At 36.9% G+C, this 144,179-nt stretch overlaps 1 protein-coding gene, 1 long non-coding RNA gene and 1 other non-coding gene across 3 annotated transcripts; 1 reads left to right on the top strand and 2 right to left on the bottom strand.

The window, feature by feature from the left end:
- Positions 1 to 10,582: 10,582 nt before the first annotated feature.
- On the top strand, positions 10,583 to 10,689 carry LOC129633487 (U6 spliceosomal RNA). The gene has a single exon (XR_008705071.1). It is a non-coding gene; the product is annotated as a U6 spliceosomal RNA (small nuclear RNA).
- Positions 10,690 to 46,118: 35,429 nt separating this feature from the next.
- FGF10 (fibroblast growth factor 10) lies at positions 46,119 to 141,803 on the bottom strand. Its single transcript, XM_055554900.1, has 3 exons — positions 140,711 to 141,803; positions 53,572 to 53,675; positions 46,119 to 49,000 (listed from the first exon to the last, which is right to left on the bottom strand). The coding sequence occupies exons 1-3, from the start codon at positions 141,054 to 141,056 to the stop codon at positions 48,803 to 48,805; spliced, it is 648 nt and encodes a 215-aa protein (XP_055410875.1). The 5' UTR covers positions 141,057 to 141,803; the 3' UTR covers positions 46,119 to 48,802.
- LOC129633116 (uncharacterized) lies at positions 118,802 to 124,790 on the bottom strand. Its single transcript, XR_008704896.1, has 3 exons — positions 124,621 to 124,790; positions 119,736 to 119,829; positions 118,802 to 118,875 (listed from the first exon to the last, which is right to left on the bottom strand). It is a non-coding gene; the product is annotated as an uncharacterized LOC129633116 (long non-coding RNA).
- Positions 141,804 to 144,179: the final 2,376 nt, after the last annotated feature.

Here is a 144,179-nt window from a genome sequence, read left to right as displayed (position 1 = left end):
AGCGGCCTACTGTCCATAGGATCACAAAGAGTTGGACTCGATGCTTCTTGTGGGCCAAACTGTACCCCAGCTCCTTCCGTACCTGCCAGACTCTTCCTACACCCTAACCTTTTCCTAAACATGCCCTCAACACATCCCTGAAAGATGTCCTTCTAGATTAGGCTGAACACTCCTTAAATACAAACCTGAGTTTATCTCTAACTCCATCCTCACTTTTGACTCTCTAGCCAGCTATGACCCCAAGACTCTCTTCTGCCTCTGCACTGCTTGCTGTCTGTGTGTAAATAAGAGTATCTCTCCTCATGTACTTGATATTCTGCAGTGTGTTTCTCATAGCTGCTGTGCTGTATGTAAATTTTAATACTCTTTTTGCCTCTTCTCTTATACTTCTGATTTTTTTTTGTATTTTCCTCAGCTGAAGTTTTATAGTATTTCATTGTTCATGTAACTTCAGCTTATCCATGCTGCTGTTTCTCCTCACTTTCAACTCATTCCCTTCAAGTTTTTTCATTATACTGGACTAAGTTACCATCTTTTGCTCTTAGATTTACTGTGTTTCCCTTTGGCTTGATATCTATCTCTAGTGGTAGTGTTAGTCACTCGCTCGAGTCTGACTCTTTGCAACCCCACAGGCTGTAGCCTGCCAGGGTCCTCTGTCCATGGAATTGTCCAGGCAAGAATACTGGAGTGGGTTGCCATTCCCTTCTCCAGAGGATCCTCCCAACCCAGGGATTGAACCTAGGTCTCCTGTATTGCAGGCATATTCTTTACCATCTGAGCTACAGGGAAATCCTATCTATCTCCAATTTAAGGCTATATGCTTTCTGACGTTTGGATAATAAAGCACTTGACCTCACGAATCATGATTCTTACTCTCATTTCTTGGATGGTGAGAAGTGGTTGTTGTTTAATTCCAACAAGGGACATTGTCACTCTGGCAGTGAGTGTTCTTCAATGTAACCAGAAAGTCTATCCTGAGAAAATAAAACCAATCCAAGTTCCATGATATTTCCTTTGAATATTTCTTGTCAAAAAAGAAGTAGGATCAATGAGTCATTTATCTAACAGGATACTGAGAAACTACAAAAATGCTTTTTGTTTATACCTCCTTATGGTCTCTATTACATGGAGAGTACACATATGGCATTTGTTGCAGAGGTTTCATTTATATACTTACAAATTCAGATTATGGTTTACAAATCTTAATGTTAGTTGTACAGCCACAGGCTGTACCAGTGTCAGCTTACGATTCAAATGGTAACAACTTACTGTTTCTTACTGATAGTAAGTAACAACTTATTATCATTTGAATTTAATTTGTGTTTGCAAAATGTTCTGAGGTCTCTCTGATACATGCTATTTTGTATCTTCTTAGTGTTTAGAGGGAGTTTAGGGGAATTAGGAAATCTAAACAGAAATTATGATGTTCCAATTATTGAAAGTTTTAAGATAAATGAAATTAAGATAAATAAATAAAAGGCAGGTATATGTTCTAGAATTCTACATGGTTTGGTCACTTGCATTTGGGCTTTATTTAAAGAATGAGTAGTTTCATGTATATTCCCAGAAATATTTAAATACTAAAAATGTGCCAGCTTGTCATGCTATGCAATTCTTACCATTTATGAGAACACTGCAGCCCATCTTTTGTGTATAGGGATTCTTTCTTGCAGTGGTGGCCCACTCCAGTGTTCTTGACTGGAGCATCCAGGGATGGAGAAGCCTGGTAGGCTGCCGTCTATGGGGTCAGACACGAGCCATCTATGGGGTTGGACATGACTGAGGAGACTTAGCAGCAGCAGCAGCAGCAGCAGCATTCTTTCTTACACTGTGTTTTCATTCTTTGCTGGACTAGATTGTTGTAGCTCATCTCAATAATCTTTGTCTCCTGTATTTACACTCTAGTATAGTCCGCTCTCATGTTAAATAGAGATTATTTGTGTAAACTCTAGAATATTGTGGGAATGTTGGAATATAGCTGCTGAAGTTAGGTGATAAAAGACAGGGCTTCCTTTTGCTTTCTTATATGACTTGCTTTGGAGAAAGTCAGCTGCCATGTCATAAGTCCTATGGAAAAACCCTTGTGCCAAAAACTGGAGGCTTCCTGCCAAGAATCAGTGAGAGACTGAGGCCTCTTGCCAGTAAGCATAAGACTGAGCCATGTTGGAAGCTGATCCTTCAGTCCCAGGTGAGTGTTCAGGTGACCATGGTCCTGGCTGACTTATTAAACTGCAAATTCACAAGAGAACCTGAGCCAAAACCACTCAGTGAAGCCACCTTAATTTCTAACCCACAGAAAGTATAAGAAAATAAATGTCTGTTATTTTAAGTGGCCTAATGGTGACTGCAGCCATGAAATTAAAAGACGCTTGCTCCTTGGAAGAAAAGCTATGAACAACCTAGACAGCATATTAAAAAGCAGAGACATTACCTTGCCAACAAAGGTCTGCCTAGTCAATGCCATGATTTTTCCAGTAGTCATATATGGATGTGAGCGTTGGACTATTAAGAAAGCTGAGTGCCAAAGAGTTGATGCTTTTGAACTGTGGTGTTGGAGAAGACTCTTGAGAGTTCCTTGGACTGCAAGGAGATCAAACCAGTCAATCCTAAAGGAGATCAGTCCTGAATATTCATTGAAAGGACTGATGCTGAAGCAGAAACTCTAATACTTTGGTCACCTGATGTGAAGAACTGACTCATTGGAAAAGACTCTGATGCTGGGAAAGATTGAAGGTGAGAAGAGAAGGGGACGACAGAGGATGAGATGGTTGGTTGGCATCACTGATGGACATAAGTTTGAGTAAGCTCCGGGAGTTGGTGATAGACAGGGAAGCCTGGCGTGCTGCAGTCCCTGGGGTTGCAAAGAGTCAGACTTGTCTGAGCGACTGAACTGAATTGAACTGAACTTTAAAGTAATTTGGTAGATTATATTAATAATATATGACTAATGTGTGAATGCTCTGTCATCAATGGAAAGATCACTGATTTGAATATTAAACAAATATAATGCCCAAATCAACTATGCTAAATACATTAGGATTGCTCATGTCTAGCTTATTTATATTTTTATGCATCTCAAACAAATTTTCCATCATTTTATTTTTGAAGATAATGTAAGTTAAAAATAGAGTGACAATATTACAACATTGAATAGAGAATTTAAATCATAAATACAGAGATTTATTTGAAGACTTTAAGTAACAATAGAAGTAGTAATTCTATCTCTAAACTATTAGAAATTAATAATCTGTTTGGATTGGAAATTTTTGAGATATATATAAAGAAACTAGAGTAACATAATTAAATGCCACTTGCCAATATTTTCCAGTTCTGTGTAAAGTTAACTGAACATATAAAACATATTTTCTCCTGCTGCTGACTTTTTATTGTCCTGAGTCTGTAGTAAATGTAAGTCTGCTATGCTTAAGGGTATAATTTTGTGCAGGAAACCACAATAAGTTCTGGGAATAATTGCCACAAAGACTAAGATTAAAAGATAAAGTTAGCAAAAATCTTTTGACATTTCTACCAAAGTCTATTCTCTAGAAGAAAAATCCTTGTTATTTTTTAAGTGATGAGGTCAATATTAGAGGAAATGCTATAGATTTCATTTTGTTGTGTTGTCAAGCAAACATCTATAGATAGAAAAAGTTTAGAGTATTAAATCTTTTTCTGCTAAACTATTTAATTTTAAAGTGAAGTAGCCATATCTATGAGAGAAAACATTTAAACATTTTAGTTTTCTTAAGTTTTAAATAAGTCTACATGTCCACCAGACCTCCTATAAAATCAATCTCCCTTAATAACCTCATTTCATTCTTCATGATGACATTATGGGAAGTAACAAAAATTTGGATCAAATGGTTTGTTGTTATTATGTTATTATGGAAAGACTGATAGTTCTTTGGGATGCCACATAGTGGTTATAAGAGCAACCTTGGGATGGTTTTCATGATCCTAGATCTCTCTATATTGAGGCCTATGGGGGCCAAGAGATGGCATATAAAGTCCAAGAGTTCCTGTATCCTTTTGGATTTTTTTATTTTGAAGTGCTGAAGTTGATGTGAGGATTTTTGTAATGTACCTGTAAAGGGCATGCGGTCATCATTTTTAACTCAACTGTGCTGGATATATTTGAAGAATTATGCCATGATTTCTCTTCCATCTGCATCTTTAGTCCAGTGTTACCCCCTCGGTCAAAGGTTAGAAAGCTGAAAAAGTACTTTTCCCACACCTCTGTGCAGAACTTGCACCTCTCATCCTACAAACCCTGTCCTGGGACAGTTCACAAAAACACCAGTGTCAGTTTTATGTGGAGGCCTTACTAGAGAGACCCCAAGGAAGCAAGTCCCACAGACAAGCTTCTGTGGCTAGTTCCTTATAAGAAAACCGATCCCGAATATGGCAAACCATGTCAATGTGAGAGAAATAAGAGTGCAGAGAATCTGACTTCACAATAAAAACAAGGCATCATTCTTTCCCCCTAAGTGTTTATTGGTCATATTACAGAAGTGCAGCACGCCACATGCAGAGAAGACATTTTAAGACTTATTTTAAGGAGACGTTTCAACTCCTTGAGCTAATACAGACATTAATGGTAAATAAGAATAAAGACTAATAAGGCAATTTTTTGGGGGTTTACTTTTCCAGAGGAGCCCTCAGCTTTTACTGTGAAATTATTACTAGATAGATATTATGCTGTTCACATGCGAAGTCAATGAGAAAGTGCCAGATCATTGGGAGGTTTTGATCTCTGTGGTTTTTATTCTAATTTATGAATTTGTAGCTTTTGGAATACGACTGAAATTAAATGATGTCTTGATCAACATCTTGAAAACTCACTTTTGTTTTTCTGAATTTGTACATAAAAATGCTAATTTTGAATAGGATAACAGCAAACAATAACTTCAGCTGGTTGAAATTCAAAGCTCTGTTTTCCACAGACACATAAAATTAGCTGAGAGTAGCCAACATTCTGGCCTGTACTGCAGTCTGGGTGTGTTCTGTCGGCTTCTGTTACTACATCCCGTCTGCAAACCAGGTGCACAAAACATCACAAAGAAGTCTGGTTGCTGGTAATTAATGGAGTTATTTGGTGAATGAAAGTCAAAGCAGTAGCAGTATATTTTGCTAGAGAGTGTTAGAAAAGTTTTCCTGAGCTAGCAGAATGATGGCAAACGGCAGCTTCTAATCTCAGTGAACTAGGATATTCTGACACTCATTAAAATTCAATGTTTAATCATGAACTCTTGCTTAAAGAAGAGAGGAGGGAAAAAAAATTTTTTTATGGAGTGGATAAAATGTTCCCTATAAAGCAAATAAGGCAAAGCTACTCATTGTGATGAACTGTGAAAAAAATGGCTCACTAAATATTGTACTGTGCTTAAGGGCTAAATTTAAGGCTATTTCACATTTCCCCTCTCAAAAATGTGTCCTCTGGATCAGCTTAACTCACTTTTCTATATGGGTACAGTCATGACTTGCAAGATGTTTAATGATGGAAATGTGACTGTTTACTCAGAAAAAATGGAAAGAAGTATTGAGAGTCATAGATTATAGATAGTCTTATGGTTTATGATGAGTAATCATGAATATATTATTTTTCTTTCATAAAATGGGAAAAGTGCTATAAATTAATGAGAATTTTGGAGGATTTATAGACCATGTATTTATATAGTTTTTCTATGCCTTTTAATGTGAAGAGTTGACTCACTGGAAAAGACTCTGATGCTGGGAGGGATTGAGGGCAGGAGGAGGAGGGGACGACAGAGGATGAGATGGCTAGATGGCATCACTGACTCGATGGACGTGAGTCTCAGTGAACTCCGGGAGTTGGTGATGGACAGGGAGGCCTAGCGTGCTGCGATTCATGGGGTCGCAAAGAGTCGGACAGGACTGAGCTACTGAACTGAACTGAACTGATGCCTTTTAAAATAATGAATGTCAAAGAAAATTGAGGGATAATAATTCTATTAATTAAAGAAAGTTATCCTATGTATTAGTCGCTCAGTCATGTTCGACTCTTTGTGACCCCATGGACTATAGCACCCCAGGCTCCTCTGTCTGTGGAATTCCCCAGGCAAGAATACTGTGGGTTGCCATTGCCTTCTCCTATGTGCATCCAAATTACTGAATAGGAAATAAAAGCCAAAGCAAAATAATAAGAACATTGTCTTCTTTATTAGAAAACTCTAATTCTTTTCTATGTGTTATAGCTGTTTGGAGAAGAATCATTTAATAAATAAGTGCCAGTCAGGAACTACTAGGTCTTCAACACTGAACCAAACTAAGCTACTATGCTTTGTAACAGAATCATCTGGGCAGTTTGTAAATGCAGATGGTTCTAAGTCACCATAATCTTTTTGCTAATTCAGTTTGATGTTCATTGTTCTCAGGGAGTTATTCTAGAGAAGACACTCAAGTCTTTCTGCAGAGGTGAAAGAAAGTACTATAATATATAGTGTAGGAGACTGGGTATTTGTACAAAAAACAAAAACAAGTAATTGGAAATAACTAAGTTATCCTCTAACTATGCATGTTATCTTTTATATTTTTTGCATTGGAGCAGTAAATAGTTAATTAAAATTCAGTCAGTCAGTAAGAAGTGATATATCACTTGCCTAGACAGTGATATTTAGTCTTTTCTTGGTGGCAGGCCCCTTTTGAATCTGATGGTTATTTTAAACTTGTGCAAAAATAACATATTTTAACTTACTGTATAATTAAATAAGAAAGAATCAAGCTATGTATCTTCAAATCATAACACATATAATCAGAATAGTAGAAAAACCTACTAATATATATGTCTTCTTAGAGAAAGTGGAGGAATAGTTCTTTGGTTTCACTGATGGATGATAACTGAAGCCAAAAATATGGATGAAATCATCCATGGGAAGTATATAAAACACAAAAAGGAACTGAACAAAAGGAATAATGAAATATACAAACAATTAGGAGATAGTGGAGGAATAGGAGCCCATGAAGGCAAATAAGAAGCAATAGACAAGAGGAATGAGAAATGCCAAGAGAGTATTTTGACAGCAATGGAAGGATATATTGTCAAGGACAGACTGAACAATAAGTATTGTCGGGAGCAGGTAAGACAAAGGAGGCAACCCTATATTTTAAAAGGAACAGAAGTAAAGTCCACAGGACTTGAGGTAATGCATCTATGAGAATAGAGCTTGATGTTTTCTTATACGGATTTAGAAGTTCTCTTGGATAGTAACAGAGCTCAGTATAGAAGAGATGACTGATCCAGAAGCTCTTTATCCCACAGGAATGAGGTTCTGTATGGTATAGATTGGTTCTGATATGCAGGTTCAAGACTAGGTGTGCCACAACCATGGTCTCAGATTTAAGAATGCTCATTATTTAAAATGTCTACTAAAAGAATGTGCTATGTAAAGTTTGTCATAAAGAAAATTATTAATATTTAGAATCATGTTGTAAGTTATCAGGTGATCTTGAGTAACAACATAATTTAGAAATATTTCAAGGTCTAAAAATCTAAGTAAGTGGCTGTTAATACTGGCTGCATATTACAATAACTTGGGGGCAGTAAAAAACAATTCCGGGCAACAACCTAGTCCAGTTGAATTTTTAAAACCCTTTAAAACTTTAAGCCTTGACATGTAAAACATCTTGGAAGTCATAGTTCCTGACCTTACAACAAGAAGAAATCTGGACAGGCTAAAAATCAATGATTTTGCTGAACCTATTAGAAGGCTGAATAATTCCAGCTGAGTTATTTCAAATCTTCAAAGATGATGCTGTTAAAGTGCTGAACTCAATATGCCTACAAACTTGGAAAACTCAGCAGTGACTGGGACTGGAATGGTCAGTTTTCATTCTAATCTCAAAGAAGGTCAATGTCAAAGAACATTCAAACTACTGCACAATTGCACTAATTTCACATATTAGCAAAGTAATGCTCAAAATTTCCAAGTCAGGGTTCAACAGTATATGAACTGAGAACTTTCAGGTATTCAAACTGGATTTAGAAAAAGCAGAGGAACCAGAGATCAAATTGCCAACATCCATTGGATCATCAAAAAAGCAAGAGAATTCCAGAAAAACATCTGCTTCATTGACTACACTAAAAAGCCTTTGACTGTGTGGATCACAGCAGACTGTGGAAAATTCTTCAAGATATGGGAATATCAGCCCACCTTACCTGCCTCCTGAGAAATCTGTATGCAGGTTAAGAAGCAACAGTTAGAACCAGACATGGAACAAGGACTGGTTCCAAATTGAAAAAGGAATACGTCAAGGCTGTATATTGTCACTCTGCTTATTTAACTTATATGCAGAGGACATCATGTGAAATGCCAGGCTGGATGAGGCATAAGCTGGAATCAAGACTGCCAGGAGAAATATCAATAACCTCAGATATGCAGATGACACCACTCTTATGACAGAAAGTGAAGAACTAAAGAGCCTCTTGATGAAAGTGAAAGAGGAGAGTTAAAAAGCTGGCTTACAGCTCAACATTCAAAAAATGAAGATCATGGCCTCTGGTCCCATCACTTCATAGCAAATAGATGGGGAAACAATGGAAACAGTGAGACACTTTAATATTTTGGGCTCCAAAATCACAGAGGATGGTGACTGCAGCCACAAAATTAAAAGATGCTTGGTTCTTGGAAGAAAAGCTATGACAAACTTAGCAGAGACATTAAAAAGCAGAGACATTACTTTGCCAACAAAGGTCCATCTAGTCAAAGCTATGGTTTTTTCTAGTAGACATGTATGAATGTGAGAGTTGGACTATAATGAAAGCTGAGCATCAAAGAACTGATGCCTTTGAACTGTGGTGTTGGAGAAGACTCTTGAGAGTCCCTTGGACTGCAAGGAGATCAGACCAGTCAACCCTAAAGGAAATCAATCCTGAATATTGATTGGATGGACTGATACTGAAGCTGAAGCTCCAATACTTTGGCCACCTGATGTGAAGAACTGACCATTTGAAAAGACCCTAATGCTGGGAAAAATTGAAGCCAGGATAAGAAGGGGATGACAGAGGATGAGATCGTTGGATGAGATCACTGACTCAAAGGATATGAGTTTGAGCAAGCTTTAGGAGATGGTGAAGGACAGGGAAACCTGGCGTGCTGTAGTCTATGGGATCACAAAGTGTCAGACACAGCTGAGCAACTGAACAACAATTAGAAGAATGGAGTTACAGGGAAATTCACTTTCCCTGTATCTGGGGAGAGAAATGGATCCAGAGATTTACAGTCAAACAGAATAACCCAAAAAATATACATGTAGGTGTATGCTATTCAAAATGCAAAAACCCAGAAGCAAAGAGAACATCCTGAGAGATGTCAGAAGTAATAAACCACCTTAAATATAGAGAAGCAGGATAAAAATTATAGAAGACCTCTTATCACAAGCCGTGCAAGCAAGAAGAAAGTGGGATAAATATTTAAAATGTTAAAAAACTCATCAACCTAGAATTATACAATCAGTAAAATTATCCTTCAGCCATGAAGGAAACATGAAAGCCCTTTCAGTGTCTCAAATTCACAGCCAAGTTTGAGAGGAATTGATTTAGGTAAATTTGTTTAGATGGCAAGAATATATGTAAGTATTCTTATAAAATATTTTAGTAAAAAATGTTTAACTTAAATTTGTCCGTAGGTTCCCTCTACTACTGGCCTTGTGAACTGAGTTTTTTTCCATTCCCCTCCCTTTTAGGAGCAACCTACCTAGCAGAAAGAGAGAGAAAGAGGAAGTAGAAAACCAGGCTGATCAAGACTGAAAGAATTTCTCTTTATTTTTTTTACTTTCTCTCACATTTCCTCCCTTCGTTTCTTTTTCCTTTTCTTCCTTCCTTCCTTTCTTAGAAACTAGCATGAAAGTAGTAGCTGTATATAAGGAATGCTTATGGGCAGAAAAAGGCGTTTCTAAATCAGTGTCGCTTAAAGTACTTTAAGTCTCCTACATGCAAACTTTCAAGTTGCAAACTTTCAAAGATGCAAATGTTCATTCACAAATCCAATCAAGTAAGTTAGTTCTATTTGAGGAGTCACTGTTAACTTTTGAGGCACGGGACCTGAACGTAGAATGGTACACAAAGATTGTAGCAGCCGTTTGGAATGCAATTCAGTGGTACCACGTTATTTATGATGAGAAAAAACGATACCCAGTGATACCCAGGCATCACTGGACTGTCTTTTCAAGGTTAGACAGAAGCGAATCCAGCAGGGAACCAGAATCTCTGCCATTAAGATCAGGCATGAGTGAAACTGCAGCTTGCCCCACATCTCATATTGTGTAGTATCCTTCAGCTCCACCATCTCCCACTGCCTCTCTCTACTCCAGTCAGTAACTCCTCCTGCCAGTTCACTTAATGCCAGCCCTTATATGCCAGCTTTATGCAGTACTGTACTACTGTACTTTTCAAGATAATATACTGTAAGATTAAAAATGTTTTCTTTATTCTTTATTTTTCATGTATTTGTGAATAGTACTGTAAACCTCTTACAGTAAAGTACTATATAGCTGATTATATTTGTTGGGTACCTAGGCTAACTTTTCTGGACTTACAAATGCACACTCAGAATGGAACTCATTTGTGCTCACTTTGGCAGCACAAGTAATAAAATTGGAATGATGTAGAAAAGATTAGCATGGCCCTTATACAAGGATGACATGCAAATTTATGAAGCACTCTATATTTTTAAAAAGTTTTACACAGCAAAAAAACTATAAACAATGTGAAAAGACAATCCTCAGAATGGGAGAAAATAATAGCAAATGAAACAACTGACGAAGGATTAATCTCCAAAATATACAAGCAGCTGAATACCAGAAAAATAAACAACCCAATCAAAAAGTGGGCAGAAGATCTAAACAGACATTTCTCCAAAGAAGATATACAGATGGCTAATAAACACATGAAAAACGCTCATCATCGGTCATTATTACATAAATGCAAATTAAAACTACAATGAGGTATCACCTCACACCAGTCAGTATGGCCATCATCAAAAAATCTACAAACAAATATTGGAGAGGGTGTGGAGAAAAAGGGACCCTCTTGCACTCTTGGTGGGAATGTAAGTTGATACAGCCACTATGGAAGACAGTATGGAGATTCCTTAAAAAAATGTGAATAAAACTACTACATGATGGAAACCATAATTGAAAAAGACACATATACCCGAGTTTGCATTGCAGCACTATTTACAATAGTGAGGACATAGAAGTAATGTAGACATCCATTGCCAGATGAATGGATAAAAAAGTTGAGGTACCTATATACAATGGAGTATTATTCAGCTATAAAAAGAAATGTATTTGAGTCAGGTCTAAGGAATAGATGAACCTAGCGCCTATTACACAGAGTGAAGTAAGTCAGAAAGAGAAAAACAAATATTGTATACTAATGCATATATATGGAATCTAGAAAGATGGTACTGATGAACCTAATTGCAGGGCAACAAAGGAGATTCAGACATAAAGAAGAGACTTGTAGACACAGAGGGGGAAGGAGAGGGTGGAATGAATTGAGAAAATAGCATTGAAGCATATGCTTTACCATATGTAAAATAGACAGCCAGTGGGAATTTGCTGTATGATGCAGGGAGCTCAAACTCAGTGCCCTGTGACAACCTAGAGAGGTGGAATGTGGTGGGAGGTGGGAGGGAGGTTTAAAACAGATGGACCATATGCATACCTATGATTGATTCATGTTGATGTATGGCAGAAACCAACACAATATTGTAAACTAATTATCCTCTAATTAAGAATAAATAAATTTCAAAAAATGGAACTCATTCATATTTAGAGCACTTACTGTATATCCACTTAATGGTATTCAAATAATTTTAGACATAAGTTGAGGTGTTGTTGTTATTTAGTTACTAAGTCATGTCTGGCTCTTCTGCAACCCCTTGGACTGTAGTCTGCCAGGCTCCTCTGTCCATGGGATTTCCCAGGCAAGAATACTGGAGTGGGTTGCTATTTTCCTCTCCAGGAGATCTTCCTGACCCAGGGATTGAATGTGTATTTCCTGTTTGGCAGGCAGATTCTTTACCACTGAGCCACCCAGGAAGCCCATTAAATTGAGTTACCTTTTACTTATTGCTCTGTGTTCTATCTCTGTTTTAACACTGGACCAGCAGGTTATGGCTCAATAATCTTTTAGTCAAGATATATCCCACAGTAATTCTCACAAGATTTTCTCCTAGTTTGTTGAAACCATCACATGCTTATTAAGATTGCTATAATTATACACTTGATATGGATGAACATTTTGAGTGTAGATTGTGATAGGTTCAGGGATGTCTCTACTTGTTTTTACGAGGACATGGCAAAAACATTTCTTGGAAGTAGCTGCTTCACATAACTTAATATATCATTTGCACCATGTTTATTGCCATAATTGTTTGACCACAGGAATGTCAACAGATTACTCAAAATGTTTCTAGAAAAATCAGACAGTTTTGAAAAAATTATTTATCTCACAAGATGGATTATACTATCATTTTATCTTTATCCAGTTGTACAAATTTATCAGAAAGCTAAAAATATGCCTTGAACTTCAAAGGACCAAAAAATAGACAAATTTCAGCAACTAGTCAAGCACAGTTTCTTTTTCTCTTTTATTCTTTATGATTTAACTTTTTTTCCAGTGGATAGCTTGTAGGATTATGGAATACACTGGGCTTGTTTACCTTCAGAGATTTAAACTTACATGATGTTCTATTTGCTTCTCTTTTTGTGGGAGGGATTGGAGAAACAAAAAGACTGAGCTCCTTCCTGGTGATAAAGCTTTCTGTTTGTCTTTTTCTTTATCTTAACCATAGAAAACAGAAGCCCTAACCAAGATACCAAGCTAGAGCAGGCTGAAGAACTGGATCTCTTAGCAGGAGTGGTGCAGTGCTAGAATGTCATATTGTCGTCATTGAGCCTTAATCCAGATGGAACTTTTTTCCTCATCACTCAGTATTATCTCAGTACATGATTTATTGAGATAAATTAAGTTGGAGGAATCTGGGAAGTCTGGCCGTATGCTCACTCCCTCTGCATATGTGTGTGATTAGTTGCGCAGATGGGTCTGACTCTGCAACCCTTTTGGACTGTAGCCCACCAGGCTCTTCTGTCCATGGGATTTTTCAGGAAAGAATACTGGAGCGGTTGATATTTTCTTTGCCAGGGGATCTTCCTGACTCAGAGATTGAACCTATATCTCCTGTGTCTCCTGCAGGTGGGTCTTTACCCGTTGAGCCATCTAGGATTAAACCATGTATTGAGAGAACAACTAAATCTTCTAAAGTGCATAGGCACCCATACACTCATAATCTTATTTAATCTTTAAAAACTGTTAAATTATATAATTAATACAAACTGAAGCGACTTAGCAGCAGCAGCAGCAAAGAATATATGTGTGAAATAGATGAATTACATAGCTTAATAATAAAGTGCTCAAGTATGAAATCAGAGTCAATGAAGGCTTGTGTATTCTCCTATCACAAAATCTTGCTCCTCCTACAATCACTATCCTGAATATTATCATTACCTTGCCACTAAAAATAGTTTTTCTACTATGTATGAGCTTTATAAAAGCTTTATAAAAGCTCATACACTTGAACTTTATAAAAAACAATGCAATTATAATTAATATTGTTTCTCTGGAGATTCTTGTATATATTTTCTGGAATATATATACAAATATATGCATTCTGGTACTTAGGTGCAAACATTTTTTTCTAGGAGATCACTGTTATGAGACTCAAAAGTTCCACTTTAGAAGGTAATACCTATTAGTTTTCAAAAATGTCATAACAGTTTGCTTTCCCATAGGTAATATACATGAGTTCCCATTGATACATCCTCATTACACTCTAATACTTAATAATATTTGACTTCTTAAGTTTGGCCAATTTAGTGGATATAAAAAGATGTCTCATTGTAGTCTTATTTTAAATGTATGTGATTATTACTGAGGATGTGTACTTTCTTTTTTAATACGTATTTATATTCACTATTGTGGGGAATGTCTTATTTTTGATGATTTTTTATTGGCCATTTATAGTCTTTTGTATATTATGACTATACTATTTCTTTGTTAGTTTTATGCTGCAAGTAACTTGTCTCAATTTTACTCAGTATTTTTTTATTGTATTTCTTTTGATTAACAGAAATTATTAATCTTAGTGCGATCTTATTAATCAACCAACTTTCTTTGTTAGAATTTTTTCCCTTGTATCTAATTTAATAAATATTTTCCTACATCAAGGTCATGGGTATTCTACTATGAAAGTGAAGGGAAAGCCACTCAGTCAAGTCCGACTCCTTGCGGCCCTATGGACTACACAGTTTATGGAATTCTCCAGGCCAGAATACTGGAGTGGGTAACCTTTCCCTTTTCCAGGAGATCTTCCCAACCCAAAGATCGAACCCAGGTCTCCTGCATTGCAGGGGGATTCTTTACCAGCTGAGGCACAAAGGAAGCCCATTCTACTATGGTTTCTTTAAATTTTAAAGTTCCTTTCACATTAGTCTTTAACCCATTAGAAATTAACTTTTATAAAGAGCACAAAGTAAGAATTAAAGTTTGCTTTCTCATATTTTCTCATCTTCAGTGGTCCTAGTTATTAAGTTTTAAGGTCTCAACCTTTTCTCGTGGAGTTATAATCCACTTCTGTCATTTGTCTCATATTTTCATATCCTTATATCTAGGTGTCTGTTTCTATCCTCTCAATTTATTTATGCTAGTCATTTTGTTTATTTTATGCCAATAGCACTCTGATTTAATTATATACAGTTTTGAAATAAACATTGATATTTCAAATACTATATTCTTATTCTTCTTTAGCAATACTTTGATTAGTTTTTGTTCACGTAAACTTTGAATCAGCTTGTCAAATTACTTGTAAAATCCTATTACAAAACAGACAAATCCAAAAGTCAATTTAAGAAGTAAAATCTTTAAGTCATTGAGAATTCTTATCCAAAAAAAAAAAAATGGTTGTCACAGCATTTCTGATCCAAAATATTTGTACTGTTGCTTTACATGAAATTGTTGACTTTAAATTGTGTTTAGTGGAGTGGAATTGATTCAGATATTAAAAGCCTATACTAAAAATTCAAGAAAGAAATAATGTCAATTTTACACAAACTCTTCTAGAACACAGAAGAGGTGTGAGAGCACTTCTTGATTCATCTTATGAAGTCAGAATTACTTTTTGAACAAAACAAAGGCATTACAAGGAAAGAAAACTGTAGACTGGTATTTCTCATGAATATAGATGCAAAAATCCTCCACAATGTTTCAAATTAAATTCAATAACTTAAAAATATTACAACACCAAAACTGAGTGGGATTTATTCTGGGAATGCAAGGCTGGTTCAACATTCAAAATCAATGTTATCAATAAATACATCAGCAAACTAAAGAAGAAAATCCATATGATTGCATTTATACAGAAAAAGTATTTTACAAAAGTCAACATCTGTTTGTGTTGAAACTCTTAATAAACTGGGAATAATTTATTGTTTTAAACCCAATAGAGAAAGAATCAACCCAGAAAATATGGCTAGCATAATACTTAATTGTGAAAGACCAAATTAATCCCAAGATTGGGAAACAAGAAAGTATGCTTACTCTCACCATAACTCGTATTTAACATCATATTGGAGGTCCTAATTAGTGCAACAAGGCAAATAAAGCAGAAAGGAAATAAAAAATAATTACCATACAAAATGGAGAGAAAGGAATAGAGCAGTTAGCTATTCACAGATGACATTATTGTCTTTGAAGAAGCTACAAAGAATGAACAGAATGTTGTTAGAATTAAAATGTGAATTTAGCAAGGCATCAGATACAAAGTCAAAAATCAATTGTACCGATACATACTAATAATGAACAATTTGAAATTGAACTGAAAACTTATTTTTCTTTGTAAACGATATTATTAAGAAATTTGATTGGAATTTGTTGTGAATTTTCATAGACGCCCCCCAAGAAAATCACTTATTTATCGAGCATGTTTCAATATACTCTTAGTCCTATTTCAAATCTCTGATGATACAGTGGCAACTCAACAATTGAGTAACACAGATTGACAAGAACTATTATTTTCAACAATAGATCAGAAACTACTCTGGTTGAATTCAAATAAATTGTGGATAGAAAAAGTTTGTGGCCTGTGTTATGGCATCTCAGCACCCCCAAAGCATATGCTTAATAAGTTATGAGGAAGGGACAGAAAACGGAATGTTTCCTGAATAGGACTGTTGATGGTGACGGTTGAAGAGACCTTTATATCTCTTGGAACCCAACATGCCACTATGCATTTCATTAAAATGGTCTGTCTTTCTGATTTGCTTATAGGGTGAACCTATTATGCAAGGAAAACATAGATATGATCTGGATATGGTTCAGTTTTTGTTTACTTTTAACTTAACTGTTAAATTTTCTTCAAATCACTGACTTGAAACAAGGTGAGTTCCTGTCTCCATAATATAGATTTTTCAGTCTGTGTTTTGCAAGGTGCATCATACAATATGGCATTCTCATGCTGTCACCTGCTAAGCTGGTGTTTCTCTTAAGTTACATTGTTGACACATGTACCATTAAATGTGTTTCCACTAGTCATAGGAGGGACTGAAATTTTCTTCTTGGCCACAGGTCTTCAAGGCCCTCAACAGAGGAAATAATTATTTTCAGGCCACCACAGTGACCTAAATAAAAAACATCTGGTACTTCTACATCCACTATTAAAACAGAGAGGTAACAACAGTAAGACCTACCTATTTGCTGATTAAATAGTTATTTTCAAATGCCATTACATATTCTATATTGATATGGTTGTGATTTTTCTTAAATATTTCCCTATATACATTTTTTCATTTGTTCATTCATTCTTCAAATATGTGAGTACTGAATCAAGATACAGAAATAATTGTGTAGAAAGTACTGTAAAGCAAAACAAAATTGTATGGAATTATTTATAAGAACTAGCCAATCCAGAGGCAATGAGGTCTTCAAACCCAGAAACAATGAAAACTCAGATTAGTTCTTTATAGCTATAAGCAAGGTTACCTTTCCCTTCTGTTGTCTATCTGGGAGAGAATCTATATAAAAGGCTTTTGTCACATAGTCTAAAACCATAACTATTCCAAGATTTTGAATTGGCTAACTTTACTCCCCAGTTCTTTGTTTCAAAGAATAAAAAATTAAATATATAAACCGCTTAAAATACAAAATTTTGCCGTAAAGGTAAAAGAATATGTAGCCCCCTGCTGCTCTGTCAAAATAACCTAAAAATGTATTTGAGCTGGTAGAAAGTGACCTTGAAGGTTTGTATCAGATTATTACTTATCCGCTGGAGTGGTAGCATCAGCTCAGAAACAGAAAGAAAGGATTCAGAAAGTAAAGTTTAAGAACTTTATGTCAGCAATAGTTTGTATTCATGTCCTTGAATTCTGTTTACCCAAAGGAAAACAAGGTCAAAAAGCCCAGCAAGTTTTTGTGGGCAGCTTTTATAGTTCAAAGCGTTTATTTGCTTTGGTGGCTAACTCTTTGTGAGCAAATTCTCATGTTTTTCTAGCCACAGTAGCCACTCCATTGTTTGGAGAAGTATACTTTCTGTATTGTAATATTAATAACTAAAAGTAAATTGTTACCACAAACATGGAAAGGAGAAGATGAAAAAAGTTTCATGATCCTTTTATATGAATGATGCCATTGGAAAAAGGATTTTATAAAATCAGAGGCAAGACTTAGTGCACATAAATGGCATCTATTAGTTTTTACAAGGTTGTTTTGAACTCACACTTTAAGTTTGGAGGTCTTGTTAGAGGAGTGCATTATTAACAAGCTACAATCTGGTTCTTTTGATTCAGATAAAAATCAATAAAAATATATGTAAATTCTAACAGAATTTTACTGTTTAAGTATTTGAACCATCTTAGCAGATATGAAGGAAAAAGACATCACTTTGACATTATTTCTTCAGACTAAGGGCTCTTATGTGGCCTAATGGATGTATTTAAATTTCCAGAAATCTTGTAATGGCTAAGGGAACATATTCTTATTGTTAATTTTAGCTTCAATGAAACAGAATTTGAATCAGCTTAAGTTGTGCCTTAGATCTCCTGTAAAACAATGATTCTTAATTCCTCAAAACACAAAATATGAGGTTAATTATATCAAATTATAACATTTCATTAACCATGAAGCTTCCTGGTTAATGATAAAGAACCCACCTGCCAGTGCAGGAGACATAAAGAGCCGTGTGTTCAGTCCCTGAGTAGGGAAGATTCCCTGAAGGAGGAAATGGCAACCCACTCCAGTATTCTTGCCTGGAGAATCCCATGGACAAAGGAGCCTGGCAGACTACAGTCCATAGCATCTCAAAGATTTGGACACAACTGAAGTGACTTAGCACTCACACATACATTGATCATGAGAAGAAATTTTAGTAAGTTAAGAACATCAAAGAATATCTAAGCTCAGGTAGTTCTTTTACATTATGCCAGAGGATATGCCAGGAGATAAGAGGAGGAAGGACAGCAAAGAGACTGATGGAAGAGGCAGTACAATATGGGGTAATCAGCATGATGGTATTTGGGTTCCATAATTATATGCTGTAGTGTTGGATTGGCCAAAAAGTTGGTTCGAGTTTCTCCATAGTATCTTATGGAAAATTCTAATGAATGTTTTGACAAACCCAACATAAGTGTTGACCATGAAGTATGGGTCCCAGGAATACCAGTTCTTGCTTTGGGAATATATTCTGCCTCTGTAAATACAAAATTGTGTACAGCAAGACCATGAAGGGAAATGACTCAACCATATTCATTGGAAGGACTGATGCTGAAGCTGAAACTCCAATATTTTGGCCACCTGATATGAAGAACCGACTCATTGGAAAAGATCCTGATGCTGGGAAAGATTGAAGGCATGAGGAGAAGGGGACAACAGAGAATGAGATGATTGGATGGCATCACCGATGCGATGGACATGAGTTTGAGTAAGGCCCCAGGAGTTGGCTATGGACAGGGAGACCTGGTGTGTTACAGTCCATGGGGTCATGAAGTATCGGACATGACTGAGCAACTGAACTGAACTGAACTGAAGAATCAAAGATGTGCTTAACTGCTTGGATCCTTGCTCCAAAAAAACCTTTGTAAGCACTGTATGTCAAACTGACTTTCCTTCTTTGCCATGCTGCCATATTAGTAAACAAGGTCACCACCAGTGACTCTCCAGAATGCAGATTTTGCTTCCATTATGTACCAGGCAGTCCTAGCCCCCAGGCAGAGAGATGAATAAAACAGCTAAGGTCCCTGTTGCCATGTCACTTACATTTCAATTGGGGTCCTAACATCAGGTGGAGACCTGATTCACCTTTTGTTCTCTGTTTGACTTGTGTAAATCTTGTCTCCATTCTTTCTCTTCCCAACAAGACTAACAGTTCCATGAAAATAGAAAATTGTCATATACTTCTTCCATAACATTAACACGTGCTAGGAACATGACTTGTTGACTGAACAACAGGAACACGTGTAAAAGCAGAAGAAAAGCTAGTAGTTGGGTGAAACAGTCTGTTTTAAATTCACTGTTCTCTGTCCCATCACTCTTGTGTCACCTGCATAGATCAAATGCAAGAAATAGAAATGAGTTATTTAGGCGTATTCTTAAACAGGGATGGTTGGAGAAATTCTTAAGAGAGAAATCATTAAAAATCAGACAAAATTACTTAGTGCCAAGTACACAGTAGGTGTTCAATTGATACTTCTACCAAAATAATGGGTTGTCTTAATTATTGGTGGACTGTACTGTATTCACCTCATATCACAATGTGATAGAAGTTACAAGAAAAATGGTATTTTTGAGTTCTAACTAGTGAATGAATTGATCCAGTGAAATTCCAAGATCTAAAGCGGTCCTAACTATTCTACAAGCTATTGAGATACAGCTAAACTCAAATTATGATGGAATGACTCATGGTCTAGAGATTTTTAATTTTATAGGCTACTCATTTATGGTAAAAATGTTATACAATGTGAAAACAAAACCAAAAATGCAAAATTATTTGATAATCACCAAAGTTACTTGGTAATTTTAAATTCTAAAATTCATAAGATTCCTAACAGACTTAAAACACAGAAGCAAGGAGTTCCCTGGTTGTCCAGTGGTTAGGACTCCATGGTTCCACTGCAAGGGGCACAGGTTCTATCCCTGGTGGGGGCACTAAGGTCCCACATGCCATTGTGGCTATAAATAAGTAAATAATGTTCAATTTGAGGGATGATTTGGGAGAATGGCATTGAAACATGTATAATATCATATAAGAAATGAATTGCCAGTCCAGGTTCGATGCAGGATACAGGATGCTTGGGGCTGGTGCACTGGGATGACCCAGAGGGATGGTACGGGAAGGAAGGTGGGAGGGGGGTTTGGGATGGGGAACATGGGTACACCCGTGGTGGATTCATGTTGATGTATGGCAAAACCAATACAATATTGTAAAATAATTAGTCTCCAATTAAAATAAATAAATTTATATTAAAAAAATAAGTAATCTTAGAATCATAAAAAAAAGAAAAAAAAAAAAAACAGAAGTGTAATGTAATCTTAAAAATCCAAGAAATATTTAAGAGTACTTATATTACTTCAGTGGAAATTACAACACCACCATAGATTAGGTTTTGCTCAGCCAATAAGATTTGCTTCCTTGTGGTTTATGTGTGTTTGTGTTTAAATTGCTATAATTCACACAGACAAAGGAATAGCAAATGAAATCATGAAACACTTTCTATAATAATATGTAAAAGTACAAAAGATATTATTACTTCTTTAATATATATGCTCATATCATCAACTATGAAAGAAAATCAATAACTAATTCCATATCTAGTTTTAACTGGTAATGCTCAATAATTTGGGTTGAAATACAAAATATCAAAATTTTGAAAAAATGACTTCTCTTATAGGATGCTAGAAACAGACTAAAAAGACTGCTTTACTAAATTAAACATAAGACAGATATCAGATGGGTTAGTATTTTGAAAAGAGGTTATGAGGATGGTCAATTTGAAGAAACACATCAGCACCTCACATTAATTACTCAGGGCAAGAGAGAGCTATAGATTTTTTTATTTTGTTTCCTTTCATTGCCCCTTTAATCATGGGATAATACACTGTTTTCAAAATAAATTATTCACCATGGAAGAAACTCTAGAGGTTGAAGCTGAACATTGGAATTCCTGGAACAAAATTGAAACTCTAGTTTTGACTCCTTGTATAAAAGACTAGCATCTGTGAAGGCAACCAAAATAATTACTTTAAGTTACAGGAAATGTCATCTACAAGGGTAGACAGGAGATGAAGTACTAAGAGGTTTCCCAGCTCTTCTTATGGTTTAGGGGAAATTTTGAATTTGAGGAGTAGGAGAATTGAGGTGAAACATATTTCCGCTTCCAGTGTACGGAAATGATCCTTCATGTCGAGAAAAATGTGTAGAGGATGAAATTGAAATGATGTATACAAATAACACTTTCAAATTGCATATTTTTAAAATTAAATTATATTAATGCAGGTGTATAATAATGCCTCACACTATTTTAAAGGGGAAGCAAGTGAAAACCAAAACAAATGGTAAGCTTTAAGAAGCACTCTTACACTCTGGCTTATGGAAGGGAATGGCTCACCAAATAAATTGCCTTGACTTAATAAGGGCAGCTTTATTTGTATGTAAGAAATGATGTGATTATACCTGAAAAATATTTAAATTGGTGGCAGCATTTCTACTGACTCAATTATTTCTTTTCCCCTAGGAATTACTATTTATTTTCACTACTTTCATTGAAGTGGTGAGTTAAACACATTTCCTTCTTTATTTAAATCATGTATATTAAATATAATAAAAAATACGAGTGGGATTTATTCATATAGTGAATATATAATATCTATTGGCTTCTTGGAATTTGTGGATCTTAAAACATCTGAAGATTATCTTCAAAATGTAAACTCAAAATATCAGCTTTCTACACAATTTTTATGTAATCAAACAATAGTGAGGAAAGGTAATATACTATAATATGATTACATGAAAAAGGGAAGGAAGACGTGATTGCAAGGATCTACCACAGGATTTAATGTAAATATTTTAAAAATAATTTTTTAGTATGTAGAGTTTAAATGGACCCAGAACATGAAAAATGGGTTGCGGTGGAGGAATTGATAATAGAAAGTACTGCATATTTGAATATTCATAGCTCCTTCAGATTGTTGTTCAGTCACTCAGATGTATCCAGCTGTTTGCCACTCCACGGACTGCAGGATGCCAGGCTTCCCTGTCCTTCACCATCTCCCAGAGTTTGCTCAAACTCATATCCATTGAGTCGGTGATGCCATCGAATCATCTCATCCTCTGCCATCCTCTTCTCCTCCTGCCTTTAATCTTTCCCAGCACCAGGGTCTTCTCCAATGAGTTAACTATTCATTGGAATAGTTAAGGCATTTGAGCTTCAGCATCAGTCCTTCCAGTGAATATTCAGGACTGATTTCCTTTAGGATTGACTGGGTTGATTTCCTTGCAGTCCAAGGGACTCTCAAAAGTCTTCTCCAACACCACAGTTTGAAAGCATCAGTTCTTTGGTGCTCAGCCTTCTTTATGTTCCAACTCTCACATTAATACATGATGACTGGAAAAACTATAGCTTTGACTAGATGGACGTTTGTCGGCCAAGTAACGTCTCTGGTTTTAATGTGCTGTCTAGGTTTGTCATTGGTTTTTTCTTCCAATTAAAAGAGCGAGTGTCTTTTAATTTCATAGCTGCAGTTACTGTCCACACTGATTTTGGAGGCCAAGAAAATAAAATCTATCACTATTTCCATTGTTTCCCCATCTATTTGCCATGAAGTGATGTAATAAGACATCATGATTTTAGTTTTTTGGATGTTGAGTTTTAAGCCAGCTTTTTCACTCTTTCACCTCCATCAAGAGGATCTTTAGTTCCTCTTCGCTTTCTGCCATTAAGTGAGTTGCTCAGTCGTGTCCGACTCTTTGAGACCCCATGGATGGTAGCCTACCAGGCTCTTGCATCCATGGGATTTTCCAGGCAAGAGTACTGGAGTGGGTTGCTCTTTCCTTCTCCATGGGATCTTCCCAACCCAGGGATCAAACCCCGGTCTCCCACATTGCAGGCAGACACTTTACCATCTGAGCCACCAGGGAAGCCCTTCTGCCATCAGGGTAGTGTCATTTGCATATCTGAGATTATTGACATTTCTCCCAGCAATCTTGGCTCCAGCTTGTGCTTCATCCAGCCTGACATTTCACATGATGTACTCTGTGTATAAGTTAAGTAAGCAGGGTGACGATATACAGCCTTGACATACTCTTTTCCCAATTTTGAACCTGGTGTAACAGGCAAGTTTGGCCTGCTTCATTTTGTACTCCAAGGGGCACCTTCAGAAACCTGAATAAGTTCATTATGGCTAGGACCTACGTTTTATTTAACAGGATATTAAGGATGATTCCATGTGGATAAAGAGCAGAATATTATGACTGATTTATATTATGATTTATAAATATTTGTGTGATTACAAACTACAAATTTCTTAAATAACAATTAATAAATTAATCTTAAATTGCTTATCAAAGTTTAAGAAGTTTAAGGGTAAGCTCATGTTACCTGGGCATTTTTCTAGTTAGAAACAAATATTTTTATAGATCCAGTATAAATGATAAGGAAAACTGAAATTAAATAAGAAACATATTCTACTTTGTTTCTACTGAATCATTTATTAATACAACCTTAAAAGAGTCATAGCAACATTTTCCAAATAACATTAGTTTGGCTTTCAAAATTCTTGGTTCCCTAAGAATTTTTTTTTTAAGAATCTATTTTTCCCTAAGAAAAATAGATTTTGCTGTAACACTATTAACTGTTTGATAGAATTCACATAATGCTGTTTGACTCTTCATTTATTCACTAGCTTAAGAAATAGTTGTTGAGGACAGACCTTATGTCAAGAATGACCTATATACATAGGAAGTGCTGATCTATATTAATAATTGTGGAAATAATTTAATAAATAATTTTCCATGATTATTAATGGTAGCAATGAGTTACCAAGACACAGATGGGTTGTTAAAGATATTTTTTTAACGTTCTACAAATACGAAGTGTTGGTGAGGGTATGTTGTGATGAGAACACTATGGAAATGTAATTATTACCATAGTGTGAAAACCAATTAAGTAGCAAATGTTCATTTCCCAGCAATTCTGCTCCTAGGTGTGTGTATACTAGAAGATACGTTTACAGGAGCCAAAGACCGAAATAAGTAAACTAATAAAACCAAGTCCTTTACTACTAGAATAAATAAATAAATAGTGATATCTTCATAAAGCTATACAACAATGGATATGCATTAATTGTGGCCAATTTATCAACATGGATGAATCTCAAACTGAAATTTGGGGGAAAAAGTAAAAAAATATATACAATTTGGTTCCTTTTATAGATCAAAAGTAAGCTTAACTACACAATAAGTTGCTTGGAGATACATTTATATGTGGTGAAACTATTGGGAAAAATGGGGCCCTGATTATCCCAACATTCCTTTCTCTTAGTTTTTTTCTCTTCCTTCCTTTGGTGGTACTGTTATTCTTTTTGCGTTTCCTCTTTCTTTTCCTCTAATAATAGCCTGTTCAAATCTTACTTGTTTTTAATATCCTTTCACCATATTCCAGAATCTATCCAGACTTTTCTATAATAAGTCTTTATACAATTATTTATCACATTATACCTTTTGCAAGATTATCTTGTTGCCTATGGTTTATTTATTTTTATTGCTACTGCCTCAAAGACAGAGATCATAAGGCCTTAATTTTGATTGCCTCAGAGCCTTTAGCAAAGGATAGAGAATATATACAAATGCTGATACATTTTTATTGAAGTATATTTTGACTGAAAGTCACATATAAAATTATAAAACCCTTAAAGAAAGTCTCATAATGAAATTACAAGTGGGAAGAATTCTTTGCTGTGTGTCTTCAAAATTTAAAATATAAAGAGAATTATGTCAGAGGTAGAGGTAAAGTTATGAAAGTTAACATAGTGAAGATGGAATTAAGAAAAAGCATTCAGTGTGTGTCTATGCATGTGGGCATGACTTGTGAGAACTAAGTACAGAAATTTGACATTTGTTATCTTTATTCTGAAATATTTATAAAAATCATCTAAAACCATGTATCCATCTTAGAGTTAAATTAAAACTAGATAATATAACATGTAATTCTACTTAATTGGCCACTTGTAAATTCTACAAAATGCTAATATTTTAAAAGCAAATACATTTTCAAGGTTTCACTGTCTGTCTTCTTTCTCTGAGGGCACCTCCCCTTGTAAATGCTCATGACCAGTGGACAAAAGGCACTGGGGAAGGTTGACAGGGTCTGTTAGATATTAGGAAAGCTTAGTTTCTGTTTTACTTTTTCATTTAAAAGATATACCACACAGATAATTTTGTGGCTTGTATGCCCACTTTTGAGAGCCTTTGAATTAATCTAGTGATTGTCATTGGAGGATGGGGAGAGGAGGAATTACCCAAGAAAAATGTTCACAGTTGACAAGCACACACCCCACCACTACCTTTGGTGAGAATTGTGATAGTAGATTGTAATGGTCTTTTACTCATATACAGAGAAAAAGAAAGCTCCATAAACGTAAAGACAATTATCTATCTAGAACTGAAGATTATAAAATACAATAATTCCCCAAAAGAATATACTTTTTCTGTATTCCTTCAATTCCATTTCTTCTTCTCTCACTTATTAAATTATAGACTTTTGAAAAAATCTTGCAAAATTATATGAAGTCTATAATTCCAATACATAAGAAGAAATATCCATGAAAAGACTTGGGAAAAATAATATCAAAAAATGAAAGTGCTATGTCATAGAATTATGGATTTTGTCTATTATGAACTTTTCATTATAACTGTAAAGCCAGGCTGCCAACATCTGATCCCTTCCATTAATTAATTTCTCAGAGCCTCTGTTTAATTCTCTCTAAAACAAATGAGTTGAACTAGTTGATGTTTAAGGTATTCAAGTGTTAACATTACAGTAAGTTGTATGTGTCTGAAAAATTTAGGGGCCCAATTTTTCATTTGAAACAAACACTGGTCAAAAAAAACACACAAAACTTGTAGGTGTTCTCAGAATTCTTTCGATTTTGTATTTATTGAGCTAGGAGTTTGCATGTATTATTTCCAATCTTTATAACAATATTCAAGAACAGAATTACAACCCCTCTTTTATTATAAGTTAATTGATATTCAGTTCAGTTCAGTTCAATCACTCAGTCATGTCCAACTCTCTGTGACCCCAAGGACTGCAGGACACCAGGCTTCCCTGTCCATCACCAACTGCTGGAGCTTACTTAAACTCACGTCCATTGAGTCGATGATGCCATACAACCAACTCATCCTCTGTCGTCTCCTTCTCTTCACACCCTCAATCTTTCCCAGCATCAGGTCTTTTCAAATGAGTCAGTTCTTCACATTACGTGGCCAAAGTATTAGAGTTTCAGCTTCAGCATCAGTCCTTCCAATGAATATTCAGGACTGATTTCCTTTAGGATGGACTGGTTGCATTTCCTTGCTGTCCACGGGACTTTCAAGAGTCTTCTCCAACACCACAGTTCAAAAGCATCAATTCTTCGGTGCTCAGTTTTCTTTATAGTCAAAACCTCACATCTATACATGAAAAACCGTATCTTGGACTAGATCGACCTTTGTTGGCAAAGTAATGTCTCTGCTTTTCAATATGCTGTCTAGGTTGGTCATAGCTTTTCTTCCAAGGAGCAAGCATCTTTTAATTTCATGGCTGCAGTCACCATCTACAGTGATTTTGGAGGCCCCCCCCCACAAAGAAGTCTGTCACTGTTTCCATTGTTTCCCAATCTATTTGCCATGAAGTGATGAGACCAGATGCCATATCTTAATTTTCTGAATGTTGAGCTTCAAGCCAAATTTTCACTCTCCTCTTTCACTTTCATCAAGAGGTTCTTTAGTTCTTCTTCGCTTTCTGTCATAAAGGTGGTGTCATCTACATATCTGAGGTTATTGACATTTCTCCCAGCAATCTTGATTCCAGCTTGTGCTTCATCCAGCCCAGCGTTTCTCATGATGTACTCTGCATATAAGTTAAATAAGCAGGGTGACAATATGCAGTCTTGAAGTACTCCTTTCCCAATTTGGAACCAGTTTGTTGTTTCATGTCCGGCTCTCAATGTTGCTTCTTGACCTGCATACAGATTTCTCAGGAGGCAGGTAAAGTGATCTGGTATTCCCATCACTTGAAGAATTTTCCACAATTTTTTATGATCCATACAGTCAAAGGCTTTGGCATAGTCAGTAAAGCAGAAGTAGATGTTTTTCATCTTGATATTGAATTCAGCTAATAAATGACTGAGCAGGGATTTGACTATAGGTATGGCAGACTCTAATCTTTATATTCTCTCTACTACTTTGAGATTGTTGAGGCTAGTTCTTTAATTATGTGTATGTGGTCAGTTGTGTCTGACTCTTTGCAACTGCATGGATTATAGCTTACCAGGCTCCTCTATCCATGGAAGTTCCCAGGAATACTGGAGTGGATCGCCAGTATTCCAAGGGATCTTCCCAATCCATGGATTAAATCTGAGTCTCATGCATCTCCTGCATTGGTAAGTGGGTTCTTTACCATTGCACCACCTGAAAAGTGCTTTAACAGGACTGTAAAATAGATAATGAAAAACTGTATTCTACTTTATTTTGGATGTGTGTATTGTTGGGGGGGGGATAATGAGAAGATACAAAAAATGGTAATGATTTTCATCACTATGCAGTATATAATTATATTACTGAAAGGAATGAAAGATAGTTCTTTCTCAAACGTGGCTACTAAGTTTGGTTTTAGGCTGACCTGCATAACAAGTAACATGAAAAATATTTCCTACAGGTGTTTTTATTTTCCTGTATCTTTGTAAACTATTGTATATGTGTGTATACTCTCATATGTACTTATTTTTGAATCTGTAATTCTACATAGGTGGCAACAAATCTGTTGCATATTTCATGCTCAATTAAAAAGAAATCTTACATGATTTCCATGTATTATGGAAAGATAGGCATCTGTCCCCTATTTAATTATGTCCATCCTGATTATGTTAAATGTGTTCTGGCCCCTGTTAAGAAAATCTTCTAAATATACATGAAGAAAAACTTTGTTAAAAATGAATTCTCAGCAAGAAACAGAAGGGACTTAAACAAAGGAATTCTAAGGAAAGCTTAACAGAGAAATACCTCAAATCTGAATTCTTAGATGAATAAAATAATAACCCTTCCCCTTCACCTCTCATGACTAATCCATACCAAAATGCAAATGTAACTTGAAACCAATTGTTTTGGAGGCTTCAGAAGTTTTGGTTAATTTTTCCTTCCTGTTACTTTTCACTTTGCAACACCTTTTGGCTTCTGGAATCTGACTGGAGCTAGGAGGGGAAATGCCAAAATTCTATGGGGAAGGCTTGTTCTTGGGGTAATTTAGACCTGACTTGAGGAAGTCAACTTTTGTTATAAACTCTATGTTAAAAAAAACTCTGAAATTTCCCAGGGATTGAAAAAATGCAGAAATTGCAGATAATAAAACAAAATTTCGGTAATAATGCAAAAGTAGGAAATTGTCAGAAGCTCCATGAGGGTGAAGGGTGCCGTTTAAGCTTTAGATCTCAAAGCTTGGGTTCTCTGCTTTCTTTACCATTAATTCTGCTGTTGTTTTCAAACTTTTCCTCTGAATTTCCCCAACTTGTATACCTGTGGCGGATTCATTTTGATATTTGGCAAATCTAATACAGTTATGTAAGTTTAAAAATAAAATAAAATTAAAAAAAAAAATACAAAGCAGTAAGATCTCTTCATGCTCAATCATTAAGGATATACAAGAATTTTAAGGGTGTACAAATACTTTTTTAATTCCATCAGCAAATATTTGCTTGCCATCTACATGCCAGGAGCTAGTCTAAGTTCTGGGTATATAATAGTGAAAAAAAGAAAAGAATCTATGTTCATGTACTTTAATTCCAGTGGAGATCAAAGAACTAAATATATGACATGTTAGATTGTATTGAGTGCCATGTAGAAAAATAAATCCACATACAGAAATATTTTATACAGAGTGGTTAAGATAGACCTTTTTGAAAAGTGACCTTTAAGCAGAAACTTGATGGATATAAGTGAGTGAGCCACACATATACCCTAGGGGAAGCTTCCCACAACATAGGATCAGAAAGTCCAAAATTCCACCTTGCTAATGGGTTTAATTCAAAACCCAAAATTCAAAAACTCAAAATTCTCCAAGCCAGGCTTCAGCAATACGTGAACCGTGAACTTCCAGATGTTCAAGCTGATTTTAGGAAAGGCAGAGGAACCAGAGATCAAATTGCCAATATCTGCTGGATCATGGAAAAAGCAAGAGAGTTCCAGAAAAACATCTATTTCTGCTTTATTGACCATGCCAAAGCCTTTGACTGTGTGGATCACAATCAACTGTGGAAAATTCGGAAAGAGATGGAAATACCAGAGCACTTGACCTGCCTCTTGAGAAATTTGTATGCAGGTCAGGAAGCAACAGTTAGAACTGGACATGGAACAACAGACTGGTTCCAGAAGGAAAAGGAGTACGTCAAGGCTGTATATTGTCACCCTGCTTATTTAACTTCTATGCAGAGTACGTCATGAGAAACGCTGGGCTGGAAGAAGCACAAGCTGGAATCAAGATTGCCGGGAGAAATATCAATAACCTCAGATATGCAGATGACACCACCCTTATGGCAGAAAGTGAAGAGGAACTAAAGAGCCTCTTGATGAAAGTGAAAGAGGAGAGTGAAAAAATTGGCTTAAAGCTCAACACTCAGAAAACGAAGACCATGGCATCCGGTCCCATCACTTCATGGGAAATAGATGGGGAAACAGTGGAAACAGTGTCAGACTTTATTTTTCTGGGCTCCAAAATCACTGCAGATGGTGATTGCAGCCATGAAATTAAAAGATGCTTACTCCTTGGAAGCAAAGTTATGACCAACCTAGATAGCATATTAAATAGCAGAGATATTACTTTGCCAACAAAGGTCTGTCTAGTCAAGGCTATAGTTTTTCCAGTGGTCATGTATGGATGTGAGAGTTGGACTGTGAAGAAAGCCAAGCATGGAAAAATTGATGCTTTTGAACTGTGGTGTTGGAGAAGACTCTTGAGAGTCCCTTGGACTGCAAGGAGATCCAACCAGTCCATCCTAATGGAGATCAGTACTGGGTGTTCTTTGGAAGGACTGATTCTGAGGTTGAAACGCCAATACTTTGGCCATGTAATGCGAAGAACTGACTCATTTGAAAAGACCCTGATGCTGGGAGGGATTGAGGGCAGGAGGAGTAGGGGATGACAGAGGATGAGATGGCTGGCTGGCATCACCAACTCAAAGGACATGAGTTTGGGTGAACTGCAGGAGTTGGTGATGGACATGGAGGCCTGGCGTGCTGCATTTCATGGGGTTCAAAGAGTCGGACACGACTGAGTGACTGAATTGAACTGAATAGGTTTAAGAAGCTTTGAGAACTATGTGCTGGGTAGGAGTCAGCATAAAGCAGAGAGATAAAAGACATGATCAGGGTATAAGCAAGAAAAAGATACTCAATTTTGAGTCTAGAGTACATATATATACAGGAAAGTAGTAACCAGCACATTCACTGAAATTTTGGGTATTCTACTGTGATTTAGGAGCACAGTTGAAAGGGATCTGCTACTTGAGTTTAGAACTTCAGTCTTCTCTTCATCAAATTTTTCAGGACAATTGGCAGGAATGTAGTTTAAAAAGAAGGAATGGAAACACACAGAAAGATGTAGACAACTTGTTTAAACAAGAGGAGAAGACAATTGGAAAAATTAATTCCACCTTAATTAAGCTATGAATTTTGAACAGTTCAATCAAAATTCCAAAATGATGCTTCTAATTCCTCTTCTCTTTCTCTTTCCTTCCCTAACATCCCCTTCCTCTTTACCTCTCCTCACTTTCCATTTCCTGCCCTTCCAAAAGGTACATGTTGTATGATTTCATTATACAGCATCCTTGAAATGACAGAATTATAGAAAAGGAAAGGATGTAGATGAGAAAAAGTGAGTGTGGTTCTAAAAGGGCAAGAGGAGGGATGCATGTGGCAATGAGATGTTCTCTCATAGTGACTCTTAATTCCAGTATCATAGTTGTTATATTTTGTACTACAGTTTTGCAAGACACCCCATTCAGGAAAATTCAGTAAAGGGATACAGGTTATGTCTGTATTATGTTTTCTACAACATCCAAGTGAATCTACATGTATCTGAAAATAAAGTTTAAAAATTTAAAATAATGAGCATTATGATGCTAGGGTGTTTGTTATGACCAGTGCATTTTCTTGGCAAAACTCTATTAGTCTTTGCCCTGCTTCATTCCGTATTCCAAGGCCAAATTTGCCTGTTACCTCAGGTGTTTCTTGACTTCCTACTTTTGCATTCCAGTCCCCTATAATGAAAAGGACATCTTTTTTGGGTGTTAGTTCTAGAAGGTCTTGTAGATCTTCATAGAACTGTTCAACTCCAGCTTCTTTAGCATTGCTGGTTGGGGCATAGACTTGGATTACTTTGATATTGAATGGTTTGCCTTGGAAACAAACAGAGATCATTCTGTCGTTTTTGAGATTGCATCCAAACACTGCATTTTGGACTCTTTTGTTGACCATGATGGCTACTCCATTTCTTCTGAGGGATTCCTGCCTGCAGTAGTAGATATAATGGTCATCTGAGTTAAATTCATCCATTCCAGTCCATTTTAGCTCGCTGATTCCTAGAATGTCGACATTCACTCTTGCCATCTCTTGTTTGACCACTTCCAATTTGCCTTGATTCATGGACCTGACATTCCAGGTTCCTATGCAATATTGCTCTTTATAGTGTTGGACCTTGCTTCTATCACCAGTCACAACCACAGCTGGGTATTGTTTTTGCTTTGGCTCCATCTCTTCATTCTTTCTGGAGTTATTTCTCCACTGATCTCCAGTAGCATATTGGGCACCTACTGACCTGGGGAGTTCCTCTTTCAGTATCCTATCATTTTGCCTTTTCATACTGTTCATGGGGTTCTCAAGGCAAGAATACTGAAGTGGTTTGCCATTCCCTTCTCCAGTGGACCACATTCTGTCAGATCTCGGAAAAGGTCAGTTTTCATTCCAATCCCAAAGAAAGGCAATGCCAAAGAATGCTCAAACTACTGCACAATTGCGCTCATCTCACACGCTAGTAAAGTAATGCTCAAAATTCTCCAAGCCAGGCTTCAGCAATATGTGAACCGTGAACTTCCTGATGCTCAAGCTGGTTTTAGAAAAGGCAGAGGAACCAGAGATCAAATTGCCAACATCCATTGGATCATGGAAAAAGCAAGAGAGTTCTAGAGAAGCATCTATTTCTGCGTTATTGACTATGCCAAAGCCTTTGACTGTGTGGATCACAACAAACTGTGGAAAATTCTTCAAGAGATGGGAATACAAGACCACCTGATCTGCCTCTTGAGAAATTTGTATGCGGGTCAGGAAGCAACAGTTAGAATGGACATGGAAAAACAGACTGGTTCCAAATAGGAAAAGGAGTATGTCAAGGCTGTATATTGTCACCCTGCTTATTTAACTTATATGCAGACTACATCATGAGAAACGCTGGGCTGGAAGAAGCACAAGCTGGAATCAAGATTGTCGAGAGAAATATCAATAACCTCAGATATGCAGATGACACCACCCTTATGGCAGAAAGTGAAGAGGAACTAAAAAGCCTCTTGATGAAAGTGAAAATAGAGAGCGAAAAAGTTGGCTTAAAGCTCAACATTCAGAAAATGAAGATCATGGCATCCGGTCCCATCACTTCATGGGAAATAGATGGGGAAACAGTGGAAACAGTGGCAGACTTTATTTTTCTGGGCTCCAAAATCACTGCAGATGGTGAATGCAGCCATGAAATTAAAAGATGCTTACTCTTTGGAAGCAAAGTTATGACCAACCTAGATAGTATATTGAAAAGCAGAGACATTACTTTGCCAACAAAGGTCTGTCTAGTCAAGGCTATGGTTTTTCCTGTGGTCATGTATGGATGTGAGAGTTGGACTGTGAAGAAGGCTGAGCACCGAAGAAATGATGCTTTTGAACTGTGGTGTTGGAGAAGACTCTTGAGAGTCCCTTGGACTGCAAGGAGATCCAACCAGTCCATTCTAAAGGAGATCAGCCCTGGGATTTCTTTGGAAGGAATGATGCTAAAGCTGAAACTCCAGTGCTTTGGCCACCTCATGCGAAGAGTTGACTCATTGGAAAAGACCCTGATGCTGGGAGGGATTGGGGGCAGGAGGAGAAGGGGATGACAGAGGATGAGGTGGCTGGATGGCATCATTAACTCGATGGACGTGAGTCTGAGTGAACTCCGGGAGTTTGTGATGGACAGGGAGGCCTGGCGTGCTGCGATTCATGGGGTCGCGAAGAGTCGGACGCGACTGAGCGACTGAACTGATCTGATCTGATGATGCTAGGGAACAACTGACACTCTTCCTCTAGCGTCTTTCTGTTAAGCCTGTCCTGACACCAAATATTCTATGGCATGTTTATTCCTAGATGCAATAAAGCAATATTATCCATGATTTAAATTCACTGGTACTCTCCTAGGTAAGCAAGTTGCGATGTACCTATTTGAGAGTAGAAAAAATATCCAGGAGAACCAAAATAGTTTTTAGAGGAACAAGATAATCTGAAAATTTATGTAGAATAGAAAAGGGATGGAATGGGGAGGGAGGAGGGAGGAGGGTTCAGGATGGGGAACACATGTATACCTGTGGCGGATTCATTTTGATATTTGGCAAATCTAATACAGTTATGTAAAGTTTAAAAATAAAATAAAATTAAAAAAACAAAACAAAACAAAACAAAAAAAACAAAACAAAAAAAAAATAATTAATATGAATCTTCACAAAGTATTCAAAAATAGGTGAGGCGAAAACTCTTCCAAACTTACTTTATGAGGCCAGCTTTTCCTAATACCAAAGCCAGACAAGAGCTCCACAAGAAAATTACAGACCAATATCCCTGATCAAGATAGATGAAAAAATCCTCAATAAAATATTATCAAACCTAATTCAAGAACACATAAAAAGGACCATATATCATAATCAAATGGGACTTATTTTAGGGATGCAAGCATGTTTCAATATCTGTGACTCAATCAATGTGATAAACTACATTAATAAAGTGAAGATTAAAATAAAAAAAAAAAAAAAAAAAAAAAAAAAGAAAAGGGCCACAAGGTACCTTGAAACATTTTTGATGAAGAAGAAGTTAAACTGATCTGTTTCCCAAGTCAGTCTGCCAAGAGACCAGAAGCAAATGAGATTTTCCATTACACCCACTCTTCTCTAACACCTTGTGTTATCAGAATTTCTAGTTTTTCCTAATTTGATGGGTGTGAGGAGGTCTCTTTTTGTTTTATTTTCTTAGAAAATCTTAGGAGTTTTTGATATATTCTGCATACTAAACCTCTCAATACTATGTGCTGCACACGTTTCTCCATCTGGAAAGTTGAGATTATGTGAAATAGTTTCTATGCTACACGTTTTACCTTGCTTAAAATTTTGTTAAAACTTGCCTGAAACTATCGGGCCTTCTAAACTTTTATCATTACAATTGTGCTGCAGTTGTAGGAATAAACAAAAGTTTTAACAGAAGAAGGTAGTAAAAAAAAAATAGACACACACATATTTAAATTTTATTTATGATTAAAATGAGGGTATGTCCCAGTTTGCCTGGGACTATTCCTGAGACTTATGCCTATGGCATAATTGTTAGTAATATTCTCTTCAATTTCAAACACTTTTTGGTATAAAAAGTCACCCTATGTAAGTAAGATAGGTGGACCTAGAAGTAAACAGAGATATCATTGGCTATCCATATTAAAAAGAATAAAATTTTATCCATATTTGACACTAGAAATACATTCCATATGAACTGAAAATCTAAATATGAAAGAAATCGTCACAATTATTAGAAATAATTATGAGAAAAGCTTCACAGTATTGAGGGGGATGAATTTTTTAAAATGACATGAAACCACAAACCACATTAAAATTTAAAAAAATTTCTTTTGAAGAAACTTTAGAGAGCAACTTGACAATGTGCGTAGAAGTTCAGAGATGCTCAAACCCACCTCCAGATACACAATGAAGAGATCTTTGGACCTTGTGCTCTACGGGACATGTATGGCAACAGTTTGAGGATGGATAAATATGTTGTGGTATTTTCATAAAATGGAATGCCATATAGCAAATAAAACAAATATACCAAATAAAACTTTGCACAAAATTGTATAGGAGGGGGATATTTGCCTTTTGAAATTGACTTGGTCACTTGTTTCTGTTAATACATCTGCATCCCAAGGCTGCTGAATACAAATGCACATCTCATCAAACATTATTTTTGTGAAAGTGAGAAAAAAGGGGCGTTGTATACTTTTATATTTTAAGATCTATTAGCAAACTCAGAATTAAGAAAAAAACTCTGTCTATAGCATGTAGTATTTTAGCCACCCAAGGATATCTTAGATAAAACAAACAGTGAGGTCTTCAAAAAATTCAACGGCACATATTAGAACTTAAAACATTGCCAAAATTGTTAGCTTATTCTATGTTGAACTCATTAAGCAGTATAAAAATATAGTAGTTCATAAAGTATTTTAGAGGCTCCATAAAAGAAACATTGCACATATAAGGTGAGTTAAATATATACTAAGTTTTCTCGGATCAAACTGTGAGTTGTACCATGTGACTACATCTAAGACTCGTTTTAATCTAAGTTTATTTTTACATCAAAAGGCTTTGTAATCCCTATGTCTATTTCTGGCTTTTGCTTATTGAAATATTTCCTCTAATCCATTAAATGAATAAATCCATTAAACTAATATTTACCCTTGGTCTCATGGAGGGTTGTGTATTTCCAGTGGGCTTGAGGAGTCTTTCGATTTTTCATCTTTGGTTTCACTACTGGCCGCTGTAACTTTACCTCAGTGTTAAAACTGCCTAAAGGAATTTCAGTCCTGAAGCAAATCATTTGCTTCCTGAAATTGGCAATTTAAATTTGAGGAACCAATCCAAGGACTAAAATTCAAGGATCTGGGTCAGTATCTAAGGTGAAGGGGAGTGGTGGTCTTGTTCTTTGTCAGTTCTCATTTCGCTTCTTCATCTCTGAGCAGAATATCTGTGTCATGTGGCCCCTTATTCCTCCTTTGACCTCTTTTCCTGCCCCACAGATGGTCGAGTGGTAGAGTTAATGTGAGGGCCTTGGGGCAGGAATGATGGTGATGAGGTTTTTAGTAGAATAAATAAGGACCTATTTCACTCAATTCTCATTGAAATACTTCATATTTCAATGAGAATTGGATTATATTGCTGATACTATGAATGGTTCTTTTTGAGACCAATTTGAATAATTTCTTTAAACATGTCTTCCATAGCAATAACCATGCTTTGCATGTTCTGTATTTCTTCAGAGGCATGCAGGGTGTGCTCATCAGAATATAAATATAAACTGACAAATACCAACATTCTAAATAACAGCGTGGAGTGCCCTTTGACTTGTGAGAAGCGCTGTACCTCATTTCTTTGACTAGCTTTTGCTGTGTGGTAATTGTTACGGAAACATCTGGTTACTGTCACATATTTTAGCATCCGATCTCATTGCATGACATTTTGTTCTGTGACATTTAGTTCCCACTTGGGACTTGGAACTGGAAACCTAAAATTAAGTTTCATTTCCAACATAATAATAGGGAATTGTCCTGGGTAATGATGTTGGAGGTTACCAGTAATGGAATTTCAACATAGCACATTGGAAAAAATAATAGTAAATTGTTATCAGTGATTTTCTTTACAAAGATACAAATACTTACACAGGTTTCAGAAACTGTTTGGAGGGGCTGCTCTGAAAATTTTCTTAGTCCTGAGGCTATAATCCTTGGCTTTTTGAACTCAAAGTAAATAGAAATGAACTCTCTTATGGTGAGGTTCATATACCTACATATCTCTCATTTACCCTTTATATGGACTTTTTTTTTTTCTTGTAAGGAAACATTTAGAAATATTCTTTTTGAAGTGTTTGAGTATATTTTTCTAAGCTTTAGGTTTTCCACAACAGAATTGTGTCTATCATCCTTTCTTTCTACTGGTTCTTTCATAAAATAAAAAGACTTTAGACAAATTCCCATTTTGCCTCTTCTCAATTTTGGCAATTAGCTTAGTGCCCATGTGCCTCTAGTTCATATCCTGGGCTTGATGAGAAACCCATTCTTATGTTTCTATGATGTTGACTCAAGCTGGTCCTAAACATTGCTGCTTTCCTCCTCAATTTGATCCTTGTAAGTGTTGTGCGTCCTTCACTACTGGACTTACTAAACTCACATGTTATTTAAGTTAAACTGATGCAACCATACTTCAGAAGAAGGGGTAGCTGGTTTGTTGATAGTTTGTCAAATAGTCTACACCTTGAAAACAAACAAAATGCGCTGTCAAATATTTTAGATCTAGTTGCAGAGAAAATAGACTATGTAATGGAGATTTGCATGTAGGGAATTCATTGGGGAGTGTTCATTGGCCATCTTTGAGAGGTGAAAGAAGCAGGGTTAGCCAGAGGGAAAAAAAGTTGATCTGAGATGAAGTCGTTTCAGTTGATGACCTCACTGAATTATTCCAAACTGAGCAAGAGGACAAGATTTTTATACTTGCATTGAGTGGTCATTGAATGTGGCTGCCACAGTGGGGGCATGCAATTTGCTTTCAGCAGCCGGGGAATGAGTGCCTAGGTATTGAGAAAGGGATCATGGCAATGCACCACTCATTCACTATGCAGGATTCTAAAAGCTGAATTGTCTTGGAAACAAAGATGATAGGCATATTTTCCCTCATTTCCCAATTATTTACAAAAGTGTTAAGAATTTATCAGGAGATAATGACTACACAGTGCAGAATATGTATGATATTCTTATGTGTGTGTGTGTGTGTGTGTGTGTGTGTATGCATGCCCCATTCCCTACACATTTAAGAGCTGTCACTTTCACTTTCTATGAAAATGAGGCTTTGATGGGGGGGAAAGCTGAAATATTGCTAAGCTATTGCTTTTGCCACCTGATGTGAAGAGCCGACTCATTGGAAAAGACCCTGATGCTGGGAAAGATTGAAGGCAGGAGGAGAAGGGGACAACAGAGGGTGAGATGGTTGGATGGCATCACCGACTCAATGGACATGAGTTTGAGCAAGTTCTGGGAGATAGTGAAGGACAGGGAAGCCTGGCATGCTGCAGTCCATGGAGTCGCAAAGAGTCATACACAAACTAAACAACAACATTGCTATACTAAGACATATATAACTTTTCTAGACACTTATGCTCACAGTGCGTATCCTTACTTCCAAATGAATATTTTAATACATCAGTTCCTCTTGATTCTTAAACCAAACTTCCCACAGACAGTGTCATCTCCAAAACCAAAGTAAGACAGCTATGTCCATGCTTAAGTTATCTTGGCCTCCTTTGTTCTGATTCCTCAGATAGCCCATCTTTCCAGAGGAGAAAATTGTAGTTTAAAACCAAAGTACCTCCTCATGAGCTTGCTGAGGGCCTAGTAATCCACAGTGCTGAGAGAAGCATGATTTTGGTATACATTGATGGTCTAGTCAGAAAATGGTTTTCTTGGAAGAAAAAAATAATACTCAAACCGAGCCTGAAGTCCATGTAGTGAAGTAATCTCTTGAGTAAACATAGAGATTTTGAAGGTGACACAGACATTATTTAACACACAAGGAAATTTTTTACAAATGTTCACAATTGACCAACAAGGGGGCAGAAAATCAACATATACCCAGTACTTATGACTTGCCAGTCATTATACAAAACAATTAACTAATATAGTAGCATTCAATTCTTACTACTGTCCCAAGTGTATGAATAATTACCCACATTTTTTGTTCATTCATTTTTATCTTAAATGAGGTAAATTTTGTGCGTTTACATTGCTAGAAAGTGGCAGAGCCAGGATTAAAAAATGATCTCTTTGATTCAAAAGTACATGCTGCTGCTGCTGCTGCAGCTAAGTCACTTCAGTCGTGTCCAACTCTATGTGACCCCATAGACGGCAGCCCACCAGGCTCCCCCGTCCCTGGGATTCTCCAGGCAAGAACACTGGAGTGGGGTGCCATTGCCTTCTCCTAAAGTACATGCTATTTCTCCCCAAAAAGTATCTATGAAGAGAGATGTGTCATTTAAAATAAAACAGCTTAGAATTTCATTTCTGAAAATAATTGAAAAATAATATTGGGCTGTAAATGGTGTGGTTCTGATCTTAATTTTTTTTTTAAATTTTGGTAACATGCCAATGTAATAGAGGGAAGCCCTGGAGTAGGAAATGGCAACCCACTACAGTATCTTTCCTAGAGAATCCCCATGGTCAGAGGAGCCTGGTGGGCTTCGGGCCATGGCGTTGCAGGGTCAGACACGACTGAAGTGACTGAGCACAACAGAGGGAAGAGTAATTTTGGAATCAGGAGATCTGCATTCATTGCCTGGCAGTAAGCTCTGGGAAAGAAAATTAACTTCGACTTTATCACTTATAAAATTAGGATGTAAAAGTAGTATGTAAATGTAGAATTTAAACTAAGTTACTACAGTCAATCCCTTCACAAAGCTTGAGCAAATCAGAACTATGATGTGTCCCAGAACCCATTTGTGATGTTTTGAATGTTAAGTACTTCTGTGGTTACATGAATCATTGGGTTAGCACTGGGTTATCCCAGAGTGATTTTATCTCTGTAGCAGATGTCTATTTTGTTGAAGGCTGTTAGCTCCTTGCTAATTTATTTACTAGTTGTACAAAAGAAGACGGAAGTTCAGATGGTAAAGAAAGCAGGATAAAATACTGAGCTCTGTAGAAATCCTGGATATTATTGGCTTCACTGGTAAGAGAGCAGAGAAGAGAGGATAAACAAATGCAAGAAGGGCTGGCAAATGTGACTGTAGTTACAAAACATCCTTGTGTTTTGGTGCACAACACAAGTAGTCCATTGTTTTATACGTCATTGGTTCTAGAGATGGATTTACTAAAATTGTTGGAAATGGGACCCTTTATACCCATCAATCTTGTAGCTGCATACAAGTAGGATGACAAGAACAAATTCAGTCATGGATTTGGATTCAAAAGTTGATTCTGCAGTTCTACTGGGAAGATTAAGATTTAAAAATGGAAGCTAAGAGTATAAATTAGTATGCATCTATGTAACAACCTCTGGTGTAAACTGCTAGGATAGAACGAAGCACAAGGTCACTTGGATCAAAAATGCCCTGGAAGGAGGTAGGATCTGGATAACAGAACAGCTGATTTCTAAGGTGAAGAATATCATTAATATTAATATAGTCTCCTAATGTTCTACTCTGAAGTGAGCAATATTCCTTTATAAATATAAATTTTGATATATTAGCCAATTCCATTATTTAATAGTCATATCTCCTTTATAGTTTAATTCCAATTTTTTGGAAATAAATATAATTATGTAGTTGTTAACTCATAAAATGTGTTATAAATTATCAGGAATTAATGGAGGCTAGAATAAATAGGTTTATATTTGTATGTACTAGGTTTTTATTGTCCCTTTAGTTATAAGGTGTCGAGATTTAAATAATAAGAACTCTTGGTAGAATATCTATTCATCATTATAGTTTTGGCCTACATCAAACTCATCTAAATTGCATATTGAGACTTAAATCAGATATAGTTACTTGATTTCTGTCATATTTGGGGTCATTGAGCAAATGATAAAATACATTTTTGGAGAAAAATGTGACATGATTCTGGGGCTATTACAAAAATCTATGGGTTAAGTAAAGATTTAAGTAAAGAAAAACTGTATGTTGGATTTTGCGGTGATATGACTTAGGAGTTTGTTGTGATTGTGTGATGAGGTTAGAGTCAAACAATTCTGTTGTATTGTTATGATTCCCACATGTGCCTGAGCACCTCCTAAACTTGAGTTCTATGGGTCTTAAGTTCAGACTGTATTAGTTTCCTCTGGCTACCATAACAAAGTACCACCGTCTTGGTGTATTAAACAACAGAAATTAATTGTCTCACTGTGCTGAAGACTGCTGCTGCGGCTAAGTCGCTTCAGTCCTGTCCGACTCTGTGCGACCCCAGAGACGGCAGCCCACCAGGCTCCTCGGTCCCTGGGATTCTCCAGGCAAGAACACTGGAGTGGGTTGCCATTTCCTTCTCCAAGGCGTGAAAGTGAAAAGTGAAAGTGAAGTCGCTCAGTCGTGTCCGACCCTCAGCGACCCCATGGACTGCAGCCTTCCAGGCTCCTCCGTCCATGGGATTTTCCAGGCAAGAGTACTGGAGTGGGGTGCCACTGCCTTCTCCAAAACTGAAGACTAGAAATCTGAAATCAGGTACTGGCAGAGTTGATTCCTTCGGAGGACCATGAGAGAGAATAGCTTCTATGACCTCTTGGCAAAAATTGGTGTTTCTTGACTTGTAAACTCGTCACCCCAGTCTCTGCCTCCATGTTCATGTTGTGTTCTCCCTATGTGTGTGTCTGTGTTCAAGTTTCCTGTTTTTATTAGGATATCAGTCATATTGGGTAGGTGTCCACCCTAGTCTAGTTTGACTTCATCTCAACTAATCATATCTGCAAGGACTCAACTTCCTAATAAAGCCACATTCTAAGATACAGGGACTTCAACCCTTCCTAGGGCCTGTGTTTAAATTTTAATTTTTTTCCCAGTGGTAGGAATGAACAACTCAGATTTCTCAGAACTATTAATTTTTCACTAGGGAATATTTATAAGCATGGAAGAAATGTAACTTAAAAAACATAAAGGAATATAACAATAATTTCAGGTACTCAATATTAATTGCCTCCAATAATCTCTACTAATTTTACTGTGGAGTCTATACTCATTTGATACAGATGAAGTAGATATTAGTTTAAAGTCCATACTTTGTGAGTCATAAACTGCTGCAGTTGAAATGTTGTGATCTGAGTGTTTTTTTAGGAGATCCTGGAGGCTGGAATGTAGAACTTTCCTAGGGTAGGATGAGGAGGAAGGATGGCAGATACTGACTTTAAAATACTAGTATTAAAAAAAAATACTTAATTTAATTTGTTTTCTTTAAGAGGGTAAGCTTGCATTGTAAAATACATTTTATTTCAAATTTTCAATTTATCAGAAAAGCAAGTAAGATGTTTGCATATTTATTTGCTATACCATTTGTCAGTGTTTCTCTTTCATTATTCCCAGTTGGAAATCTCCCAAATAAATATCATTGTCTAACATATTTATTTATCATGTCTTTGAAAAAAAAAAGTAGTTGAAAAGTCTAGTGTTTAGGAGAAGGAAATGGCAACCCACTCTAGTACTCTTGCCTGGAAAATCCCATGGAGGGAGAAGCCTGGTAGGCTACAGTCCATGGGGTCGCAAAGAGTCGGACATGACTGAGTGACTCCACTTTCACTTAAAGGTAATTTTTACTGCTTTTGTCCTTTACTTTTTAAATTTAAATTTAAAAATAAAGATACTTGACTAAAAAAAAAAGTCTGCTGTTTAAATACCAGATGTTAAAATATTTATGATGTTGAGTTGATAAGTGACCCCTCACCTAAATGCCTCCTGTAGCCATAAAAAAGTCTTTTTTGATTTATAATATCTCATGAAATATTGATTTTAATTTTCTGCTCCTTGAAAGACCTCTCCATGAATATTTTCATTGTCAGCATCTTAAATTGATCCAGAAATGATAATGAAATAATTTCAAAAATTATTAAGATTATCTATGCATTTAAGATGTGTACAAGGTAATTAAAACTAAACTTTAGGAAGGTTAAGACCCTACTGTAGTTGGTTATTCTACAACTAGCTTCACTGCCTAAGTTGTACAAAAGCATATGTTCAATTTACAGTTGTAATGAGGACCATGGGATGTTTTGATTCTTCATTTGCTGTTCTCCTCTCTAGAGGATGCAGTTGCCTATATTAAAAAATGAACACAGGATCTTTTGTGGAGGATAATAAAAATGTGTGAGATAATACAGGCCACATACATAGACGGTTGGTATAAGGCTTTTCTCTTTGTGTATGGAATTGTTGCTCTTATCATAGAACAGCCACTATCATGGAACAGCCACATGGAAATATTCAGTATTAGTCACTTAGGAATGAGACCAGCTCCTCTGATCTCATTAGTTTGATCATGATTATTCCATTTTAACGTGGTGTTTGTAAAGGTGTTTTCAGGAGATTGTGCACTTGCAAGTGCATTTTGTGTTTTATTATTTTCTAATCAGCAACAGAAAAGAGAAATTCATGTTATAAACTTTCTTTTCTCTTATATTTAATACACATAAAGCCTAATGAGAGATATAGAGCAGGTTTTTACTTTTGTCCTTTTCTATTTTACAATTTTTGAAAATTGAATGACATTTGAGTTTCAGATTTTCCTCTTCACATTGATATATTTGAAAATACTAGTACATACTCTTGGGATAAATGTAAAGAAATGTTTATAATGTCATGCTATTGTAATATAGACTGATACTTAGTAGTGCCAACTTGCGAAAGTGAAAGAGGAGAGTGAAAAAGTTGGCTTAAAGCTCAACACTCAGAAAAGGAAGATCATGGCACCTGGTCCCATCACTTCCTGGGAAATAGATGGGGAAACAGTGGAAACAGTGTCAGACTTTATTTTTCTGGGCTCCAAAATCACTGCAGATGGTGACTGCAGCCATGAAATTAAAAGACGCTTACTCCTTGGAAGAAAAGTTATGACCAACCTAGATAGCATATTCAAAAGCAGAGACATTACTTTGCCAACAAAGGTCCATCTAGTCAAGGCTATCATTTTTCCAGTGGTCCTGTATGGATGTGAGAGTTGGACTGTGAAGAAAGCTGAGTGCCAAAGAATGGATGGTTTTGAACTGTGGTGTTGGAGAAGACTCTTGAGAGTCCCTTGGACTGCAAGGAGATATAACCAGTCCATTCTAAAGGAGATCAGCCCTGGGTGTCCTTTGGAAGGAATGATGCTAACACTGAAACTCCAGTACTTTGGCCACCTCATGCGAAGAGTTGACTCATTGGAAAAGACTCTGATGCTGGGAGGGATTGGGGGCAGGAGGAGAAGGGGATGACAGAGGGATGAGATGGCTGGATGGCATCACTGACTTGATGGACGTGAGTCTGAGTGAACCTCAGGAGATGGTGATGGACAGGGAGGCCTGGCGTGCTGCGATTCATGAGGTCGCAAAGAGTCGGACACGACTGAGCGACTGAACTGAACTGAAACTTGTGTTCTTCTCAATGACCAGTTGCAGAATTATGGTGAGCATGCCTATATTCAGGACCCTATTCTTGGCTTTGATACAAAAACAAACAAACAAACTAAAGAATGCTATTTCTCCCTTTATAAAAATGCGTTTAAAAATCTTGAGATCTCTCTGATTTGAAGGAAAGGATGAAGCCTAGTTAGCATTAGCAAATATGCAAGATTAAGTCAGTAGCCTCATTTAGATAGATGTAGCTAAGAATTGTTTTTGATTTTGTACGTGCCCAGCACCACCCTTTTTTGGTACACCGTTTTTCACCAGTTCCAGTAGTGTGGGCTGCCAAAATCCACACCATGGAACTCTGGGACACGTGACTAAAGCTTGACCAATCACAGTGCCCATATGCCTTGTCCTACTTGCTCTAAAGGTTAGTACCTCACCCAAACTTGGCATACCTTGGATGCTTCCATTTTGGAATCTTGAGAAAAAGAGATTTGAGATTTGGGGCCTTTACAATTAGAAAGAAATAAAATGGAGACAGGCAGTAGTCAAGCAAATAAAGCCAATCAGAGGTAAGAGGAAATGAGTGCCTTGGAGGGAGAGGACTTTAGTTGCTTCATCTCTCAGTTCTGGTGGAACAAAATTGCCCTTTTGTTTCCAGTATCTTTTCAAAATATCCTCTTTCCCCCTTAAATCTTCAAGTTAAAAAGAGTCTTGTCTAGTGAAACTGACAAGAATCCTTAACAGGATACTTGTTCTCATGTCAATGTGTTACTACTTCTAATACTCTAGGTATCTCCTTAAATATTTCATGACTTCTACAAGTAACTTTTTTTAAACAAAGCTTAGATAAGCTAAAATCTTCGCTGATAAGGCAAAGGCAATTTCAATTTTTGCTAAATGATCATAAAACCTGAATAAAGAAACATCCAAATTATAAACTGTGTATATTAGTGATGATATATTTAAATGGTGTCCATAACCTTGCTTGGAGCTTCCCTGGTGGCTCAGTGGTAAAGAATCTGCGAGCAATGTGGGAGATCAGGGTTCCATTCCTGGATAAGAAGGATATTCTGAAAAAGGGAATGGCAATCCACTCCACTTGCCTGGAGAATTCCATGGACAGAGGAGCCTGGTGAGCTACAGTCCATGGAGTCACAAAAAGTCAGACACAACTGAGAGACTAACACGCGCGTGCGTGCGCACACACACACAACCTTGCTTGGATCCTGGCCCCAACTTGCAATATTATGTATTTTTCTCTCTACTTTTCAAATCAAACTCATTGGCTTACTCCATCCCCTTGAAATCAGATTTTGCAGGCTCCTGGCTTTCCTCCAAAAGTCTTTCATTGTTTCACAAGCCATCCTTGTTTTCAATTCATCCTTCTTTATCCACTGTGTAAACTAGGTGGACCTGAATACTTAGAAAAAATCAAAAAGCATTTGGTTGTTATTAGAGTAAGGATAGCTGACTCACACATGTAAAGCATTAAAGAAACCTTACAAATGTTTAAGTGACTTTTTTTTCTGTTGTTGTTTGGGGCTGTGGGGCATTTAACCACATCCTGCCAAGCACACAACACTTGAGCGTCTCTCTTAATTACCAGGTATAGTCTTAGGCTAATAAAACAAACAAGGACAATATTTTTATTTTCTTTACCCAGTATTTTTATTGATTTATTTAAATGTAACATACTATACACTGTTCAGCCTTTTGGGAGGTAGGAGGAGGGAGGGAATCTATATCTTTATGAGGAGTCTCCTTGAAATCAACATTCAGATGGATACACATTTGTGGCTGATGCACCTTGACATTGTAGCCAGGGCTCACACTTCCTACAGAGGCAGAGCTACCAAAATCATGATTAAAAAAAAAAAAAAAAAAAACATTCAGGACTGGAGCCGCTTTTCCTTCAGTAGCACAATCCAGCTGCAAGGGGGGACCATATTTCTACCTCAATATCAAGCAAAGATGCCATTTTAAATGCAGGAGAATCTAATTACTCTTTACCAAACTGTTTCTATCTTTTTTTCTGTCCATGTGTTTATTCTGGGGGTGAGACAGGAGAGAGGTAAAGGAGATGTTTTCTATTTTTGGCTTCTGCAAGCTTTGATACATTTTGCTAGAAGCTGTTTTAGTGTTTTGAGTACTAGGATGATGACTGTTTACACATAGTCTCTTGGTAATCTAAATGGTTATGTGAAATACGAATCCAGTTTGTGCCCTATTTGCTGTTACCATGGTCATCTAATACTATATTTGTCTCACCAAACATTTAATTTTGGTTGCGGGTGGTCCATGTTCATGTGTCAGGTGCAATTATTATTTTAAAATAAAACAACAAAGATAATCTAGTTCTCATAGGAATGCATTACAGTATAGCTTTCAGACTCAGTTACCAATTAAATTTTAACATACAGATTCCAACCACAAAATTAAACATTTTTAGAATCCCATTTGTCAAAAAGCAAGTTGGAAGCCAAGTACCATAAAATGCAAGTTTATCATAAGCCAAAACATTCTGCCTCAAATGCATTTCCTTTGAAATCCCAACTTTTTTAAGGAATGAGAAAAATATGATCTTTAATGGAATTACTTTATGGGAAAGTTTCTTAATAAAGCTAATTTTTCAATAACGGATTAACTGGAAGTGCTGGTTAAGCATTGACACAATTGAGTTATTAGAGAAGATGATAAAACACCAGACTTTCTAGAGCTTAAACTTTAGTAAAAAGACACATTTAGTAAGTCTTTCCTTTGTACCAAAATACTGTGTCAAATAATAAAAATAAACAGACCTTTTCAAAACAAGAAATATTAAGATAAAACTGCAGTATCAGTATAATCTTATAGTTATCACTTAAAGTATTTAGAACAAATAGTATTTGTCTACACTTTTAAAAATCACTACAGACACTGCAAATAAGGTTTAAGTATTTATTTAGTGGAATACAATGTGATGATGACTGGTATGCTTTTCTGTACTGTTTTCTATACCTGCTCTAACAAAATGAATTTCAATAAGGTTACATTATGGAACCTTCCAAAGCTCTTAAAATTTACAGAAAATAAGTTTTATTTGGTTTTGCAAAGACTAGATGATACCATTTGAACAAATTTCAGCATATAGTTACACATATACCAGGATATATTTGCTCAGTTTAAGCCCCTGTGGGGGAGGGGGGTTGCACTTCATACCAAATTCCTTGACAGTTCCTGTGGGGAGATACACTATGTGAGACTTGTAAAGTGTTCTTATATAGGCAGACAGCCTCTTCATCATTTACCACTGTGACATGTGGCAAAAAATCATTAGTAAATAATGAGCCTATGCTACTAAAATGTATTTGACAAATAATTTTCTTTCTTTTACTGTACTTTTGGAGGCCCACTGATTGATTAAAAGAGAAGAATTTGGTTTTTGGGTCTATTGCTTAGGAAAGGAAGCCTTAGGAGTGATGTATGTTTGTAAATGATGGCAGATATCTCTCACTCAGGCTATGTCGTAGTATTGTCATGTTTATTGTTGATGGTTCTTATGGCAGAAGTGCAGATGAAGTCAACAGACAGCACGTGGGGCACTCACACTCTTTCCCCAATTTTATCTCCTATTCTTGAAGTGTTTGCCAAGTTTTAAAACACTTTGTCATGAATATGCATGTGGTGTGCTAAAGAAAAAGAAAAGGTAAAACAGAGAGCAGCTGCTGAGGATACTCTTTAAAATCCCAAAAGATATTTAACATCCTATTAAATAAATAACTTAGAAGGAAATAGAAAAGGATGAAGGCAGAATGCACAAGCATACCATTACTATTTGTTTGGTTAGAACAGTTTTACACTACCATGTTTATATTTTTTAATCCTATCCGATTCTTCCATGACGTCACGCGCAAAGCTCCTTTGGTTGTGCATATGATATGACCCAAGTGCTTTCCAGTAAATGCTTGCATGTCTTACTGCTCATTGAATCATTAGGCTTGAATGAGCAATGAATGTCTTTGATATGAGTTCGTATTCCATAAATAACTTTCCCGAAGATCATTCAACAGATTGTTCCTTGTCCTTTAAGTTCTATCTCAGAGGATAAAAACAAAAACATAAACAAAAACTTGACCCCAAAACTCAGCCACAATATTGTTCACTTGGGAATAAATTCCATCCATTTGATCTGCTTATATTGTGATCACAAGGCAGGACACAGAACTAAGAGAACATCATATGTCAGTAGAGAGTACAAAAACCTTCAAAGGCTTCCTTTCTTTCAAGCAAGCAGACATTTGCAATGTGTCTTTGCCTTGTGACTGTCTTCACAAAGAATACCAAGTATGCCTCATAAAGAGCCTTTGGTTATACTGCATCTGCAAACATGGCCTTCTATGAGTGTACCACCATCGGAAGAAAATGAGCTGAGGTGTTTTTCCTTCGTGTTTTCTGTCCTCTTCTAGGAGCTCCTTTTCCATTCAATGCCACATACATCTGCCTCCCATTGTGCTGCCAGTTAAAAGATGCATAGGTATTGTATCCGTTTTCCTCTATCCTCTCCTTCAGCTTACAGTCATTATTAAATTCCTTCTGCAAGGGAAGAAGAAAATCTTTTATTCCTGTGGTGATGACACTTGGTTCCATTTTACACAAACCATCCAGAGAACTCCACTTCCTGGGTTTTATTTGCTTTTGTCATCTGGACATAAGTTGTGTGCTTATACAAATCATCAACAACAGAAGAGTAAACCAAAAGGACAAAACATTCTACATTAGAAGGCACACGATTTGCTTTCATCGATCATCATAACCACATTTGGGGCCCTTTTAAGGAGCTGATGTGCTCTGAGTATGACATGTTCAAGTGCCTAGAATGATTACTAAGAAACAAGCATTCTAGTAACAATGTTTATGATGAATGAATAATAAAGAATGTTATTATCGTCCTTTTTTTTTCAGAGTAATAATTGAGGTTCCATGGGAAAAACAGAATTAGAGGGAAAAGGTGGGCTTATCAAGTTTGCAAATTTTATTTACCTATAAATCCACAATAAATATACATATATTGTTAAGAAAGCAGATCTTAAAACCATAATAGCTCTAGATAAACAAGAGACCCTGGGAGTGAGGGATATCCTTCTCTTTTCCAAATACCAGATTTCTCAATTTTGTAAATTATTGATAATTTTCCATAACTTAGAATTTTGACCAATTTTACTCTGAGGTTTAGGAATAGTTGAACAGTAGGACATGAGACAACCTTGCTTTGTGAATTCCTGTGTCAGAGAAACTACAAATCTGGTGACTAGCACAGCTTACATAGTATAAATCTGAAGACTTGAACCCTGAGAAATTCCACTTTATAGCCATAGTCCTTTGGCTTCATTTCAAATGGCAAAGTTTTTTTAAGGGGATCTTTTGTGACAAAGATTGATATCTCAGTCATTTTAGAAATCTGGATTGTAGAAATCCAGATTTTCTCTCAGGAGGGAATAGCAAAAAGGAGATACCTTACTAATTTCCAAACTCTGACTTCAGAAATATTCCTTTTCCTTTATACCCAAACTAAAGCAGTTAAAAAGGAACTGGGGCTTTTTTCCTTCTGGATCTATCTTCTCTATGAAAACCAAGGGCATCTATATCTATATATATATGGAGACTATAGGCATCTTTCAGTTGAAACCTCTACTGTGCAGTTCAGTATTTCTCACTTCAGGACTTTTGGAAATTTTGACTATGTGCATATTTAAATAATTCAAGTTTTCTGCAGAGTAGATCCTAATTTTGAACATTATCAGAACCATAATGAGCAGGTATAGTTTAATGTTATCAGTTTAAGCTTTGTTTTCTGGAATCTATCCTCTATGCTTCTCCTCTATAAAGAATATTTAAATGTAATGTTCAAGTGATGACTTATTTGGCTGAAAGTAGGAAGAAAAGGTAAATTATTAAAGGTAATGATTTTAACATAGCAAAAATTTATGCATTAGAGATGATCTGAATTCTTAATTTATTTTTTCTCTTAATTCATCCTAGTCTGTCTGAAACTATATGCATTTAAAAGCAAAGAGGATTTTTTTACATGAGCAATTGTATTTTTTCAATAAAGAAGGTATAGTTTAGAGACTATGGAAGAATTTATATTTGAAATGGAGCTATATATAAAAAAGTATGAATGGATGCTAAATTTATTTTTCCTTAAAATTAATTTATTGATAAATGTTTCTGAAAGTGAATTACACTTGTATCAGACTCCTTATCTCTGGTGTTTAGATTATTGAATAGTTAGACTATTGGTCAAATTTTTCTATCAGAATCTCTGGAGGAGACCTAGGAATCTATAGTTGTTTACAGCATTTAGGTGAATAATAAATATTAAAGGTTTTAAAAAAATCTAGGCTAGAGCAAGGTCTCAAAAGTAGAGTTTTGATAGTTTAAAAAAGATTTTTAGATTTTCTCAGGATTACCTGGGAAATTTCTTCAGTTTTTAAACCATGCCCTATAAGCACTTATTCTATATAGTTCAGTTTTATAAACTATCAGTATTTACTTAAGTCCATTAGTCAGGAGAAAACTCGATATACAATATAATACAATTGACACATTGATCAGAAGGCAAATAATGAAAATATAAGGGAGATATATGTTTCCCAAAAGGGAGTCAGGGACAATATTTAAGAGAATAGAATTTATAGAGTTGGTTTAATCAATCACTTTGGGCTTTTACCTAATTGCTATTTTCAAGAAGGCTATGGAATCAGTGGAAATTATCTGGAAAAAATATAGAGGGATTACAAGAGTTGTTACCTGATGAAAAGTGAAAATGAAAGTTAGTTGCTCAGTCATGTCTGACTCTTTGCAACCTTAGGGACTGTCGCCTGCCAGGCTCTTCTGTCCATACAGAATTATATAGAACGTGTACTCATGAATAATTCTGGTAGCTCCTAGTCCTATTCTGCCCTGAATAAGATATTGAATATTAGTAGATTTTTAATTTAGTTTTGAACAAGCCATACTTTTTTTACTCTTCCTGGTGGTAATGCAAAATAGAAAAAACAGCACACAATGGTTAGAGAAAGAGCTCATTTCTGAGACAGGCTAGAAGTGGAGTGTGTTAGCTGTGATGAGTTGAACTACTTGGAGAGGTAGTTAGGCTTATGCATTGTACTATCTGTTTATTGTATGGTTCCAAGTGCTAAAGAAATCATGTGGGACAAGGCAAACCTTGTCCTCTCAAATTTCACAATCTACTCTGAGAAGACAGTCAACAACAAGCACATTATTGAGAGAAATATCTGATAACTGCCATTGGAGATCATTAAAATGGTATGATGTGATAGAAAGCAACTGGGCATCTATGTTAGAAATAGAGAATGAAACAAGTCACAGGCCTTAGAGCTCAAGAAGAGGCATAGACTCAGAGCATAAGCTGTGGTGGAACAGAAGAAAAAGTGGGGGAATGGAAGGAAAAGTATTAAATATTTTCATGACATGTGAGAGTTTCCATTTTTCCTTGATGTCACTTTTTAAAAGTATGCTGCTGCTAAGTCGCTTCAGTCGTGTCCGACTCTGTGCGACCCCATAGATGGCAGCCCACCAGGCTCCCCCGTCCCTGGGATTCTCCAGGCAAGAACACTGGAGTGGGTTGCCATTTCCTTCTCCAATGCATGAAAGTGAAAAGTGAAAGGGAAGTCGCTCAGTTGTGTCCGACTCTTAGCGACCCCATGGACTGCAGCCTATCAGGCTCCTCCGTCCATGGGATTTTCCAGGCAAGAGTACTGGAGTGGGGTGCCATTGCCTTCTCCGTTTAAAAGTATACTTTATCAATTAAAAATCATTTCAACCTTTTATTGCAATTAAAAATTTTACATGTCTCTCGCAATCTAAATTTTTATTAGCTTTTACTTTAAAGCATTGGTTTTGACTGTGTATTAGTATGTCTTCAAAGAATATATACCTGGACCTCTTGCTCAGTAATTCTGATATAGTAGATTAAGGAGGGAAGGGACCTCTGCATGTTTATTGAAAAGAAAAACAAGAATATCTCCAAAGTGGTTATGCTATGAACCCCCAAATGGAGCCTTATGGACTTAAGCCTTATAGCCTTAAGATTAATGGACTAAATGGTCCATTAGTCTTCTAGGTTCAGTAGTAGAAGCTACATACAATGGAAAAAATTAACTAAAATTTTTCTGACCCATTCACCCAAAAAGCGTTTAATCAAAGAAATTGACCCAAAGTATGCCTGATTCTCCAATTATAAATGGGTTTTACAGGAATGAAATACAAAGCTATTGTATATCCAGATCAATGACAGGACCAATTTCCAATGATTCTCAAATTGGGGGTACCAATTGGTAAAACATGGAAACTCGTTAGAAATGCAAAGTCTTACAGACTTAACTGAATCAGAAAATCTGGGAAAGTGTTTTAACAAATCCACCAGGTGATTCTGACACTCAAGTTTGAGAGCTGCTGGCCCTAGGCAGGCACTGCAGTCATCCTTATACTAACCAACAAAATAAGTTTATTTACACATTTTAAAGTGATATTCCCTGATACTTGCTATGGACCACAGAGGGTGTATGTACCCAAAGCACTGCCTGGGTAATAGCTCCATCAGTGAATTAATAATTATTGTTCAGATAAATAAAATTCTGAAGTTGATTAACAGCACAGAAAATTATGAATTTCTTGATGTATCTCTCCATTTCAGATTTTAACAGAATACAAAACACTTATGCCCCTATATTGTCTCTTGCTATAATACACAAACATACATAGCATGTGGTTTTCTGCTCAATCCAAGATCTTTATTTTCAATGATTCTTCAAGTTGTCTGCAGCAACCACGGCAATTTGGCCAAATGCTTCCGTGAGAGTCTGACTGGTTAGCTCAGAACATTAAGAATATTAGCATTCAAAACTTTGACTGATATGAGTGCCAGCCTGTGTGGTAGGCTAATGAGTGAACCACAGAGGAGATTATAGAGTTGGAAGAGCTGCCTTGCCAGCCCTTGAAACTCTTGGTGACCAGCCCTTTGTGGTTCTATTTACTAGCAACAGAATGATAACAAAGCTATTTAATGTCTGGGGAAACATTGCAAAACTATGGTAATAATTTACTGAACTGGATTTTTCAATTAAAAGCAGAATACTTACCGAGCCATAGAGTTTCCCCTTCTTGTTCATGGCTAAATAATAGTTGCTGTTAATGGCTTTCACAGCAACAACTCCGATTTCCACTGAAGTTATCTCCAGGATACCTAAAACATACAATTTAAAAAGGCTGAACTTAAAGAGTCACATATACTTAATTGAAAGAAATAAAGGTCAGAAGAAGCTATTGTTCATTTTTAATGGTTCCAAAATCAAAAAGATGGGGGTGGGGTAGGGTGGGAAACACACCTTTTTCACTATGCCTAAAAACACAGTCACTATATGAGGAAAAAAATAGTCTTTAAATGAATTCCCCTGCATTTTACTCGGAGCATAGAGGGGAAAATATTGTTTTAATTAAAATACTTCCTTTGCTAACTCTGCATTTTCAACCCTATAAATATTGAAACAACTCTACTCATCTTAGCCTAGATTTTACAAAAAAATTATCAGAGCACACATCTGTACTATGGTATTAAACTAAATCTATAGCATATGTCAATAATATGTCAGATTTACTTCAATCTGTAAAAACACTGGTAAGCTATTTCTTCTTTGTAGGACTCAGATAAACTAAATCTCTTGGCTGCATTTAACTGATAAATTTATTTTTGGCAAATGTATTGACATTCGAAAATATAGAGAGACTAATCCCAATGTCCACATTGTCTTTAAAATAACAGAACTGCTAGTCTGGGTTGGGAGAGAATCCATCAATTCTTTTGAAAGCTTTAGTTTCTTTTTTTCTTGGAAAGAATGAAAAACTAAGGGAACGGGGAACTGACAGATAAGAGATCTTTTCTCCTAATACACAAGTTTTGGTTAGTGCATCTAAAGATAATTTCCTCTGAAAAGTTGGTAGGTAAACTATCTACTGAAAATGCCGCCATAGCTTAGGTAAAGAGACCCCAGGTACTATACCTGGTTCTTATTTTTGCACTCTTGGGAAAGCTGTCTCAGGGAAGAGAAGTACACTGTGATTAGCAAAGGCCTCTGAGTCCAGACTGCATCTGAAGCCTAGCTTTGCACTTATCAGTGAATGGCCACAGGAGAAGTCACTCAACTGCCTATGTCTCAATTCCATTTGTAAAATGAGCAGCATATTAGTACCTCCTTTCTAGTTTTATGAGGATTAAATGAGAGTACATATAAAACAATTAGAAATTGCCTAGAGCTCAGTGCTTTCTTAATTATTATGAGAGGAAAGTTTTCCTCTAACAGTCACAGAGTTTGAAACGTCTTCTTCAACAGGCTATGTAAATCCTGAATAAGACACACAAATTCCCACTGGCTTAGCCTATAAAATCAGAAAGCTGATATAAGTTAGCATTTATCCTGTACTTCCTATCATTAGAAACACCATCCTAAATGTGGTCAGCATATTGTGTGGTTATACTTTGCCCAAAAAGGAAGAGTGTCCTTTAGACACGGACACCTTTTTTTCTTTCTTCACATGCTCACAAGCCATGTTATGGCCAGTAGAAGGGCTTTCATGCCCCAGAGCAAAGCTGACATCACTAGAGAGACTTGGGCCAGACTACATGCCATAGACCATTCTGTTCTTATATCCTATAGGAAACCTGTGACCTAACACAGCACACCTCCTCATTAATAGAGTTAAGACAGATCTCTTTTGGCAAGCTCAAACAAGGAAAGAGTGTGAAGAGTGAGGGAGACAGTATCTGCACTTTTGTTCTGTTTTGCTTTATTGAAGTGTAGTTGATTTACAATGTCATGTTATATTCAAGTATTCAGCAAAGCAATTCATATACATATGGTGTTGCAAAGAGTCAGATCTGACTTAGCAACTGAACAACAACAACATATATGCATATATGTGTGTGTGTGTGTTTCAGATTCTTTTCCATTATAGGTTATTTTGGGCTTCCCTGGTAGGTCAGACAGTAAAGAATCTGCCTGCAATGCAGCAGACTCAGGTTTGGGAAGATCCCCTGGAGAAGGAAATAACTACACATGTACATGTGTGTCTTTCAGTTTCTTTTCCATTGGAGGTTATTACAAGATATTAAATCAGTATCTGTATTTTTGATATCCCATTCCTTATGCTAGTAGTTGTCCTCAAGGGACAAACACATATATTTATTTGCACATGTTAAAAAGTACTTTTTTTTTAAATTTCTTTAATTTTCACAATGGTCATCTATGGAGGTTGGATTATTCTCAATTACAGATGAAAAACTGGATGATGATACTGAGGTTTTATAACTTACACACAAGGTGAGTAAGTGGCATAGGTCAATTATGAGGGACCCAGTACCTATCTCCTCTCACTTTCAGATTGTTTTCGTCTCTGTCTCTGACTGTGTTGCCTCTTCATCATATTTCTTGCTTCTTTCCTGTTCCCACAAGGGAATTCTGCTGGAAAACCAACTGACAAAATGACTCATCAAGATAATAGTCTTTAACAACTTAATAATGTGCTTTTCCTCCCAAGGATTTGGCATGCCATGGACGATGATGTCTGAGTCTCAGGGAAGGAAATCTAATGTGCTTTATTTATGTCATAAGCAGAGGGTATAAAACAAGGCAATGATAGGAATCTGGGGCAAATATTTAGGCTGATATTTGTTTTACCTGCCAAAAAAGGCAAGGAAGTACTATCAGTAAATTATATGATAAGCCCTATGTATGCTTTTTAACTGGAAATTGTTAGAATGAAAAAGGTTGATTTCAGCAAAGAATTAGAGATTTTTAAATGAGAACAAGTAGAATCACTACAGATGGTGACTGCAGCCATGAAATCAAAAGACGCTTACGCCTTGGAAGAAAAGTTATGACCAACCTAGATAGCATATTCAAAAGCAGAGACATTACTTTGCCAACTAAGGTCCGTCTAGTCAAGGCTATGGTTTTTCCTGTGGTCATGTATGGATGTGAGAGTTGGACTGTGAAGAAAGCTAAGTGCTGAAGAATTGATGCTTTTGAACTGTGGTGTTGGAGAAGATTCTTGAGAGTCCCTTGGACTGCAAGGAGATCCAACCAGTCCATTCTGAAGGAGATCAGCCCTGAGATTTCTTTGAAAGGAATGATGCTAAAGCTGAAACTCCAGTACTTTGGCCACCTCACGTGAAGAGTTGACTCATTGGAAAAGACCCTGATGCTGGGAGGGATTGGGGGCAGGAGGAGAAGGGGATGACAGAGGATGAGATGGCTGGATGGCATCACTCACTCGATGGACGTGAGTCTGGGTGAACTCCGGGAGTTGGTGATGGACAGGGAGGCCTGGTGTGCTGCGATTCATGAGGTCGCAAAGAGTTGGACACGACTGAGCTACTGAACTGAACTGAACTGACTGAACAGACTGAGTTGGCAGAAGCAAAAATGTTTTGGTGAAATAAATATTGGCAAATCCTCGACTGATTATTTCTGAGAGTGCACTGCACATGGTAGATTGTATTTATGCTCAGAAACTCTTGATTTCTTTCTGTTTTGCACAAAATAGGAACACAATAGTCAAAGAAAATTCATCAATCAGTTAACCATTTTTCTTACTCTATAATCAGTTAGGGCAAGCTTGAAAAGCTTCAGTATGCTTCAAAATACAAAGAGGAAGACCTGGATGATTTAAGTTCTTTTGAGTTCTGAAAATGAACTTTTGGATACATCATATATCAGTAAGTCAGAATTCGATAATTTTGTGGGTAAAGGACAGTTCAGTTCAGTTCACTGCTCAGTCATGTTCAACTCTTTGTGACCCCATGGACTGCAGCATGCCAAGCTTCCTTGTCTATCACCAATTTCCGGAGTTTACTCAAACTCATGTCCATTGAGCTGGTGATGCCATCCAACCATCTCATCCTCTGTCATCCCCTTCTCCTCCCACCTTCAATCTTTCCCAGCATCAGGGTCTTTTCAAATGTGCCAGTTCTTCGCATCAGGTGGCCAAAGTATTGGAGTTTCAGCTTCAGCATCAGTCCTTCCAATGAATATTCAGGACAGATCTCCTTTAGGATGGACTGGTTGGATCTTCTTGAAGGCCAAGGGACTCTCAAGAGTCTTCTCCAACACCACAGTTCAAAAGCTTCAAGTCTTTGGTGCTCAGCTTCCTTTATAGTCCAACTCTCACATCCATACATGATTACTGGAAAAACCACAGCCTTGACTAGCAGACCTTTGTTGGCAAAGTAATGTCTCTGCTTTTGAATATGCTATCTAGGTTGGTCATAACTTTCCTTTCAAGGAGTAAGCGTCTTTTAATTTCATGGCTGCAATCACCATCTGCAGTGATTTTGGAGTCCCTGAAAATAAATTCTGTCACTGTTATCATTGCTTCCCCATCTATTTGCCGTGAAGTGATGGGACCAGATACCATGATCTTAGTTTTCTGAATGTTGAGCTTTAAGTCAATTTTTTTCACTCTCTTTCACTTTCGTCAAGAGGCTCTTTAGTTCTTCTTCACTTTCTGCCATCAGGGTGGTGTCATCTGCATATCTGAGGTTATTGATATTTCTCCTGGCAATCTTGATTCCAGTTTGTGCTTAAAGGACAATGACTTGTTATGAATTTCTTTGAATGTGCGAGTGACTTTCTAAACTTTCAAGTCTAAAGGACTTGTCTATTTTTTTAAGAAATAATCTCTCCCATATTCTCTGTTCTTTGTTAAGGATGATCAAGTTTGCCTACAAAATACTTTTGGAAAGTATGTTTCAGAGTTGTTGCATTAATAACTTATAGTTCTACATGTGTATGCTTTAATGCAAAATTGAATGCCAATTGGACAGCCTCCTAGGGGAAAGTGAGAAACAAGGCAGGAAGTTGTAAGAAGTAAGGGTGGGGAGTTGTCAGAGTCAAGGTACCAACCATCTTCTACTGACACTAAGGATTCTGGCAAATAGGAAATATTTTATCTACAAATATGTAACAGTTTAAAGAACATATTAGAAAAAGCTAATTTTAAAGCAAATTCCTTTAAGTAAATAATAGCAACATATGATTTACTTTGAGTGATATGTGAAATCTTAATAAAGTTTGATAATCTAATAAGAGTTATTGTGACAAAAAAATTCTCTCCTATTAATTGGTAAATTCTACCTAATGATGCAGCATCACTGTAGTAATGGGGAGGATTCTGAAAACTGATGAACTCCAAATGGAAATAATCTGGACACCCTAATTTTCATGTAAATCAGTTTTTTTTTTAACTGTTCAGTTCAGTTCAGTTCAGTCGCTCAGTCGTGTCTGACTCTTTGCAACCCCATGAATAGCAGCACACCAGGCCTCCCTGTCCATCACCAACTCCTGGAGTTCACTCAGACTCACGTCCATCGAGTCGGTGATGCCATCCAGCCACCTCATCCTCTGTCGTCCCCTTCTCCTCCTGCCCCCAATCCCTCCCAGCATCAGAGTCTTTTCCAATGAGTCAACTCTTCGCATGAGGTGCCCAAAGTACTGAGTTTCAGCTTTAGCATCATTCCTTCCAAAGAAATCCCAGGGCTGATCTCCTTCAGAATGGACTGGTTGGATCTCCTTGCAGTCCAAGGGACTCTCAAGAATCTTCTCCAACATCACAGTTCAAAAGCATCAATTCTTCGACGCTCAGCCTTCTTCACAGTCCAACTCTCACATCCATACATGACCACAGGAAAAACCATAGCCTTGACTAGATGGACCTTTGTTGGCAAAGTAATGTCTCTGCTTTTGAATATGCTATCTAGGTTGGTCATAACTTTCCTTCCAAGGAGTAAGCATCTTTTAATTTCATGGCTGCAGCCACCATCTGTAGTGATTTTGGGGCCCAAAAAAATAAAGTCTGACACTGTTTCCACTGTTTCCCCATCTATTTGCCATGAAGTGATGGGACCAGATACCATGATCTTTGTTTTCTTAATGTTGAACTTTAAGCCAACTTTTTCACTCTCCACTTTCACTTTCATCAAGAGGCTTTTTAGTTCTTTTCACTTTCTGCCATAAGGGTGGTGTCTGCGTAGGGCAAGAATTATGTTTTGATGAGTCACTGAGTTGTCAATCTCAGGATGCAGCCATTCAGAAACATTATTCCCAGTTTCTGTCTCTCATCCATCTCCAGAAAAGAAGCATCTAACCTGTTTTTTTCTCCAGCAATTACACTGGACCAAGACTACTCTTTTTGGTCCATGATAAAAACAAGCTATTGGCGTAGATGGTAACTTTCTCTTTAAATAACTTTTCATGGTTATAACAGGAAAAGGAATGTAAAAGTGATTTATTGATAACAGAATGGATATATACAAGGGGGCAGTGAAATGCAAAAAAATGGATGCAAAATCTGATTATCCTCTCCTGGATAGACAGAACTTGCATATTTAAATCACTCCTGGAGATTATTTGAGTAAATTAATTCCGCTAGAATGTTCAGTTCAGTTCAGTCTCTCAGTCCTGTCCGAGTCTTTGCAACCCCATGGACTGTATCATGCCAGGCTTCCGTGTCCATCACTAACTCCTGGAGCTTGCTCAAAACTCATGTCCATTGAGTTGGTGATGCCATCCAACCATCTTATCCTCTGCTAGCATGTACTAAGTGAGCATCCATGTGCAGGGCTTGTGATAGCTGTCACTATGGAGGATTAAAAGACAGATGAGACACAATCTTTACCTGCAAGGAGTTTAAAAACTGGTTAGGATAAAGACAGGAAAAATTTAAGTAATTAGAACATAAAGTAAATATGTTAAGTGATCTATTAGAGATAAAATATGCTGCCATGGTTTTTAGTAAAGAAGTCATCCTGAAGAAGATGGTTGGTATTTGAGATGAACCTTTCAGTGGGTAGGATTTTAATAGGTGGGAACTGAGAAGTTGAGGGGAACATTTTAGGGGGAGAAAAGTGAATGAGTGATGAAAGGCATGGAGGAACGGAAAGAGCTCAGTGCGTACCTGAGCCTCTGTGGGCTTTCCCCACTGATTGCACTTTGTGGGGGACACTCAGTACATGTAAGGGTTCTGCTTGAGTAGAAGTGATGCTCTCCTGGATGAGGAAAGGATTTTTCAAAAAATGATTTGTGAAATGTGGAAGCAGCTCAATAAATGTCAGACTTATGAATTCAGAATTAGTCATGTATAATTTTTTTCTAAACATTTTAACGCAAAATAGATCATAATGCTGTATATGTAGTTTGACAGTTTTAGTCAGTGTGCTGAAACATGTCATGATTAGTATGTTACACAAATCCCATCCTCTCTAAACTAAATCTGTCTCTTTCTTTCCCATGAATTGTTCAGTGGCCCAGACAGATCTATTATATCCTACTACAGAAAGACTTATAGACCTCCTTGGCTTGATATCACGTTTATACTGTATATATCTGAGATTATGGGCCATACCCAATAGCATGGGCCTAACTGGCTAAAAATATGGTATTCAGTTTAGGGATCACTCTGGGTCTATCTCCTTAATTGTGTATCTTACTCAAAGAATTATAGCAGTCATAGTGATCTTTTTTAAAAAAATTATTAGAAAAGTATATAGTTCATAATATATGTTCAATATGTATTTATTGAATGAACAAATAAATCATAAGTGGTTAGTCCAGTACTGGCTGAGTAGAGAAAAACTGGGTATTTATTAAATATATTTTTTCTTTGACAGTAATCTTTGTAAAATCTTGAGATGAATTAGTAATTCCATATCCAAATAAAATGAAAATAAAAGTTAGAGGATGTGCCAAAATGTATGCTTCAAAGGAAAAGTTGGCAAATTATAAAATATAAATGTTTAATATTACTTTTAAGCAAATTATAACAAAGTCAACAATCAAGGTTGTTATATATCTATTTAGATACTTTTCTCCATATTCTAGCAAACACTTGATTATTAGATTTCAAAAGTATTTTAGACAAGCATACCATTTAGTCTGCACAAAGGGATTCACTTCCATATAGAATAATTTTCTTGATAACTTTATTAGAAAAAAACTTGGCCCCTGTATCTTCATGTTCTTTCATTTCCTTCATATATGGAGATTGTGTGTGTGTGTGTGTGTATGCGTGCTCAGTCCTGTCTGATTCTTTGAGACCCTGTGGACTGTAGCCTGCCAGGCTCCTCTTCCATGGGATTCTCCACGCAAGAATATTGGAGTGGGTTGCCATGCCCTTCTCCAGGTGATCTTTCTGACCCAGGGATTGAACCTGAGTCTCTTATGTCTCCTGCATTGGCAGGCAGGTTCTTTACCACTAGTGCCACGCCAGGCAGTGAACACTGGATAGATATTTACTGTCTGCTGAGTCAGAATGGTGCCAAGTCAACTAGTTTTCTACACCTGTAGTTCTAAAGCTTGAGGATATGCACCAGAATCATTTGGAAGTCTTGTTTAAACACAGATGTTTTGGATTTTTGATTTGGTAGATCTGGAGTAGGACCAGAAAATTTAAATTTCTAGCAATTTCTCAGGCAGTGTTGATTTTGCTGGTCCCAGGACCACACCGTGTTCTATATACTACATTCAGAGACAGAGCAGGACTCTGGTATTAAAAAAAAAAAAAAAAAATTGATAGAAACACATGCAGAGAAACAAAATTGTAAAATAATGGTAACAACTTAACATCAAAGCAAATTGTTAAAGAATGAGGAAAGAAGTACTGGGTTTTTCTTTTGCTTGTTTTTGATAGGTGTGGGATTCAATGTCTGCATAAGTGAGATAATGTGGATTCAGAGTTTACAAACAAATATAGTATACTGTTGTCTGTGGTCAGTTTTTTTACTTATAATAACGTTATTAGCAGAATCTTTGTTTTCTTCTCCTCAATAAGGGTATGGAATGCTGGTGGAAACTTAAGTGCCTTCAACTATTCCTAAAGAAGTATTTTATAGGCATTTTCATAGGGTAATTGTGTTGACATTGGACACTTTAAGAATTAAATGATTGTATTGTTGCCTTAAAATTATGCTGATGGCCATGAAATTGTTACAGATCTGTAGGGATCCCCTTGATCTCCCACCAATAATCTCACTACCTTTAAAGGGATGATACCAGAGTGGGCTGCTCATTGATCTAAAGCTGGTCCACCTTGTACTATTATAGACTGTGGCTGTCTTTTCAGCATAATGCAATAGAGATATTTAGTTTATCAGCCACAGTTCTTTCAGATACCCTTGACATTCTTTTAGAATTGCAGACAGAAACAGGACCTACATTAGCAGAAAATCCTTACCATCCCTATATAATACAATGAGATATACCTTTGCCAATTTACTACAACACACAATGACCTTTTACATTCTCACCTGGTACTTCAAGTCAGAGGCTAAACTCAGTGACTAGCTTGGTCTGATTGATGAGTATGGTGGCAAATTCTAAAACATTTGTCAATTTAAAGCTATATTTTAATTGACATATGCTGTAATTTAACCACCGTCACTGACCTAACATTAAAAGTATCAAAAATAATACAATCTAGAGACTTTATTCCCTAGTTATAAACAAATGTTAAAGTGTACTAAAGATTCATTTCATTATGGTATTTGTATTACAAATGAAACATGACTCTGAAGTTTTCCATATTGATCATAAGTCAATAAATATTTGCAGATGACCATCTAATGTGGCTCTTCATGACACTGTGCTAGATCAATAGACTTAGTAAACTTAAAATTTTCTACGTTTTTTCCTCACTAGCAGAGTTTTTTTGGCTGTTCTTTCAACTTTATTGAATTGTATCAGGACATAGATAATTATTAATATTTTGTGTTTTCAGATATTACCTTCTGTGTTCTTAGGGTAGATCTATAATGATATAAATTACATGTTTCTAAGGATAAGAATTTATTTGAAATTCTTGAGTATTGTCCATAGTAAATACTGATATAAATTAAACTAATTTGCAATATGAGAAAAAATAGTACGCCTAATTTTGCATGAAATAAAGACCTAGAAAACTTTGTGTGCCCCTTGCTCTACTTCCAACTGCCAGTAATCCTGGAAAAAGAACACTGGAAATACTTACATGTTTGAGTCATTTGCTGTGACCCAAGATAATTGACATTGGATCCCATTTTACAGTGGAATAAACGGTGGGAAATGGCATAAAACAGAAAGAGTTTAGAAAGGGAGGCTGAAGATACTCTCAGGAAAATCCAGCACAATTCATTTGATTGGTAGGTAATAAGGCCAAAATAAGGCAAAGAGTAAATATGGAAAATATTTCTTTTTGAAAGGTAAACTTTATTTCTCTGTCAGAAAATATATATAAAGTTTTATAAAGCTATATATTTATTTTTTTCTTTTCCCCCATTTCGTTTAGTAAACTAATTCTTCAAAAAAAACTCTAAAGTGTTAGAATTCCTGATTTCTTGCCTGGGCATCCAATCACATCCTACTTTGGCCCTACTCTATCATGTCTCCTACATTTCACATTTTGGGGAAAAGCCTGAGGGAAACCTCATGTGGTTTATGTCTCTTCACTGAGCATTACAGGGAAGGAAAGTCTGTTATTCTGTGCATAAATGTTGGTCTAAATACCAACCATATGAAAATAAAGGACAAAAACTGCAATCTTACTGCTGCTGGATAAATCTACAGACAATGCAAAATAATACTAGAAACATGTTATGTACTAGAAAAGGCCAGCCAACTCCCTAAATCAGATCTATTACAATAAGGAGGCTTTGGTAAGCATGTCAAATGTGATATTCCCTTCTCCTACCTCCCAGATGAATCATCATAGATTATTCTGAGAAATATTTTTGGTTCAAACAAAACTTCTGATTAAAGATTTTAAAGCCTCAAAATTGGCTAAAATTAATAAATAAGAAAGCTTCATGTCATTTATTTTTGTGAGGAAAGTTCAGGTCATTTAAGGCTTAAGAAAAAGCTAGGTCTTAGTAAATTGTAGAGTCAGAGAAGAGTTTGATGAAATCTAGAGATTGTCTGGTTTATCTCTTTCCCTTCTGTAATAGATGACACTGGGGGACCTAGGGATATCCAGGGACTTATCCAAGCACCTCTAAAAGATTACTTAGAGCCTGAAATAAATAGTTAGTACATGTTCTTTCTACTACAACATGAGGCTCCTATAAACATTTAAAAACTGTTGGCAGCCAGGCAAAAGTTTTCTATCTACTTAATGTTTTATAGACTAATTTATCTTGGTCATTACACAGAAACAATTCATTCTAGTTGAGCTTGACCACTGCATTTTATTTATAAAGTAAGAAAAAATTTAAAAGCCAACATAAAGGATTAGAGGAATTGTTCCATGATATATTTTGCCAAATGATCACCATGTCAATATAGATAATTACTCTAAAGTTATTCCTATAAAATGTCTATCACATTTACTAAATTTAATACTTTTCTTTAATACACTAAATGTAATATCTAAATATCTTTTTTCGTCAATTTAACAAAAAGAATAAAATGGTTAGTAGAGCACATCTTAATGTTGGATTTCTAGTAAGAAATAGTCTTACTTGATGCATTGAAGTGTTCACAAATTAGCTAAGAATAAATAGCCCTGAGTAGCTTAAGCTACTTACTGTACAACAAGTTTTAGAGTTCAAGCTCATGGCTCACTTTGAACATGTATTTTGTAAATTAATAAAGCTTTTGCATGATATGGAATAGTATATAATGTTTCTTTATTCTTTCAAAGATTCCTCCCACAGTTACTTAGATAGTGGATAGTTATAATACTAAGAAATACAAACATGACTATTTAGTATGTACATTTTATTTGATTATGCAAAAAACATTTTACCTATTTATATATACTTGTCAAATTAAAACATTGTTTCATTTGTCATATATAAAATTATGCGTATCTGTAACTCATCATATTGCAATAAAGAATTCTGGCTTCTGCTGAAAAGGGAAAGTTTAATCAAGATACTCAGGAAAGGTCATGGTTCTCTGGACTTTAACCAAAAGGATTGATTTATTTTGGTCATACACTAAGGTGGTGGCGGTGGTGGTTTAGTTACGTCGTGTGTGACTCTTGTGACCCCATGGACTGTAGCCTGCCAGGCTCCTCTGTCCATGGGGTTCTCCAGGCAAGAATACTGGAGTGGGTTGCTAATTCCTTCTCCATGTACTAAGGTAGAAGTGATTTTATCTCCAAAGTTCATGAAAATGCCCTGTTATTTTCCACACAACTGGCAATTATGTAAAGTTTAAAAATAAAATAAAATTAAAAAAAAATTACAAAAAAAACAAAAACAAAAACAAAACAAAACAAAAAAAAAACAGGTTTCTCTCAGGTTGGAAATAGAGGAAGACAGCGTCACACATTCATTTCCAGTCACTGGTAATGCACACAGCCAGTATTTTGCAGAGTGCATTGGAAGGAATACTTTCATAGAAATCAATATAAGGGGTTTCCTTGGTACTTAAAAAGAGTATTTGGAGACAGTATAAAAATAAAAATGAGCATAAAAGTTAGACAGAACATGGGAAAAGCAACATTGGACTAGGAAGAGATGTTTTAAGAACAGATATACCTTAACCATGTTGAGGAGTAGATTATTACTCCTTTAGTGAGATGCATCTGATAATTGATATTAGAACCCAACATATATCCTTTCTTATTCTTTGTATTTATACATGGAAAATGAAATATTATGTAAGGTTTTTTAAACTCTACTTTTATTGTTTCACTGTCTTAAGTTAACAGACTATCTATAAAGGTATTACTAGACAGGATAAATTTTACCTGACACATGATTTATGTTTTCCCATGGTTGACAAAGACCAGGGATTATCTTAATATACATCTTATTTTAAAACCAATGCTTAAATTGGTTTAAAATAGTATACTTTTGAGAAGGAACACACACCCTTTAAATGAAAACACTATCTGATCCAAGTTTGAAAGTGAAAATTGTCAGATAAGAGAACATTAAATGTAGGTGCTGGTCCCAAATAATCAGCAGGACCTTGTAAGAGTTTTAAAAAATGTCGAGAGGCAAATAAGTGAACTAATATATAATGTGTGTATGTATAATATATATGCATTTCAGACAAGTGTTCTTTCTTAATCATCTTGATGCACGTAAACCGTTCTGAATGAAGCACACCGAATGTTCAGTATTTAAGCGCAGATGATAGCTTGTAAGTACTTAAGTTTTCATGCATATAAGATATGCTTTCTTGTATCCAGATTACAGGAGACAAAAAAAGAGAAAATCAAAACTAAAAGTTAACAGAGAAAAACCACTGAATTAAAATTATTGTACTGACTTGATTTTGTATATCTTGCATTAAAATACATATCCAAACCATGTTAATTGCAAGTAGCTCATTTTATTCAATTAAATTTTATCCCAAATTGTTAAAATCTTTAAAAAACTGGAAAAAATATTCAAATAAAAGTTAACTTAAATTTCTTTGTAGGGACTTCCCTGGTGGTCCAATGGTTAAGACTCTGCATTGCCAATGCAGGGGGGATGGGTCTTTGGTCAGGGAACTAAGATTCCACATGCTGCAAGGTGTGGCCAAAACTTGAAAAAAATAAATTAGGGGTACATTTTTTTTAAAAAAAAAAAAACCTTCTTTGTAGTATCCTTCAGTTCAGCTAGATAAAATTCAATATATTGTAGTTTGAAGAACTGTTTCTACTTGTGTTTGTTTGTTGAAATCTGAAAGCATTTCCCCCAAAATAAAGACTCATGATATTATTTAATTCATATACTCAATTGCAAGGAAGCATTTGAATGGATTTGCTCAATTCTGACTAACTTGTTTTGTCAAATAATTATTAAATTCAACAGAAATAAAATAATTTATAAAATTTGTGGTGAGTAAAATTTTAGTGCATGGATATAGGTAGAGAAAAAGAGAAGCTTAAAAAGACAATACAAATTTGAAAATAATGAGTCAAATTGTCATCAGATTGGCAAAACACATTTAGATAAAGTGGTTGACTGTTATTTAAGCTAGACAGGTTAATAAATTACTGGAAACATCTATAAAGAATGATCAACATTCAACATTTTCATACCATTTAAATTCTATTGTAAATGTTTCTTCTCCCACTAATTTAAGGTCAGAAAAAATAACATGAGTGTAATATAATTTGATTTAGTACAAACACTGAAATATTTCACTGCATATTATTCTTGGGAAAAATTCAAAGTAAACCTTGTTTATTTGTTTTTATATAAGAATTTTTATAAATCATGTCCAAATAAATGTCAAATTTAGAGTCGTGATTTATGAGGGCATATATTTGATGCTTCTATATTTTACTAAAACAGACTCAGAAATTCAAGTGCCATGAGATGATATATATTTCATAGTAATTATTATTTAACAGATAAATGAATATCTATCTTATATAAATAAACCAGTTAGAAAAACAATTTTTTAAATTTCAAAAAGCTAAAAGCTAGCCATGCCCTTAAATCTTGAAAATTTTGATTAAACTATGGCAGAACATGGAAATGGAACTCAGGATTAGAACTCTCAGGACATTTTCACGTATGGATAGGTTACAGTCACCATGGAACTGAACTTATTTCTTTATGCATTTTGATACAAGGACTGGGCATGTCAAGGAGAAGTTCAGTGTTCAGATGAGAACTATGGTGAAGAAAGAGAAGAGTGCCTTTGGTTGGAGGAAGAAAGAGCTTTAGCTTGCCCTTAATTTTTTGAAAGCATGACTCTTCTATTTCTCCAAATGGGCCACATCTGTACTGCCAGCACCTAGCCCATAACAAGGATCCAACATATAATCATGGAACAAATTAGTAATTTATCTGAAGGAACTCACATGTAAAGTACCAATTTCAACTTCGGCAAACTTATTTTTCTCTGGAAAGAGGAAAAGAAAGCTTCTTCTCCATTGGCAGGTATTCTCTCTTTGAGCATGCCAACTCTCCATAGGTTACACAGTGGGGTAAAATCACAAGCCAGTTCATCTTCATCTCCCATGGCAGGAATATAGAGGAACATACCATCCTCTGCACCCCAACATCCTGCCCCAATTTGTCTTCTAACCTCAGCATGGTCTCTATCCTGGAGACTGATTCCTCACATTATTTTCTGATGTACAATCAACAAAGTAAGGCACAGGTACCTTGAGGGACTAATTACCAACTGTAATCCTATGAAAATCACATCGACAAGTATTTGATGTTTTCTGTGTATGAAAGCCATCTACTGAACATAAAGAACCACTGTCAAGAGTAAAGTGGAATCCGAAGCCTAAACTGTTCTGCTCAGTCTTCTCTTACTAAATTTTATTTGCTTCAATCACAGCAAAGCCAAAGATTTCTCTGTTTTCTTTCCCTTCATAGGTGTACAATTATGGGAACCTATTTAAAAGTTAAAAAAAAAAAAAAAGAAGTCCCTTTACCACAAAGTCCAATATCTCAGTCCATAACCTGGATGTTTTTTTACCTCAAAAACTTGGTCAAGGATGTTAAGGTAATGAGGTCTGCTACAAATGTCCAAGGTAAACAATTGCTTGCTGACTCTAAAACCCTGAGTGTTTTCATCTTGAGTGCTTAACAGCCTTCTGGCTGGCGTGATAGGAGATCCTGTCTTTATTCTTCCAGCCAACAAAAAGCCGTCTCATCCCTCTTTGCTTCTCAGTCAACACTTGAAGTCTGGAGAGTTTGACAAAATCTTTATGTTGAAAGTTAAAAGCTACTGAGAAGAGTACAACCATTTCATGCCCTTCCTCTTTCATCATCATCAGCTCCTCTTTTTATTGTTTCTGTAACCTGCCAGTTGACAAAAACAGCCGCTAATAATTATGTTTGTGGTACTAGGCTATGTGATCTAATTTCATAGACTTGTGCCATATGTCTTGTCCTGTTACACAAACTTTATTTTCAAAATGAGAGTTTCAGAGACATTTTCTTAGCTGTCTTCCTGCTCACAAACTTCAAGGGATATACACAGTATGATGTTAAATGGCTATGCTTGAAAATTATTTTCATGGTTTTTTTTCTTTCACCTTCATTCAACCCCTCCAAAAATACTGGCAACCCTGTAGAGTAAGCAGTGTACTATTCTTTGGAATCTGATAGTTTTCTTTTTTTCAATTGCCCTTGCTACCTAACTATTATGTAAGGTAATCACATGAAAAGTCAGAGATATTTTTGACCTTTACATTGAAGCAAAATATCGACACACTAACTTTTTTGGTAGACAAGATTTTCTGGCAAATTTATTACAGGCAGAAAAAATATTATATATATATATATATATATATATATATATATATATATATATCAGTTACTTCCTTTGCAAGGTATTTTATCAGACAGATTCTTTACATTTCATTTATTTCTTACTACAACCTGAAAATTTCACCTATGCTAATAAATAATTTTTTAAAGTCTAAAAAGGAAAAAAAAACACTTAAGGAAAATTATTTCCAGTAGATTTTTATCCAGAATAACTTGACATATTTGAGGAACTGATATTATTGATGAAGAATTTGTTCTCACTGTTGGCAAATAAGTGCACCGGATTGATTTCTTATATGATTTGGACCATATCTAATTTTCATTGTTTGTTGAAGCAAGTCTCTTCCTAAATGACTGACACATTTTGATCATTGGCTTTTAGCTTGATATCACTGTCTTCTACTTTGACACTACCAATCTAAACCAATACCCATAACTAATGATAACTCAAATGAAAAATATCACAAAATGAGCATGTACCCAATATCAGAAACATTTGCTTTGACATTTATGGCTCAGACCTTCTAAGTAGTTCTGGCAAACTTACCATCTAGTAGTCTCCAACACAAAACAGCTGTTTTAGGTGGCAAAATCTTGTCAAGTTAAAGCATCCAACCCCTAAGAATGAATAATTGGCAAGATCTCGTTCCAATTCATCGTTAGTCTCCACTGAATCTGGACAAACAACTGTAAATTTGCGCCAAATTCCTCTTCCTAAACTGGGCAGCCTGGCTTCCCACGGAGACATAGGGTTTCAGAGCATTAGTGTCCCCAGGGTAACTGTCAGTACAAAGCCAGTCCAGGATAAGCCACATTAATAGCAGTTTCCTCTTGTCATTCTTAAGTTGTTTTTTTATATTTATGAGCTCATCCATAGGAGTTAAATGTTTCACATTTTTTTGCTCCTTCAATATTTATCTGATACTTATTCAAAAATGTAAGGTGCTTCACCCTTTAGTAAACAACTTTTCAACATTTCCCAGAATACTAGATTTTCAGAAGTTGGCTAAAAAAGCATTATAAACAAGGTGAAAGCAGACACTGGTAGTTGATACTTCTCTTTCTCAACATATGGCTTATGTTACAACTGAGCATGTTCCCAGCTTTTATCTCTGGGAGCTGTGAAGTTGACTGCTTATAAGGTCTCACTGTCTAATTAATCCTTACTTAAAGCTCACCTAAGTAAGTCTAACGTGGATAGGAAGTTGGTTTCTGTTAGTTGTTCCACCTTTCACCCTACCACACATCTGGGAAATATTCAGTTAAAGATCAGGTCCAAGCCTTTTGGCATTAAGTACCTCAAAACATTAAGATATCACCAGCAATTTGCTTCTGCTTCAGAAAATTAAAAGCATATTTGAGATATAAACATGACTATGCCATTAATATTACTGGCAATAATTGAAGGCTATTATTTTATTACAATGTGAAAAAGGATGTTCTCAGATAAAATAGGTAAAGTAAGTGCAAACGGTAATATTAACCTCCTAAAATAATTGCATATATATTTTAATATGAATACTAAAATATAGTCTATTAAATGCTACTGATTTTATTTATGGTTTTTGTACTATTAATGGTAGAGAAAATACATATCCTATACAAATAGTATATAATTTGTTTATCCCTTAGGAAAATCAATATTACAATTTAAGTTGTTTAAATTACAGATTATGGATACTAGCTCACTTGATCAGACATCATCATTCTTTTGCTAAGGTTATTTCCTTTTGAGTTCAAAATAGGAAGAACAACACCTACTTAGGCCATTTACTTCAGAATCTGCTCCAATCTTAGCAGCTATATTTTGGAGTCATATTCTGGATAATTTAAGTGAGGTTGTGGGTAAATCTCATTATAAACAATTATGACAAAATTATAACAGTTGATTATGACATCATTTATATACTGTTGCTAAAAGTAAGAGAAGAGATGAGTAAGTCAGGATTCTTAAACATTTATTTGGGAGCTAGATTTAAATTTCGTTGACAAGGCTGAAATTGAATAAGATTGGACATTCCTTAAAAAATGTATGCTGTTATTTTTGGAGCACTTTTATTGCTAGGGTCACTCCACTGAAACTTTGCTTCACCACGTTTTCTATCCTGGAACTTTGCTCAAAAACTTAACCTCTGTCTAAGAAACTGCTTGTATTATATCCATCAACATTCAACTGCTTATGCCTAATTATTTTAATGTGATGTTGGTTTTTATTAAATAATTGCATCGACAAGTTAGAGAAAGAAAAAAAGAAGAGGAAATTGAAAATGTGGCTCTTTGTGCCTTTAATTGGAGATTCAGAAATTCTTCTCATGCAATTTCCATGTTTGGCTCAATGTTTTCTAAAAAATCTATGACATTTAAAGCATTCTTTTAAAGGTCATTTTGAAGACATGTGAGACTGAGGGTGTTGTATGTGCAATTAGGGTTCCTCTTTCTGTAAAGCCTTTCCAGCTTATTAGATGAATGAGGATCCACCAGCTCAGTTTTCATCACCTTCTGTATCTTTGGGTCTGACATAATGTTGTTGATACTATTTTGCATGCAAAAAAACATATGGGATTGAGAATTAAAAACAGTTACCAGCTAAGCTATAATAACATACATAACTAAAGACCACCAAGAGTAGAAATGATGCTAGAATCACACTAAAAAGAATGTGAAACTGTGCCATGAATATTATAGTTACTCAGTACTTCGTGAGTGGTTGATATTTGCATGTGGACACTTATGGAACTGGAGATGGAGACATCTGTGCTGTGTTTTGATGGTAGTACAACTGAGTATAAATACCTGAAGAAGAAAAAAAGACAAGTGCCTCCACTGCTATCCCCTCCCTCTAAAGAAAACAACAGCAATATTAAACCCATCATCTGTGTAAAGTACAAGTATGAACTTCATTTTGCCATGGAATACTAGAGAGATATGTTTTGCATCTCGTTAAAATCTTGTTTTACTCTTGGTAGGGGAGTCTGTTGGTAGTAGTTCCAGATTTGGCTTGGCAAACTGCGAGCTGTATGAATTTGAAAGAAGCAGTTAACCTCTTGGAATATCCTTCCTCATCTGTAAAGTAAAGAGGTTGCCCCAGAGGTGATTATCAAAGCCTTTTCCAGCTTTACAGTCCTATCATCTATGAAAGAGAGCCAACATTACAATTTCGGATTTGGCACCTGATTTTATACTATGCTAGTGTCATGGAACTGCTTATTTCATTGATCTCACATGTTGAACTTCTCTATGTAACCTGGTTTGACTTGGTTGTTTTTCCTTTAAAGGAACTAGGCATACTACCCCTTTGGCAACTGCAGGTCATTAAACTGTTAATCATACTTGGGGAGATACATGCAGTGCCTAGTGGTATGCATGCCTTACTGCCCTCTAGTGGGTGAAACCATATCTTCCCTAGGCTACCCACAAGATAGGCTAAAGAAAGAGCAGTTCAAGCTTTATGTAAATCACCTGAGGCTGGGTGCCAACTTCTGCATTACAAACTCCCAAGTGATTTCAATGCTGCCAGTCCTAGAACTACACTCTGAGTAGCAAGAGTTTAAGTCATTAGTGTTCTTTGACACATATTTGGTTGAAGTAAGGAAGGAAGTATGTTTCTAGTTAGTTAGAGGAGAAAGAAGGATGAGGAAAAGCAGGAAGAAAGAGAAGGGCAGGAGGATAAGAAAAAAGGATGAAATCAGTCCACCGGACTGAAAGGTCTCATGTGGCAAAGCCACACTGCTCTTGATCTAGCCATCTCTAGAAAGTTTCTAAGTCTTAATATGATATTATATGCATTTAGGTTTACATAGTCTCCCTCCTAATATTTTATTGTATTTAGGTTAATTAGCAGAAAGTGAAGTCAGCAGATAGGCCTATTAAAAAAAACTAGAACTAGTGGAACTTAAGTCAGAATTTTCAATTCTATAATTATGTGAAAACACACATTAAAGTCAGTCTAGACAGAAAATAGTCACCATATTTATGTAATTTATTACAGAAGTAAGCTGTATTGATGGAACAATGAATACATATGGTCAGATGAACTAAACTCTTGCATAGTGGGATTTCTTTCCAGAAAGCAGAGTGGTCTAAGTTTAGCAGCAAAAAACTACTTATGTTCAAACCACTGTGCTAGGTACTAAGAGTACAGACCTGAATAGAGAGACAACAGCGGTGTTTTGTCCAAAAGTTCATTTCATAGAGAGGAAGAAAGAAAATGAATATGTAACTATGATAAAGTTAAAACTCATAGCTCCAACTTATAGGGTGTCCCCTTGTACTGGACTCTACATTTAGAACACTGTGGTCATGAACATTTATGGCTCCATTATATATCCTGTTATACACAAGAGGAAGCTAACATTGAAATAGCTTAGCATTAAGGTGCAAACTCTTATATGACATCAAATATGCAGGCTCTTAAGCACTAAGGGATGCTGCGTTTTATTGGTTTTCAAAATGTTAACTAGCAGACTCCCTCTGTGTGATTTGATTTCCATATTGTCAACAGCTGCCTCCTTACTCTTTTAGCAATGGAAGGAGATGATACTGAGGCTGCCAGTTTGAATAATAAAAGATGTGTGTTGGATTCCACTATCTCTATGTTTGTGTTCTATGTGTGGGGCGTGTTATGGTTGGAAGAGGGAGGAGCTGGCAGGAGGAGGGAAGGCACAGCCTGACACTCTCATCTGTGTTTCAGGTCTGGTTTCCCACTCCATCAGAGCTTTCCTTCTCTTACACTAATTCTTCTGGGTCTCACTTTTTTTCAGAAACTAATGGTCAGCTGGTACAAAAGGTGATTCTCATCTCTCTTGCTCTTTCAACTAGGGAATGCAGCCCAAAGCAGATGGTAAACTCCATTAAAGCTAAATACCAAAAGGGCACTATTTCCTTTCAATAATAGTAAATGTTATTTCAAGTTTTTTTTTTTACCAGTATTTTGCTTTCAGTAAACCTCAGTTGCTCGAAACTTTGTGATGCTCTAAATCATTTTTCTGAATGAAGACATAAATTCCTTATTGTTATGTCTACAACTTCAGTCTTTCCATCTTTGCCCATTTTAACTTGTTATCCTTGCATTCCAGAGTGAGAATCCATTTGAAAGATACTGCTTCCACTGGCCTTTCTTCAAGTGTGTTTGGAATATTCCTAGACCACCTCTATAAAAATTTCTTGAAACCCAGCAAGAAGAGACATTTTCTCCCAATTCATTAAAAAGGAATGCTTGTCACTGCCTCACCCCAACTACAAGAGGAATGTGGTCATTTCATACAAAATGAACTGATTTCAGTAATGTGCTTATCAATAGACATGTTATTAGAGGTCATATTAAAGAATGTTAATAATTTGGATTACACAGAATGACATAATAGTTAAAGGAATTATCTGACTTTACACAACTGATGGTTAGCACAACTGAAATTCCAATGCAGATTTTTTTTTTCAATCCCAGCTAAAATTCTTTCCACCAGCTTTAGAAAACAAAGGTGCTCTGCAGGGTAGCTACCATTTGAAGTGCAATGCCAGGCAAACAGGAGTGCTAATGCCTGGTATTGCTTAGTTGATTAGAAAATAAAGATACGGTCGTAAACAAACAAGAGAAAGCTCAGTGGAAATTGATAAATACTGCGGGTAAATAACTGTCTGTGAGAAAAATCACTATAGCAAAGAGGACCTTTCCTCACTTGAATCATTCTCACTTCAACATTCCTCCCTGTTAACAGTAGAAGATTTTTAATCATATATTGTATTTGGTTTAATTTAATCTCTTCCACATAGTTCCAGACTCAGAATTTAACTTCAACATAAAGAATAATGAATAGCAAAAGGATAAGTTAAAGATCGAAATAGCTTGTATTTTTCTTACCATAAATTATAAGAATTATACCTATAGGTGGGACTATGTAGATCACAGCATGATAAGAATTATTCACAACAATGGTCACTCACCAGAGATACTTATGCATCTTAATGATGTAAGGAAATGACCTACTCTATTTTCTCTTTAAGTAAGTGCTATCCCACTCAAAGAGTTTCCAGATTTCTTTTTGGATCAAGAAGTGTTAAAAATGTTAATAACTGTAAAGCCTCCATTTGGCTGCATCTCCAATCCTATTCATAGCTAGTGTCCTCCTTAGTATATATCTTCAGTTCAGTTCAGTTCAGTTCAGTTGCTTGGTCGTGTCCGACTCTTTGCGACCCCATGAATCGCAGAACGCCAGGCCTCCCTGTCCATCACCAACTCCCGGAGTTCACTCAGACTCATGTCCATCGAGTCAGTGATGCCATCCAGCCATCTCATCCTCTGTCGTCCCCTTCTCTTCCTGCCCCCAATTCCTCCCAGCATCAGAGTCTTTTCCAATGAGTCAACTCTTCGCATGAGGTGGCCAAGGTACTGGAGTTTCAGCTTTAGCATCATTCCTTCCAAAGAAATCCCAGGACTGAGCTTCAGAATGGACTACCTGGATCTCCTTGCAGTCTTAGCACATAATAAAAGCCCTCTTTTTATATTAAGGATGCTTTACCAAAATAAAATTTAAACAAAGTTCTTGGGAATTTTACTGTGAAGAAACATTCAGATTTTATGATCCCAGAGCTACAGGCTAAATATAACTTTTGGCATACTTAATTTATTCAGTGATCTACATCTTGAACATCATTAATAGAAATCAATGAAGTTCTATTTAGATCACTATTTTAATTCATTGCATAACACAAGCTAAGCACGCAAAACAAATCCTCTATACAAATTTACATTGCAGTTAAGTTATATGTTTATATTTTGCCTGTATGTTTAGCTTTAATTTACTGTTTTCGTCCCTATTTGCATATTGGAAAAGCACATATTGTGAAAATGCAAAAATTCTATAAATAAACACTATAGAATATTCTATATTACTTATGCATACCAGCTTAAGAACTCATATAACTGTTCACACTCTTGAATACTGTCAGAATATAATGAATGTAAATAGTGATGAATGACTTCAACACTAAAAATGACCCTCAAACGTCCTTGCTGCTGCTGCTGCTCCTAAGTCACTTCAGTCATGTCCGACTCTACGCGACCCCAGAGACGGCAGCCCACCAGCCTCCCCCGTCCCTGGGATTCTCCAAGCAAGAACACTGGAGTGGGTTGTCATTTCCTTCTCCAATTCATGAAAGTGAAAAGTGAAAGTGAAGTAGCTCAGTCGTGTCCGACTCCTAGCGACCCCACGGACTGCAGTCCATAAGACCTATATCATTCATCACCTGATTCAAACTGAGGAAAGGGTCTATTTTTAATAAAATACTACCATTATTGCCACTACTACTGTAAAGCAATTTCTCCAATCCTAAAAATGGCACTAACTTCTGACAGTTATACTTGTGAAAGTTATTAAATATTCTAAAATATGTTAACCAATTTTGTATTAATAATTCAAATTTATTTTGCAAAAAAAGAAAATCTCTGATGCTGAAATATGATGAAGAAACATAAAACTACAATTGAATCATAAATAAACTACTAATTAGCTGATTTCAATAGTATAGTACAAGAAGATGCCATTATGATCAAGTGAGAGTTATTTAGCAATTCAAATACAGTTTGATACTGGTAAACTAAACCTGCCTGGAGTAACAGGCACATTTGGCCTTGGAGTACAGAAGGAAGTAGGGCAAAGGTTAATAGTTTTGCCAAGAGAACGCATTGGTCATAGCAAACACCCTCTTCCAACAACATGAGAAGACTCTATACATGGACATCACAAGATGGCCAACACCAAAATCAGACTAATTATATTCTTTGCAGCCAAAGATGGAAAAGCTCTATACAGTCAGCAAAAACAAGACCGGAAGCTGACTGTGGCTCAGATCATGAACTGCTTATTGCCAAATTCAGACTTATATTGGAGAAATATCAATAACCTCAGGTATGCAGATGATACCCTTATGCAGACAGTGAAGAAGAACTAAAGAGCCTCTTGATGAAAGTAAAAGAGAAGAGTGAAAAAGTTGGCTTAAAGCTCAACATTCAGAAAACTTAGATCATGCCATCTGGTTTCATCACTTCATGGCAAATAGATGGGGAAACAGTGGAAACAGTGGCTGGATTTATTTCTGGGGGCTCCAAAATCACTGCAGATGGTGACTGAAGCCATGAAATTAAAAGACGCTTGCTTCTTGGAAGAAAAGTTATGACCAACCTAGACAGGATATTAAAAAGCAGAGACATTACTTTGCCAACAAAGGTCCATCTAGTCAAGGCTATGTTTTTTCCAGTAGTCAAGTATGGATGTGAGAGTTGGACTGTAAAGAAAGCTGAGCTCCAAAGAATTGATGCTTTTGAACTGTGGTGTTGGAGAAGACTCTTGAGAGTCCCTTGGACTGCGAGGAGATCCAACCAGTCCATCCTAAAGATCAGTCCCGGGTGTTCTTTGGAAGGACTGATGTTGAAGCTGAAACTCGGATATGTTGGCCACCTGATGCGAAACGCTGACTCATTAGAAAAGACTCTGATGCTGGGAGGGATTGAGGGCAGGAGGAGAAAGGGACAGCAGAGGACGAGATGGTTGGATGGCATCACCGACTCAATGTACATGAATTTGGGTAATCCGGGAGCTGATGATGGACAGGGAGGCCTGGCATGCTGTGGTTCATGGGGTTGCAAAGAGCTGGACACGACTGAGTGACTGAACTGAACTGAAACTAAACCTGTTGACAGAACTAGTATTTACCATTAACTGAGAAGTTCAGGTCAATGCAACACAGAAAAATTAAACAAAGATTAGAAGGATATGTATTGAAAAGAGTAAGCAACATCATCGCTACCTTTGAATGATAGGATTAGCTAACTTAAACAGTAAAACCTACTGAAAATCTTCATAGTTCTTTAACTTAGATCATTATAAAATATTTAAAATTAATAGTTTTTAAATATTCCAGCCACTATTCAAAAAGAAAATTAAAATAATCCCTTTGTAAAATCATAAGAAATAAAAAACAAGAAATAATCATAAAAGACATATACAGAAGCTATAAGAAAAAACAAAATTTTGAGAGGTATAAAAGAAAGATGAATATTAAAGATAGAAATATTATAAACATTTCAGTTTTTCATTTATTATGTTTTTAAATTTTGTACAATTTAACCACAATTTCAATGTTTTAATTTAGCAAAGTGGTCTTATACTTCATTAGGAAAAATAAATAATTAAAAATAGTCAAATTTTACCTTTAAATATAAAATTTTGAGGAGAAAATTTTATTTCAAATAAAATATATTTTATAGATATAATAATTTTCAAAATGTAAGTAGTACAATGAAATTGATGGATGGAATAAATGGCTCAGACACTACTGTATGTACAAAAATTTCTTCGAAAACGAAGAGACATGGACTTCCATTCAGAAACTTGGCAGGACCCTTTAACACTCTTCTATTTCCTCAAGAAGATGTCAGTTTCCCTAACTCTTCAAATTGTTAATTCTTGTTCTGCCCTCAACTAGCTGGATTCACTAGTGCCCCACCCCTCGCTCCAAGGCTGAATACTCTTGAATTATGGCAACTCAATATCTGTCAAAAGCTTGTATAAGAGTATCAATGATGGGATACGGAATACATTCTTAGAAACATTTTAAAAACTATACTTGAATTAAACAAAAGCCATTGGCTTGAAAATAGCAAGTTAATACAACAAATTTCTTTTTGAGTATTGTTCTGTTTTTTATAAAGATATAGTAAAAATGTATTTCAGCATAGTACACAATATTCTTCTTATTGGTTTCACTGGGCAGATAATTTGTTATTTTTTAAAAATTTGTGATGTTTAAGGTAATTAGTTTTTTTAATATCTGTGAATTCTGAATTCCGTAATACACTAAGCTTGTCTCACTAACTTGAAAATCTAAGGGGCACTATTTATGGTCTACTCTTTGTATAGGTAAAACATCTGAAGGCAGAAAATTTGTGTTAACTCATTCTTGAATCCTAAAGGAGATCAGTCCTGAGTGTTCGTTCAAGGACTGATGTTGAGGCTGAAACTTCATTAAGTTGGCCACCTGATGCAAAGAGCTGACTCATTTGAAAAGACCCTGCTGCTGGGAAAGACTGAAGATGGGAGGAGAAGGGGACCACAGAGGATGAGATGGTTGGATGGCATCACCAACTCAATGGAGATGAGTTTGAGTAAACTCCGGGAATTGGTGATGGACAGGGAGGCCTGGTGTGCTGCAGTCCATGGGGTCTCAAAGAGTCGGACACAACTGAGCACTGAACTGAACTGATTCTTGACTGTATCTATGATTTCATTTTTTTTCTTTGCTTTATTTTACTTATTCTTTTTGACATTTTTAAAATCCTTTATATTTCTTCATAAATAATTTGAAATGACACAGTATAAAGAAAAAATAACAGTATATCAAATATAGTTTGCAATTAAGATAGTATATAAATTAGAAATGGACTCATTACATTTCTAATGGATAATTAGATAATTGCCAATTTGGTAATTACTGATTTGGGCAAAAAGAAGAGTAATTGTATCTCTTTATCTTAAATCAATAATAAACTCCAAGTTAATGAAATATTACCTATGAAGAACAATATCATAATATAATCAGAAGTAAAATTACAGGAAAATAGTCTAATCTCAGGTTATGAGAAACATAAAACACACGGACAAACTCTCAAATTGAAAATTCTGAATTTGAATATTAAAAATTAATGATACTCTACATCAAAATACATAATAAAAATAAAAGATTTTTTAAAATAGAACATATTCTACCACAGATTTGACAAGGGAACTAACCTAAGTCTTTTAAGCACTCACAAAAATTGGTGAAAAAATAATAAACTAAAACAACAGAAAACTGAGCAAATGACATAAAAATACAACTTGAAGAAAAATACAGGTTTTAGGCAGTGGGCTTCCCAGGAGGTTTGCTGGTAAAGAAGCCACCTGCAAAGCAGGAAATGTGAGTTCAATCCCTGGGTTGCAAAGATCCCCCGGAAAAGGAAATGGCAACCCACTCCAGTATTCTTTCCTGGAAAATCCCATGGACACAGGAGCTGGTTGGCTACAGTCTATGGGGTCACAAAAGAGTCAGACACAACTTAAGGACTAAACAACAACAGTTAGTGAAATAAATCCAAATTAAAACAAGATAAAATACTTTGCTTATCAAATGAGCTAAGATGAAAAAAGTATGATGATAGCCAGTATTGATGTGGATTTGGTGAAACTGCTGATAGGCCTGTGTGTGTGTGTGTGTGTGTGTGTGTGTGTGTGCGCGCGCGCGCGCGCTCAGTCGTTCAGTCGTGTTCAACGCTGAGACCCCATGGACTGTAGCCCGCCAGGCTCCTCTGTCCATGGGGATTCTCCAGGCAAGAAAACTGGAGTGGGTTGCCATGCCCGTAAACTGGAACATTTTTAAAACAAGCAGCTTACTAGAATAACCTTCAACCTTTGCCTTTAAGCAAATAATTTTAGTTTTAGAAATCTATGCTGAAGTAATGGTTACAGTTGCCAAAATCAGATTTATGTGTTAAATATACATTGAAATTATTATATAACACTGACAAACTAAATGTCCAACTAAAAGTGTTCATTAAGTCATTCTTCTAACTTAAAAGGATGTGTTTTATTTCCACTGGCAATCATAGAAAATGTCAGAAAAATGTTAGAGATACCATTACTTATTGATTTGAGGAATTGCTAATAATGCACTCTTTAAATATGGTACTGTATGATTCCAGTTCTATAAAAATGGTAATTTGACATATAACATATAGTTATACATCAGAAAGGAGGAAGATAATCTAAAATAACTGATTACTTCTGAGTGATGGCCTTATTGGTGATTTTTATTTTTCTTTATAATCTGTATTTTCTACAACCAGTATTTAAAACTTTTTTCCCCAAGCATAAAATCAATTTTCAGAAAAGATGACTTAATAAAGTAGAGGGATACTAAAAGAAACAGAAATCATGAAGTTCCATGTAGACCTTGTAGAGTTTCTACAGTGACGGGAGCTCCTGTCTGCCTTTAGAAGAGATACGGATCTTCATAGGAAGACAAGGCACAGATACTGTACAGGCTGACAAAAGCTTCGGTCCAGTATGCTTAGCTTCCTAAGGCTTTGACATGTTTAAAAGATCAGCAGAGCTTCCCCTTCCCTTTCCCTCACTACAGCACAAGTTCAAAGAAACATTTGTTATGAAGAGGCTAAATTGCAACAAAACCTCTCTCTAGCTCTGAATTACAATGTAAAGTTTATCCATAACTTTATCAGAAATGCCCCAACAGCTGAGTTAGAGCACTCTATTAATTTTCATTAGCCACTTGTAATTTATGTGTTCTGTTTCAAGTATCAAAGACAAATAATAGAGACATTTTATTGTTCTTCAGTGAGGAATGCAAGAAGATAACATAGAGAATTAATGTAGAAATGAAAGCTATATTTAGGTTGAGATTATCTAACCAGCTACTTAATAATAAAGCATGTTAAAAATGTCAATTAGAATTTGGATAGATGCTCACGTAAAGCCAAATTAATGAATCTAATTTCCTGTTTTTTAGGACCAAGTATATTTAACTTTAAAAAGCCTCTTTCTGTTTACTATTTTTCTTTCAAAAAGTGACCAAAGAAAACAATAAATATGATTTATATAGGGTATTTTTGAAAATTTCCAAAATATCTAAAGTCTCAAAACTGAGATTAAAATACAAGCACATAGAACATTTAAAAAAATTAATTATTTTTATTTGAAGCCTGTACATCTAAGAGTCTACATGTTGCAAAGTGATGATCAGAATAGATAAATCATTTTAGAATTCAGTAATACAAGTAAATGTAGATTGGCCCACCCTTCAAATATATCACACATAATTTGAGTAGTGTTTAACTTAAATGTACGAATCATTCTGTCCTTAAAATATATTAAATAAATGTGAGGTTGGGGAAAATAGAAAAAAAAACACAAAATAAAAGTTTAGTATAAGGCATTCTATTAGGAAAAGTATCTCTTTTTTATATGAATGGCTCATGTTATGCTCTAGCAAGAGAATTTTCCATGTTGTGTATTTGCAAATGATCTAAAATGCAGTGATAACCTACTATCAACACTCTATATGTGAAACTGTAACTTATTAGGCCCATGCTGAGAAATTCCACTTATATCTTCCTTTTACACTTTGAAATTCATTGAAAGGTGGCCTCTCTTATCTGAAAGATCTTCTCTGATCATTTGACCCCTATCTTTAACACCTTTTTTTCTGCTCTTTGCTCTTCAGCATCCCACTTTCTCACTTTGACCGCATTCTCCCCCTCTTACATACTATACTTATTATTTTGAACAAAAGATTCCACTTCAAGCCATCTGCTGCTCCTATTCTTTTCACTCTCCTATCAACACCTATCTTTGCCTGTGAAGACTCAGGTCTCCATTCTTACACACTCTTTGAAATAAGGTAAAACTTTTTCATTGCCCTTAACTTTGCATGTCTTTCTCCACTGTTTGGTTGATAGGACAGAAAATGGTTAAGAAATCAGAATTCATGGGAAACTGGGAGTAAGAAGTTTTAGACTGTAGTCAGGCCTTTGCCCAGTTCACCAATTGCTGGTCTTGTCAAAGTAACCATAAAATTTTCCACTTCACACACATTCCTTGTGGCTCAGCTGGTGAAGAATCCACCTGCAATCCAGGAGACTTGGGTTCAGCCCCTGGGTTGGGAAGATCCCCTGGAGAAGGGAAAGGCTACCCACTCCATTATTCTGGCCTGGAGAATTCCACGGACTATATAGTCTATGGTGTCACAAACAGGTGGACACAACTGAGCAACTTTCATTTTCACCACTTCATACAATTAAGGAAGAGTGGCAATAAAGATGAGAAGGATATCTTATAAATGCCAGTAGCAGTTTGAGACCAAAGTAGTAGGTGGCAGGAAAGGGCAGAGTATGCATGAACACAGAATTGGAAGGTGACATGAGAGTGATCCAAAGAACAGGAAAGACATACCTTAGATTTTTTTCTTTTCCAATTTCATCAAGGATTACCTGAGGGTTATAAACTTGAGTAAGAGTTATTAATCTTTGAGGTCTACTCTCTATTCATACAGTGCTCATCTTTTAGGTTGGTAATCTCCTTTAACTCTTTAAAAAAACATGCCTCATTCACCTAATATCAAAATATTATGAAACAATAAAATTTTGAAAGTTTAAGAACATATCATATGCAGGCATTAAGACAAGGAGTATTAACCCCAGGATACCATCTCTTTATCACACTGGCTATAGGTATTAACTTTTGTCAATGTGATAGTTTTTCTTTTCATTATTCTAACAATACTAACATACTGACTGCTAGCCTATAGAATTTACTTTATGACTGGAGAGTATCATAAACATGAAATTCATTTAGGCTCCAATGGAATAGCTGTCCTATTTCTAGGATTTAGGATCTACCATCTTGAGTAAATTCAAAAGTACAGAAAAGAAAACAGAACTAGAATACTAAACAAATTTAGTATTCTCCCTTACTGAAAAGGGTAAAGAAAATTTGGAAGTCAAAGGCAGAATCAGCCCAGGAAGAAGAAAATATACTTCTGTATATAAATTCTAGAAGTTAATATGAGAATCATCCAAATGGGTTTATATGATGATCTGAAATATATTGTCCATCTAATATGAGAAAAATTTATTCTAAACAATTCTTCCTTTGCTCTTATTTTTCAGCATCTCTGGGTTCTGTATGATCCCTAAGGTTCCAGAGCAAAAGTCTGTACTTAAGTTCTAGGTGAAATAAATGGCAATAAATGTTTATTAATATGATTGTTTTTGTTGTTGTTTAGTTGCTAAGTTGTGTTTGACTCTTTTGCAACCCCATGGACTGCCAGGCTCCTAGGTCCATGGGATTTCCCAGGCAAGAATGGAGTGGGTTGCCATTTCCTACTCCAGGGATCTTCCTGACCCAGGGATCAAACCTGTTTCTTCTGCATTGGCAGGTGGACTGTCTACCACTGAGCTACCGGGAAGCCCTTATTAACATCATAACTATTATGTAATGTTTTATAATGGAAGGTATCAATACTTTTTTCTATTTATATTATACAGATTCATTGAACATGTGTTCTTAGAAATTTAATATATGTAATATTAGGATAGATTAAAATCGATTGGATTTAGCTTTTAAGGAATTCTTAGAAAGAAGCAAGAATTAAAAAAAAAAACAACAACTATGTCACTCAATTCTACTTCATTAGGTTATGGATCTGATTTACCAAATAAATGAAAGATCAACAACATAGTTCATTATTTTACATATCCAGGCAGGTATATGAATTAATAACACAACATTTAGCAGAGTTTATAACTAAGTGAATTATTTTAAAACTCAAGATTTTGGACAAAACAATGAAAGCTCTATGATGTCCACATTACAGACCAACCCTACTATAGGAGAATAATCTTGGAAGATATTTCATACCATTATTAGAAGACCTAAATCGATGAGGGAACTGTTAGTATTGCTCAGTACAGTCTGTATTATGGAGGACTAGTTACAGGAACCATTGTGGATGTTGAAATCTGCAGATGCTCAAATCCCATAGTTGGCCCTGAAAATTGGAGCTGATTGTCCTGCCATTGCTGCTGCTGCTAAGTCACTTCAGTCGTGTCCGACTCTGTGCGACCCCATAGATGGCAGCCCACCAGGCTCCCCCGTCCCTGGGATTCTCCAGGCAAGAACACGAGTGGGTTGCCATTTCCTTCTCCAATGCATGAAAGTGAAAAGTGAAAGTGAAGTCGCTTAGTCGTGTCCAACTCTTCGTGACCCCATGGACTGCAGCCCACCAGGCTCCTCCATCCATGGGATTTTCCAGGCAAGAGTACTGGAGTGGGGTGCCATTGCCTTCTCTGGTCCTGCCATTATAGGACCCCAAAAGAAGAATAGAAACAAGTGTGAATATGACCTGTAGTGACTGGGGGGAAATCATGGGATAGGGGATTGAACACAGAAATTAAAATCAGATAGACCTCTCTGCTTTTTATTATTTTGGGTGATATTAAACAACCCCTGGACTGCAGGGAGATCCAACCAGTCAATTGTGAAGGAGATCAGCCCTGGGTGTTGTTTGGAGGGAATGATGCTAAAGCTGAAGCTCCAGTACTTTGGCCACCTCATGCAAAGAGTTGACTCATTGAAAAAGACTCTGATGCTGGGAGGGATTGGGAGCAGGAGGAAAAGGGGACAACAGAGGATGAGATGGCTGGATGGCATCACCGACTTGATGGACGTGAGTCTGAGTGAACTCCGGGAGCTGGTGATGGACAGGGAGGCCTGGCGTGCTGTGATTCACAGGGTCGCAAAGAGTGGGACATGACTGAGCGACTGAACTGAAATGAACTGAACTGAAACAACCCTACTTCACAGGGTGTACAGAAGAGAAAAAATTATTTAATGTATTCAAAGTGTTCAACAAATAATGGATATTCTTATTTCAATATTCTAACTGATCCGGTGAAGGTGAAAGTGAAAGTGTTAGTCGCTCAGTTGTGTCCCACTCTTTGCAACCCCATGGACTGTAGCGCACCAGGTTCCTCTGTCCATGGGATTCTTCAGGCAGGAATACTGGAGTGGGTAGACATTCTCTTCTCCAGGGGATCTTCCCAACCTGGGGATCAGATCCAGGTCTCCTGAATTGCAGGCAGATTATTTACCATCTGAGCCACCAGGGAAACGGATTCAGTAGGTTTTGCAAAACTACCATTTGTTGATGACAAAGGCAGATCTGGGAAGGCAGCATGGTCTAACACAGACTTTAAAAGCTAGGTACGTATTTCTTGAAAGTGAAAGTTGCTCAGTCATGTCTGACTCTTTGTGATCCCATGGACTGTATAGACCAGACCAGAATGCTAGAGTGGGTAGCTGTTCTCTTCTCCAGGGGATCTTCCCAACCCAAGAAATGAACACAGGTCTCCTACATTGAAGGTGGATTCTTTGTGAACAAAGCTAGTGGAGGTGATAGAATTCCAGATGATGCTGTGAAAGTGCTACACCCAATGTATCAGCAAATCTGGAAAACTCAGCAGTGGCTACAGCGCTGGAAAAAGTCAGTTTTCATTCCAGTCCCAAAGAAAGGCAATACCAAAGAATGTTCAAACTACCGCACAATTGCACTCATCTCACATGCTAGCAAAGTAATGCCCCAAATTCTCCAAGCTAGGCTTCAACAGTACCTGAACCAAAAACTTCCAGATGTTCAAGCTGGATTTAGAAAAGACAGAGAAACCAGAAATCAAATTGTCAACATCCATCAGATTATCGAAAAGGCAAGAGAATTCCAGAAAAACATTTGCTTCTGCTTCATTGACTACACTAAAGCCTTTGACTGTGTGGATCACAACACACCGTGGAAACTTCTGAAAGAGATGGAAATATTAGACCACCTTACCTGCCTCCTGAGAAAACTGTATGCAGGTCAAGAAGCAACAGTTAGAAACAGACATGGAACAAGGACTGGTTCCAAATTGGGAAAGGAGTACGTCAAGGCTGTATATTGTCACCCTCGTTATTTAGCTTATATGCAGAGTATATCATGTGGAATGCCAGGCTGGATAAAGCACAAGCTGGAATCAAGACTGATGGGAGAAATATCTATAACCTCAGATATGCAGATGACACCATCCTTATGGCAGAAAGCAAAGAGGAACTAAAGAGTCTCTTGATGAAAGTAAAAGAAGATAGTGAAAAAGTTGGCTTAAAAAACAACATTCAAAAAATGAAGACTGTGGCATCCAGTCCCATCACTTCATGGCAAACAGATGGGGAACCAATGGAAACAGTGACAGATTTTATTTTCTTGGGTTCCAAAATCACTGCAGATGGTGACTGCAGCCATGAAATTAAAAGACGCTTGCTCTTCAAAGAAGAACTATGACCAACCTAGACAGCACATTCAAAAGCAGAGACATTACTTTTCTGACAAAGGTCTACATAGTCAAAAACAATGGTTTTTCTAGTAGTCGTGTATGGATGTGAGAGTTGGACCATGAAGAAAGCTGAGTGCTGATGAATTGATGCTTTTGAACTGTGGTGTTGGAGAAGACAAGATCTTGAGAGTCCCTTGGACTACAGGAAGAACAAATTAGTCCATTCTAAAGGAAATCAGTCCTGAATATCCGTTGGAAGGACTGATACTGAAGCCGAAGCTCCAATACTTTTGCCACCTGATGGCAAGTGCTGACTCATTAGAAAAGAGCCTGATGCTGGAAAAGATTGAAGGCAGCAGGGAAGGGGATAACGGAGGATGAGATGGTTGGATAGCATTACTGACTCGATGGACACGAGTTTCAGCAAGCTGCAGAAGTTGGTGATGGACAGGGAGTCTGAAGTGCTGCAAGTCCACTGGGGAGCAAAGACTCAGAATGATTGTGTGACTGAATTGATGTATTCCTTAATCCTATTATACCTTTATATTTGTGAATTGCATTCTATTTCAAAGTTAGTGAACTTATACCTTCAGTTGATACTACCTTTTGTTATTCTTTAATTAATTGTCTCCTCTATAAAGTTATATTATTTTAGACTTAAAATTTACATTCATAAGCATCACAGACAAATCAATGATCACCTGTGAAGTAACACATAGGTATTATTTGCTACAGGATACAAAGAAAGGGAAGTCATATTCTAGCATATAGATCTTTTAATTCACCACTCTAATTCACTGAACACTGTATTGGGCACATTCTGGCAAAGGGCAAAAGAATTTGTGAAAAGTTCATAAATATTAGATATAGATGTCCATCTGTTATGCATAGTGAAAGTCACTCAGTCATGTCCAACTTTTTGTGACCTCATGGACTATAGAGCCCATGGAATTCTCCAGGTCAGAATACTGGAGTGGGTAGCCTTTCCCTTCTCCAGGGGATCTTCCCAACCCAGGGATCAACCCAGGTTTCCCGCATTGCAGGCAGAGTCTTTACCAGCTGAGTTATCAGGAAGTAATATATAGGATGCCAAGTAAATTGCATAAGCAAAAACTTTACTAGGAGTTCAAGAGAATGAGGATTTTGGATTGCAGAAGCTTATGGAATGTTTTATGGGGAAAACAGAATCCATTATTCAGAGTATTTACTGACTGCCAGCTTTAGGTCAAACATTCTTGCAAAACACAGGTAGAAGGAGGGAGGCAAGGGACCCCTATGGTAAAGGAAATGAAATATGAAATTCTTAACCACTTCACACAGGTTAAAGTTCATCTACATTTTTTTCAAATATCAATTAAATACTTTGAGATATTTCAAGGATTTTAGGTTAGGGAATGTTTCTTCTTAGAGGAGTTCAATGATGTCTGCAAACTTAATGACATCACTTTTTATTTTCTAAGAGTATAATTGCTGCTGTGTGCAGATAAATCAAGGCAAGACTATGATCAAGGAACCAGAGGTGGAAAGATACAAATCCAGACATAGGGACAAACAGGACGAGCTAAGTTGGGTGGTCAGAAATCCGGACAGAGAGCAAAGGGACAGCCAAAGAGAACAATGAGAGAGGTGAGCTTCAAAACACAGGAAAGTTCTGAGGCCCAGGCAAGTGGCTTTCTCAGCCTAAGTACGTCAATACATTCCATTGTCGTAGTCCAGCTTTGAGGCTTAACCAAACTTCACCCCTGCATGGTGATAAATTCAGGCAGAAAAGACAACATGTCCAATTTAAGACAAACCATTAACAGAACAGCATTTGAAACAATTGTACTTCACACTAGATTTGCTATAAAACTACAGGATATATGATTGGAGAAATTTAAAAATACTACATGTATGGTTTTTGTTTCTTAATAAAATACAGTAAAAATGACAGTTTTAAGTTGAGTGATAACTTGGGTAAAAGTTCATTTCTTTTTAGCAAAATTAGAGTTTTACAGGTTTTCTTTTCTTTTTTTTTAAAGTGACTCCCATCCCTGACTGACTTCTGCTTCTACGGACAAATATTTTGTATTTTCAATACTTAGGATTGAGAGATTACAAGTTTTCCTCTAAGCTTTTCTTTGAAACATTTGCTAATAATAACGGTAAGTTTCAGCATTGTTCTGATTTTATGGTATGTGCTGGGTCAGTGGTTTCTAGGGGTCAGTAAAGGAAAGGAAGTTTTTGGACTTTCAAAGGATTTCATTTGAAAAATAACTTTTTGAATTTGGATAAAAGCACTCACATATTCCTAGCAATTTCCCTGATTCAGGCTAAAGCAGTATATATAATCATTTATTGACTTTTTTTCATACTGTATATGGTTTTGCCTGTTTAGTTGCTAAGTCATGTCCAAATCTTTTGCGACCCCATGGACTGTAGCCCACCAGGTTCCTCTGAACATGGGATTTTCCAGGCAAGAATACTGGAGTGAGTTGTTTCCTTCTCCAGGGGATCTTCACCCAGGGATAGAACCCACATCTCCTGTGTGGCAGGCAGATTCTTTACCACTAAGCCACCTGGGAAGTCCTGACTTCCCTCCAACCTGTGTGCCTGAAGGATTTCAGTTTTTATGGTCAATGATCACATTACACATTGTCTATAACTTGAAAAAGCCTCATATCTAATGGATATACACTGTTTTTCAAATACTTGTGGGTATTTTGCAGTGGTAAAAATTTATTTTAAAGCATACCTACTAGCTTTCCATCATAAGGTAGTTATAAGATTTTATGTGGGAGTCTAAAAATATATTACCCTTAAACATAGTCTGCAAATGATAAAAGGTTGTGAATTACAATATACTATTTGATTATTGAAAAATAATTAATGATAAAATGAGAAAATTTGATTTGAAGATATTTTGGAGAAAATCAGCAAAGTTAAAATGAACTAAGATTATATTGTCTGAGAACATTAGATTTCAACCAGCTTTTTTTGTTTGTTTGTTTGCTGTTGTTTAGTCACTAAGTCATGCCCAACTGTTTGCAACCCCATGGACTGTAGCCTGCCAGGCTTCTCTGTCCATGGATTCTCCAGGCAAGAATACTGGAGTGGGTTGCCATTTCTTTCTCCAGGGGATCTTCCTGACCCAGGGATGGAACCCACATCTCCTGCATTGCTGGCGGATTCTTTACTGCTTAGCCACCAGGGAAGCCTTCTGTTTATAAGAATATTAATACATTAAAATTTTGCATTATCACTGAACTTCTATTCATGGTAACTAAAGTGAATAACCATTACCATCATCAATTTCTGCCTCAGTACAGGATCATTGTCTATAGTGTGTTTGGGAATTTCTAATCTTCAAATAGCCCTTTGACTTCAAGCTTTTCTCCAATTTCTTTCCATTTTTTTTCCTTCTCAGCAAAACATAATCTGTCTCTATGTATCCATTTTTCCACTTTTCATTCTCTTTCTCAGCTCAGTAAAACTGGGTTTCTACTTGACATGCTTTCATCAGGTACCAACAGATTGAAAGTGAAAGTGAAAGTGAAGTCGCTCCATCGTGTCAGACTCTGTGACCCGGTGGACTGTATTCTACCAGGCTCCTCCCTCCATGGGATTCTCCAGGCAAGAATACTGGAGTGGGTTGCCATTTCCTTCTTCAGGGTATCTTCCCAACCCAGGGATCAAATGTGGGTCACCTTTGAGCCACCAGGGAAGCCCTAGAGTCCATGCTGCTAAATCCCAGTGGTTTCTTCTAGGCTCACCCCTCATTTGCATTTGAAATAACTGTTCTTCCACACTTTCACACTTGTCGTCCAAGATTTCACTCCTGGATTTTTCTTCTATCTTTTTGGCACTCTTTCTAAGTCATTCTTGTAGCTTCTCCCCTTGCTTTACTGAATATAGAGATAACTGGGTTGACTTTGGACTCAGACCCAGCCAGGTATCCTATGCCATCTCCTTGGGGATCTCTCAGCTTCATGACTTTAAGTTCCATACATGTGATGATGATGCCCAAACATACTTCTCCAGTGCTGACTTCTTTCCTAAGCTCATAAACCTCTAACTACTTGCCAGCTGCTCTTAAATTTTAATAGTGATCTTAATATCTCCAAAATTAAACAAACAAGTTTTCCACCCAAAGCTGTTCCTTGCCCCCACAGATTTCTTCATCTCAGTACAAAGCAATACCAATCACTCTCTCTCATCTCTTCACCTTCCGCCCCCATTTACTGTCAAGCACAAAGAATTGTTTGTTCTTCTTCCAAGTTGTGTCTGGATCCTACTACTTCTCCACAGCTCTGTTGTTAGTGCAATCCAAGGCACTAACATTTTTTTCCATCAACATAATGCTTCCATATTCCCTCCAACTATTTCTTGTCCCCAAAATAAAGTGATTAAAATAACCATAAATCCCATGATGTCATAATGTATATTAATTCTTTCATGGGCTTCCTCCTAAGTTAGAATAATTGTCAGACTTTCTATATGGTCCTTGGGAAACACAGTCTACTTTTTAAACTTCTCCCACCACTCTCTCCTTCACACACCATCCTCCAGTCCTACTGGATTTAATTGATTTAATTCTTCAGGACTGTTGCACTTTCATCCTCTGCCTGAGCTTTATTTCCCCTGATTTTGACATGGCTGACTTGATCTCATCATTCATGTTTCGGTACAAATCATAGACAAATACTTTTATATAAAGAAACTGCCTTAAGGTAGCTCCATCCTGAACTTTCTGCAGTGACAGAAATGTTTGATAATCTATATTGTCCAACATATTAATATAAGTGAGCACTTAACACGGGGCTAGTGATATTCAGAAACTGAATAATACAATTTTCATTAATTAATCTAAATTAAGATAGCTACTTGTGGCTAGCAGCTATTGTATTGAATAGTGCAGTTCTAGCACAGAACTTCACTCTATTTGTTAAAATACAATTTCATATCATAGTATTATTTTTAAATTTATTGATATACTTTTGAAAAAATTTTTTTCTTCTATGCAGTGTAAGCTTCACAGAACAGGAACAATTGAGTCTGTTTGCTTCTCTGTACTCAAAGCCCAGAAGAGGGCCGAGCACATAGTTAAGTACTCAATAAGTATTTGTAGAAAACATAAATGAATGAATGGATGAACCCATCCCCTCTGTTTCTGGCTGAAGTTAGGCCTGTGGTATAGTATCTTTAGTTCAGACTATTGGTAATAGTGTTCTCCCTGGAACCCTCATCCTGCTTCTGCCCCAACTTGAATCTCTCCTTCACGTCACTGAGTGATCATTTTGAACTACTTCTGTGATCAAGTGATGCACTCCTGGAAGTACTTTCTGGTGCGGGTCACTATCATGAGCATCCCTTAATGATATGGTGACTTCTACACACATGGCTCTCCCTGCCTCTCATCTAACACTCAAGCAATACTGAGAACTAGCAGTTTTCACACATCTTAGGCTGCTGTAAACAACCATTCCTTTTCATGTTTGGCAAATCCTCATTTATCCTTCAAAAATCCAAAGAAATGTTTCGATTTGGGTGATGATTTGCCCATGGCACGTGTTGATTTACCCATGGCAAATCTTCCTTCTCTTGCTGAGAACAGCTCTTTGTGTGTGTGTGTGTGTGTGTGTGTGTGTGTGTGTGTGTGTGTCTGTGTGTGTATCTATATTTAATACCTTATTGGTGGCTCAGGCTGTAAAAGCGTCTGCCTACAATGCAGGAGACCTGGGTTCGATCCCTGGGTTGGGAAGATCCCCTGGAGAAGGAAATGGCAACCTACTCCAGTATTCTTGCCTGGAAAATCCCATGGATGGAGGATCCTGGTAGGCTACAGTCCATGGGGTCTCAAAGAGTCGGACACGACTGAGTGACTTCACTCATGCTTTTATGCCTACATGAATATATGGTACTTGGTTAGGGACTGTGGTTTACTTTTATAGCCTTAGCACAGAGCAAAATTCTAGCTGTAGCACTTAGTAAGTGTTCCACTGATGGTTGTTAATTAAATTCAGCTGATGTCTTTATAGTAGGATTCCATTGTACAAGATGGGTGGGACTCAGTGGCTCTGACTCTAGGATTTTGTTTTTCCCACAGAAAAGTAATTTCTTTCCTTCCATTTTTATTTTATAGACCAATTATTTTTACTGTCTGAGTAACATGATTTTATGTACGTTAGGGCTGTATTATATTTTTATTGAATGTAGAAGGTAAATATAGGAGTCTTCCATACAACCACACTGCAGTATGTCATTTTTTCTCAAGACTGTCAGATTTTGTTATAAAATGCATATAGAACCTGTCAAAGTGAAAATATTTTACAAATATGAGGATAGTTAACAGAAGATCTCAAGAATTCTACCTGCCTTGTAGCTGTACCATGGATGAAGTGGTTAGTAAGGAACGGACAGTCTTGCAACATTTCTTTAAGAAAATGTGTGAACTATTCCAAAGGTGGGTCAGCAGTTAGCTATTAAAAATGTAATTTTCTTACATGCAATCACTGGTGATAGTAGGATGAAATATTCTGCGAGTATTAAACAAAACTAACGCTAATAAAATGTACCACTGGAATAATCCTGCCACAGTGAAAGCAGATTTAGAGACAGAAAAAAGGACACTGTCTTACTCTGGTCAGCCTGCTAACAAAACATTACAGCCTGGATGGCATATAAACAAGAAATTTGTTGCTCCCAGTATTAGCAGCTGGAAATCTGAGATCAGGGTGATGCTAGTGTGGTTGGATGAGGGCCCTCTTTCCAGGTTACAAACTTCTCATGTCCTAACATAAGCTAGGGAATTTCTTATGATCCTTTTATAAGAGCACTAATCACATTTATGAGGGTACCACCCTGATGACCCAATCACCTCCCAAAGGCCCTGCCTACTAATGCCATCACCTTAGGGGCTTAGGGTTTCAATATATGAATTTTGAGGGGATACATTCAGATCATAGCAAGCACGTAACATGGGATCTGTACTTCACAATAGTTTTGACACTAACTATGCATATTTGTGTTTGACCTATCCTCTGAATTGTAGAGAAAATTCAGCACAAATTTCTATCACTCCTGTCCCAGATAAGGTGGAACCTGTTATCCTTGCTTTTATCTCTGGAGGTTATTAGCAATAGGTTGTGGATTTAGTTAATAAAAACACGGAATAGGCAATTAAATCTGAATTTCAGATAAACAATGAATGACATTTTTTTTAGTGTATACACATCCTGTGCAATACTTAAGGCACATTTATACTGAAAAAAATCACTCGCTGTCTGTCTAAAATCCATATTTAACTGGGAGTTCATATTTTATCTGACAGCCTTGCCTGGGGAGGAGGCTGGGTGGTGGTGACTTGTATTCTTCATGACCGATGGCTTTAAATTCTTGTTTGCACTAAACTCTCAATCGTACATGCCCACTAAAAATTTAACCACACCTTCCATGAGTCTTCTCTTCTTTATGCTCACATCACTTGTGTAAGCTGTTTCACACTGTGAAACAGAACTTCATTTCTATAATGTTCCTCTAAACTTATTCAAGGCATTTGTGTATATTGCAGGCTTTGCAATATGCATTTGCATTTGCAGCTAGGGAGAGGATACAGATCTTAGTTTAAATACTTGAAGATTAAATAAAAGATGTATTTATTCTTCAGAATATTTTAATCACACTCTCCATCCGTCTCCTACGTTCCACTATGACTGGTTGCTCACTAACCACTTGTCTCTATAGTCTTGTTTCCTCTTTTGTTTCACCTCCTCTTTAATTTCTTAAACCTTCTCTCCTGTCTTGCTACTCAGCCCAGTAGTGATTTCTATTAAGTTCACATGCAATGTATTTTCACCATCTTATCTTTTCCACAATCACTTTACAGATTACTTTTTTGTGGCTATGGTATAGGTATAAGTCAGAATCTTCTAGGAGTCTTAATTAATATTCATGAATATTTGTAATGATATGAAAAAGTATCCATAAAAAGACAAAGTTATAACCAGGATAAAATATACTATGTACAGTATGATATCCGTTAAGGATATCACATAATATAGAATTATGGATTCATTTTGATATTTGGCAAAACTAATACAATTATGTAAAGTTTAAAAATAAAATAAAAAAAAAAAAAAAAAGAATTATGTAATCATAGATACAGAGAAAGGAATGAAAAGAAGTTAACCAAAACCAAACAGCAGTCACCTCTGGAAGGTGAAATTGTGAGTGATTACTATTTTAATACCTTCTTCAATATTTCTAAAAATGTACATGAAATAACATTAGCAATAAGAAAATCATATATGTTTATATATAAACATATATATATATGTAATGCAAAAGTGAGGATACATAATATATACAGGCTCTTAAATTATATATAAGAAATACATTCAGTTTAAAATCATTAATAGAGATTTTTGAAAGAAGATTATTTTTAATTTTTCCATGGTTCATTACATGAAAAAAGTCATATATTTGTTTAGATACTGTAAGAGCTTATTAAATAACTATAGTGATTTCTGAGTTTGATTCATGCTTTAGATGGGAGTGAAGTTTTTTGTCTTTTTTCAAGAATGTTTTTAATAACTTATATGCTAAGAAAACTTGTTTACATTTGCACCATTAGGTAACTTAGAAAATAATACTAAATGAAAACTGCTGTATGTACTATATAACTCCAAGAATTTATAAGTATTTAAGTACATATCCATTTGTTGAAATTAATCTTCTCAGGTCAAATTGCTTATTCCGGTTGTTACATTAATAAAAAAATATAAGCTACTTCAATTTAGCCCATGTTGAAACTTGAATTCTCTTTGATTTTAAATATCTTTTTCTCTTTATCTTAAGATAATAACCTATCATTCAGTTCAGTTCACTCAGTCGTGTCCGACTCTTTGTGACCCCATGAACCACAGCATGCCACGCCTCCCTGTCCATCAACAACTCCTGGACTTCACCCAAACCCATGTCCAGTGAGTCGGTGATGCCATTCAACCATCTCATCCTCTGTCATCCCCTTCTCCTCCTGCCCTCAATCTTTCCCAGCATCAGGGTCTTTTCAAATGAGTCAGCTCTTTGCATCAGGTGGCCAACGTATCCGAGTTTCAGCTTCAACATCAGTCCTTCCAATGAACACCCAGGACTGATCTCCTTTAGGATGAACTGGTTGGACTCCTTGCAGTCCAAGGGACTCTGTTCTTCAACACCACAGTTCAAAAGCATAAATTCTTCGGTGCTCAGCTATCTTTATAGTCCAACTCTCACATTCATACATGACCACTGGAAAAAACATAGCCTTGACTAGACGGACCTTTGTTGGCAATGTCTCTGCTTTTGAATATGCTATCTAGGTTGGTCATAACTATCCTTTCAGGGAGTAAGCGTCTTTTAGTTTCATGGCTGCAATCACCATCTGCAGTGATTTTTGAGCCCAGAAAAATAAAGTCAGCCACTATTTCCACTGTTTCTATATCTATTTGCCATGAAATGATGGGACTGGATGCCATGATCTTAGTTTTCTGAATGTTGAGCTTTAAGCCAACTTTTTTACTCTCCACTTTCACTTTCATCAAGAAGCTCCTTAGTTCTTCACATTCTACTATAAGGGTGGTGTCATCTGCATATCTTTATTGATATTTCTCCCAGCAATCTTGATTCCAGCTTGTGTTTCATCCAGCCCAGCGTTTCTCATGATGTACTCTGCATATAAGTTAAATAAGCAGGGTGACAATATACAGCCTTGATGTACTCCTTTTCCTGTTTGGAACCCATCTGTTGTTCTATGTCCAGTTCTAACTGTTGCTTTCTGACCTGCATACAGATTTCTCAAGAGGCAGATCAGGTGGTCTGGTATTCCCATCTCTTTCAGAATTTTCCACAGTTTACTGTGATCCATACAGTCAAAGGCTTTGGAGTAGTCAAAAAGCAGAAATAGATGTTTTCCTGGAACTCTGTTGCTTTTTCTATGATCCAGCAGATGCTGACAATTTGATCTCTGGTTCCTCTGCCTTTTCTAAAACCAGCTTGAACATCTGGAAGTTCATGGTTCATGTATTGCTGAAGCCTGGCTTGGAGAATTTTAGGCATCACTTTAATAGCATGTGAGATGAATGCAATTATGCAGTAGTTTGAGCATTCTTTGGCATTGCCTTTCTTTGGGATTGGAATGAGAACTGACCTTTTCCAGTCCTGTGGCCACTGCTGAATTTTCCAAATTTGCTGGCATATTGAGTACAGCACTTTCATAGCATCATGTTTCAGGATTTGAAATAGCTCAGCTGGAATTCCATCACCTCTACTAGCTTTGTTCATAGTGATGCTTCCTAAGGCCCACTTGACTTCGCCTTCCAGGATGTCTGGCTCTAGGTGAGTGATCATACCATCATGATGATCTGAGTTGTGAAGATCTTTTTTGTATAGTTCTTCTGTGTATTCTTGCCACCTCTTCTTAATATTTTCTGCTTCTGTTAGGTGCCTAATATTTCTGTCCTTTATTGAGCCCACCTTTGCATGAAATGTTTCTTTGGTATCTCTAATTTTCTTGAAATGATCTCTAGTCTTGCCCATTCCTTTTTTCCCTCTCTATTTCTTTGCACTGATCACTGAGGAAGGCTTTCTTATCTCTCCTTGCTATTCTTTGGAACTCTGCATTCAAATGAGTATATCTTTCCTTTTCTCCTTTGGTTTTTGCTTCTCTTTTTTTCACAGCTATTTGTAAGGCCTCCTCAGACAGCCATTTTGCTTTATTGCATTTCTTTTTTATTGGGGACTGTACAATGTCTGACACCTGTACAATGATCCCTTACTCCTATACAACGTCACAAACCTCCATCCATAGTTCATCAGGCACTGATGATCCTGTACAATGATCCCTGACTCCTGTACAATGTCACAAACCTCCATCCATAGTTCATCAGGCACTCTGTCTATCAGATCTAATCTCTTGAATCTACTTCTCACTTCCACTATATAATCATAAAGGATTCGATTTAGTTCATAACTGTAGTTTTCCCTACTTTCTGTAATTTCAGTCTGAATTTGGCAATAAGGAGTTCATGATCTGAGCCACAGTCAGCTCCTGGTCTTGTTTTGCTAACTGTATAGAGCTTTTCCATCTTTGGCTGCAAAGAATATACTCAATGTGGTATCAGTGTTGACCATCTGGTGATGTCCATGTGTAGAGTCTTCACTTGTGTTGTTGGAAGAGGGTGTTTGCTATGTCCAGTGCATTCTCTTGGCAAAACTCTGTTAGCCTTTGCCCTGCTTCATTCTGTACTCCTAGGTCAAATTTGCCTGTTACTCCAGGTGTTTCTTGACTTCCTACTTTTGCATTCCAGTCCCCTATAATGAAAGGGACATCTTTCTTGGGTGTTAGTTCTAGGTTTTGTAGGTCTTCATAGAACCATTCAACTTCAGCTTCTTCAGCATTACTGATCGGGAATAGACTTGGATTACTGTGATACTGAATGGTTTGCCTTAGAAATGAACAGAGATCATTCTGTCATTTTTGAGATTGCATCCAAGTACTGCTTTCGGAATCTTTTGTTGATTGTGATGGCTACTCCATTTCTTCTAAGGGTTCCTTGCCCACAGTAGTAGATATAATGGTCATCTGAGTTAAATTCACTCATTCCAGTCCATTTTAGTCCACTGATTCCTAAAATGTTGATGTTCATTCTTGCAATCTCCTGTTTGACCACTTTCAATTTGTCTTGATTCATGGACCTAACATTCCAGGTTTCTATGCAATATTGCTCTTTGTGGCATTGGATTTTGCTTCTATCACCAGTCATATCCACAACTGGGTGTTGTTTTTCCTTTGGCTCCATCTCTTCATTCTTTATTTTTTCTGGAGTTATTTCTCCAGTAGCATATTTCTACACTATTTCTCCAGTAGTATATTGGGCACCTACTGGCCTGGGGAATTTATCATTCAGTGTCCTATCTTTTAACCCCATAAACAGTATGAAAAGGCAAAAAGATAGCTGAACAAGGCATGCTTTGAAGATGTGACAATTTCTAACAATATTCTTACATAAAAGAGTGGCTTAGTTTATCATCCAATAATAGATTAGAATGTGATACAGAGATGGATAACAGATGAGTCAGTTTGTTCCTATATTTGAATGCTCAGAGACTATGCCCAATGAGACATAGTCTCTGATTTATTTCAATTGATATGATCTAAGCTTGTTTTTAAAGCTAGATGGTTTCTGAAGTATTTAAAAACAAAAATATTTGAAGAATTGAGAACTATAATTAAAACTTGAATTAGAGAATCACAAATACTGTATGCACTTAATTAAACAGAGTTACATGCTAAAATGAGTGCTTCCCCTCTGAAAACAAATATGTAAAGTCTAGGCTAGGTTATCGTTGGAATCTTATCTTCTCTAAGAAGGAAGACTTCCAGGTTACCAATGGCTAAATTTCTATGCCATTTCTATTGATATTTTGCTATAACTAATAGTTTGGTATTTTGGAGGTACAACAGTGGAAACAGTGTCAGACTTTACTTTTTTGGGCTCCAAAATCACTGCAGATGGTGACTGCAGCCATGAAATTAAAAGACGCTTACTCCTTGGAAGAAAAGTTATGACCAACCTAGATAGCACATTGAAAAGCAGAGACATTACTTTGCCAACAAAGGTCCGTCTAGTCAAGGCTATGGTTTTTCCTGTGGTCATGTATGGATGTGAGAGTTGGACTGTGAAGAAAGCTGAGTGCTGAAGAATTGATGCTTTTGAACTGTGGTGTTGGAGAAGACTCTTGAGAGTCCCTTGGACTTCAAGGAGATCCAACCAGTCCATTCTGAAGGAGATCAGCTCTGGGATTTCTTTGGAAGGAATGATGCTAAAGCTGAAACTCCAGTACTTTGGGCACCTCGTGCAAAGAGTTGACCCATTGGAAAAGACTCTGATGCTGGGAGGGATTGGGGGCAGGAGGAGAAGGGGACGACAGAGGATGAGATGACTGGATGGCATCACTGACTTGATGGACGTGATTCTGCGTGAACTCCAGGAGTTGGTGATGGACAGGAAGGCCTGGTGTGCTGCGATTCATGGGGTTCAAAGAGTCGGACACGACTGAGCGACTGAACTGAACTGAACTGAGGCTAAATAAGGGCTTCCCTGGTGGCTCAGACAGTAAAGACTTTGCCTGCAATGCAGGAAAGCCATGTTCAATCCCTGGGCTGGGAAGATCGCCTGGAGAAGGGAACAGCTACCCACTCCAGTATTCTTGCTTGGAGAATTCCATGGAGAGAAGAGACTGGCGGGCTACAGTCCACGAGGTTGCAAAGAGTCAGACATGGCTTAGCAACTAACAGTCAGACTGAATAATGTAAATTTCCATTTTTGTGCATAAGATTTGGAGGAATAAAGTCAATAAACTATTATTCAAACAAATCAGTTCAGTTCAGTCATTCAGTCACGTCCAGCTCTTTGTGACCCCATGAACTGCAGCACACCAGGCTTCCCTGTCCATCACCAACTCCCAGAGCTTGCTCAAACTCAAGTCCTTGAGTCAGTGATGCCTTCCAACCATCTCATCCTCTGTCATACCCTTCTCCTCCTGTCTTCAATCTTTCCCATCATCAGGATCTTTTCTTCACATCAGGTGGCCAAAATATTGAAGCTTCAACTTTATCATCAGTCCTTCCAATGAATATTCAGGACAGATTTCCTTTAGGATGGACTGGTTTGATTTTCTTGCAGTCCAAGGGACTCTCAAGAGTTTTCTATAACACCACAGCTCAAAAGCATCAATTCTTCAGTGCTCAGCTTTCTTTATGGCTCAACTCTCACATCCATGCATGACTACAGGAAAAACCATAGCTTTGACTAGACAGACCTTTGTCAGCAAAGTAATGCCTCTGGTTTTTAATATGCTGTCTAGGTTGGTCATAGCTTTTTTCCCAAAGAGCAAGCATCTTTTAGTTTCATGACTGCAGTCACCATCTGCAGTGATTTTGGAGCCCAAGCAAATAAAGTCTGTCACTGTTTCCATTGTTTCCCCATCTGTTTGCCAAGAAGATTTAACCTAATAATGTGTACCAAAAGATGCACAATGGGTATAGTCCTTCCTTCAGCACACATCATTCATGTAGATACATAATCTAGAGCTAAATATTTATTGATTTTTCTTTTTTTTTTAACTCTAGGGTGTATGATTTAATCTTTTCTTTTTACTTTAAATGTGAATTTTCCAAACCATGCTTTAATACTAATTCTGTAGTAAAAAATTTAGAAGCTAGTGAGTGTTTGTAGAATCAATTCTCAGTCTAAGCAGGGCCAAAATTTTTATGGTCCACGTAAGAAGAGTGCGCTCTGGTGCACTGACGTGTGGTACATAGGTGTTATTCTGCACTCGTTACAACATTGGGCTTGATAACAAAGAGGACACCATGCTAGTGACCCATTTAGCAGGATGAGGGCTTTGGCTTTAAGTAGATTTTCTGAAGTTTCTGATGCAGAAGTTCTGGGTGTGCTGGATTCTATTGTCAGAACTCACAGGTTCAATAAAAGAACTACTTGTTTACAATGTAAAAGTTGTCACAGAGGAAACTCATGACTGACACTCCATGCTTCCATTCAACCCACACGAAGGTGGCATAACTCTTTCCTGGGCTGAGGTACAAGCTAGGTTCTTCAGTTTTGGAAACAAAATATCAACTGTGCATTTCAGGAACTCTACTGGCCTCTTACTGAGCTCCTAACTGAACTTCAACTGAGATAACTGATTTTTGAAATCAGCAGTCTAAAGTCCCAAAGACCCACTACTGCAATAATCCAGATCAACAGGAATATACGATTTGGACATAGCCCAGGAAATGTTTAGGTTTTGCAATTATGGGAACCCAGGCCAGGTGATCTCTCTGTGACTCCTTTTAGGGATATTGATAGTATTTAATGTAAAGATTTTTCTAAGGTTTAATTGAGTTAACATATATAGTATGTGCTCAAGAAATGCATGTTATTTTGTTACCATTAAAAATAAAACTTTCAGACTTCTTATTTAGGCTTTTCACAAAACTGGATAATAGAGACTTTCTTAGAAAAAAATGTTTTGGATTTAAGAAAAAAATTTCTAATATGACATAGTGCCATGTGTAGGTAGAATGAAACCACATAACCTTAGTGATTTCATTGAAGGAAATGGCAACCCACTCCAGTGTTTTTGCCTGGAGAATCCCAGGGACAAGTGAGCCTGGTGGGCTGCCGTCTATGGATCACACAGAGTCGGACACGACTGAAGTGACTTAGCAGCAGCAGTAATACTACTCACCTCATAGAGATCTTGTGATGATTACAAATTAGATTATTCAGCTAAAATATCTAGGTCTAGCCAATGCTCTCTTATCACTTATCAACAGTTTCCATACCTGTAATCTATCCTCTCTCTTCAGTATTCACAAAAGAATCCAAAACCAAGAGGTATACTTACTGTCCAGATGACCTCTCTGTTATTGATGTGGTGGTGGTGGTGGTTAGTTTTTGTTCTGTTTCACTTTGTTTTTTTTATTGAGAACTATATGCTTTATACTGTTTTTTTTCTTTTTTCTTTTTACTTTATATTTTAATAGGCTTAGAGTGAAACGTTACATTCAATAGCAAGCCCAAGGATAGTTTCTAATAAAACAATAGCAACTAAGCCCTTATTATATAATTTCTATATATTTTTATTTCCTTATTTTAGTGGTTTTGTTTTGCATTTGTATTTTATTTTAAATTACCTCAAATCCTTTGGTAATTAGGTAGAAAAAAAAATCCTGAGGGTACTTTCCAATTATCATAATGAGAGCTTCTCAGATACCTTCTAAATTGGAAGATTCTGTTCATAAAATTGGATGTATCTGGAAATTTTTTCTCTAGCAGAAGAAGTTGGGGAGTGGGGACTTTGTGGAGGCTCTACAATCTCTTCCTATATCAGCTTTAGGATTAAGTGAACTGTCTACTCACCCATCACTGGGGGAGAAAACAGTAATTTATCATGAAGAGAAAGGCTCTTATTTTCCTTATTAGAATGCAGGTGAACTTGAAAGGGGTACTTCTAGTTTACCCAGCTAGCTCATATGTTTCCATTTATGAAACAAAATGAAATTGTAACAAATGTACTTATTCCATAAATAACTTGAGGATTTTCCCCTCTATCTTTGTCTCTCATACTGGAGCAATAAGATCAAGTAATAAAATAAAGAACAGGATAAAATGGTGAATAACAAGCTATAGCTCTCTGGGATTCTTTTCTTAGTTTAGATGGATTAGAGTATGTTGAATTTCCTTTCTTATTTAATGTTAGAGTTTCCTTTTTCTTAGAAGAATAAAAAAAAAGAAAAGAAAAACAGACTGGTTAACAAAAAACATACAAGATTCTTAAACTGCATCTCCAGTAACACTTAAATCTTTTCAAGTAAAACTCTTAGTAGGTGACGTGTTAAATGTCTATATTCTCAGGTGTTGTATATTTTTGTTTAGCACACATGTTACCTAAATATTGTAATGAATGGCATGTCTCAGAATGGCCAAGGAAGGTACATTCTTAATTAGAAGTGCTTATTAAATATAAATTAAATATAATCTCTATTCTATTATACGCTTATATTATACGCTATTATACGCTTAAAATATCTTCCCTGACTCCAACTACCTCATACTAAAGGGAAGTTACAATTAATTTGTTCTTAAGTCTTAATTGTATCTCAAGACCTTAGGAGCTCTCAAATTTTGTTCATTGTCATTGCAGAGCTGTAAACATCACCTAATGGACGCATCTAAACTTTTCATCCAGTTCAGAAGGTGTCCAAACAGACTCTGGTCTTCATATAATATTAAAATCTCTAATAGTGGTAGTATGTTTGGTTGTAGCACCAGATTCTGTATAGGAATTTGTTGCATTAGAAAAGTTGTAATGCAGCTGGCATTTTAATACTAAATCTGTGATGGATAAAACCCAGGGCTACTGGTTCGGCTACTGCCTGCCCTTAGTCACACTATCTCCTCTCCAAAACACATGTAAGACATTAACAATCCGATAATTAGTGCACATTCCTGACTGCTCCTTAAAACCTCACTCCCAGATGCAGCTTTGGTCAGATCTTGGTTTTATTGGCTTTCATGATTCACTACTGTTGTAAGACTAGTTCCCTTTTCCATTCATTAGGCTTTCTATCTGGCTAGGCAGTGCTGATGCAAACTCAAAGCTTAAAAAGCAATGACTTCATTCTCTTTACATGTACCCAGTCTCCAAATTATGTATCCATATAGTGCAGAACTATTATCTCAATGGCATGAACAGGAAGACAGGACTTATAAGAACATTTACTTCACTTGTATTTAGAGTTAGAACCATGGCGGGTAGGAGACAATTGATTCAAGAAGCATAGCTATTGCCTGTTAGACTCCTCAGGTTCTGCAAAGCCTCATCCTACCAAAAGACTCTGATGTATGTGTCCCCAGTGTAACATTGCAAATGATCTAAAAGGGATATATTTATAGAAAAATCAAAGTATATTCCTTTTCTACATGGGATAAAAATGTCTTTGTTGTAGACGCAATTAAAGATTTAACCAAAAGAGAAAACAACTTACAAGGATCTGATATAAACAGAACCAAGTAGAACAGAAAATTTGCTGAGGACTCAAAAGTGTGGGATATTCTGGTATATAGTTACAATCTAGTAATACATTAAAATGGTACCATTTACCAAGAAAGTAGAGAATTAACAAGCATCTCAGATTCCTGAATTCAAAAACAAAGAATGACTTATCAGGTATTAGTGCAGAAAGGTAGCAGAAAAGCAAGAAGAGCCCAGTGGCACATATTTTTCTGTAATTCATTAACAACACGAACGTGAAAACAGTAAGTACAACATAGTATAAGAGAAATCTTATATATGAATCAACATGCCTATTTTGAGATTAGAGTGTGTTTATACTTAAAACATCATGATTCCGCTCTCCTAATCTGAATTTTATAGTAGGATAAATTGAGATAAATTATCTTATGTGGTACTTTGAGCCAAATATTCAATGCACATCACCACTTTTCCCAAGAGGCTTGCACCACTAATGCTTTAACAAGAGAATGCTAATCATACAACTCTCAGTGTCCTAAAAGGGTTGGAGGTAAAACTACTACAATCTCCCCTAGGAAATCAATGATTGGAATCTAAAGATTTAATTTCATCTCCATTCCTAAACTTTCACCAACTCCATTGTGGCTCAGAGTCCAGAGGTCAACCAACAGGAACAATAAAGAATATTCTTTGCCAACTTCATTTTAACAAATTTGAGAATCAAAATCAATTAGATAGATGACCATCAGCAATTCAGTTGAGCTTGGCCAACTACTCCCACTGAAAAGGAGTTTTTCTCATGGGCAACATCCAGATAAGAGATCTCACCCTCTATTATCAAGAAAAGTTGGGTTTGTTTCAGCTTATCAAAAAATCAACTCTCTTTGGCCCCTTTCAGGGAGAGAATTAGATCCAAATTCAACTTAGATTTAAGTCTAAAGTAATTTTATTAGCTGATCTACCTAACACTTTATTACACAATACATTCAATGTTGTAAACATGATTTTTGGCAATCTCTTACTTTAGCTCAAGAACTGAGTTGGAAAACACTGGACAACATTTGGATAATGACAATCTCAACTTGTCTTCCTTGGAGAGTAATAATGTAAACAAAATGAGCTCTTTACTAGCAGCCAAGTTTAGTGGAGTTCGCGTCTGTTCCTTTTCTAATATCAATGTCTCAGAGATATTTTCTGCGCATGTTTCTGGAGATAGAAACGTTCCATGTCTTTATTCACTAAGGAGATCTTATATGGCATTATCAACTGTTTCTCAGTCAGACTTTTCTAGTGAAAAGAGTTTCTCAAGAAAATCATTAATTTATCTGCTATTTTTAAAAGCAGTTCTAAAGTTCTCTGATACTTTAATGGAGGGAGTGTCCATGAAAAGGTGTCCAGGATGGTTTTAGTTGTTAGGAAGGGCAAGTGAGCCTTATCAAACTCATGCAATATTACTCAACTGCTACTCTGAAGAAGCAAGAATGAGGTGAGAGAGAAAAGAATTACACACTTCAGACTAACCGGGTGACCTTATAACCCTTTCCCTGCAATATACTTTGCTTTCACAAATCTAATGTTTCACTTCTTCCTGCTTCAACTGCCAAAAACTTTAAAAAAAAAGATTGTTACAAAGCAAAATAAAACATTATGTGTGGGTAGGTGAGGGGTGCCATTTAGATCACTAACACTTACCTGCAATTTCCTAAGATTTTATGAGAAAACAAACATTCTAATGTAACTTGGAAATGATGAGTTATTTTGGCTGGACAACAACAAATCTCTCAAGTTGGAGTAACTGGACATTAGACCTGAAGGGGGCCACAGACATAATCTATTTCAACCTCCTCATTTTACAGCTGAGGAAACCTGAACCCCCAAAGATCAAGTAATTGCATGTTTACACAGCTCGCAAGTACTGGGATAGGGCAGAAACTGTAGTATCTTGTCATCTGTGTCTGTACCTTTTCTCACTAGTTTACAGACATAAAAGTATTGATATATATGTGAACTGAAACAGGGAACTTGATAGCAGAGAAGTGGGTGAAATTGAAAATTTCCAGTTGCAATTATGCTTAAAACAAAACTATATAACATAGTTTTATTAAGCATAATCAAGTCATTTAACCGTCTAACAGCCCACTTAGTATCCTACTTTACTGAGTTAACAGGCACCTGAGGTTCAATAATGGCGCAGTGGTAAAGAATCCACCTGCTAATGCAGGAAACGCAAGAGATGCGGGTTTGATTCCTGGGTCGGGAAGATTTCCTGGAGTAGGAAATGGCAACCTGTTCGAGTATTCCTACCTGGTAAATCCCATGGACAGAGGAGCCTGGCAGGCTACAGTCCATGGGGTCACAAAGAGTCAGACAGGACAGAGCAACAGAGCAATGCACTGCACTGCGCTGAGATTCAGTGATACGCCCTAGGTCACAAATCTCATTAAGATGAAACCAGGATTCAAGCTCATCATCAAAGCCAGTGTCCTTGCTCTTAATCATATGGTATTTCACCTCTCTTATAAGGTGCTTAAGTAGCTCAATGACAAAGATGTCAACTGAGGGCAAACTTTTTCTGCTTTCTCAGCATCTTGGTGGATATAGGTTTCTCTTTATAGCTAAGTGCAGCACCTTTTTCCTAATAAAGTTATCAGGACCCTAAAGCCTCCTAAATTTTTTCTGCCATGGAAGTTCTTAGGAAGACCTGTAGTAATTATATATTTCCCTCCATTGACTTCAGAACTTATCATACCCACCAAATTATAAGATAACGAAATGGAGACCATGTGAGGAAAAATGGAACTGGTGTATGCCAGAGGCTGAATGACTTCAAAAACAGGAGGCTTGGTGGAAGACAAAGGTATTTCCAGGTCAGCTTAGACTACTGGGCCCTCACTGATGGTTTTTTTTTTTTTTTTTCTTGCCCTTCCTTTGTTTAAGACCTCAAAGAGTGTTACAGATAAGCGGATTGTGACTCACGGAGAATTAGGAGGCTTTTATATGGCAGACGTTCCAATAGATAAGGCAGAACATACTCAAGGGAGACAATCTTAAACCTATGCTTGTTGGCTAATTTCTTTATAAAACTTCTGCAATTTAGAAAGGCTCTAAGCACTATACTATAAACTTTCAAGTTTAGGTAATCACTGGGATGCTTTCCCTGTGTGCAGTGTCCTGGGGCACATAATCTTAAATTAAGAACTGTTCCTTGAGATGGAGACTTTCTATTCAAGATTTTGATCCCCTTGGCTCTTCATTATTTGGCTCAATAAAGCATACATTAAGCAAACAGGAAGGCTATTTGAGTCAGAAGCTCTAAAAAACAAAAGGACATTATTGAACACAGACAGCTAGCTGCCTTCTTGCTCTGCTAATAAAGGATCCCTCCAGATTGTTTATTTAGTGAGCACGGAGTGTCAACTGATGTAAATTGTCCTGGAAACTTTCAGATGTAATTAACCTCAGTAGCCTCATAAGGCAGTTTCACCTATAATCCACAGCCCAGTCTGTACCCCCAGAAGAATCTCACAGTTAACTCACCCCAGGATTGCAACATTTCATGAAGACTTTGTGATTAAAGCCAGACATATAGACAGTAAGAAACCATGTGGTGTATATTATCTCCACACATCAATTTTAATGGTGCATGCTCTCCCCATGACAACACTAAAAGTTAGTACATTTTATCTTAAATTGATATATCTATTTTTAAAGCCATGAAAAATGGAAGTTATATAATTACTAGGAGTAGCTCTCAAAAATACAAAATTTCAGGCTGATGTTCTTCAAGAAAGACTGCTTTTGCATACATTTGTTTTCCATGTGATGCAATGCACACAGCCCAAACCTGCAAACCTTAGTATGCACAAAGGCTCAAGGCTTCCACTGGTTGATTATGTGCAATTTTATTATACCCCAATGAGAGCCTCCTACTAAGATTTGAAATCTTGTAAAGGTCAGGGTACTATCATACACTGCTTTTGAACCATCCGCAGTAACTTGCAAAGTGTTTATGTATATTTTATGTGCTAGTAGAATCTTAAGATCTTCTTCCTGCTATTGCTCCTGCTCAGTCTCTCAGTCATGTCCAACTGTTTCAGACTCCATGGACTGTAGCCCGCCAGACTCCTCTGTCCTTGGAATTTTTCAGGCAAGAATACTGGAGTGGATTGTCATTTCTTTCTCTAGGGGATCTTCCTGATCCAGGGATCAAACCTGTGTCTCTTGTGTCTCCTGCATTGACAGGTAGATTCTTTAATACTTGCCACCTGCAAAGTCCAAGTATGCTCTGAACATGCACATTTTTACATAAAGGATCTTGTGATGAAAAATTATATTGAAACACACTGGCAAGATGGTATTGCAAAGATTAGATGCATATTCAAAGACACTGACATGATATTCTGGATCTCCTAAGGAAAATAATAGTTAATTATCCTATGTGGCATTGTATAGCTTCCCAAGGAAATCACAAAATCTTCCACATTACCTGGGAGAGAGGAAGTCTATATTCGATAAGGCCCTTTTGGGCCAGTCCTACAGACTGAATCAGAGGGAGGGTGTTGTTCACCGGACTTTTAAGTACAGACCTATCCAATGGCACACATAATCATTTGCATATGGACACAGATACTCTTTAATGGTTGGTTACTTTACCCCTTATTTCCCAAGGTACCTTGTGTTCTATAAGCAATGGTGGTCTAATTTGATTGGACTGGAAAATCTAATTCCATCTTGAAAATTTGTGATCTATATTTAAGCCTGTGATTGTTTAGAAAGTGCCACCTTCCTGGACTGAATCTCCTTCTTGGAATACCTGGATGCTTTTATGAACCCTAGGAGTTTCCCTCTTCAAATTATCCCCATCCTCACAATCCTGAAAACAATAAAAAGGCTTACGATGACCAGCATTCATTTGGTGCTTTGGATTATAGTGACATGGGATGATGTTTCTCAAGACACATGTGGAGAATTTTGAAATCCTAATGTTATAACTCATTGTTCCACTATCAGTTCAGTTCAGTCACTCAGTTGTGTCCCACTCTTTGTGATGCCATGGACTGCAGCATACCAGGCCTCCCTATCCATCGTCAACTCTCAGAGTTTACTCAAACTCATGTCCATTGAGTCAGTGATGCCAGTCTCATCCTCTGTCATCCCCTTCTCCTCCTGCCTTCAATCTTTCCCTGCATCGGGGTCTTTTCCAATGAGTCAGTTCTTCGCAGTAGGTGGCCAAAGTATTGGAGTTTCAGCTTCAGCATCAGTCCTTCCAACGAATATTCAGGACTGATTTCCTTTAGGATTTACTGGTTGGATCACCTTGCAGTCCAAGGGACTCTCAACAGTCTTCTCCAACACCAGGGTTCAAAAGCATCAGTTCTTTGGTGCTCAGCTTTCTTTATAGTCCAACTCTCACATCCATACCTGACTACTGAAAAAACCATAGCTTTGACTAGACAGACCTTTGTAATGCTGTCTAGGTTGGTCAAAGCTTTTTAATATGCTGTCTAGGTTGGTCATAACTTTTCTTCCAAGGAGCAAGTGTCTTTTAATTTCATGGCTGCAGTCACCATCTGCAGTGATTGTGGATCTCAAGAAAATGAAGTCTGTCACTGTTTCCACTGTTTCCCATCAATTTCATCCCCATGAAGTGATGGGACCAGATGCTATGATCTTAGTTTTCTGAATGTTGAGTTTTAAGCCAACTTTTTCACTCTCCTCTTTCACTTTCATCAAGAGGTTCTTTAGTTCTTAATTTTCTGCCACTATATAAAATGACATTATCTTCATCCTATGAAGATCATCTTTAATGAAAACAGATTCCATTTAATTGTTTAAAATACTCCATCAAGAAAAGTGGTTTTGAAGGGTAAGACATTTAGTGTGTTGATTGAACTTTCCTACGTAGCTTCATATTTTAGTTTTCCTGATGCCTGTTGATATGCTCGTCTAGCTTTTCCTGCCAACCTCCCACACTCCTTTCCCCATGCCAACTGCTCATTCTCCAATAAACATCTATCCTTGATCCCTAATCGTCCTGGCCACATTTCTTCTTGAGGCCATGGCCAATACCTTAAGGTCCTTGCCATCTTAGACACTTGTCTAGATTGGATATTTCCTTCAAAGAAAGAGAACCTTTTGAGTGTCTGCCTCTCTGGCTCCTTCATGCCTGCCTCTCTGGCTCCTTCACGCCTGCCTCTCTGTTGATTTTATATACTATTCCATTTGCACTTAGTAATTAGGAATTTTTATAGGTACTTATTGCATTACAAACCTTGTCTTCTAAACTAGATGGAAGACTCTTTAGCGTGGGGGCTGGAATATTATGCCTCTTTACATTACACCTGCAATCATTATTATCACTGCCCCTAAAAGTAGCAAGACACCTCTAGCAACTCCATTACCAATTGACAGATTGTCAAAGAATATTAAAGCTATGCCTTTCTTTAGAAAATATTCTGTCTTAATGATTTAGATCTTCTAAAGAGATCTGCTGCTGATGAAAAGATAGGTGAATTCCTAATTCTTCTTCTAACTTTTTCTGAATAAATGACCTCTTAGTTATCTCATTGGTCCAATACAGAATGCCCTGAAATGTCTATACTAAAAGGTACTTCGTGGACTTACAAGCAATGATAAAAATTTTAAATGGAAAGGACTGCCTTGCAGAGGCAACTCTGTGTCAAGATTATTCTTCAGTGTTGAAATCTTGACTGGAATGATGACAATCAGAGTTTGCTAGTTCAGCTAAAAACGGCTTCTGCTGTCCCACAGAAGCTCTATGGGCCTTTTTAGCTTGTAGTTTATTGCTTTCTGAGTTCAATTTTTTTTTTAAGTTGGAGAAATAACAGCTGAGATTTTTCAGACACTCACGAGAGACTTCTATTTTAATACTGAGGCATTTGAAGGCCACTCAAAGGGTCCACCCATCCCTCTCCTCCCCAGGGGCAGTGTCATAGATCTGAGAATCTGACAGTCTCCAAGAACTACTGGGTGCATGGAGATGACCCATAGTGTTAATTAGGAGAGTAAAGCTTGGTGCATCACCCTGCAAACCCGATGGAGAGTAAGAGTTCCACTTCAGATGACTGTTCATCAAATAAGAATTTGGAAAGGGTCAAAGCATCTGGAATTATCTCTCCAGATAATAGCTCTGTTTAGGAGCTGAGCCAGGGAGGAGAGAGAAGTCTGTCTTACATAGTCTGGCAAGCCTTAGAAATGTTGGGCTTCTACAGATTCTTTGTGCCTTACAAACTCATTATTATGTTGCACTTAATAAATCTTCATTTGATATTTTCTGTAAGTTTACTTGAAATTTCACTAATTTTGGTTTGTCTGCTCAGCATTTTTGTAATTTCCATTTCCTAAGCACCTAGATACTATTTCTCATTCCCTTCATCTGAATTTTCAAGAAGATCACTCTCTCAATTGCTCCCTTTACTAGGAAGGCAATCTGTATTTATTTTGTTCAAACAAATCCCAGGCTTTTATGCCTTCTGCTTCCATTCCCTTTAGGTCCCTTGAGAAGACTACAATCTCTAAAATACCTTAGTAACTCAGGTAATACACATAGAGAAAGGATAATTTTCCATAATGGCTAGATTTGTGCAGATCAAGTTTGGCATCATGGCTCTGCTACTCACTGCCCTCATCTCACCAGTGATCCTTTAATTCTTCTGAAAAATGGGAAAATATCAACTCTTCAATGTATTTTTGATAGAATTAACCTAGATACACGTAAAGTTCCTGTAAACCCAGAATACAGCATAGTAGCTATTCTTATATTTCCCCGTATTTGATAATACTGATACCATTTAGCAGCCAATCTTGGAAACTTTTTGTCATATTCTCTATTGTAGGTAGAGATATCAGCATATCAACAAATACTATGTGCTAGAGGATAAATACTAAGGCATTTTTAATTTTCCTAGATATGACAAATTGTTTCAATGCTGTCTTCCCTTATGTGAGCTATTCTCCCTTTATTTATAATGCCTCTAAAATGTTGGAGATATTCTATATAAGCTTTGTGCTTGTGTGCTCAGTCGCTTCAATCGTGTTTGACTCTTTGCGATCTTATGGACTGTAGCCCACCATGCTCCTCTGTCCATGGGATTCTCCAGGCAAGAATACTAAGGTGGGTTGCCATTTCCTCCTTCAGGGGATCTTCCTGACCCAGGGATCGAACCTGCATTTCTTATGTCTCCTGCATTGGCAGGTAGGTACTTTACCACTAATGCTACCATCCTCTGCTAAAGAGATACCCCCTCAAGAAAATGGAATTAACATTACTCATTTTCAAATGTTCCCACCCAAAATGCTCTCAGGCTGTATTAACTATTCCCTCTTTTTTTTTTTTTTTTTTTGCCTCCACTGCACTATTCTTTTCACTGACTGTATCATATCATTATGTGTTTATGTGTCTGTTTCTGGTTCTAGACTGTGAATTCCATGAGGGAGAGAGAATAATGCCTAATTTTGTTGTCCCCAAAATATTTCACAGGGTTTGGAATAATAGGTACTCACTAAATGTTTGTTGAATAATGAATGTACTCCCGAATAAGTGTGCTCTGTGACTCTTCCAATTTTCCATGACAGTATCAATTTTTCTGGACTTCATTTTGGGGAAAATCAATAGATAAATATAATGTGCCTAAAAATTACATGCTGTAAAAATTTTTGTTTCATTTGCCTCAGATCTCTAATTGCCCATCATTGAATGCACTATTAATACAGTTTTCAACTTGTAATACAAAAGATAATGGGTCTTCAAGTGAAAACACTATTTCCACTGTTTCCCCATCTATTTCTCATGAAGTGATGGGAACAGATGCCATGATCTTCGTTTTCTGAATGTTGAGCTTTAAGCCAACTTTTTCACTCTCCTCTTTCACCTTCATCAAGAGGCTTTTTAGTTCTTCTTCACTTTCTGCCATAAGGGTGGTGTCATCTGCATATCTGAGGTTATTGATATTTCTCCTGGCAATCTTGATTCCAGGACTCTTAGATAAGTAGAAGTAATGAAATGGGTATTCAGCCTGTCTCGTTGTTCAGTCACTCAGTCATGTCCGACTCTTTGAGACTCTATGGACTGCAGCCTGCCAGGCTTCCCTGTCTTTTACTATCTCAAGGATATAAAATTAGAACTTTCAGTGAGCCAGCAAGATTTAGCTAGTAGCCATTCTCTAAATCAATAGCAAAATTTAAAATACAGATTGGAAGCTTTTAAAGACATCTCAAATAAAGCTTGACTGCTCTAAATTTTGTGTGAGGACTTGGGGCAAAGCAAGTTTCACAGAGTTTGGAATTTCACACCAATTATCTTATACACTCAAGCAGCACCAAAAAAGATGTTTGTTGAAAAGTGAAAAATGAATGTAAAAGGTTTGTCCACTTTAAATGTGATTTTCCAATGAGGTCATTGACACTATATTTCTTCACTAATTCATCAGACCTCTTTACAATGTGAAGGAAGTAATTTTTGGCAATCTAATATTTGTCTATGTTATTAGAAAATTTATTATTAACTTAGAAGATAGAGTGTCACTGACTACCTATTTACTTGAAATCACTCAAATGTATCTACACTTGCAGTCTATAGGAAATCTTTATTCTTTGTGCTTTTGTTAGTTATTTTCTAGGTCACCCTAGATAAAATTTTCCTTCACAGTTTGTCTCTTCAGCTCTTTCATATACCCCTACTTACACAAGTAAGATAGCCCTGGATCACACAGTAATGAGGCGAAAATTAGCAACTGGTAATAAACACAACTTACTTTTGTTTGAATTGAATTGTAGAATTCACTGATTATTACTTAGAATTCACTGTATATTAATATGTCAACAACTGATAGCCTCAGTGCCTTTATGCGTGCTAAGTCACTTCAGCCACATCTTACTCTTTGTGACCCTTTGGACTGTAGCTCACCAGTCTCCTCTGTCCATGGGATTCTCTTCTTCAACCCACTGGAGTGGGTTGCCATGCCTTTCTCCAGGGATCTTCCTGAGCCAGGGATCAAACCCATGTCTCTTGTGTCTCCTGAATTGGCTGATAGGTTCTTTACGACTAGTGCCAGCGGGGAAGCCAATAGTTTCAGAGAGTACTGCAAAATGGAAAGAACACTTCAGGGCTCAGATCTTGGCTCAAATCTTGGTTTTGGAGACTTTCTAAGTTCATCTAAGTTACATCTTCTTTTTTTGTTGTTTAAACTTTTAAGAAAAACCGTTTGAAGAAAAAAAGTTTACTGTGACTCTTTCTAAAGTAAAAGATGGAAAAATACTTTCAGATGGGAAGCTAAAGCCTTTAGAAATAGTAAGGAAAGCTACAGGATTATATCCTCTGATGATGATAGGTACTCATCATCAAAAGATGACAACTCAACAATCCTATCAATAGTAATAGAAAGATACACATCTCACATTTAAGGAATTTCATGATACCTAACAGTACTCTTGCCTGGAAAATCCCATGGACGGAGGGGCCTGGTGGGCTGCAGTCCATGGGGTCGCTAGGAGTTGGACACAACTGAGTGACTTCACTTTATTTTTTCACTTTCATGCATTGGAGAAGGAAATGGCAACCCACTCCAGGGTTCTTGCCTGGAGAATCCCAGGGACAGGGGAGCCTGGTGGGCTGCCGTCTATGGGGTCGCACAGAGTCGGACACGACTGAAGCAACTTAGCAGCAGCAGCAGCAGCAACAGTAATTAAATGCAGTTATTCTCAAGATAGGATCAGGCTGTCAGTCTCCTAGCCCATGGACTATGACAATGACAATTTCTGATTGTCACAACTGGGAGAGGAGTATTACTGGTATCTAGTGGGAAGAGCTCGCGGATGCTGCTGAGCATCCTATATCTCACTGGGCTGCCTCCCACAGCAAAGACCTAACCCAACCCAAAATGTCAGTAGTGCTGTGGCTAGGAAACCCTATTCCAGCAGAAATATAATAATGCAGTGGAAAGATTATTAATTAGTAACCACAGGAAGAGAATTCTAACTTAAGTACAATATGGTTAGTTTTTTCACATATATAACAAAGATTATCACCTACCCTGTCTAATTTCAAAAAATCTTCTGAAAACCAAATAAGATCATACACACACACACACACACAATATATCCTATAAAATAAATAAAGTATTTGAATGAATTCAGCCATAATATGAGTGAGTCCTTTTGATTCAAGGAAATCAAGATAGAAATCTGGCAAAATAATCTTCATGAAAGGCTTTCAAATTGAAAATGTAAAGTCGCAGGATACGAAACCAACATACAAAAATCAGTTGTGGGAGGGGACAAATGTATACCTATGGCTGATTCATGTTGATGCTTGGCAGAAACCAAAACAACACTGCAAAGCAATTTTCCTTCAATTAAAAATAAATAAATTTTTAAAAATTAGATGAATTTCTATACACTATCAACTGACTATCTGAAAAATAAAATGCTTCCAATAAAAATAGTACCAAAAACAATAAAACATTTAAGAATAAATTTAACCAAGGAGAGGACTGAAAATGATAGAACATTAATGAAAGAGTTGAAGACACAAATAAATGGCAAATGTAAGGATTTTAAGTAGGTCATTGTAAAGATAGTAAGTAGGTTACTCAGTTATCTCTCATGATCAATGAGAAACCAAGACAAAATGAGCTAAAGTTAAAGAACCAGAACTTTACAATAAAACGTTAATATACATTCAGATATTATATCCAAACACTAGAATTGGCTATTAATGAGTGTTGTAGATTCTCTAATTATGGTGATTATTGTTAAATACCAGTGGGGGTGTGAGGTGTCTAAAATGACATAGAATGTGTTTTGTAGAGCAAGACTGGAGGTGACATAAATGACCTCAGAAAGCTTCTTCCATACCTCCAGCCTCCACTCAGACTTTATAACCCAAGATAAGCTGTCAACAGGCTCTGGCTGATTGTCTTGTAGGATTCCAGACACTGCCACATTAGGAAGCTCTTCAATCAACTGACTCCCTTTTGCCTCTTGTGCTCCTTTCCTGGTAGTCAATCTAATTCTCAAATAATTGGCCAAAATAAAAAGCTTTCTGTTACTTTCTTCCTTTCTTCATAAATCCTGATTCAGTAATGCTCTTTTGAAAATACATTTGGAAGGAAACTCAAAACCTTCTTCTTGCACCTCCCCCTTCTTGCTCCATAAAATTCCTACTGCACTGAGCCATGACTAACATGTACAGTATGCTTGCAATGAAAATTGTTTTTTCCCCCCAAATGTCCTAACTCCAGATTTTTATTTTATGACTCTAAGCCTTGATTAAAACATATGCTAAAAGTAAAAATCCATTTCATCCTAGGAAGTTTTCATCCCATTCCTAGGTTCCTTCCTTTGTCATTAAGGCACTTGATAGGAATATCTAACTTTACTAAATACTGCAGATAGTTTCAGCATGGAGAACCACAAAAAGATAATGCTATTAAAAGGGGAAAATACACAAGATGAGAAGGGGGAAACTAACTACAGATATAATTAATCAAAATTGTGTGGGCTGAATATATCTGCACAATAAGAGATAACATTTTGACTCTCCCTCAAAATTACAGAAATAAATGAGAAATGTTAAAAGTAATATAGCTTGGGCATAACTGCCCACAGTTGGACAATTTCTGGAAGCACAGAATCAATATAGAGTCTTCCCCTTCCTCCTATTACTATTATAGCAATCATCTTTGATTTGATCCTTTTGAAAACTGCTCTTCTATCACTCTGACCATAATATTTTCAGATTTTTGCTAATTGTAAAAGTTCACTCTCACACCTCTGTAACAATTATTTCCTATTTTGTCCTGCTTTAGTTTTTCCTTCCTCCCATAATGGAAACCAATTAGGACAATGAGGGCAAAAGGTTATATATACATCTGTGCCCCCTCAATTAACATCTTGGTTTATCTTTTATGCTTTGTTGAGAACAATGGAAAGAGGTGGGCAGAAATACCTCCTTGCACATATTTTCAATGTCAAAAAAAAGGATTCTACATTTTGTATATATGTGACATCTGAAATGACTCAGACATGGCAACATTAAGGAAATCACTGCTTCTTAGTTTCACGTTTAATTATCAGAGCCAGGAAAGAAGGAGGTGAAGAAAAAAGGCAGGACTTGCATGAGCTGACACTCTTTGAGGGACTGGCCTAGAGAAGGCATGGCTTTCATTATATTTAAGTGAATTAGTCTGTTTCCTTTAAACAGGAGAGATTAACAAGCCACCAAGGGCTTGCTGTGGGATTCTGACACTTTTAGTGGCTTGTGACATATGATTTGTGAGTATCAATTCGTCTTCAAAAGCAGCAAGCAAATCTACCATTAGCATGAAGTATGTCAAAAGCTGATTCTAGGTTGGTTTGGTTGAAATTCATTAGGAAAGACATTTTATAAGATGAGAAAATAAATATTTTATTTGATTCAATATTTGGATCATTTTAAAGTTCTCCTTTGAACTTAAAAATAGCTACATGTAGATGTAGGAGTTTAATATGGATGACTTTCTTTAATAAAGAGAATACATGAGTCTTGTTTCTTTAATAAAGAGAATACTTCAAGTCTTGAACTTGGGAACTGTTGAGACATTAAGTAAAAGGGAAAAGATCAGCAATTCTAAATAAACCTCTCTTAATATTTTGATTTCTCAGTGAAAGAGAATGTCTTCAGGCAGTTTGGCATTGAGACAAATATTTCTGAAACTGCAAAAAAACAGAATAAATATTTTAGTTTCATATGTGATTCATTTGATCAAAAGTATCATCTTTGATATATAGAATGTGAATGATATATAGAATTTTAAGCTGAGAGAATTGATAGAAAAAAATATGAACTCATAGTACAAAACTTTATTTTTGAAACATTTCCACTTTATCATTCTTTAAAAATGTTACTCCTAGAAAAGTTCATATATTTTTTGACTTATTTCTTATTTTAGTCATTGTAAAGACAAAAGTGATCACAGGCCAGATTTTTTCAGCTGCAGGTACAAATTTTGCCAGAAGATATATTTTTTGGTCTTAATGCAGACAAAGTTGTCAAAGAGCATAAAATACTATATAAGGCTTTTCCAGCTATAAAATTTAATTTGCTGATGTCACACAATGTTGTTCACCTCTGCTTGATTAAAGGATTTCAAACGGGACTAGTTATAGTTTATATCTTATTTAAGAGTACAATGTTATAATGATTGAATATATGTGCATGACAGCCACTCGGCTAGGGTTCAAAGCCTAGTTCCACCACTTATTAACCATAATACTTCAGTGATGTTACTCAGTCTCTTAGTGGCTTCAGATTTTTTCACCTGTAAATTGGGATAACACTAGTGTCCACACCTTACAGTTGTTTGAAGGTTAAATGAGTACACATGTGGAGTACTTAAGACTAGGTATTCAGTATCATTACCTGCTATTATGATTTTATCTCATTCTAATAACAAAGATGAAATGATATCTAAAACCGTGGAGCTTGATATCAATAGTTGAGGATATTCACCCAGTTTGCATCAATCATTCAACCTAATAAAATTCCTTTTATATTAAAAAAAAAAAACCTTTACCTGTTTATTCAATGGATTCTGCTGATGTCCAATATGATTTGTAAAAAAGCACGATGATGTCATATGAAGAATCCATACGTTAGTCAAAACTGAACTGCCTCACAACATTTTCCATGGTCAAATAGAAAAATAAAGATTTTTATGTAGTCAGATTTTTAGAATATTACTGAATGCTTCATTTATTTTTAATGAAAAATAAGAATGAAATTAATGAAATTTAAGTTCTAATTTTTCTCTTTCTAGTATTCAACTCTGCTCCATCAAAAAAATTCACTGTTACTAGTTAAAAATATCGTTAGTTCAATTAAAATGTTAGTCACTGAATAAAGACATGAAATGGTAAGGAGCTCTAGAATAATGTACCTTTATTCTATAATCACTGTCACCATAAAAGAAAATAATATGACAATTGATGGTGAATAAAATCAGCAATGTTCAATTTCAGATTCTTTAATAGGTTAAATAATTTGATGCCTTCTTTTGAGCACAAAACATCAGGGCAAAAATGCCTTGGGCCAATTGCTTCATATAGCACAACAGGATATAACAAATAATTTCAAACCCCAGGAAGTCTTTTTGGATTGTGAAAAGCCCAACCACACTAGTTTAGGTTGCTCAGAACAATAGCTGTCTCAAACCAATAAATTATGGTCAGTATCAGTAGTTATACACTGCTAAGCTCGGCTGAACATATTCTGATTAATCTTATTAAATGACATTGAAGCCTTCAGTACAAAGAAAAAATACAAAAAAAAAAAAAAGGAAAAAATAATGGAGGAAAAAATAATGGAGGAAAAAAAAGATGTGTTGATGGGTGTGCTAGGTATTCTCACTCTTTATTGACCATTCCAGATTCATATTCTCTGTGACTTAGCGGAAGACATTCAATTTACATTCCATATGGACTGGAAATCTGGTCCAAGGTGTCTTTTATGATATAAAGAAGTGTCACTAACGCCTGGAGGAAACCTAAGGTTTGCATACTCTGGAACATCCCAAGTGGGCACAGTCTCTTTTACTGTAGTGCCAGTCTTAGATATACGAAGAGAGGGTCATATACAGGAACTGACATAAATGTACTTTCCACAGCTCAAAGAAAAATTTCCTCTCAATATGAGAGAAATTCCTCTCAGTAACACAGAAGACTTTAAGGAGCTATGTACATTTGAATGATCATTCCTGAGGAGACTACAGAATCTCATCAATATTCCCTTTTCACGTTTCAGCTTTGGAAGCTGTGCTACAAACTCAAATGATTACTTTGAGGGCTAGTTTTCTGCCATGACTCTTAGGATTAAAGGTGCTTGTGAACAAATTCCTGTGGCTTAAAAAACAAAAACAAAAACAAGTGAGAAGGAGCCCTGAATCTCTAAAAGTTTGTTTACTCAATTGTCATTTGGTGTACCCTCCCCAGATCTCCCTCATAAATAGTAGTGGCAGAGCATTCTGCATGGTGAGAACACAGACAGCTTTACATGGGTATGGTGTCTTCTCTTCCCTCACCCCACATGTAGCATACACATAGCTCATACACTTCCTGTAGTGAACTGAAAACTGACTAACTTCAGATCTTTCAGAAAATCTTCTACCAACCAAGGGGGATTTTACATTAGCATATGTCTTAACTTTGAAAATACTTTCTCTTTACAGAATACATTATCACTTTCTTCTTTCTGACAAGATGTACAAAAGTGGGAAACATGCAGACATAGAATATGCCCATGAAGTTCATTCTGGCAAAATTTTCAGATTATCCAAAACTCAAAACACCTTGACCTTTCATTCCTCACCTCTACACTAGGCATAATGTCACACTTAATTTTTTTGTTTCTTAGAGGTTCACTGACATTAAGAATTGCTTGGGGATGTTTAATAAAGTTCAAATTCCTGGGTATCTTCTCTTATCCATCCCCTCTTCCCTTGTGCAGTATTTCTGGAATAAGACTCATAATTTGCCTTTTGAGCAAACATCTGGTTCATTCTCATGATGCGGTCCATAGACCCAGCTTTGAAAACTACCTAGCAGTGTCTATTGTTATTAGCTGTTTGAAACTGGGCCTCACCTTTTGCTTCAAACTTCTTTTCTAAGGATTTATTAAAAGGTATCTTATTTTCGTTAAGAGAATTGGGTAGAGGCTGGATTTCAAATCATAACTCTCAACTGTCTCTGTGGCCATTTTATTGCTACCAAAGTTTAAGAAGACTGTTGTCGATTTATACGGATCTGTATTATTTGCCTGGTCTCAGAGACTACAAGTAAAAATCTTTGCTGCCAAGGCTAATGGGATTGATCCTTCCCTTTAGCATACTCACTGTGCTCAAGAAAATCCTGGGTCAGATCTTATCCCCAGTTTTCACGCACTAGTACCCTATTCCTAATTGTACGCACCATTTCCATTTCATCATTATTACCCTTCTTCTCAAATTACCGTAACCCCAGTTAACAATGTTTCCCTGGTGGCTCAGATGGTAAAGAATCTGCCTGCAATGCAGGAGACCCACATTCACTCCCTGGATCAGGAAGATCCTCTGGAGCAGGGAATAGCTACTCACTCCAATATTCTTTCCTGGGAAATCCTGTAGACAGAGGAGCTTCGCTGACTACAGTCCATGGAGTCACAAAGAATCAGACATGACTGAGCAACCAACATTTATTCATGTATTCAGTTAGCAATGAGTATTAAGGATAAAAAGGAGTAAGCTCCATAACCTCTAAATTAGGAGATGCCACTGTCAGCTTCCACTTGGAAAAAGTCCTATTATCCTAATCAATCAATTTGATTCAGTTGCTCAGTCATGTCTGACTCTTTGTGACCCCATGGACTGCAGCACAACAGGTTTCCTTGTCCATCACCAAATCCCACAGCTTGCTCAAACTCAGTCTATCAAGTCGGAATTACCCTCAAACCATCTCATCCCCTGTCATCCCCTTCTCCTCCTGCCTTCAATCTTTCCCGGCATCAGGGTGTTTTCAAATGAGTCAGTTATTCACATCAGGTGGCCAAAGTATTGGAGCTTCAGCATCAGTCCTTGCAATGAACATTCAGGACTGATTTCCTTTATGATTGACTGGTTTGATCTTCTTGCAGTCCAAGGGACTTTCAAGAGTCTTCTCCAACACCACAGCTCAAAAGCATCAATTCTTCAGTGCTCAGCTTTCTTTATAGTCCATCTCTCACATCCATACATGACTACTGGAAAAACCATAGCTTTGACTAGACAGACATTTGTTGGCAAAGTAATGTCTCTGCTTTTTAATATGCTGTCTAGGTTGGTCATAACTTTTCTTCCAAGGAGCAAGCATCTTTAAATTTTTCATGGCTACAGACGCCATCTGCAGTGATTTTGGAGCCCAAGAAAATAAAGTCTTGTCACTGTTTCCATTTGTTTCCCCATCTATTTGCCATGAAGTGATGAGACCGGATGCCATGATCTTCGTGTTTTGAATGTTGACAATAAAATATTTATCTATTGTCTACGGCTTCATAGGGCTTCCCTTGTGGCTCAGCTGGTAAAGAATCCACCCACAACGCAGGAGATCTGGGTTTGATCCCTGGGTTGGGAAGATCCCCTGGAAAGGGAAAGGCTACCCACTCCAGTATTCTGGCCTGCAGAATTCCATGGACTGTATAATCATGGGGTCCAAAGAGCTGGACAAAACTGAGTGACTAAATATCATTTCATAGCTTCTATTATTGTGACAGAAATTAATTTTCTGGAAGAGGAAATGCCAGTTTTAGCATCATATGTTCTCAGGCCTTAAAATTTCAAGATATAGAAACAATCATGATAATAAATTTAGAGTTATATTATTATGGAAACATTTTGAGATGTGAGAGGCTTACACGTGGGCTGTTATATGAATTCTATCCACAGTGAAAGAGGATAGATGAGGCAGGGTATAGTTTCAAGGAGAACACAGTTTAGTACATTCAACATATTGAGACATTGAAATATTTCATAAAGTACCACTTGATTACATGTTAATTACATGAGATGGTTGGATGGCATCACTGACTCAATAGACAGGAGTTTGAGTAAACTCCGGGAGTTGGTGATGGACAGGGAGCCCTGGCGTGCTGCAGTCCATGGGGTCGCAAAGAGTCGGACACAACTGAGCTACTGAACTGAACTGATCCATTTATAAAATAGATGTTCTATTATCCTTAACTATAACATGGCAAGGTTCTCATGGGTTTAGCAAGCATCTTCAGGACACTGGCTCTTGGACCAGTGAGGAGGAGGAAAACAAACATTCTTTAATCCAGATTGAATTTATAACCCAATGGAAAAACAGGCCACCATTATAGCCTAGGTCTGCATCAAACATTCAAAGCTCTTCTTTGCCTTTGGTAGTACCTAGCAGTCCAAGTACTAGATGCAAATAAACTATATTTTTAAAACAATGTTTTATAAATATACACTCATTTAAACTTGTCATCAATTTAGATTCAAGTAAAATTTGGCGTTCCATTACAAACCTAATACTTTGCTTGATAGTTTTACATAAATTATTTTAATCTTCATTGATCAGTTGAATCAGGAGAATCTCGGAGACGTATTTCAGTCACACAACTAGTAAGTGGTGGATGAAGTGTTGTACTTTACATCTTTTTGAGTCAATGCTTAGTGCTTTCTATTATAAGATACTCTTTTTGTCAAATTGCCATTAATTTGGGCCACATAAATCCGTCAGAGTTTACTATATGATTTTCCCAGGGCTTCTGGAATAAGTTAGCACAAAGTTGGTGACTTAAAACTACAAAAATTATTCTCTCACAGTTCTGGGAGCCAGAAGTCCATTATCAGTTTCACTAGACTGAAATCAAGATGTTAGTGGAATCATATTCCCTCTGAAGGCTCTCCAGACAGAAACGATCATTACCTGTTCAAGCTTCTTGAGGCATATTTCTTGGCTCATGGCTTTTCCTCTATCTTAAAGACAACAGTATAGTATCTTCAGATATCTCTCTGCTTTCATCATCAAATCACCCTCTATATTCTGTGTGTATGTAATCTCCCTATAAGTCTATCTTATAAAGACATTTGTGATGGTATTTAGGACCTACGTGGATAATCTAGGATAATTTCAGTCTCCTCATCTCAAGATTTTTCATCTAATCACATTTTTAAAAATTTATAACATTCACAGGTTTCAGTGATTAGGTCCTGATATTTGTGTTGGTCATTATTCAGCATACTATAATACCTTCTAGACAGCCCAAATTTATATCCATTTCACATGTAAAGTATACTCACTCTACCCCAACACCTCCCCAACTTCCACGTATCACAGCATGAATTTCAGGCCAAAATCTCATTTAAATATGATGAGCTTAAAAATCCCACATCTCATCACTAATCTAAATTAAGTATCCGTGAGATTCTAGGTATGATCCTGAAACCTAGAACATAAAATATCTATGCCCAAAATACAAGAGTGGGTCAGGCATAGCACTAGTGTTCTAGCCATTCTGATTACGAAAAAAGGGAAAGATAAAAACGGAAGGAAGAAAAGGGTCAGGAGTCCCACCTAATTTCAAAATTCAGCAGGGCAAATTCTATTAGGTTTCAAGACCTGGGATTAGTCCTTTCTGGCTTGAAAGGTCTGCTTCTGTATTTGTGATTCTGCTTTCTACGCCCAAGGTTCTGCCCTCACCATGATCCTTCCTTTCTTGAAAGCTAATATGTGTTTGTAGCTGAATGGTTTTATCAGCCTGCTTGTAGAATCTGAGGAGTCTGACAGCTTCCCTTCATTTGGTCTTATTTCAGTTTCTTTCAGTCCAAGCAGGCAGTGTTTCTGCTGACATAATATTCTCAAAAACTTTGTGGGTCTCCTGTGTATTTGTCACAGGTATTCATATAAATAAACAAAGGGTCCTCCCCAGATCTTTGAAATCCTCTATTCCTGGCTTCTGTTATGATGGCTAAGGGAACTCACGTCACATGCACTAGCATAAGGCTGTTCAGTCACACCGTTAGCCTTTTCTTTAGAAACTACTTTTCAAATACTGAATCCTTTAATTTAGCATCTTTTGCCATCTGGATAGACTGAGAAGTTCCAAATCAAGTACTGGTTCCATTTCACTTAATAGTTCTTTCTTCACTTTATCTCTGTCCTCTCACATTTTACTGTAAGCCACAAGAATAAACCAGATGGCACCTTCAACACGTTTGTTAGAAACTTTCTCATTTATATTTCCAAGTTCACTACTTACTGCTTTCCACACAACTATAAGACACAGTTTACGTTAAGTATCTGCCACTATATGGCATGAATTGCCTTTCCTCTGGTTCCCAATAACATGCTCCCTATTTCCTCTATCTCTCACCAGAAGCAGTTTTTTTTTTGTTTTGTTTTGTTTTGTTTTTAATTTTATTTTATTTTTAAACTTTACATAACTGTATTAGTTTTGCCAAATATCAAAATGAATCCGCCACAGGTATACATGTGTTCCCCATCCTGAACCCTCCTCCCTCCTCCCTCCTCTCTCCCCATTCCATCCCTCTGGGTCGTCCCAGTGCACCAGCCCCAAGCATCCAGTATCGTGCATCGAACCTGGACTAGCAACTCGTTTCATACATGATATTTTACATGTTTCAATGCCATTCTCCCAGTTTTAATATTTATATTTCTACCAACATTCTGTGAAGATACATATATTCTCTAAGATGATACAGGCTTTCTCTACTGTGCTCTTCACTTGCTTTGGAGTCTCACCAAAGGGCTTTTAATATTTATATTTCTACCAATGCTACATTTAAGGCAGTCAAGGCTTTTTCTATCACACGACTCAAAATTCTTCAGTCCATACTCATTACCCAATTTCCAAGTCTTTTGCACAATTTTAGGTTTTTGTTACAGCAGCACCCCACTCTGCAATATCAAAATTTGTGTTGGTTTCTTGTAGCTGCTGTAACAAGTAGCTGCTGTAAATTTGGCATCTTAATAGAAATTTACTCTTTCATAGTTCTGGAGGCTAAATATTAGTTTCACTGGAGCTAAGTCAAAGTATTAGTGGGGTCAAGCTCCTTCCATGAGCTCTAGAGGAGAAGTCTGTTTTTCTCCTCTTCCAGCTTCTATAGCCACATCCCTTGGCTCTTGGCTCCTTCATCTGTCTTCACAGCCAGAGCACTGTATCTTTAAATCTCTTTTTCTGTGCTTCCATCATCAAAGTGCCTTCTGCTGTCTATGTATGTCTAATCTCCCTGTCTCTCTTTTACAATAACAAGTGATAGCATTTAGGACCAACTTTGATAATGCAGGATAATTTCGTCTCAAGATCCTTAACTTTATTACATCCGCAAAATTTTATCATATAAATGTAACATTCACATACTCCATGGATTAGGACCTGATATCTTTGGGTGGCTGTTCTTCAGCATACTGTATTTATATCTCTCCTAAAATAAATATGCTCTTAGCATCTGGTCCTTAATCTAGGAAATGGTCAGACAAAAATATTTTAATAATTGTAGTTAGTTTAATACCCTCATTTCACAGATTAAGTTTCTGAGGCCAAGATAAAGTAAATGATGTGCCTAAGATTGCATAGCAAATGTTTTGACATAACCAAGACTATGAACCATATCCCTTTACTCCCATTCTTTTGCAGTACATTCTTCTTCTCTAAATGAATTACCAAGAATTGCTCATTTCTTGTCACCAAATTACCCCAGAACACAAATACAACTCTGAAGCCATTAATAACTATCCCACAGTCAGCATCAGTTTTAAAAGAGAAAATTTATCATATATATCCACTGAACATAGTCAATAGTAAACTTAGGCAAATTGGAAAAATATGGCAAACAACCTATTTCAAGGATTACACAAACTTGCATTCAGAAGTTTGTATGAATGTACGTACTTAACACTTAGTTAAGTAATGATGCCTCATTTAGTGTCTAAGTTCTCAGAATTGCAGAACTTAGAACCCTATAGAATTTAGAAGATAATTTACTTCAACTATGTTTTTCAAGTAGGTAATATGTTAATCACACTTTCCAGGCCAGGTGATGAAACCAAAGAAAGGCTTAAGTATATTGACTCAAGGACATGCAGTTAGAAAAAGAATTTGATCTAATAAATATTAACGAGAAGACCCATTATACGCTAGACAGTATATTAAGGGTTTGTATACAAAGGTCAGTGTGAGGCATATAGTGCTCACCCTCAACAAGTTTTCTGTGTATAAGGAAACTAGATGGGTAAATTAATCAAGTATGAGATTGTGTTAAAATAATAAATACAGGGTGTGTGGGAGTGCAGGTTTTGTGGAAACAATAGAGTGGTCAGAAAGGTTTCCTGGCGCTGACATCTAACTGGGACCTGAAAGAAAGGGGACTAGGGCAGGAACACCACTCCAATCAGACCTAGAAGTGTGTGCAAAGGCTTCATGTGAGGAACAAGGCATGTTCTGGAGCTAAAATCAACTCAGTATGTCTATAATGGGGCATGTATTAAGAAATGAGGTGGGGCTGGGGGGGGGGTCCATAGGCAACAATCTTGAGGGCCTAAAACGCCATGCAAAGAAATTAAGATATGATTCTGAGAACACTGCGAACAGATGGAAGTATTTGAGAGGGAAACGGCTTGTGTCGATTTGTGCTTTACACAAACCAGAATGGCTAAGACTAGGGTGACTTTGTAATGAAGTACTTTGAGAGTGAACAAGAGTGGTGTTAATAACATGCCAGAATAAGAGGCACATACTGAGACTGGTCCAGGCCAATCAGGAGGATAGAAGGTCACTTCCAAGACTGTCCTAAGTTTAAACCCTGACTCACTTCTTCTAACAATATAACTTCGGTCTGGCACCATAACTTTTAGACTCAAGTTTGTCATTTAAAGACAGTAAGGTGGCTCGGTTGGTAAAGAGTCTGCCCGCAATGAGGAAGACCCAGGTTTGATCTCTGGGTTGGGAAGATCCCCTGGAGAAGAAAATGGCAACCCGCTCCAGTATTCTTGCCTGGAGAATTCCATGGACAGAAGAGCCTGGTGGGCTACAGTCCATGGGGTCCCAAAGATTCAGACACGACTGAGAGACTAACACTAAAAATAAATAAATATTTATTTATCTATTGGACTATGACTTTTATGTTATCTTTGCTTTGTCTTTTGGGTGGCCTAACCTACATTAACTTGAAGGTTGAAGATTTTACAGTTTTTTTCCCCAAAATCATAATGATGATATACTTTATTAATAAACAACTAAAGTCCTGTATTTGAAAAAAAAAAGATGAGCTTCCCAGGTGGTTCAGTGATAAAGAATCCTCCTGCCAATACAGGAGATGTAGGTTTGATCCCTGGGTCAGAAGATCCCCTGGAGAAGGAAATGGCAATCCACTCCAGTATTCTTGCCTAGGAAATCCCATGGACAAAGGATCCTGGTCGGCTATTTAGTCCATGGGGTCATGAAAGAGTCAGACACAACTCAGCAACTAAACAATAACAAAAAGGGTAGTAGTGGGTAACAGTGACCCATTACACAGAATTTTTCTAAGAATCAATTAATGAAAACATTAAAATTCTGTATAAACTATAAAGCGAAGTGGTGAAAAGTGAATGTGAAAGTGAAGTCACTCAGTCATGTCAATCTTTTCGACCCCTGTTTATATTTAAAACAAATATAAAACAGAGAAGGCCAATTTTAAATGCAAACTATGTAAATGTAATATTTTAGCAGAAAACCTAGTCCTCAAATCTAAGGATATTTACATATTTTCCTCTCCCATGATGGTACATTCTGGCATATTTTGCTTGTATATCATAAGATACCCACTGATTTGCAAATTCTGCTCTACCCCATTGACCTGCCTGTTATTTTCTAAAAGTCTCATGTCAGGTTCTGTGACCACGTGGTTCCGGGCCTCTTTTAGGTATTTCTTACTCCGGTTTTCTTATCTATCTGGAGTTCCTTTTCCTCAGTGTGACACTCCCCTTGTCATTCATCCCTCCCGAGTTACAGGCTACTGTTTACTTAAGTTCCACCCTACTTCTTTGGAATTTAGTGTAAGCTGCCTTGTGTTACCTTCCAACTGTCTGGGAAGATCTCCTGTTTCCCCCTCTAGATTGTAAACCCTTTGAGGGTATAGGTCAAAAAGGTCACAGGCATGGGATAAGAAATAGAAGCTTAACTACAGAATTTCCTGAGAGCTGAGCATCTGGGATTATCCTGATTCAAAACCACATCATAACTTAAAATATAAAATTTATTGTGAAATATTTAAGAACTGAGTCACTTACTTTTCCATTTAATGCAGTCATCTGTCTTCTTCTAATCTTTATGGTTACCTGTTTTGTCCCTACTTTCTTTGCTGTTGGTTTCCTTCTGTTTGTTCTCTTTTATTGCTGTATCCTTGAACACAATTGTTACCTTCTTTACTCTTTATTTTTAGCTCTTCACTCTCTTCTCAAGTTATCTTCAATTTTATTTTTAAATGTTATTTATTTATTTTATTTTTGTTTGCACTGGGTCTTATTTCTCAAGTTGCAGAGAGTAGGCTCAGTAGTTGTGGCTCACAGGCTCTAGAACTTGGACTCACAGACTTAGTAGCGCTGGGGCATGTGGAATCTTCCTGGACCAGGGACAGAACCCATGTTCTTGCATTGGCAGGTGGATTCTTAATCACTGGACCGCTAGAGTCCTCTTCAATTTTCAAATGTCTGCTGGTCTCTTAATGTGCCTAGTCTCTTAATGAACCAGACTTCTAGGCTTTTCCCCAACCTTCAGAACATTATGGATACTGCAATTCCAAATCTTACATTACTTCAGATGTTCTAACATTTCTGCCTTTAAAAAATTCCAAGTGTATCCCTCATTCCTTCTTCTTTCTTCTATTCTATTATTTATCTCTCATTTCATCAAATAATCTGCTTGTTGCTTTCCTGATACTTACCCTTGCAATAAGAGGATGCATCAAACCTTTTCTTTGTATAGTACTTATTTAATGAGGGTGCCATTAAGCTCTTACGAATACCAGCTTCTCCAATCTTCTCACTAAACCCTGGACTCAGTGTGCGTTTTCTGTACTTCTTGGAGGAGGCACCAAAGTCTCTCCATGCTTTACCCATCTTCCTACCTCTCACCTTCAACAGGCTTTGGCTTCTCTAGCCTGAAACAGTTACCAACTGTTTTCTGTTAGAGTAGCATGCTTTCCATACAATTACCCAATTATTCATCATATGTCTGTTTTTTTTTTTTTTATACTGTCTGTAAAGTGAAGCTCTGCAAGAGCAAAACTATCTTTGTTCAGCATGTATTTAAGTGTCCGATAGTATCTGACACAATGCAGGCACTTAAGACATTTCTGTTGAATGAATGAGTGATCTCATTTCATCTTTACCATGGAGAAAAGAGGTAGGTATTGTTACTACCCTTGTTCTACTGATAACAACTTGCCCAAGCGATACACTATTGTCCGGCAGTTTGGAGCCTCAAATGCACCCACTTCTGTGTCTACACAGCTTACTTTTGATCCAGGCCCATAGCTGTAATCATTTTTAATCAAAGCCCACACTTTTAACCCCTCTGTCCTTTTGCCTCTTTAACAGGAACTCAGATTTAGCCTTCCTTACTCTGATACCATGGCTGCGATTACTTCTGTGGGATTCCTTTTAGATCGCAGGTTCTCATTTCAGTTAATTTAACATCCAGTCGAATGCCGGGGATTGGGTTATATTTCTCTCACACCTTTCTTGTCATGTCAGCCCTTTTGCAGTGCTACTCATTAGCTTGATCTCCTTCCTGAGAGTTCAAAACCCTTGTCTTCATCACTCCAGCAAACCATCTCCTCTTCCTTTCACAGTCTGTGTCTAAATGCTCTATGGACTCTGCTTTTCCTCTTTCTAATTCCTTTTCTAATTATGTTCTTTACCATCCCTCTTGATTTAGCTTTAAAGCATTTATGTAGCTTCATTTGCCAACTTCTTATGTAATTTCATTCGTCAACTTCTTAATCTTAGGGATTAATATCCCTAGCACTTTTTCTTTTCATATTTCATATTTAAGGAATCACATCCTTCTACAGAGATGTTCCAAAAAGTGCCCTAGAAATCTGGTAATTTGGCATGCTGCAGTTGATGGGGACCCAAAGAGTTGGACACGACTTAGTGACTGAACAACAACCTTGTTAATTACTGTTATTAATCACATTGTAAATAAAACAGTCCATTCTGAAGGAGATCAGCCCTGGGATTTCTTTGGAGGGAATGATGCTAAAGCTGAAACTCCAGTACTTTGGCCACCTCATGCGAAGAGTTGACTCATTGGAAAAGACTCTGATGCTGGGAGGGATTGGGGGCAGGAGGAGAAGGGGACAACAGAGGATGAGATGGCTGGATGGCATTACTGACTCAATGGACATGAGTCTGAGTGAACTCTGGGAGTTGCTGATTGACAGGGAGGCCTGGCGTGCTGCGATTCATGGGGTCGCAAAGAGTCAGACACGACTGAGCGACTGAACTAAACTGAACTGAAATATACCTCACTTCAAAACATAAATAGTATATAAATGTGTCATGTTTCCTCATGTTGCAGAATATTAATTTGTCTTTTAATAATTCTATCAGTAAATCAAAGCTATTTAGGCTTTGGGAATCCATCTATCTATATCTGCCTATCTATATGATTTGAAACTAATTGTAGAAATAAGCTTGGCTTTTAATTATTATTATAGTAACAAATCAATCTAACATATGTAAACAGTCAGATTCTGCATATAATAAAAATAAATCTAATTCAGCAATCAGTGCCAAAAGTTCTTTCTTGAGAGAAGTATGTGAATACACATATGCTATGAATTTAAATTTTAGCTCCTATCAGTTTCTCAGTATCTTTCTAATAAAGCTATGTGCATTTCTATATTTGGTCAACCTGAAATACAAATGCACATACATTTTACATTTTTCTTCTTTGATAACCAGTATTAAAATGAGAACATGGTTTCATTTTAGAGAGCTACAATTGGCAGGGTTATACAGAGGAGCTTATAATTTAAGTAAAATTCTGGAATTTGGAAATATTAAAGACATCCCCAAGGGGCTTTCCAGATGACGCTAATGATAACGAACTGATTTGTCAATGCAGGAGATGTAAGAGATGCAGGTTCAATCCCTGGGTCGGAAAGATCTCCTGAAGGGAGAGCATGGCAACCCATTACAGTATTCTTGCCTGGAGAATCTGTAGAAAAGAGGAGCCTGGCAGGCTACGGTTAATAGGGTCACAGAGTCAGACACTACTGAAGCGATTTAGCACACATGCATATGCACAAAGACCTCCAAAATAGCATTCAACTTTTGGAAGTAAATGATGATTAAAATATAAGTAATATTTGATTTCCTAAATCATCTTTACTCTCTCTTATAGGAGTCCAGACAAAAGGAAAAAGTTCACAAAATCGACAAAGTATTTAGTAAATGTTGCTGCTGCTGCGGCTGCTGCTAAGTCGCTTCAGTCGTGTCCGACTCTGTGCGACCCCAGAGATGGCAGCCCACCAGGTTCCCCCGTCCCTGGGATTCTCCAGGCAAGAACACTGGAGTGGGTTGCCTGCATATACTAAAACAATTTTTAGAAGATGGGTAAAATGAACATGTAGGGAGAGTTACTGGAACAGAATATTTAACCTGAAGGGAAAATGCAGATTGATGACTTAGTAACCAGACAATTACCATCCATTCTCAGAAGTGGTTTGCTCACTTCATTAATGGTAAAGCTATAAGAAACTGGCCTGAGTGCTGGGATAATGGAGAATTTATTGGAGATTCAGTGAGGAGAGGCACCTGCTAGAGTATGTGGAATCTGCATTGCTGAAGACTTTTATGCACAGAATAGAAACTACATGTTTTGGATGCTATACATCCCAAAATGACTAGGCTACTGGCTCTAAACACAACCAGGATGCTAAGGAATGACGATGGATGACTTTCCCTTGCTTCAGTGAAATATAAGAGGTTTAGAAACCAGGGAAAGGGGGAAAAAAAAGAAAACAAAAGAAGGAGGAGAAAATAGCGAAGTAGTAAAAGGGTGATAATGTATCAAGGATTCACAGTACTGACATTTCAGATATATAACTGCCTCAATATAGAAACATTAGAAAGCAGTTGATGGGCCTTGAATTGTAGACTCTATGAAAATGTCAAGTTATCCTCAAACAAGGGCAGTTGCCTGAAAAAAGAGTTAAGGATGAACTAACATACATTTATTAACATATTAATATATGTTGATTAGAAATCATGTTAACATAAGGTTCTTGAAAGAAAATAATAATGAATATAGAAAAATACCTGTTAAAAAATTCTTAAGTTTGCCATTACGATTATTTAATTAGAATTTCTTTTTAAAGTTCTTAAATTTTGCTATTTAGAATTAAGTTCCAGTTAGCCCACACTATTCATAATTAAGATGTAGCGAAATTATTAGGTTATATTTAGTTGACAATTACTTGAAGTTGGGGATATATTGACTTAATCAATACTTTACCTCATCTATTATGGTTAGTTAAATAATTCATTAATATCTTAATGTCATCCTTCATTGTAGGAAGCATGCTAAACATTTGAAAATTCCTCATTAATGATAACACACATAGTGACAGATTAGATATAGGTAAAGGTAGACAGGTCTAGGTTGAAGAATTATTAGGTGAATTATAAAATGAGGCAATGCTTTACTGCCAGCACCATGAATCTATCAAATGGTAATTGGATGCACGTGTTAGCAGCAGTAAAAAGTCACTGTCCAGTTGTCCACCTTACATGGGAATCTACTCTGAGTGTCATCTTTGATTTATTGTTCCAATTAGAACTTAGCGTTCAAAGAAAAGAACACAACTGACCTGATTTAAAAGGAAGGGGACTTATAAAGCCATTATTTTGTGGGTGACTCGGCTCCCTTTTAGATATCCTGGAACATTCTATTTGTGCAAAATCTGACTAAATCAATACTTCGTTTTAAACTAATTCTGTAAAACATCGACACTTTTTGTTTATTAATTGGGTATCAGAGTGTCACTGGTGGCTTCCCAAGATGCTGGTATATATTCTCATACTGATTTTAAAGGCACATTTCTAGGTTACCATTTGTTATAACTGACTGACTAGCACAGGTAGAAGCAATAAGCACTGACAAAAAAAGTGCCGATTAAGAAAAGCAAGTGCTTTTGTATGCAAAACCAAGCAACAAACACCATTTTTTAAATGGCAAATGTAAATGATCTTAATACTTTGCAATATACATGAAAAATTAAGATACTTCTGCATAAAACAACTTAAGACAAAATGAGGTTCATTACTTTTCTAGATTGTAATAAAACTGTGTTAAAATTACAGTAACGTAAATTGTATGCCCAATTTTACTGGAAAATTAAAAGAGAACTTTAATTTCTGTGAGGGAAATGCTAATATTTTACTTACATTAAGCAAACATCAAGTATTAATCCTGACAAATGTTGGAACAGTAATACTAAAAATGTCATCTGAATTACTCTTCATTGCAAAGTTCACAGAATTAATGTTAAGATAGATTAAAATCACTTTGAACTAGTACACATGTATGACTCTTCCTTCTGAAGCATAATAAAGAAATATCATTTGTACTCAAATTTGGATAAGCATACAGACATTTAAGGCTTAGGAGAGATGGAGATATTCATACACAGCTCATAAACGTGAGGAATATTAGCTCCATTTCAAATGAGCCGTCAACTTTTTTCCAACATTTCGGCTTGCGGAAAGTCAGACATTTGAATAATAAATGGGGTTTGCCTCTGAACATTAAGGTAATTGCATAGGAATTTAAAATGCCCATTCAGGTTCTACCACAAATTTATTAAAAAATGAAGAAATTACCTGGATTGAGGCTTTTCTCTCTAAATTGAGTAGTAAAAAATGTAGAAGAAAAATGCATGCAGTGGGGTTTCCTTCATTGTATAAAACACAATTCTTCTTTTAAGCTCTGTGCTTAAACAATACATTGAAAAGACTTATTTTTAAAGAATGATACATACTTTTTGGTACTAGCTTACTAAACTACCCAAAAACCTAGAGATTGAGGTCTCTAAATTCTCATACTCCATGATTAGCATGTGATTTCTGCCAACTGTTCTCTTGAGTTTCTTCTAGTAGATGGTTATAAATCAGGTTTATAAAGGGGAAACTCTCTGTAATTGTGCATTTTTAATGGGCTTATGATAAATCCATCAAAGTGGAGGGTCCATATGGTAGGAATGCAGTAAAGGTAACAGGACAGTGTCATGTAAACATTAAATAGTGCCTTCCACCTTCATAAATCCTCAATCCTCATGATTAAATGCCGCCAGCTGTAAATTACGCAACCAAATTCTAGAAAAAAAACTACAACTTAGACAAGTTATCAGTGGAAATCATAAACTGTGTACGTTTTCTTCCCAGAAAACTGTTACATATTTATTAGGAGATAATATTCAAGTCCTTATTTTCCTCAAAAATGATATCCTTAGCTTATTTAACTTCTTCCTAAAATAAGCAAGAACACTGGAATGGGTCGCCATGCCCTTCTCCAGGGGATCTTTCCAAGCCAGGGATTGAACCCAGGTCTCCCACATTGCAGGCGGATTCTTAACTGTTTGAGCCACCAGGGAAGCCTACAAAATAAGCTCTAATCCTGATTAAAAAGTCATAACATAAACCTTGATTGAGTACAGGGCAATAATCTATCATTTCTATGCAATTAAGTACCTTTTGATTTGCAGAGTCATTTTAAAACTTTAGGTCTCTAAGATTTGCTCCTTTTAGAGTCATACATCAGAAGTTTCTTCAACAGCCCAATTTCACACTTGTATTTACAATCAAATTGTTTTATTACATGTGGAAACCATGAAACATTTGGTCCTCAGCTGTATTTAATGATATTCATGGATTTTTCTTAGTCATGTATTTCTAATGCCTTCTGTGAGATGGATGTATATGTATACTGTGTGCCCTAAGCAATTATATTCTCAAACATAATATCAAAAGCAATATTTCACACAGAGAGTGCACTAACATTGTCTGATACCATGTTGCCACCTGCAATGATAACTTTAACATAGTTCATTCTGCTCCACTGTCATTTACTTCTCTTTCGATTTCCTTCTGATGAAAAACTGGTGTACATAGTAAGAAGCAATGAAGAATTTGGATAATTTGTTTTTTAGAGTTTCGTATGGTGTCTACTTCTGAAATATTGACATCAAAGTTGCCAGTAGTAGAGAGGTAGAAGGAATGTCATGATAAAACCAAATCAACTTTGGCTTGAATCTGGCTCTGTCAATTTCCAGTTGAATGGCCTTGGGCAATTTACTTTTCTTGAGGGTTAGTTTTCATATTTGGAAGATGTGGATTTATCTAAATCATAGAATGATTATGAGTGTCAAATGAGGTATATATTTAAGAAACAGGGCACAGTCTGCATACTCAGTGCACACTGATTTCTCTAATATTTCCCATACTCCTTTCCTGAAAATACTAATTAGTGGTATGGCTTTCCATTTTGAAAATATCTATCTTCGACTCTCTCAAGTTTAGGGATGCATTTTCTTTTCACTAGAATCCCCTTGTCTGTAAGTGACAATCATGGGAGTAGCCCACAGCTGTTTTACTGACATCCAGAAATAAGACCACCAGTCCCAGTTGCAAGGGCACTTAACAGCTGTATCCAGCCTTTCTAGTAGGCCAGAACTGGAGCTGAGTGGTAATGTTTCAAGGGCAAAGCTCTAGATGTAAAGAATGATAAAACAAACCTAAATGAGCCTGAGCATATCTAGTGACAGATACACCACAGCTATTCTAAATTATTCAGGCTTTCTCAGACTTCTAGCAGGAGAAACATAATTCATCACTGCTCCCTTTATTCTACTCTCACATAATGGCAAAGGAGCAAACAAAAATTACCCCACCACTAAAAAATTATAATAGTCACTTGAAATGGAGAAGAGTTTCTCTAGCATACGTAATATTTTTAGAACCATCCAATTTCTGGGAGCCAACTTTGGAAGTAGAAGCTAAAAATGATTTTGCAGTGCTAATGGGTGATTTCCTTACTTCTCTTTTGTTAGCATTTTGCTGGCAGAAAGCCAGTGAAACAGTCATTTAATTACTCAGGACATCACAAACATGTAGCCTCTGAGATAAGCTCTTACTGTATTTTAGCAGCAATAATACTAGGGTCAAAAATAACAAAGAAAATTAAGCTTCAAATAATAATAAGCTTCAAATAAGCAAACCTTAAAAGAACAGCTTTGTACATTGAGAATAATTAATAACTTGTTTAGGAAAATGTTACTGAAATGTGGTTTTGGACAAGGAACATCAGAGGTTAGATACCCTAATATTTAACAGGCTACCATTTGGTGGGCTGGCTGGCTGATTACCCTGTAGGCATGGCAAAGTTTGTTCTCATGTAATTATGCAACATTTAGACAATATCTTAATGATACCATGTAGTTCAGCTGAATCAGTCCAGCTGGAAATTGTAGCAGCATTCTGATTACCCAGCCACATGTGAAATTAAAGCTTTTTCAACCTTTACTATTCACTTGTTATGTCTTGATACAGATGTTTTTGGAAAGCCTAAATTATTTATGGCTTGCTATTAACAGAGCAGGCTCCACCTCCTTTCATTTCAACCATTGATTAGGATTGCACTACTATATAAGATATTAGAATTTTAACAAAGACTATCAGTTATAATTTGTCGTATGGAAGACGTATTAGTGTACTTTAGACAGGGTGAAAAATTTCCACTTGTTTTTATGTGATAAAAATCATATACTTTTCTCTTTGCCGATAATTCTTACTGTAAAAATATATTTTAATGTGTACCCTGGAAACCATCTTACTAAACGGTTAATTACACAGTGTACATTATTTTAGAAAATAGTAATTTAAGACACATAAATAAATTACTATAATTGGTCTTTACATGACATTATAAATACACTTAAAATACAGCAATAACATTGTCATTTGTAAAAAAAATTTGCTCAAGGATAACACTCTGAAATTATATTATATTTCTTTTGAGTTATTTCCATGAAGTAAAAATACAAAGAAAAATTTCAGTCCCTGTCCCAGCTCACTCGTCAGTACGTGTTGGACCATTTCTTCCCCATCATACTACCTGGATGGTACCATAACTATTTTGTTTTAGAAGTGAATAAAAATATTAAAAATTTAAATCAATAACTTAACAACTATATATCATATCTAATAAATTCATATAATAAATTATAGCAAAAACAGTCATCATAACTGACTTTATTTCAGTTATTTCTAATGAATAAGAGCAGGAAAAATATAGATAGGTAGAAGAGTACAGGTTCATCTCTGGTGATAAACATAAGATGGAATACTTTAAAACACTTATACAAATATTTTTATTACTTGTAAACATATTGCTAATTTTAGTACATGGAAGTAGCAGCTGAGGAGGAACACAAGTTAGTTTTGAACGTGAGTCCCCAAATAAAAAAAATAAATCTTATTCTTGTAAATCTTTATTTTAAAAAAGATAATGCTAAGTTCTGGTTAACTCTCTTTCCCATTAATACCAGATACTTTCTGGGCTAAGGAATCTGAAATCTATGACTCTCATATTTAAGTTAGCTAGCAAATATTAATATATGCTTGGAATTCCCAAACAATTGACACAAAAAAGTCCCTTGAAAAGGTGACTTGGAAGCACCATGGAGATAATGCTAAATGGTCATTAAAGATGTTTAAAGTCATTGTCTACTGTCTTCAGTGTGCCATTACATAGCCTCCCGATCCTTTCAAATTGCAATCAATAGAGGATGAATAAGTCTCACCACTTGAAAGTAAGCAGGAAAGGAAGCCAACACTGTAATCTGGCTTTGCTGGACTGATTCAAGAAGAGACACAATGTCCACCCCTCCTCTTCTAGTTCTCTCTCCCCCTACCCAGCCCACATCCCTGCAAGAAAGAAAGAAGAGAAACAGCTAAGGAAGGAAAGAAAGAGGGAAGGAGAAAGGAAAAAGGCAAGAAATCAAAGGATGGGGGCATACTTTGTACTGAGGAGGAAACCTCATCCTGTGGGATAAACTATAACCATGGAAACAGACATGACTTTTACTTTGAAAATAAAAGAATGACAATGAAATTTGTGTGAGGTCTGTGTGACTCCAGTCCCAGATGTTTATAGCACTGTAGTACTATGCCTCTGCAATATGAGAGGTTTCAGAAGAAACGAGTACAACAGGACACCACAAAGCAGCGCATATGCTATTGACAATGCAGACATGAGCATCATGTTACCAAGAGAGAAGGCAGGCAGAAGACAAATAGCGGTGGTGCCTGAAAAGCTAACTTCATGGGCTGCAATCACTCAAACCAACAAGAGGGACAACGACAACAACAAAAAATCAAAACCAGAAAAATGTTTTCCTCCTATCTACAGTGGTGGTGGGGTAAAGAGATGGGGGTGGGGAGACAGTGAATTTGACTTTTCTCTCTTAAAGTTCCCATAAAGTCCCTACAATTGACAGCGGATAATTATTTTCAGCTTGAGGAAACTGTCCTGAAACTCTTAAAAAGATTTCCAGCGAAAAGAACAAACTGTGTTTACTTGAGCCATTTCCAGAAGGGAGGGAAAGGAGACCTTGGGGTGAGGTGGGGAAGGACGATGGAGACAGGGGCATCTATGCACTGAGGGAACTCTTGGGCGTCCCGCGAGTGGCAAGCCAAAAGACAGGGCAGATGGGGTGGCAAAGAGAGTGGGGGGTGTTGAGGGAGCGCGCCGCGGGGAGGGGGTGCGGCAGCACAATGTATACACGCGGCGGGCGGGGGGGGGTGATTTAGTGTGAAAGTATTCCACTTAATCATTTTACAGGAGTTGGGGACGTAAATATTTAGCTGGCCACATCTGGAACAGATTTTACCCCCCTTGTGGGGTGGGGGTGGATAATTGGAAGGAGGGGAACGCGCATTTGTTACTTACTGTACGGGCAGTTCTCCTTCTTGGTACCGCTGACCTTCCCGTTCTCAATCTTGAGAAAGTACTTGGTGAAAGAGAATAGCTTTCTCCAGCGGACATCTCCTTGGAGGTGATTGTAGCTCCGCACATGCCTCCCCGCACTGGAAGGCAAGGAGACGGACGAGGAGGACGAGGACGAGGAGGAGGAGGAAGAAGAGGAGTTGGTGGCCCCTGGTGACACCGTGTCCTGATCGAGGGCTTGGCAGGTGACAGGGACGGAAGACACCAAGAACAGCAACAAGAAGCAGCAGCAGCAGCCGGACAGGTGGGGAAAGGCTGAGGCACAATGTGTCAGAATCCATTTCCACATTGTACTGAAACTCTCGGCACTGGAAATTGTCTCATCAGAAGGAACATACTGGAAGGGTAAGACCTGGTGCGAGGCAAGGAGACAGCTGGAGGTGGCGGCCACTGGTTAGCTCCCTCTGGGCTCGGATCTGGCCAGAAGTGAAAGCACCAACATCCATAACTCCGCGGAAGGGCCGGCTGCCTCTCCTCGCTCCTTTCTCGGATCCGCTGCCGCGCGCGCCCCTGGGTCTCCTGGTGAATGTGGACGTGGGTGGCCGCAGTAGCAGGAGCTGGTGGTGGCGGTGGTGGTGTGGGTCACCCTCGCTCCTCACTCCCCCAGGAGTTTACTTTGTTCTCTTCTTCACTCCTTTCTTCACCATGTTAAATTCAGGGGGAAAAAAAAAAAAAAAAGTCTGAAAAACAGATGACAGCACGGTGAACAAAACCCAAAAGGGTTGGGGTGGGAGGCTGGGGGAGCTATCTGCGCCCCGGTGTGGTTGGCAGCGTCTAGTCCCTCTCCGCACCAGCCCTCGTTCTCTAGCCAGCTCTGAAAGTGCGTCCCTCGGAGTTGTCAGAACCGGAGGCGGCTGCCCGGGTAGTCGTTGTTTTCTTCCCCCTGTTGCTTTCTCTTTTTGGTGGTGCCTGTTGATTTGAAGCCTCCAGAAAGTCACTTCTTGTTTGGGGTGGCGGGGGGGATGGCGGTTGATGTTTTGTTTGGCCCTCTTTCCCTCCCCCCCGCACCCCCCTTCCTTTGGAAAGCCCGCTTGTAAACAGGTTGAAGCCTGGAGTCTAAATGTCAGTGATTCTAAGCCAGAGGTGGGCTCTGCCTCCGCTGGTCAAACCTCATTTGCAGGGGTGGAGAAGCGGAGGTGGGGGGGGGGGGGGCGGGGGGGTAGGAGGGAGGGGGTCAAACGGCGGTGGGACATCTGAAACCCTCGGCTGCTGGGAACGCCAAGAAGAGGGAGGGGGAAGGGGCTGGGAGAGCGGGGGAGAGCAGGGGAGCCGGGAGAAGGGAGCGTGATGCCTTTGCCCGGAGCTCGGGGGCTGCGGGACCCTGCCCGGCCCCCGGGGCCGCTGCAGCCTGCAGCCTCCGCCAGCGCCTCCAGCTCGGGCTAATTGCAGCGAAAGCGTCCCTGTGCTCGGCGCGCGGGTGACCGGTGCGAGCTGTATCCTCGCGCTATCCGAATGTTGCTGCCTTCCAGTCTGAACCAGTCCCCTCTGGGGAGCCCCTTTCTCACTTGTTTTCCAGCGTACGATTTTTTTTTTTTTCTTTTGGCAGTGAAGTACTTGAGAGCCACCTGGAGCCTGGTGCTTGGCTGACTTTTTTTTTTTTTTCCCCCTCGCTCCCAGGAGGGGAGGGTTGAGGGAGAAAGCAGAAGATGCTGAGGATAAACCTTTTAAAGCAGCAGATTATAAACTGGTGGGACAAGCAGAGAAAAGGAAGACATAATTAGCTTCCTTTCCTCCTCTTCTGCCAGCTTCCAAGGAGGTCTCTTGCTTTAATGAATCTCTGATTTCTCGCTTCCGTTGCTGAAGTAAAAAGTTCACACTTTGGCCCTCTCTGCCTTTTAAGCTCAGGGAGATTTATCACCACCCTTAAAAGTCTCCCCTCTCAGCGCAAATGAAATCAGGAACCGAAATGACCGATTTCTAATTGCTCACAAGGGTCATTTACAGAATAACGCGTGCACTTCAAAGCGAATTCGCCTTTATTGAGATTGCGAAGATTTAACCTTACGATTTGGCAGAATATTCTGTTTTGGTAGGCAATTTCCTTTGCACTTTGCCATGAAGGGGTATTTTTTTTTTCTGGCTTCAATTTTAATGTTGAAAAGGCTCTATTTTACAATATAACCGCACCGCCAGCCACCCTCTGTTTTTCACACTCACCACCGCAACCCCTTCATCGCTGACAGACTTGCTCATGTCTCAGGTACAGACGAATCAAGTCCCAGACTAGGAAGCCTTTGCCAAGGATTAAGAGGCACAAAGAAGGAGATACTGTGATAATCCTTTCAAATCTGAGTGAGAATTCCTGGAGATTCTCTTCAAGAACGACTCTAAACTAGGGAAAGCTTGACTGGGAGGAGCCACTGAAGATAAATCATATAAAGTGTTTATGTGAGGCAGTTGGACACATGAAATTGCCAATATTTTATGGTTTTTGACCTTCAAAAGTGGCAATTTCATATGGTTCAACCTAATTTTTAGGCAGTTATTTTAAGAGGAAGAATCACTTTAAGATGAACTTGGGAGTTTGACTTCTGTAACTGTAATTTGGAGAGAATTAATCAGGCGAGCTTGTGTATATACTACAAACCACAGCCTCTACAACGTGTATTTGGTCTCAGTCTACATTGAACAGGAGAAAATGCAAAGAAAAAAAATCTAGCTTTGGAAATGGGATTTAGGAATATTGCAAATCATTGTTTGGTGACTGATAAATGACTTTACACACATGCTCTTCTATTTTCCTGTGCATTCAGGGTCTTTGAAACAGAACATTTTAATACTAGAATCAGGATTTTAATTACATTATTAAAAAAAAAAACACTGCAATGCTTATTTAGAAAACTTTAACAATGTGGTGGACACAGTAGATTTTCATATTTAATATAATTAGCTCTGATTTCTGTAGCTCTTAATTAGAGAGTTAAGCAAATAAAGAGCCTGTGTCAAACAGGTCTGGTTCTTTCATTAAAGCCTGGATATTTAAAAAATAAGCTCATGGTACTAATTTCAATTTTCTAGTTCACAGTTTTATACCTGAGCTGAAAAAAAAGCCTGAAAAAAAAAAAAGCCTAGTGTTGCTAAGGAACTAGAGTTTCAGTCCAGTTGTTCACCAGAATCCAAATGTTTGAATGCACAACTAATTAAAACTACACTTTTTTAAAAGTCATGTTTGATGAAACCATACAATAAAGATCCTGCCATGAAAAGTTACAAAACACAGGAAGTTATTATTTTGAGGTTTCTCTACACTGGACATCAACAATATTGGTGCCAGCTTAAGAGCCTTTAATTTTTTTTTTTAAACTGACAATAGACATCTTCCCCCCACCCCACATCCAATCTCAAAATAGTCTCTGTCTCTCTCTCTCTGTCTCTTTCACACAGACAGCATACATACAGACATCTATCAACT

This window comes from Bubalus kerabau, chromosome 18, assembly GCF_029407905.1.
Source record: "Bubalus kerabau isolate K-KA32 ecotype Philippines breed swamp buffalo chromosome 18, PCC_UOA_SB_1v2, whole genome shotgun sequence".
Lineage (NCBI taxonomy): Eukaryota > Metazoa > Chordata > Mammalia > Artiodactyla > Bovidae > Bubalus > Bubalus kerabau.
The sequence above is the reverse complement of the archived record's forward strand: the minus strand, read 5'-3'. Positions and strand labels throughout refer to the sequence as shown.

Bases quoted from the DNA above. Each gene is read 5' to 3' on its own strand.
- FGF10 (XM_055554900.1), bottom strand. From the start codon at position 141,056: ATGTGGAAATGGATTCTGACACATTGTGCCTCAGCCTTTCCCCACCTG. The intron at 53,676-140,710 runs GTAAGTAACAAA...TGTATGTTTTAG, and splicing joins GAAGGAGAACTGCCCGTACA to GTATCCTGGAGATAACTTCA. The intron at 49,001-53,571 runs GTAAGTATTCTG...CTTCCCTTGCAG, and splicing joins AGGGGAAACTCTATGGCTCG to AAGGAATTTAATAATGACTG.